Raw genomic sequence first — 114,064 nt, 5'->3', positions numbered from 1 at the left:
AGGATTTACGGGCTGCACATGAGAAAAAGCTTCAAAAGAGGAAACGATCTAGAGCACAGATTGCTTCTACAGAGGGTCTTTCAATTGAAGAAGGCCAGGCACTTGTACAAAACAGGAATCAGGTAAAAGAGGCTATACAAACTGGATCTATACTAAACGCACCAGACACATTGCAGCGCCGCGTACGGGCGCCCCCACGCTGCAGTGACTGTCATATTATTGGACATAGACGATTACAGTGTCCTAATCGTGGTATTATTTAGTTTTTATACAGAAATGCATGTTTTGGTTGTTTAAAAAACCTTGAATTTTCAACCATGGTAAGAGGTGGCCCGCTCGCTTACATGGCCCGCTCGCTTACCGAATACGTTACATTGCGCTGGCTCAGTCAGCAAACTGAATGCTGAATGCAGCAGTTTGGCGGTTGGAGTTTGATGTTTTCAGTATGCGCTGCACGCGCAGTGCAGTGCAGGGCCTTTCATGCGCGAATAACGCGATAATGCATGGTAGGTAGACTATGCAGGCCTGTAGGCCTGAAACAAAGCAGGGCTGTTTGGTTATAGCGATATCAGTGGTTGATTGATTGAGATGGAGGGGAGTGAGGGGAGTGAGGGGAGCGGTTATCCTCGCTGGTTGCGGGGTTTATCGTCTATCGCTTTCTTCACGGGGTGTCCCGAGGCTATGCCGGGAATAGATAGATGTCAGGAGGCCGAGAGTGATGCTATTGATGCCTGAGCGTTTGTGGAGTTTGGACAATGGAGAAGTGGGAAGTGGACAGTGGTAGTGTTTCGGCCGCACCATCCCATGCCTATCATGCTCCATGCCCCACCATCCAGGCTTCAGCGTCACTCGAATGACTGGATACTGAGCCTTTTGATTTTCAGGAGTCTTGTCGTACTCGATTATGTGTTGTTTGAAGGTCAGACCCACGGATGGTCGTGGGAACAGTCTCGACTCTCGACTCTCGACTCTGGACTGGACCTGGAAGCTGGCAATGATCTGCCGGAGTGCCCTGGTTACCTACTGAGGAACCCTGGAGCCAGAACAAAGCCAAGCAGGAACCTTGAAGGTTTCCATTCCTCATTCTTGCTCATATCTCCTAAGGTGCACGCGTTCTGGCGGCATCCTTGAGCGGTGTGATGTAAAGCGTTGTTGTTCAAACGAGACAAAGAAAGCATCGTGCTCGACCTCGTGCTGTGTGCATGTGGACTGTGCTCTTTCCCAGTAACTTGGCAGGAGCAACAGCGAACAACTACCGTGATGATCATCCTCTAGTCTCCTTAGTCTCATTCTCCCACGTTGTCACTTGTCCCCCTCTATCTGCAGGCAGGCCTGAGCTTCTGCAGAGCATTGACCCCGGTATTTCTTACTGGTGGATTTGTATCAGGTGTTCAGACTCAGGCTTGGGTTCAGGCTCAGCCTTAGAGTTGGAATAACTTGGTTGGGTGCAACGCCGGACAATTGTCTAGACGCAGCGAGTGGACCGGATGACATCGTGGTGCTGTGTTAGCAAGCTGCCAAGAGATTTGTTAGAGGTATGCATTTCCAGACCAGGAGGAGGATGGAGAGCCATGGTAGACATGAGAAGAATAATACGTAGAGGCAGGAATGACAGAAGATGATCTGGATCTCGATTGATTCTCGATCCTGTGTCTATTCTTAGAGTTGTCTTTTGTGAAGAGTATCTTACGTCAAAGAGCCCAGACTTCAGCCAGACTGTTTCAGCACGGGGCTGGTGCCTCAGGCATCAACGGTTGACGTGCTCGGGATCGTCATCCGCAGCACTTCGTCCACTCTTCTTCCACTCTTTATGTTCTAGAACTTCGCTCGCCATACGCGTTCCTTATCATCCAATGGCCCTCAAGGCCCTCCCCTCCCCTTCACTCGCTGCCTGTTATTCCTTATATATAATAGACTCTGAAGTCTGAACTCTTCAATCATCAGACTCCTTTCCTCCAAGAACATCCTCTCCTAGCCTTATCCCTGCCGATCGGTCATAATCCTCCGCAGCTGCTGTGGCATACCAGCTGTCGATTAATCGCGCATACAAGCAGAGTCAGACTTTGCAGACTTGACGTCAATTGCTCAGCCCTTGCACAAGAGAAAAGAAACAAAACAAGAACCAAGAGTGAGAGGCAAAACAAGGCCAGAAATAGCAGAGTGGTCATTGGTATGTCTCAAAACACCGCCTCTTTGCTATCTCCTTATCTCTGGCGTATCTCTGCCAATGACAAGTGCTGACTGTCGATGTGCCACAGGTCAAAGCTTATCAGTTATCACAGTCTCTTTGCAGTCTCGTCTCTATCGTAACTGGGAACAGCATATTTGCCTGTCACGGCCGCCTGAAAGTGCTCGCATTCGTCCTCTGCATTCCATCTAATCCATCCACAAAAGCACACAATCGTGTAATCGCCTTTCGTGATACTCTGCAATTGAGGCCTTTATTTTGCGCCATCCACCACAATTGGCATTCCCAGCCCTCTGGAAATCCCTCATACTCGGGCCCCTCAGGGGAACACCCGATGCTCCACTTGCGCATCACTATTCCACTTAGTTAAATCAACCGGTCAAGGATCTGACACTATACAAAGACCCTCACCGCCACCGTTGCCATGACTCACGGTACTTCTTCTCATCACCGTCGCTCTCCCTCCGGTCCAAAGTCTCCCAAGGCGAGGACTACTAGACCATCTTTCCACCGGAAGGGCACATCCTCTGGGAACCTCTCCATCTCAAAGCTGGGTTCTGGCCAACTTCGGTCCGTTGCTGTCGACGACGACGAACTCCTTCCCGAGATGGCTTCCAGCTTCCTCAACTTCTGGTAGGTTATACCACTGTTCTAGCCGTTTGACCCATTACACCGCCGCACTCGTGACCCTTCCGCTCCTATTCTTGGGGGCGGGCCCTATCTCTCAGATCCTCTGATCACCCTCGCCCCTTGCATACCAGATTCCCGCCCATTGCCCATCGCTTATCGGGACTGTTGATACTGACCTTTGCAGTGCCATGTGTGAGACGCAGATCACCGTGCCCGATAGCCGCCTCCTTTATTGCAGTGAAAGGTATGTTCTTATCTTGCTTATCTCTTCCTTCCTTTCAAGCTCTATATAAAGACAATACCTCCCGTCTTTCGGTCTTTATTCCAATCATCGATCTAACATATCTTCAGTTGCCGTCGCAAAGACTCCCTCAAACCTCTCTCCGCCTCCAAACAACATCCGACCACGATTGCTCCCTCCTACACCCCTCCTCAGTCTCCCCCCATGTCTCCTCCCTCATACATCGTGGCACCCATGACGCCCACGAAAGCTCCCTTCACAGGAGCCGGCTCCCGAATACCCGCAGACAGCCCTGAGGCCGGTACAGATATGGATCCCACCGAATGGAAGCCCGTTATAGCCAGCGAGACTCGCTCTGCCAGCATCATGAGCTCCGATGCGTGGCACTACCTCTCCAAGTTCCACAGCGACGAGTCTGTGCCCACCCTTCGTCGTATGAGGGGTCACGGCCACAGCCAAAGCTCGACTAGCATCTCGACTCTTCCCTCCTTGAGTCAGTCGAGCTCCTCGTCCACAGCTTCGTCTTCTGTGAGCAGCAGTCCCCCCGACTACGCTAGCCACATGTACGAGGCCAGCCATGGTCCTCTCCCTCCCCGCCACCGACACTGCTTCTCTGGCAGCAGCAGCGCCAAGGGCGTGGAGCTAGTCATCCCCCAGATCACCGTGATCTCGGACACCCCGGTCGACGAGCCCAACGGCGGCTCCATCTTCCCCGCCGACAGCGGGCTGTGGGACAAGAAGACCGAGACTACCCCGATCATCACCGTGACTGAGGGAACTGCCACCAACTAAGCGTGTTTCACTTGAGCTTCCTGCAGTGCAGAGCCTGGAAACACGTGATCATACTTCAGTTCTTTCACTCTATTTCAAGGGCACGGCAGCGACATCATCGGTTTTCTTCTTTACTATCATAGAATTCAGCGTGAAAAAAAAGACACGGTCTGATGAAGGATGGATTTGAAATGGCGTACTCTTTTTTTACGAAGTATTTCTTTAATGGCGGGACGTCCCGCTGGGGTTTGGTCCCCCTTGAGATAGATATGATCAGTCACTCAATCACAATATTTTATACCCACTTGACTATTTTTCCTTCACATTTTTCTAGCCATCATTCGAAAATTCTCCGAGCTGGATCTCTTAGCATCGTGGCGCTACGCTCTTTGGTCGAATTTTCCGATTGGTTGACATTGCATATATATATATGTAGATCAACCTCACCCTCGAGACACCAACCAAGATAAGTAAGTACATACTAAATCAGCAACCCCACGGGGTAAATCTCCGTTGAAACAGGGCTGGTGAGTGGTGAATGTGACTGGTCAACTGACTGCCCCTGCGGAAAGCTACCAAGCGGATGGGAATTAGCCTACGAAACTACGACAGGCTCCTTAGCTTATCCGTTTGCCTGTTGTTTATTTTCGTAGTGGAGAGGGTTGTTGGCGAGTGGGTTGTTTTTATCTCGTCCCCCTGCCTCCATAATCGAATACTTGAGTCGCGGTGGCATATGGCAATGAACGCTCTTGTATAGGTCGGTAGTGTATATATGAACCGAGTAGACTAACCATGAGAGACCGCGTCACATGAAAGTCAATCAAAGAGCAGGATCACTCAACTCAGGTGAACCAATGCTAGTTGTAGGTATATATGAAGCACCAAGGCCAAGGTCTGGCCCATCCACCCATCAGGCCCACCATTATAACCCCGTTCCTCCATATGTTCATCCGATTTAGAGTGATTGGCCCCTTGTCAAAGCAGATAAGCGATGACTAGGCCTTGCTCAACTCCTCGTCAACGTCCTCATCCTCATCCTCATCCGCAACATCCAACGGCTCAAAAGTCCGCTCAAGACCATCAAGATCATCATCCGAGAGACAGCAGATGTAGCAGCCGAATTGTGGGCGGAACTATATCATACAACCAGAAGCATTAGCGTCCGTGTCAAACACCTCTTTGGAAAGAAGGAAGAAGGGGAGAAAGAAATACCTCGACATGCGCACAGCCCAACAAGTCCGGGTCCGTCACACAAGCACCAGTGCACACTTTGTTGCCGATGTCGACGCCCTCAGGGCGGCCGAATGCTTTGGGGTTGTAGGCTTCTGGGTCTGGTTGTTGTGCGGTCACGGTGGAGGTCAGGAGGGTGAAGATTGCGATGGAGAGAGTTGAGATTTGGAAGTGCATTTTGGCTTTAGTTTTCTGGGGTTTGGGTATCGAGATGTGTCAAGGGTAGACGGACTGGCGTTGGCGTTGGCGTTGTTACTTGGTGGTAGTCGATGCAGGAACAGGAACAGGGTCTACATGCTGCAGGGTGCAGGTTGATATCCTTATCCTTTAAGCTAAGGGACGTGCATTGGGATTCAGCAAGGGGGTTGTCGACGCGTCTGGGGAGGGGACCTAGGGAACGAAGGGGTGTTTCCTTTTGTTTGTATATACGAAATGTCACGAGTTGTTTGGAAAGTTGGACTCTGGAATGCTGGACAGGTTCTTGGTGTTTCGCTTGGTCTTTGGGAATTTGAACATTACAGAGTATTGTATTGGTTTTGATTGGGAACGTGCTCCATCCAGTGTTTGGGAATCAAGAGTTGGTTTAGCTTATCAGGAAGGCAGCTTCGTCACAGGGGCCATTCACAGCTTGAGTTGCTCAGAGACTGCTATTGTTTGTATCTTTCGTGAAACTCATCAAGAATGCATTATCTATGCTCAGACAGATGGCCTTTCAAGACACAGGGTTGCTAGCATCTTCATTGTAAACTTAAATAGTATCCCATGTCGGAAAAGTTTACCGCATGATGATCCTAATTCACGTTCAACCTACCTCACCTATCTCGCCAAGTAAACCGATCCATATCTGTAGCGCCGGAACAAAAATAATTGGCGGATACAAGACCCAGTAAGCGCGGAGTCGGCCAACGAATGAATCGACGTCGGCTTAGAACAACCCCAAAACGATTCATCCAGCCTTCCAGACCACGAGGAGAACACGCGGTCAATATGCTGTTCCTCTTTCCGGTGCAACCCTGCTTCCAGAGTCACGTTAGGTCAAGTGGGTGACAACCCTGAGGCATTTTTGCGCTTTCCAGTTGACCACAAAGTAAAGGGGCATGAGATGGTGAGGCATATTGAGTTTGGGCTTCGGGGGAACCCACGTCAGGGTGGGGACGGAGCGTTTCTAAGCGCGCCGAGGCCACTAGAATCCCGGAACCATAGGTAAGACATATCATAACAGGGGATATCACGGGTTCAGAATCTCGGTTCAGGTGTAGACCGAGCTGGTGCAAGGTCCATAAAAACATGAGTCAGCTCAAACTCAAGTTGGCGTCCCAAAACTTGTATATGGTCAAAGAAGACCCTCATCGGCCAAGGATATTGCAGCCAGCATGACCATATTCTGGGCAATCTAGCTAGAAAAGATTTAATGGACGCCTGATATGAAGGGGTTATCGGTGAAGGCGTCTCGGCCGAGCCTGAACCACACCGTCATGATTCGAGCACACCCGTTCATCATTGCAAAAGCTGAGGTCGAGACACCGTGACGGACAGAACTCAGGGTTTTCCTTCGCTCTGAAGAATACCCATCAATGCTGCGCGGTGTCCAATGGGAAGACGGGGAACTTATTTCCCAGGTGTCAAACTCCGATTGGCGCCAGGCACGAGGCATTCTAAGGCCACAACCTCTCCGTGCCCTGACCTTTCTCGCGTTCGATTTCTGGTCTCAGAATCAGTATCTCAGGCTTTGGCTTTCCTCATCAAAGTCTGGTTGACGAAGTTTGTGTGGCCAACAATACTTCGAGCAGCAGCGGCTATTGACAGGCCGTCAACCAAAGAAGATACTGCGAACCAAACTATCTCCATCCCCTGTATCCTGCTTCCCCTCGGTTATCGATAGACCATCGCGTGCTCGAAATCAAGTTCAATGATGCAGTGTCTCAAAGATGTCCTCAGTACGAGGGATGGGGAAGAATCCAGATCACAACCGATCATACTGGCCGCTGCTGCATTGCAGTCCCCGCTGTCGATTCATTTTCTTCCCATCGCACTGTACGACAGGGAGTCATGAGTCCAAGCGCAAAAGTTGCTGTGGGTTGACCAACAACATGACATCTAACCACCCGGCAGCGACATACAGTATCCAGACCTGAAGATAAGATAAGCCACGAAAAAGTCATCGGATGCTGGTTCGATGACTGGCTTCTCTTCAGTGCCTCATGGACGGATGGATAAGGATAAGGTCAGTACAATCAAATCTCGCTCAATATTGTTGTTTGGATGATCGCTGATGACGTGTACGAAGTAAGTATAAACTTCGGGTATAAAGCAAATAGTGAACACCTTCGATCGTCCAAACCAAATAATTTCGAGCCACGAGGCTAAGGAAGCAGCGCGGGAAACTGCTTACGAGCCATCTGGTACAAGCCGTGGTACCTTCCGTCACTCTCTTGACGGCTCGCTGGTGCTTGTCAAACTTCCATCGCCACCTGGGAAACTTCAGATGTTATCATACCCGCTCATCATGCCGTCAGAGCATCGGCAGCATGTTGGGTGTTTTTTGCGTTTATTGTGATCGTCGATGGCCCAGGAAGCAAACAATATGAATTTCCCTGCCAATCTTCGAGCAAAGTTGTGATAGCGCAGTCGCCGTATCGTGGTCAAGTCCACTACATGACCAGCATTTTCAGTTGTCACTAATCCACGTGACGGCTCCTTTCAAGCGTTGATGCATGATTCATGCACACTTTGACCGCTGTCTCGCGAAAAGAAAATGATAGCAACTCAGCATACGTCAAGATGATCACGGCGTTGTAACCGCAAAGGTCGAATCTCAGTCACGCTGGGGTTCTCCAAAAATTGGTCGCACGATAGCGCTTGAATATCCATATGGAATCTCTCTTATGGCAGCCCAATGAAACGTCTGGCGGCGGGGAACGCGATGGTACAGCGAATGCGGCATCATTGACCTGCATACAAGGCATCTCGGTGTCAGCGGCAACGCCATTCATGGCTAGTGAAGAACGCTTATTGATGAATATTCCACTGGAGGTCACCTCTGACTCAGGCCGCACTGGCCACAACCTGATACTCCATGGACCTCAGCAGGAATGTGAGTCGTTTCCTGGTGAGCGTGACATTGTCATATTTCGTCGATACCTTGACAAGTACTCATGGAAAGACGCTTTGCAAGGACATATCCAGGGACATTCCCATGCATCGAGTGAGATGCTTCTCACCAGCAAATGGCCTTGGCATCAGCAGTGGAATGCACGAGGTAGAGAAAGGGGTATAAAGCGATGCAGGAAGCTTGAAACTGGCCGAAGAAGGCCCACCACCAGTGCAAGAAAGTCGGCTGCTCCATACAGTCTCGTTATCATAAGGTCATTTTGACAAAAGGGAGATGTCTTGATCTTCGACGTGGATTGCTTCAGGGGAGCAATGCAAGAGGCTTGTGGTTGGCTGGAGTTAATTTCCAGTTGCGGATATTCTGGGTTTGCCACAGACGGCTCGCGGGGCCAGCGACTGATATGGAGTCAAGAGAACGGCGCTGGCAGCCGAAGATGAGAGGGAATGCAGCCGATTCTGAGACACGACGACCAGCTTCCAAGGAACCTTCAGCGGGCAGCTGATTGCTGAACCCAGCACGCATGCCGGGTCCCGTGATTGGGCGGAATCGGCTGGATGATATTTCCGCTTTCCTCTAGCCAACCCCCCGATCGGATTTCGGAAGCACTAATCGTCTCTCTCTGCCTCTGGACGACGCACATCGACGAGGGTCCTGTCTCTTGCTCGATGTTTATTTGCTCCTTCCAAAAAATGACTAGGCTCATCTCACTTTACAGCCTGTTTATCCTCGATTAGTCTCATATCGAGCAGTTTCTCGAACACTCTGACTCAGGAAGGCTGCCGCTGACCATCGATACCAACTAACCTTCCCAGGGGAGTCAGCACAGCGTCAAACCTGTCTGTGACAAGTACTCGATGCCATTAACTATTCGGCTGTCCCGCATACGACGGCCTTCTCCCTACCAGTGGGGCACAGAGTAGCCCGTGGCAGTTCAAAGTCGCAACCTGCATTTGTACTTTAGCTGCTCCCCTTCCCAGGACCACGTACTCCTTCACCTTGCCGAACAGTCGAAGACCACCGTCGGTTATCGGGCACAAAGCTCTAACGTGATACGGCAATAATCACTATACGCATCTATCGACTTATCATCATCACACCGATCTACATATCCCTCAAAGACTCGTCACAGCATGGAAGGTCAGCGTTCGAACACGCAGCAAAATTCAGGGCAGAGGTAGGTGCATCCCTCATGGTCATTCTCCTCTCATTATCCGCTGTCTCTCAGCCTAGGATATGATGTCTTAGTTTTATTAAGATGTCAGGTCTCTCTGTCGCAGGGCGTTTGACTAATAGCATTGATCCTCCTAGCTCCCAGACCAACGGAACGTCCCAAAACCACAACCAAGCGGGATACCAGGAACAGCTCGAAGCAGACCTAGAATTAGCGGAGTACTATCAAACATTCCTATCTCGCTTTCTCACCGTTGTCTCGCTCGGGGAGCCCGATGCCGTGAACCGGTTGATCAGCATCATCCGTTCAGGCGTTTCAGAGACCGAAATATTTGCAGCGCTGGCGGAACTCAGGGCGGACATCGAACCTGCGGAGGTTGATGACAGCACGCAACAGTCATAATCGCTCTGCTGTTGTGCTACGAATCCGTGTGTTTGTCTTCTGGAAGGATCTACACTTGCTATCCGCGGAGTCGCGAGAGCGAAAAACAAAACTAAAGTTTGCACACGAATGGTGTGTGCTCTACTACGGTATGTCTTGGTCAGATTTCTGCCACTTTTTGGTTACAGAGAAGGCGCGCCGGGGGTCATAGATATTGGAATGAATACGAAAGTCTAGCAGGGCAAAATTAGGGTAAATGCTATGCGTTTATACCTCACCTCGACTTTTATCTGCGGCAGCTTTCTTCTGAGATGCGTATTTTTGTACGTATCTTTTTCACGCTATCCGTAAGCCACATAACAAGAAACTGCAGTCGCCCAACCCCCCTCCCCCTCCATGGGTTTTATCTCAACAACAAACAAACCACTCACAACCTCGCTAATACGCAAGATACTATGCGCAGTCCCACTACTCATTAAAAAGCATCGGAAATATCAACTTAGCCCAGCAGCCACAATCACAGACCTAAAACCGACCCCAAACCACGAACGCCCACGATTGGAAGTAATTCGGCATAAGTGGAGCGAAACACCTACGTAGAGGAAATACCTTACTTTGCCAATCAAGATTGCCCTACGGTCTACGCGCTACGCCCAGAAAGGTGCAAGACTTACAAAGTTACAAGACCTGGATACCTGCCTTAAGTATAGCGTAGCCGCCGACGGAGTATATTCGGCTCGGATAAATCTGCGTTTGCATTGCAGCCTTGCAGGACGCCAATTGGAATTGGGTTGCAGCTACTGAGGTCACTAGGTATCTATGGACTACATGGTTTAACTTTCCCTTTTTGCTCGCACTTGCAGTCGCGTCTTGAGTTTGACTCTGAAGTGGCCATCCAGTGGCAGCACTTGATTAGACTGGACCCTCGCATTCTCCTCACCGTACAGACTCCCACCTCAGTCTGTACCTCGTACATCCTACCTTGAATCCTCATACTCCATACCTGCCATACAGCGCCAGCCCCACTAAGTGGACATAGTGGGCCTGTCATGTCTCAAATCTCAAGTTCCAACAAGGCCACTGGGTTGGAGGCTTGGAGTTGGAGGGGTCTGATTCTGAGATTGTGGCTTGAGAGGGAATGGGATTTTTGCGGGCTTTTGTCTTGTTTGGGGATGGTGTTGATCTGGTGGATTGGGGTATGAAATTGTAGGTATGTACTGAGTGTGTATGCTATTGCTAGGTAGGCAGCTGGAGGTGTTCAGACTCAGAAACGAGGTATGTAGATGGGTGGTGATTGAGTTAGAATCGACGAAGTCAAGCGATGAGGCTATACGCAATACACACAGAATATGTAGGATATGAGTAAATATATTTGAAAGGATTTTGAAATAAGATTGAGATAAGGTGAATTGATCTCCCATCTGAAGAAGTGATTGATTTCTCTTTACTATAGACAAATCTAGATAGAGTTGACTTAAGGCGTGCAACGGCCTGTGAAGCGGGGGTACAGGGAGCAGTCGCGGACTGTGTACCGGGCACACAACCAAGCAAGGAAACGCTCCAGACCAAGACCGTAACCACCGTGGGGCGATGTTCCGTACCTGAGTAAGATCATTAGCATGCGTTATACAATAGTAAGCAACAGAAAGGAAAAACGTACTTGCGCTGGTCAGTGTACCAGTAGTAAGGCGAGGGGTCCATGCCCTCGTGCTTGTAGGCAGCCATCAGCTCGTCCCAGTCGTCCATTCTCATACTTCCACCAACGATCTCACCGACACCGGGCATAAGAACATCGACACTCTCGGTGACGCGGCGGTCTTCAGGGTCCTTCTTCATGTAGAAGGCCTTGATCTCAGCAGGGAAGTGGGTCAGGAAGATGGGCTTGTTAATGATGTCGGTCATCCTGCGCTCCGCAGCCTCAGCAATGTCGTCACCGAACTTATGGGGCTCGCCCTCTTCGTTGGGGATTTCGTGCTCGCGCAGCCATTCGATGGCGTCGGAGTACTTCATGCGCAGGAATGGGCGGCTGGGCATCTTAAACTCGGGGTTAAGAGTCTCGATGATGGGCTTCGCAACGGGGTCGGCAAGGACAATTTCAAGGACGCGGCAGAGGACGGCCTCGAGGTGGTCGAGGAGGTCGGTGAACTCGATGAAGTCCAGCTCGGATTCAATGTGGGTGTACTCGGAAAGGTGGCGACGAGTAAGAGACTTTTCGGCGCGGAAGGAAGGGCAAACACAGAAGACATCTCCCATCGAAGGAATGCAGGTCTCGAGGTAAAGTTGTGAAGACTGAGTCAGGTAGGCGTTCTCGCCGTAATAGTCGAACTTGAAGAGGGTGCTTCCTCCCTCAACCTGGGTCTGCACCATAGCCGGAGGAGTAACTTCGGTCATACGCAGCTCGTCGAACGCCTGACGGAAAGCCTTCAGGGTGGCAGACCGGACCTTCATCACGGACGAAGCAGTCTCACCTCGGAGAACAAGGTGGCGGTTGTTGAGGAGAGTTTGGTTGTCGGCGTCCTGGGACACGCGGGTAGTGATGGCTTCCTTGTCGCCGGCGGCACGTCCAATGACCGTGTAAAAGTCCACGTGAAGTTCGCGGTTGTTGGGAGCATGTTGCTTGGGAGGGACGGCCCGCATCTCTCCGTGGAGCGCTATGGACGTCTCAAGGGTAAGGGTCATAGCATCGTAGGTCTTGGTCAATCCGCCAGTCAGAACACATTGCATATAGCCGTATCCGTCGTAAAGAGTCAAGAAGATCATGTCCTTCTGAGAGCGGAGGCGATGAATGCGTCCCAAGACCCGCACGCGAGTCCCAGGAGTCTCTGACTCTGGAGAACCGAGCTTGACGATGGCAGGATCTGTCACGTCTAACCGAATCCTCACTGGCTTAGGTAGCGACTCGTCTTCCTTGAGCACAACCTTCTTCGCTTCCTCGAGGATCTGTCGGCGCTTATCAGCCTCTTCCTTCTCGCGGATAGCCAGCTGCTGGGCGCTGGCAGCCTTCTTCTTCCGTTGATCGAAAAGCTTGGTTGCCTTCTTAAGCCCTGACGCAGTTGCAGGCTTCCACTCCAGCTTCGCCGCGGGGTCGGCACCCTCGCCTGTGGGCTCGGTCTGGGACTTGCGAGTAAGGTATTGGTTACCGGAGGTAGGGTCATGCTGCTCAAAGGCGTAGATAAGGGTCTTGTAAGGAGCTTCCTGAGTACCGGTAGCGGTCGAGTCGTCTCTTCCGACGTCTTCGTCAATGTAGATGGACGCCATTGTAAGGAGTATATGTGGAGCAAGTAATTGCTCTCAATTGAGACCGTGGAGTGGGTTTTATATACTCGGGAAGGGGGGAGACTGGCGTGAGTCAACACTAGATTGAGTCACACAAATCAGCATTGAAGAATGTAGAGAAGATCAAGATAACGCTAGGTAAAGTCGCCAGCATGAATAAGGATGCATCTAGAAAACTCACCTTATCCCCTATCAGTCCAAGCGCAATGAATCTGGCGAATCCACAGGAAGAGGGGTGAAAAGAATCTTGGTGAGTTGCGGAGGGGTAATTTTCTGGTGATGCATGCCTCAGGCACAAAATCAAGATAAGGGCACCGCTATCGCGTCCGTCCGCAGAGCATGGCAGCGACTGGCCATAAGGAGGTCGCAATCTCAAGACATTTATGTATGTGTAGCCTGAGTGCTTGGCGTACAGTATCTCCACTACATTTACAAGTTCCATTGACTATTCGGAGAGCTCCACGAGGCTTCTGTATCTATGCTTGAGAGGTACTACCTACTTTTACGGTATAGTGGGAGATTTTCCGGGGTACTGGCGTAGTCGAGACTCCATCGGTCCATTCAGCGCCGCGAGGTCAGCAATCGTCAGCGACATTCAAACAACATCAGAAAGTAAAGCTCATTGAGGCTGTCGTGGTTTAGTTGTAGATCCAGTCTGCAGCCGGGAAGGAGTAAAGTTGTGCCGAAATTGAGCCTCTTCCGGCCCCATCCCTGTCACTCATGGTCGCATTCAACCCCACCATCGTTCTTCAGCTTTCGTTTATCGATTTCAGGCGCTCTTTGACTTAAACATCTTTCTCGATCAATCTTAGTTTTTCTTAATCAGCTTTCACCTCTATAATGCACAAATCTGAATATGCAAGGCTGGCGGAGTCAGCATCAGCCTCGACGGGATCATGACACCCATGATGCCAGCGCTCTCAGACTATCCATTTTGCGGCTTCCCCACTTCCCTGTTTAAGTTGACAATCACGACTCAAAGAGCATTCGGGGGCTCTGACCGAATAATAACTTTTCTCTCGAGCAGTTGGCGAGTTCAATCAGGACCCGAGCACTTAAAATACGTGGAATGTCACTGTGTCACTCCGCCAAAGTGGTTGCCACAGACTCCAAACCTTCAGGCCATCTTGCGGCAATGACGATCCGCCTCGGATGAGTTCTCCCCAGCTTTTCTAAAGAGCCATGTGAGTCCTAACTAGGGAACACCCCAAATTGGATTTGTCTTTCCACAATTTACTTTGATTTACTCTAGTCCTTATTGTTCTTGCTTTCTTTTTTGCTTTAGTGCTGTTGACTCCAATTTGGATGATATTTCCACTTGCGACCCCTTTTTCAAGGCCCTGGGTTCCCCTGTAAACAACAAACACCAAATGAGACCGTGCACTATACATTGTTTCGCATCTACCCACGCATGAGCTGGGTCTCAAGGCTCAGATCGATTTGCCTTCTTTCTTTAAATCTGTACTCTGAATTTCTAAATGCGAATACTTGGTTCTCCCTCAGTTTGATCCGTGATATCAGATTCGTTTGTATTGCGTTATCCAATTTCCCCTTTTCCCCTTTTGAGACTCCCAATACGACCCTTGGTCTCATTAGTGGACACACTGGGCTCTTTCCTTGACCTTTGATTCATTGCCTTTGCGTCAAGTGTCATTTGCGCTTTTCCCTTTCGAGCCAACCAGCTCTGGTCATTCTTTGTCTCTGGGGTCTTCTGCTGTCGGTGCATCTGCGAGTCTGCGACCCTTTGATCCTTTGAATGCCACCAAGTAGATAAATTTTTATTCTTCTTATTCTTCTATCACCGCTATTTCATTTCTTGCTGTTACCTCTTTCCAGAATCAAGTTTCTTCTTGGTTGCGGCTCTCGCAGGTGGACATTGGCGGTGTTGGCGTGGCAGTGGCAGCGAACCTTACCCCCAGGGGTAAAATTGACCAGCACGGGAACATCTCCAGAAGGTCAGCCCGTCTCCTTTCCACCAACCCTTTCCCTATGCACATTCCAATTGACCACTAGATTCCCTTTTAGACACGTCTTCATTGGGGTCTTTCGTTTCGCGCGGTGACATTATTTTTTAATCTTCCGCTTCTTGTCACTCTCTTCTCCTTCTCTGCTCTGTTCGGAGCTCCCTATTTCTCGATTTTCCTCTTCACTTCCCGGGGCAATCTTTTTTGACCCCCGTCTTTCTTCATTTCTTATTATTCTTTTCTACTTCATTTCTTAATATCCATATTCTTATTCTCCTCGTCCTTCCCGTTGCTCTTGGTTTCTCCGTCAACGTCAACTCATTTGCTCCCTAATCCAAGAGACCACCGTATCCCTTGCTCTCGCTCCCTCTCGCCATGCAAGCCTCCGATGCATCGAGCCGTCTGAAGTTTTCTCATCTGAATGCGGATAGTACAGGATTCTCTCACGGAGCGTACAACTCAAACAATCTCCCTTTGCAAGGGTTGTCGGACCGGAACCATCGCCGAATAAACATACCCGCCATCAACACGACTGCTACCCCGAGCACGACTGATAACATGGCGAACTCGGGTACCGCTTTCGATATGAACTTCACACCCCTCCTTCCCTCCCAGCTGCTTCTCGGTAGCCCTTTCCAGCCTGGCACTCCATCCGCGTTCACTTCGCCCCAGTTCAACTACGGTGGCTTCTCGCAGAACGCCTCGGCGCAAGCGGCACAGAACCAACTCGGGAGCCCGACGCAAGCTTCGCATAATGCCGGTTTATACTCGAATATGTTGGCGGAAGGTATGGGCAACCAGCAGATGCTGGGTGGTCCTCAGTCCCCTGTCGGTGGACTGGGAGGTCTAGGCAATGCTGCGTACGGAAGCCCTGCCGCGTCTGTAACTCCTGGTCTTCTTTCGGGCACGAGTCGGACCGTATATCTGGGCAACATTCCCCCGGAGACTCCTGCTGAGGAGATTCTGAACCACGTCCGAAGTGGCCAAATCGAGTCTGTTCGCTTGCTCCCCGACAAGAACTGTGCCTTCATCTCCTTCCTCGACAGCAACTCGGCCACACACTTTCACTCGGATGCTATCCTCAAGAAACTGGCTATCAAGGGGAACGACATAAAGGTCGGCTGGGGCAAACCTTCGCAGGTGCCAACATCGGTCGCTTTGGCCGTCCAACAGTCAGGAGCTTCGCGTAATGTGTATCTCGGCAACCTGGCGGATGAGACTACGGAGGATGAGTTGCGCGAGGAGCTCGGAAAGTTTGGCCCAATCGACACCGTGAAGATTGTCAAGGAGAAGGCCATTGGGTTCGTTCACTTCCTGTCCATCACCAACGCCATGAAGGCTGTTTCTCAGCTACCGCAGGAGGCCAAGTGGCAGGCCCCTCGCCGTGTGTTCTACGGTAAGGATCGATGTGCCTATGTTTCCAAGACACAGCAACAGAATGCCGCACAGTTCCTTGGAATTGCGCCGGGCTACGCACACATTCTTAACTCGGCTGATCGCGACCTGATCACGAATGCTTTGGCCCAGCAGTCTGTTGCTGCTGCGGCAGTGGCCACCTCTGCCGGCGGTGTCAACAACCTTGGTAACCGGACCATCTACCTTGGCAACATCCACCCTGAGACTACTATCGAGGAGATTTGCAACGTTGTGCGCGGAGGTCTTCTCCATCACATTCGATACATCCCAGACAAGCATATCTGCTTCGTTACTTTCATTGACCCAACATCGGCAGCCTCCTTCTATGCCTTGAGCAACCTCCAGGGACTCATGATTCACAACAGACGTCTGAAGATCGGCTGGGGTAAACATTCCGGACCCCTTCCTCCTGCTATTGCGCTCGCAGTTAGCGGCGGCGCTTCCCGCAATGTGTATGTCGGCAACCTGGACGAGTCGTGGGCTGAGGAGCGTCTGCGTCAGGACTTTGCGGAATACGGAGAGATTGAATTGGTCAACACGCTTCGCGAGAAGAGCTGCGCCTTTGTGAACTTCACCAACATTGCGAACGCGATCAAAGCGATTGAAGGCATGCGGAACCGTGAAGAGTACCGACGGTTCAAGATCAACTTCGGCAAAGACCGATGTGGAAACCCCCCTCGTCAGACCGGTAACGCTGGTCAACAGAACCGCAATGGTGCTGGCATTGAAGGCCCGCAGTCGCCCTCGCCGGCGTTAAATGGTTTCCATTCTCTTGCCCAACCTGGCTCCCAGTCCAGCCCGACCCGACCGGCACTTTCTCCTGCCCCAGGCTCTACGGGCTCTCAGAACGGTCAACAGCACCGACACCCCTTACAGACGGTGGCATCTCCGTCGGGTATTCTGAACAACGGCTCCAGCAACCCGTTGACCATGTACCTAAACCAGATGTCTACCCAGCAGGAACAGGAAGACCGACTGAATGACCCGCTCACCCTCGCGGCTCTGCAGTCTCAACCCCAGTCTAACCACCACCATCAGCAATCGCTTTACAACACCGCCACTACTAGCGATCTCGCCAACGGTGGCATCGACGCTCCTCTGCACCAGCACAAGCCATCTGCTAACGGATTCCTGAACGTCAGCAATGGTCCTACTGGACCTAGTCACCACGCCACCGCAAGCACTAGCAGTCTGAGTGTGCCTCGTGCGTCGCACTCGCGGGCTGTAAGCTTGCCATCGTTCTCCCAGGAGCCATTCGGCCCCATTTCGGGCCAACCAGGCCCTGGTCGCTCAGGAGCATCGCACCACCCCCAAGCCAGCTTTTCGGGCTTCAACTCTGCCCTTGGCGGACTGAACCATTCCGGCTTCGGGTTGGCCATCCACAACGAGAACTCACTGCCCGGCTGGGCAGAAGAAGAGATCGGAGCTAAATAAGCATCTCCGACACTTCTCAAGCATTTTTCCTTTCCTTTTATCTCCTTCTATATGTCATGGTTGATCCTCTTATGCATCTTATCATTTGAAAATTCTATCCTTCTGATTCTCTTCTCTTGTATTGGTTTTATGTTTTGCTTTATGTTATGTTATTGTCTGTATCTCATTCCAGACCAACACCTTTATAATGTTTTAATCCCCTTTCCTTATACCAATCACGTGTATTGCTAGCTGGATATGATACTTTCCCCTTCATTTTCTCTTCGTTTTTCTCTTTTGTTTTTGACTTTTACAATTTTGCTTATCCCCTTTTGCCGGCGAGGATAGGAACCTGACAATGCCATGGACTGGCTTGGCTCGTCTATCCTTATTCTTCGGTCTTATTATTTGCATATGTGATGTCATTTCGAGGGATATAATTCGGAGACCCCAGCGCTTTTGCTGCGTCTTGGAAGGGGGTGGAAGCTTTAATCGCTTCTGGGGGTAATCATCAGAATAATACCAATGGCCCTACACTACAGTCATTGAGACACAAGGGAGACTTGGTGGAAGAGACAGAAAACAAATATCAATGACCTGCATCTAGATTACAATGCGTACGCATGTCTTTATTACGAACGTGTAGTTTGACGTTAAGCGTCTTCTCCTATACTTTCTGTGCTTACACAGAGAAGGAATGGGCGGGCGGAGCGGAGAAACTAGTAGCCGCGCTCCATCCCAAATGTAAATAACAATCATCTTAACAACATCGCTCCTGCGCTGCCCTTTTGTCCCCCTCTTTAACGTGATCATCGAGAGAAACTGACATATTACGTTTCTCATCATGTCTCTGCCTCCCGAGCAAATCAACATTAAAAGGCGCCGCGAGGAAGAGCCAGTAGATACATTATGTAAGTCGAACGTTCTCACCTGGATCTTCCACATCGCCAGGAAAATTGCGCTTCAGCAAGACTGGCCCACTAGTGAGATTGTCTATGTACATTACACAAGGCTGACTCATTTTCCAGACATACAATCTGAGCTACACCAGACAAAGCGTCGGTTCACAGACTTTGTCTTCCAACGAGTCACAGTCAATGCCAGAGGTGCTCCTGAGAATGGCTCTCCTAGCCCCGGGCGTCTTGGCCCCGCTCATAGAGCTATTCAAAGTCCTCGCTCCGTAAGCAGTATTCATCTTCCCAAGAGTACGAACCGCGGTAACGAAAGCGTCGTTCCTTCGGTGAGAGCAACGTCACCTGGAGCTGAGCTTCGAGAGGCAAAGAGACTCGCTACCGCCCGAAAGGAGATGGATTCGAAGCTGAAAAATGCTCTACACTCCTCTCCTACTCGGCCGCAACCCGAGCGAGAAAAGCTCACCCCTGTATCCAAGAAGAGCGATGTAGCTTCCAGCAGCGGAGGCTTAGGATCTTCTGCGTCAAGTGGGCGGGGTAGTCCGGCTTCGTCCGGGCTCGCATCTTCAATACGTCGCTTCCAGATTTCGCGGACAAGTACACCCACAGGGCCTCTGCGTAATGCAGGCAGTGGTGTTCAGAAACGAAGAGCGGACGGTGCAGTCGCCATTCTGGTGGAGAAACTGCGACGCGAGCCTCATTCAAGGCGGGCATCAATGGTCGCGGATGCGGCTGCTCGAATTGAAGCCTCAGCCTCGGTTGCCGACGAACCGGTCTCTGCTCCGGCCCGGAAACGGCCAGTGGTAAACCAGGCGGAGAAGAAATGGCGAGCAGAACGTCAAGGCGCGATATCTGCTGCCAAAGACCGTATTGCTGAAGTGCTTGAAAAAGGAGCACAGGCTCGCCAGAGTAATTGGGATGACGAATCAGATCGATTAGCCCGTCAATTCGAGCAAATCGCACTGGAGCTCGACTCGGAAATGGATGTAGCACCAACCAGTGCAAAACAATATCCAACGCCCTCCGCATCTCGCCCGGTATTGCCGAAGCCTCGACTTAAATATCAACCGCGAACCCCTAATAAACATCGAGCAGCCGCACCCTCGATCTCTACGGAATCTGGCAAGCAGAAGTCTGTTGAATCGCCTGAGGATGGCGACAGTGACGAAGACTACGTTTACGATACCTATATACGCCATCCTCTCCCAGATAAAGGACACTTGACAGATCCGCTGGTTGATATAGTCGGGGACCAAGAAGCTTGGCTTCGTCACCACGGTATAGATAGCAGTCGCCAAGATGTTGGTGTTATTGTCATCACACCCGAAGATGAAGCGTATTGGGAGGACTTTGCGGAGGATACAGATGATGAGGACAGGTGGGACAGCGAAGACGGCGATTCTAATGGTGAGTATCTACACAACGCATCATCTCTAGGAACACAAGCTAATGAAGCTAATTTTACAGCTGAAAACAACCCTGCAAATGATTATCCTGACGAGGAGCTATCCTGGGACGACGAGGAAGACGATGAGGCAGCGGCTTACAGAAAGTACCGACATGGCCATTCCGATGACGAAGAATTCGACTGGGATGACTCCGGCAGCGAAGCCGCTAGTGCTGACAGATATGGCAAACGCTATGGCTGGTCGCATGTGGAGTCTGACGAAGAATGGTAGATATGGTATGCCTAAGCTTCTTACAAACTTTGTTGTCACCCCATGCGGCGAGGTGCAGGGGAACTCTGGCAGACAATGACATTATCTTCAAGCGCGACATGAGCTATGCCCGCGGAGACTCCGTAGGCTTGCGAACCGAGAGTCCAAGGCGCAGCCTTCACAAGCTGATTCAGCGACTATTTTCCGACAGGACCAACCCTACTCCAAATACAGATCTATGAAGCGACCGTAACGATCGAATCAGGCTGTCGGACGGCTTTACATTTCTTCAGTGCGGGGTTAACTTCAAGGAGGATCATCCGTTCGAGCGCTGAAGAAAGAAAAATGAAAGAAAAATCATACATGCGAGTCATTCTTACGCGAGCTGTAACCACTGAACCAACAGTGTCATCCAACATTGCCTTATCGCAGAGAACCGAGCCACATCAATCTCGCCATGACCTCGAAACACGAAGTGACTCCTGGGAAACCCACGCGAGCGCCCAAAAAAAAGCCATGCGTCATGCAGATACGGTCGGGTCATATTACTTTTTCCTGTCGAGCCGTGGTTATGGTGTCATATGTAGACGAGTGTGGGGTGTGGAACAAATGAAGGATCCAGGTTCAATTGAGGTTTTCCTTGTCTTTTTCCTTCCTTCACATATCCTTCGGGATCCCAATCCTTCGCTCGATCGGTGGACCGTGGATTGGGTTCTGCAGCGGGCAGCTGAATAAATCCATCACCATGGTGGCTGGGCGAACGGGACAGATTGTGCCTTGCCAGTTGTTAGTCTAGCCGATGACTTGCTACAATATACGAGCACAGGTCGTCCCATCCTGGTGGTTCAAGACCAAGGAATATCGATGGCGTAGGCGGATGCAAGCTGCATTGCCCCAGGCTTTGATTCTTTAGGCAATATACTGCGCCAAGGAGGGGAGGGCATAGCATAGCACAGAATCCATCACTGCAGTATCTTCAGGACATTGGCAGCCCAAAAAGGGCACCATTGAGATCTTACAGTAATCACTAGTCTCCAATGACACAGCCTGCAACACCTTTGACCCTACTCTAACCTACTTTGTTGATGTTCGTCAGAATCAGATTCAGTCAGACTCAGCGCAGGGGACTGCGCCACCGTATCGTACGATACCGTACCACAGCCTCCTCGCACAGCCCAAGCAGTACATACCACCGTAGTACTCCGTACTCCGTACCTCCTATCAGTATCTTACTAGCAGTAGTACCGAGTACAACCATCCGCAATGAACACGATACACAGCATCCAGCACAATATCAAAAGTCGAGAGATAAGAGTAAGACGCAGTCCCAAAATAAGACCCGCTGACCAACCGGTTGCCTGAATCAACATACCTTACCAAGGCATTCTGAGGGGAGGGGAAGGGAGTACTTAGTCCTTAGCACGGCAGGGTACAGGGTACAGGGTACAGGCCAAGGTAAGGTAGAGTCCAGACCGGCTCTAGCCCGGTCGCATTAGTTATTGGGTATGCACGATCCAAGTTACCTGCTACATAGATACTGTACTTGTAGGGGTATCTTTCCCCGTTCTTGTACTAAATATGGACAGTACTTAGTATTTTAGGAGTCTCGGAATTCCCGGTCCGTATCGAGTAAGACGATACGGTACGTAAGTAGGGAGTACTGATGGTGTTTCCGAATTCCGAGGGATTTTGCCCTTTGCTCTTTCGATACTTGAGAGCTGATAACGGAGCTGGTAATGGGAGAAAGGAAGTATTGCGTGAGTCAGGACTGAAGGGATGGGATCATGGGAAAGGGAGGCTGGAGGGTTGAGTTGGATCACGTGGTATTTGTTTTCCTTTTTTTTTCTTACGGGACGATGGTTGTTGGTGTCTGAGGAATAGGTGTTGAACTGTTGATGGAGTTCTATCTGGCGCTATCTCTGTATCTTACTCGCAGATGTTCATTGGTTATGGAGGTTGCAGTGTATGGACAGGAAGTGATTGCTTTACTGCGCTGTTGGTTGTATTGTATCCAAGTATATACTCCGTGAAATATAATATCCACAAATATAGTATAGTATAATATATAAAAGTATCCAGATCGATGATGTAGGAGTATGCATGCTAAATACAGAGAGCCTCCCAGGTATAGTCCACTGTCCAGTGGACAAGATATAGTAAAGTAGCATGTCATATGTCGTTGACAAAACAAGAAAAAAAAAAAAGATCGCCAGCAGAGCCGTTCCTAGGCCGACCCGGTCGGATTATGGAGGTAAGGTTGAGGATGAATATGAGGGAATAGTAAAGTAGAAGGTATCATCGGCCGTGAATAAAGGAGTAGGAGTTTGGAAGTCAAGGACCCGGGGAGTGAGGAGTCATCGAGTAGGAGAACAAGGAAAGTCGAGAAAAGTAGGTGAAGTCAGTCAGTCTACCTCGCCAACCTCTTCCTCATCACCTCTTCCCGATCCTCCTTCATCCAAGGATACCAAACGCCCATCCACTCGACAACGCCAAACTGTGGCGCACCACCATGGAACCCGCCCGCCGTCGAAGCAGGCGTCGGCACGCTCTCCTGCTTCAGGAACTCGCCGTCGCGCATGCGCCGCTGCTCCCTCAGCGTCGGACACTTCTTCTCCTTGATGAAGCGGTAGAACTTGCACTGGATCCCCTGGAACCCGCTGCGCTGGCGCGCGGGGAACTGCCGGTTGAAGCTCTCGCGCACTTCCTTCCACTCCTGGCAGAGATCGACGCGGTGGTACCAGATGAAGTACATCTCTTCTTCCTCGTACTTGGGTCGTGGTGGGCGGCGCCGGTCGCCTGTTGAGCTGTGGTGGCCGTGCGGTGAGGGGCCTCCGCCGCCGTTCGTCGATGAGCTGCTAGAGACGGAGTCGTAGCGGTCTCGACCGTGGTAGGGCTCTGGGGAAGAGGCTGTTGAGCGGGAGGGGTGGTGGTAGGGGTTGAAGGAGTGGTGGTGGTGATGGCTGTGGCTGTCCTGGGATGATGGGGTGCGGCCATGGTCGTTGCTGTAGGGGCTGTGGTGGTGGTGATGGTGATGATGGTGATGGTGTTGTCCATGGTTGTCAAAGCTGTAGTAATACTGGTTTGGACTCGGTGGGTAGAGAGGCGAGTACTGTGGTGTCAAGGGGCCTGGGCTATAGTGTAGTTTCGAGGTCGACTTGTAGTTGTCGGGTTCGGCAGCTCCTTGCGGGTTGAGCAGCGAGTCGATAGCCATACTGCGGCCTGAGTGAGATGAGATGGCCATGTTGTCGGTATTTAGTATGCTTGTGACTCAGGTTGATGGTGTCAAGGTGTGTGTGGGAGTGGTCAACTCGATCCAGCAAGGGAGGGTTTATAGCTGGTCTACAAGTCGAATAAAACAAGATTCCCCCTGGTAGGAAGTAGATATAGAAAAAGAGAAAGAGGAGAAGGAGTCGGGGATCGCGCGCTTAAGAGAAGAGGGACGAAAGCAGGACTGCAGCATCCCCAACAGCAGACGCAGAGCGAGATTCCGGTTGGATTGCGAGGGAGCACTGGGTTGTCGCTGGCCCCATGCAGCGTACCGACTCCCTGGGACGCTTCGGCCTGTCACGGCGAGGGCAGCACGACGCCCCTGGTCCCGGCTGGCGAATGTCGTGAAGCGGGATGGGCAGCGTCTGCGGAGAGACTGCGGCAACAGACCGAGTAGGAAAGAAGGCGCTTCTTAGTGTGCAGCGCTGCAGTTGCTATTTGCAGACTGGCTAGTGCTAGAGGTGTTGGAAGTGCAGGAGCTGTGAGTCGATGAGCAGAGTTGCAGATGTGCAGAAGAATGAGAAGCGTGAGGTGTGAGTGTTATGTATGATCCTGTCCAGACTGTCGATGGGCTTGCCACTGTGCATAGAGTGTCGAATAATAAAAACACCAGAAATAATAATTTAAAAAATAATATCGTCGATAATAAATAATCCAAATCATTAATTTATTTTAAATTTGCCTCAGCACCCCCGTTAGATCGGGTAATTTATTCTTTTTCTGCACTGCAATTTTATGTATTTTTCCCCAGTCGCAATTCTCTAAGTGGGCCAGCAGTAAGCCAGATCGCATGGAGGAGCCGCAGTAACTCTGCCTCAGACTCAAACAGACAAAGAAACTCTGAAGAAATTATAGCCAGGACTTTAGGGTCTATGGGTCTGACAAATACCTAGCCTTCTGGCATGCAAGTCCTACGTATTCAAGCCGGGTTTACATACCGACCTGCCCCTGCTCAAGGGTGAACATCGGAATTGCATTCTTGCCTATCTATCTTCTGGCCCAGACCTGCTAGGACCTAGGGAGTATGGAGTAGGTACAGTAGTCAGTAGGTTCGCGGCGCAGCTGCTAAATTAAACAGCTCGAGGGTGATCCCACATTATTATCGTACTGGTATGTAAGGCATCGCGGGTAGTGCTACTAGGGTGCTAGTTAGTGTCCAAAGTTGAGACAGACAGGATCTGACAGGCAGCCCAAGCCCACTCTTCAGAGTTTTATCTTCAGGGACTGGTCTAAAAGCCAGAGGGAAATAAAAGGAATAATAATCAAAAAGAAATAAAATGGTAGGATACCAGTGACGGAGAAACAAACGCAGAGGGGGCACTGAAGGAGACTGAAGAGGGGTTGGAAAACCAACAGCACGCAGCACTGTGATTGGCCGGGGGCGGCAGAGTGGCTTCGACTAGCGTACCGTTCCCTCGGGTCGGCCCAGCGAATAAGCGGCACCCGGCGTCTGACAGAGACACGATGTGGGTGGGCCCAGCAGAGCAGCAATAACAAATCTTTTCCCTCTCTTCACTGCTGCAGTTCTCCCTCACCAGTCCAGATGCCAATCTGCAAGCCTGCCAACTCATCCTCGTCCTGCCCGCTTCAGTACTTCTTCTGCCTATTATCATCCTGGGCTCAGGGCCCCGCTTGGCGCTGTAAATCATTTCGTCACAGCCGAGTCGCCCAATCGCGCCTCGCAATTAAAGCGATTAATTAACGTATGACGGGGCAGGGTGCTAACCTGATCCAAGATGAAGCCGCGATCTGACGATTTTCCTCCTAGGGAAATAGCACTCGGCCCAGGAAAGCACGGAGCACGGAGCAGGCGCGCCAGTGCCCAGTAGTCAAGCCTAATGATCGTCCTGGACGGATCAACCGCCAGTCTGACACTGACATCGCTACTTGAGACACACTTGTGCTGGCACCTGCATATCAGTCAACTCCCCTTGTGCCTGTGATTCTCAATTCGGTAAAAGCACAGCTTTTCAGCCCCCTCCGCGCTGTCGAAGATCTCAGATGTGTCGTTTGTCCGCTGCTTCCCGGCCTGCACTTGCCCTGCAAGGACTCTGCCAACTTGCTAGTACTACTTCTTCAACCATGTAATTTGTAGACAACCTAGAAGCCAGAAGAAAGAAAAGTACATGTTTCAATACATCATGCGTCCCCACAAGGCATTTGTCACCTTGACCAGATTTCAAGGTGGGCCGAACCAGTCTTTCGCGCATCATGGCCTGAAGATCTGTTCCTCTTTCGAACCAGACAAAGAACTCCTCATTTTGAGATATGCGATAGTCGATGCTTCAAGTTTGTCAGGAATCCAGCCAAGGGCTGGTCCGTACGACCTGGCGGAGAAAATGTGGAGCTGCGAATTGCGGCACAGTCAAGGTGCGCTGCTAGATCACAACATAACCTGCAAACCACGCGCCAGGAATGGCCTCTCGTCAGTTCTGGTCGGCTATGTCTTGCCTTTGATTGGGGGTTCCGCCATCAGAGCTGGAACGTACGGGGAACTCCGAGGGGGATCCATCACAATAATAAAATAATCACCCTCGAGAGTCTGGATGGCCGATGCAATTTTGAGAGGCCAGGAGAACACGGATTTGCGCTCCTTACCCTGACTCTTGCACTCTTCGGTCTGACCGGCCGGAAAGCGAGTCAGGGTACATCTGCCATTTCAAATGCTGAGTCGCTGGTTCTGCGCGTTGACTCGTTGAATCCCTTCAGTCTTGACCGTTGATCCGTTACACCGTCCACGCTGACAGCCTGATGGGGGGCAAGGGTTCGCGCTTTGCGGTCAATAATATGTCATATGCGCTCCCCCCCCCCCCCCCCCAAGGAATCATCACCCTGGCCTCTCGGAAACGAGGTTCAACGAGCCAGGTCGCTGATAATCTGCTACGGCGTCAATTCTGCGCTCGTGAACCGCGTAGTCCCGGATTCCCGTAGGACAAGGATTTTCTTCACACTCGTTCCTTCCGACTCGAGCGTAGTGCGTGCAACCTAGCGGCAAAAGATCAAACAGAACTCCTGAACCAAGAGCTCTGTACGCCTGAAATATCTCTCTGCCTGGCCTGGACCGGACCCTCCAGAGCCACTTTCGTCGCCTACCCGCAGTCAAGGTCGGTCACGTGAAATAGACGACCACAGTGAAGTCCGTCGCTGGCGCCGTCGAGGCAGACAAAGGGTCGGAGATTTGATGAAGGCCGGTGATTGTTCCAGACTCTGGTCCAGGGCAGATCCTGATTTGCAATAATATACTAGAAGCAGGGGCAGGAATTGTCAATAGTTGCTGACATCTCGACAACGGCGCACCGCCTGAGGCTCAAGTCTTATCCGACCGGCGCTGAAGGATCAAGTTCGCCATCTGCAAGTACTCTGTATGGGCTTTGCAGATTGCAGTTCGCACATGAAGCTTGGGACTTGCACACTTGGAGATAGAACTCCGACTTTGAACAGAGAACAGTGGAAATGAAGTGGAGAACCGGCGTTGGTAGTCCGTCTCTCCGACTTCTCCGTTGGGATTCTGGGCTGTCTCCCTCGTACTTTTGTTCGTGATCTTCTGCGCTCCTGACTCTGGTCTTTTGCTAATTCTCCTCGCAGTCATCTTGTACGAAGAGAGTCCCGACATTGTTTTCGTTCTGAAATGCAGTCAGCATGTCTTCAGGAATCCTTCAGCACGCTCCAATCATCCTCGCCCAGGAGATGGTCATAGCTCTCTTCCAGAACTCGATTGAATTGTCGCGTGGAGAGCTCCAGCCACTCTCGATGGATCCCTTTTGAGCCTAAAATATACGAGTTCACCAATGGTTGGATGGCATTGGCGAAACAGTGGTTGGTGCACCCGGGGAGATCCCGCCTCTACAGCAACATACTCCTATCAGTACCTCTTTGTTCAACGGTCCTGCAGCTGAACATTGCTCCTGTGGCGTTTCCTACTCGAGTTATGCCCCCGGGATGTCTCAATCGTGATGAGCCGAACAGGATCCAATGACCCCATCGGCCATCGCCCAAGGGCCAAATGGCACATATCAGTATCCACAAATAGCGCCGGCAAGGGAGCCTGAGTAAGCGGAGTTCCAAGTGCCAGCTGATAACTAAGGAATCTGTAAGCAGCTCGGTATCGCAGAGATAATCATCCGTTCAATATCGTGACACTGCAGAACGAAACTGATCAGTTGATGCTGATAGCAGGTGATACTGCACAAAGCCACAGATGAGTCGGTGAACCAAGGCGTTCTCGTCAGATAAACAGTATTTTTTGCTTTTTCCTCTGCCTTCCCTGTGAAGAATCCCTTGCGTCTGCTGTTCTTGGCGTTCTGGCTTGCCTAGTCCTTTCTTCAATCTTCAGTCACGGTGATGCAGACTTGCAGTGGACTTGGCTGCTTCTGCTTGCACATTGTGCATTGCGCATGATCCAAGGCCCGACTCCTCGCTTATGCTGCATAATTAGGCATACGTGTTTATGCATACAGAAAAGGGTACTCGGTGGCTGTGCACAGGGTCTATGCTCCGCGATCCAGGTCGTATCGAGAATTCGAGACGAGCACAGCCTTTGACGAAAGAAAAACGTGGGAAATAACAGGTCGAATATGTAAAGAGCTTGCGAGTTGCGAGGTCGATGAGCCTCAATCAACTCTTGGTACTGCTGTAGTAGTAGTACCTCGGTACTATAGCACCAGCCCCACGCAGTCGCACTGACCGGGCACGGCACTCGGCAGCCAGACTGCGCATTGCAAAACTCGAGCGATATATTACCCGACATATTGTAAGCTCATACTATAGCATCGACAAGTTAATGATTTCGTACGACTGCTGCATACATATCAAACTTTGAAACCAATCCGCGGGTCTCGCTAGCTTACTATCCGGCTTGTTTCCCAAGCTCAGTGCAGTGCAATCCATTTTTCGGACCCCACGAGCCAGGAGATTGGGATGTGGACTGTATGTGGAACAAGCCCAGGCCAAGCTGTTCTCAGTCTCACTTGCAGTCCCCAGCATAACTGTACCACAAAGTACAGTCCACAGAGTTCCGAGTCGACAACCGAGAAATTAGTTTCAAATACTGTCCTCCGTTCTCTGGTATATTATCGCGAAGCCCCATACGAGAACTCCGTCAAATCCGTAGAATCCGTACACTCCGGCTCCGGTCCAATGTCGCATTCCTGCTAGTTCATACGAGGTTTTCGTCAATCCAACTTGATATATAATTAAGTTTTCCATGGTGGGGAGCTTGAATTCTTCAGGGATCACGGATGTGGGTTTTCGTCGTACAAAGTGCGGCAGATAGACCACTGACCGATGACTGACCAGACCCGTCGTATGGGGTTTTGGTCTTTGGATTTGGGGGCCAGTTCATTTGTCGCGCAAATCCTGCGCCAGCCAGACATGACGGTGACAGCCGAGCAAGCCACAGCTCTCACAGGCTCACAGCCCACAACTGGTCAGTCGCCAGCGCACGAAACTACCGCTTTAGTGACGGAGGATTAGAGTAGGCTTGCATCCTGGCTCACTCGTAGGGCTTCTAGAAAAGTATGTTGCAAATAGAGACCGATCTTGATTTGCTGGCTGCAGGACATGGTGGTTACACTTGCTCCCTCGTGGCGGATTTGCACCAGGCAAGATCGAATGTTCATGCTGAAGGATTCATGCCGAAGTCAATTACATTGGGTAGCACCATTTGTCGTCTTCCGACTCAGTAAGAATAAAGGCTTTTGCATTTCAAATCCACAATATTGTGCCATTTTCGTGTGGGACTGATCTAACCGAATCTCGAAAGGAAAAGCTGTAGTTGTAGGGATATATCCATAAGTTTCGGCCGGGCGTAGTAGGAAACCGTATGTCTGTAGTCAGTAACTCGAATTCTCAACTCTTTACTTGGTGCAGGAGAATTCAGAGTGACGATGTCGGCCGATCAGCCGGTCTGAAGAAAGAAAGTAGAAACGTCTCCGACTTTAGTCTGAACTTTATCCTCTCGAGCATGAGGGCAGTTTTGCCGGAGAACTGCCGCTTTGCCACGAATATTGCTCAGATGGGCTTTCGGTTGACATTAATTGGCGTAGTGTCAGGATGGTCGTCCTCGCGCAGAAGCTCTATTATGTTATGGAAGTTGCGCAGAGTAGATAGCATAGATAGCAGAGTGGCATCCCAAACATCTAAAGCACGGAGACTTGGTGTGAGCCTGCTTCACGTCATGGGCTCATGGTCCCATGGACCATGATCTCTTGAGTTTCCCTGTTCCCAGGCTGATTGCTCGTTTGTTTGCTTCAACTCCGCTCGCTGAGCCTCCCGGTCGATCACTGTCATACCTGAATCTGCAACAAAACGGGCGTGGTCAGCAGTCGATGCGGTCCTTGAAGCATGATTGCATCAGTCAGGCCCATCAGACGATCGGACGGGAGGGGGATGGGGTTTGCCCACCAACTAGACCATTCTGCCCAGGATAACCGTTGTCTGTTGGCCCAACCTGGGCGTATGAGCGTTTACCCATCTTGGTGCGGCACAGCCATCGTACATAGGGTAACCGTGTCAGGTGGGTACAGGCTTGATGTACCTGCCCTGAGTAGTCGTGACAAAGAAGCCTCAAGCGCCGTTGGTTCTTCTGCGTTTGTGATTGGAGATCAGGCTCCGCCTATTCCGTACTTTGGCCTGTAAGAGTCGTCCGCAAGGCTACACACGGCTACCGTTGACGGTTTGAACTGCATAGCACTATCATTGCCGACGATCATCAGAATGTAAGGCGCTGAAAGCAGGAAGTTGCACCCCGATATCCTACGTTATATCCGGGCTCGCGATAGATTAACCGCGCAACGAGGGTTGGGCGTCTGCTACTGTATAGGACGGATTCTCGGACTTTAATACCGACTCGGAAATAAAAGCTTCCTATAGCAGTGAAGCAATCGTCGATCAATATTGGCGATGCGGTTATTCTTCCGTAAAAGCCGCTCGACGAAGAGTCCGTGACATCAACAGAAGCGTCAATCTCATGCATGTAGTTTCGAATCAAACATCCATCCAGGCAAATATTGAGGCTCAGGGTCAAAATGGGTCTTGGAAATGGCGAAACAAGTTGAGCACTCTGAGTCAACCCCCACCTCAGTCGTTGAGTGAGCTCACGTTTCGATAGGGCATAGTCGCCGCAGGGGTAGATTATCCCCCCGTCAGCGTCGCCGACGCAGTCGAGTCAAAGTGAGGCACAGTGCCTCGGACTTGATAGCGGATGATCGAATCTGTCAAGATCTGTGGTTCTCATTGGCTCTTCTGTTGGAGAAAAGAGGGTAAGCACCGAGCAATGAAAGGAAGGCAGTAGATTAATTGCTCGACGCCGTACTTCCGTCGTCTCTTCAGTAGTGGAATAACAGGGATCGACCTTTCCAGGATTATTAGCCTTGGATCGTCGTCAAACGAAAAGTAAATACCATGATCATCACATCACCTCTTCTCATCAGTTTCATAATCAAAGAAGTGCGAGGTTGCAGCCCTAGCTTGGCAGGAGTGTGGACTGTAGGCTTGCATTCTGGGTGACAACTGCCAAGGCAGCAGTCAAAACCAAAGATTGACTAACTCGTTAGCCTGGGTAGCTCCTTCCCCGATGAAGCTAGTTACGCAACCTGCTGAAGAATGCTAGCATCGGCTCCAGTCACCAGTGGTGTCCTCTGTACTTTGTGTAAACTATATTCTCCATAGATGTGAGATGCGGAGTGTGAAGAATTGTGGACATCTTGGTCTGCAATGGCTTCTGGTGATGAGGGTAGCTTGAGCTGCTTCTCATGTTCTTGTTCCCGAAGTGAGACATTACCCGAGTCGGGACGAAAAAGGCAAGAGCCTCAGTGGCAGCAGCAATTGCCCAAGGTTCGACTTACGGTGTGCTAATGCCCAGCTATCACACCCTCACCCAGACTGTCGGGTCCTAAGTCCTAACAGAGTCACGCTTGCAGCAGGCAATTTCGGCGGCGCTGCACTCCTTCGCCACGGTTCGTATCCTTCAGCTCTGACTTTTTCGCCTCTCTGATAGGGGCGTGAACGTGTGGGCGGTGCGCAGCCTCGACGGTGGAGGCAAGATTCCAGATTCTCAAAGAACCTCCATATCCAAGATCCATCAAGGACCGAGGTAATCCGAGAACACTATATTTCGGCCGTAATCATGGGTCCCAATCGGCTCACTTCCTCTTCGCATCGTCAAAACAGTGCCAGTTACTTGAATGAAGAGCTCGGGGCCACAAATCGATCCGAAAGGCGGGCGTGCTTGGTACGAATGATGCGCTACAAAAACCACATCTTGCGACTGTACCGCTGCGAATCTGCGATCCTTTGTTCGTCAATCGGGGATCTCCGCTTGGTTCGAGCTTCTCCGCTCCCCACTTATAAGTGGCCACAATTGTCAAACTATTGCCAGCAGCTGCCCATGGTTGTCAAACGGCTTCCTCAGTATGCAGGTCCACATCTACCGGTTGGAAGCTCGCACCTCAGGTACATGGCCATCTATGGGTTGCCTCGCCGGCTCATCACAGTCAGTCACATTTTCACGGGTACATCAATTGAAAAACGCGAGTCAGAAGACGTATTCCGATACGTACTGAAGGTGCATGAGACCACATCTGGCAGGTTCCCACTTAGTTAGGTACCGTCCCTACCGGGGGACCTGGTCCGTCGACGGTGACTTGGCCGTTGTGAGCTTCGGGGCGACAATCCTCGAGGTTTGCTCCACCGGTACCAAAGGCTTCGTTTTCAGGGCGCAAAGAGGTTGGAGCAGCTTAGCTGAGTCCTGACTCGCTAGGCAGCTAAAGATGAACATCATTCTTGAGACTCCTTCCTGTTCCGCAAGATGTGGGAATCATGATGGGGATGGTGTTCGCCCCGTTACTATACAGAGTAAGATCCGGAGACTGTTGCAGAATGCCAATGCGGTAACGTATGGTATCATACCAGGCCGTACTGGTATTTTTCGGCCTTTTCGCTTTCCATTTTGAGATAGTATACAGTTGATGAGCCTCAACTCCAACAAGGCTGTGTCAGACTTTAGTACACTGGTCGACAGTCAACACCTTTCCCGTCGGCGATCGGGGAGTTGAACGCCCGGAGAGGCATTCATTTGCCTGCACAGGTCATAGCTCCAGCGAAAACACGATGGATATGTCAACAGACTCAATGAATATATATATTCCGAGCAAATATGCTAAGAACGATTCACCCAAATGCCCTTGAGGAGTCGGGGGTCGCTTTCTATATAATAATCTAATAAATACTAGCACTGCGACATCAGACGGAATCATCCTCTCAAAAGCAATAATACAACCCTGCAGCATCATGAACCCATCCCGAGGTAGCACTGCCTACCGAACCCTCGCCGTCAGCACGATAATCAGCACTGCGGGATAAGCAAGACCCTCGACAAGCAAATTACAGCCTCAGAAATAAGAACACGTGATCCAGTCAGCCAGCCCCGGCTCCAGCCCCAGCCGTAGACCCAGCCCAGACCCAGCCCAGACCCATCTCGCAAGCTCCCCAGCCCTCATACCCCCGGGATGACAACACCTGCAGAAACAAGAACCAGGCAAATCCTCCGCCGCTGACGAGCTGGAACCGACCAGTAGACACCTACAAGCAACAGTGTAAGACAAATTCGAACGCCAACACAGCAACTGCGCCATACATAACGGGCCAGCCCGGGGGGTGGCCTAAGTGGCTCACCTCGTGGCCCGTCCATAGACTAGGTTGACTAGTAGGTATAGAAGGATTCTGGTAAGGGTGTAAGCAGCCCTATTCCTTATTCTTCTGGTCTGGGCGCGTGGTTTTGGCCTTTAAGGAAGGAAGGGAAGGGTGTTCTGCTAGGGTAGGTAGGGTAGGTTATATCATACGATGCCCGGCTGGTGAAAAAAGGGCGTGGTAGGGCAGGGTAGAGTTGAAGAAGGGGTTCGTGCGGGTGTGGCTTTGCGGTGGATGATAACGGTCGTAGACTTCTGAATGGTTTGGTCTAGGTAGACTCGAGAAGGCCAATAGTAACTTCATTAAGTTACGGGCTGAATGGTATTGAAGAAACGAAGAAGAAATGGCTAACTAGCTAAGTAGCAGTTAGCAACGGCAGGTACTGAACTATTAAGTCCAAAGCGCGTATCTGTGACAACAGTAGAGGTAGACGAATTTCGACATATCATTAATCAGATCGATCATGCACATTCCCCCCGTTTCGATTTGTAGGACTCATGCTTCTCGTATGCATATCATACAACGCCATTGAAGCATCACAAGATATCATCATAATTGTCTGTCCACTCATCAACTCAATCAGCGTGATATCCCGTTGCGACTTCGCACCTGTGGGGGCAGGTTAGTTGAGACGGAAACTGCATATAAGAGATAGGGAATGACTCACGGATCAGTGGCGTACTGCACATTGCAGTGTTCCCATTCCTCGTTCCTGACCAGTGCGGCACGGAAACGGACAGCATCTTCAATGGAGCAGAAGCGAAAGCTCACGGAACGAGGCTATAGCAAGGTCAGTCACGGCTCCAAAAGGAATGTCCATCAGCTTGACTCACACAACCCGGAACATAATTGTCAATGATCTTCTCAACCTCGCGATTCGAAGCAGTGGCAATCTTGACAATTTCGCTCATCGTCACCTCCATATCAACACCGACAGCACGAACAACACGAGTAGACCCAACAGAGAGGTTGAATGATAGCTGTGAGCTGATGACATCAACTTCCTCGCCGAGGTCAATGAACGCAGTGAATTTACGTTCCCTGTCAAGGTCAAGGCCATTCGGGTACTTGTCGTAGAACGCCCTGCATGCGTCTGCGTCATAAAACAGGATATGAGCGTTGCCAGTTGGTGTTATGGAGACGCTTTCGATGAGGCCACCGTGTACCATTGACAGAACCTTGTCTGGGGTGGCCCAGGTTGGGGGCAGGCCCTTGATAATGCAACGGCGGATTTGGGCAGCTAGAGAAAAAAAAAAAGGGATAGTAATTAGCTTCAAAAGTAATATCTAAAAAAAGAGGAGTAAGTACCGGGTCTAGCACGAACAACGGGAGCACCCCAGGACTTGAACGTCTTGAGGTTCTCTCGGTCTTCATCAACCTCGACCTTAGTCTCCGTACTTGCAACGAACGCATGAAGGTTGGCGGAAGTAAGCTTGTCACCGGTAGACCCAAGGTCAGACGCGACATACTCAGTTCTAGGGGTAAAGACCGGGGCATCGACGGTTAATGACTGGAAAGAAGTAGCGATCTTGTCTGGAGAAGACGAGGCGGGTTCGTTGACTTCATAGCCCCCGAAACTCCCACTAGTGTCTGGTTCAGGCCCAGTAACTGCCGTACGAGAGAGAAGTGTTAGTTCTGATCCTTAGCAAGGAGAAACCAAGGAGGATGACTTACCTTCGAAACCCCCGAAGCCAGTATCAGCCGGGGCGGCGAACTCGTCGCCAGTGTCCAGAGTCTGGTTCGGTTCCTCGTCTGACACCGCGTCGTCCGAAGAAGCAGGTGGTTTGCCGTATTCCTTCTCGAGTTTGAAGGAACGAGCAGCCGCCATGAAGGCAGCAGTGTCATCCACATCAGCGAACTGGCCCATGTTTGCTGATTTGTTGGTGTTGCTTGGCTGATCGAAAGTGTTCTGTTTTGAAGTGTTGTGATGGGCAGAATGAGAGAGAGGAGATGCAGGAGAAGAGACAGCAGGGGGGAAAGAATGGTGATGAGTGATTTTTTCCTTGTCGCCGCCGAGAGTCTGGTGTGAGAAGTGCTATGTTGTCAACTGCATTTCTTGACTCATGCATGGGTACCGATGTAAAGACATGAAATAGGAAAGGAAGCACAACAAGAGAGATTGAGAGAACTAACCTGACCAAGGCTCTGGGAATTACGACTGTCCTTCTTCGGTGCGTGTTGACTCTCCTCAAGACCTGAGGCGGTCTTGTCTGCGAATGTCTCGACAACAGTAGAGATGAGATCTGTGATATCCAAACCAGTAAACTCAGCAAAGTGCCTCCCAAGAGTCATTTTGAGGAGCGATAAAAGAGCCGAAGGTGCGAAGGTGATGTAAAAAGGGGAAAAAGGAGAACTTTGAGGTGAAAGTGAGAGGACATGGAGGAAATAACAGGCTTCCCCGCTACACTTCGGTGCTAATTCCGTCCGAGGTTGAGATCAGAGGACAAACCATTGTTCGCAGTGATCTGAGCAGATAAAGTATTATAAATGGAACAACTCACTGGAAGCAGACACTTCAGCTGGCTGCAGCCTGTTCGAGTGAAGGACATAGAGAGAGGGGAGAAAAAGATTGGAAAAGTAAGATTGGGAAGGAGTAACACGATAAACAGTGGAAGGCAGTCTCTCCCGCGGGTCGAGCAATTGAGGGCATTGACCTTGAGACAGTGTGAAGTTGTGAGTGAGCAGTTTAGCTTGAAAGACTCTTGATTTGGAATATGCATTCGCTAAATGTTAACATAGACAAGGATTATGACTTGGTTTACATACAACTGTATGGGATATCACAGCAATTTCGTCTTCAATCGACTTCATTCAGGAATCGGCAGGGACTCCCAGCCAGCCTGGCCCTCCTTGCGATTTTCAATGATCACCTGGAGCCCTGGGCGTCCACAGAAGCCATCATTTGAGGCAATTCGTTTAACATCCTGATACGAACCTCCTTCTTCTGAAGACTCATCAGAAACCCAGACAGTCCCCGTAACGCGCTGCCCCGGGACTTCCGTTCGCCGGGCGTTGTAGTGAGGCAAGCCAACCAAGGCATTGAGAATGCGGTGGATGAGACTGTATAGTCTCTCAGGCCGACGGGTGAACCCTAGCCATGAAAGGGTGCCAGGGTCATATGCCACTCGCACGAACGGGTTCATATAGACCCCTGTGTCAGCTATGTCCTCAGGATTAATTGGGACATCTTGAATATCTGCATGGATGAGACAGCATTCGGAGGCTTCCCAATACGTATCGTGAGATGCACGGAATGAAAGAGTGTCATTTTGTTCAGGTCCTGCCCTTGGAAATTGGAAGTACTGAGCGTCAAATGCAACCATTCCTCCCCAGCAACTGCGGACCCGAACAGCATCGGTTCCCGATAAGACGTCCTTTCGGCTCGTAGCATCGCCCGCGTTTGAGAACCACGGGAAGAATGGTATCCCTACACCGTATCCTTGCAAGTCCCTCGTGGCGTAGGTGTCGTAGAATTTGAACGGATTGATGAAATCCACAGCACAGGCGGCCCGGTATTGGGCGATTCCATTGTCATCGACATGAGTAGAAAACAAAAGCTGAAGCGCATCAACGGGATCGAAAGAAATATCGTTCAGGTACAATAGTCGATCGAACTTCGTTTCGGAAAGGGAGGTAAGAGGTTCTAAGGCTCGGTTCCGGACCTTAGCCAAATATTCAATGCGTCGTATCCGTTTCATTCCGTCGGGCGTAGTCACCGCTTCCAAAGTGCTCAAATCTAGATGTTCCTCATATACAATGGTCTTGTTGCAGGCCACTTTGGCCTCAAAATCCTGCAATGCGCCTGCGCCTGCTGGACCGCTATCGTTCTCGTAGATGCTCAAATACACGTTTTCTTCACCGAGTAGATCGATCAGCTTAAGAACGCTTTGTCCCCATGACCCGCCTGCTATGTCTCCGCTCCTATCGTATAAGCTTGCCGCAATATAAACCTTCTCGTTTCGAGAATTGCCCCGACCAGGCTTTGCTGAATTCTGAACGGCATTGCCGAGAGCACCGTAGTGCGAAGGTGGACTCGTATAGGAAGGGAAAAAGGTCGTCGTAAGAAAGACAAGCGCTAATACGATTCCGAAGAAGCTCTGGAGGTAGAAGTACGATCGGCGATTCGAGAAAAGTCGCAAGCAAATCGGCCGTCTTGAACCGCGCGCAAAAGGTCTCGAGGGAATTAAACGGCGGTATCCGGAGGCATAGTTCGAGCCGAAGATGCGCGATAGTAGAGGCGTTCGGTGAAAAAGCTTCCTGCGGCTGGGTATTGATTGGGACTCGAAATCGGCTTCGTCGAGGTTAAACGTGCCTTGAGAGTCGATGGAGGACCGCACTTCCAGCTCGTATTCGTCTGGATGGAGAAGTCGGGAGGACATGATCAGGACAAGGTATTGTCACAGTCAAGGCGGGAAAGGTAGCTTGAACAGGGCATCCATTCCTCAAACAAAAGAACGTAACTCCATGCAAAATAACAAGAGAGTCAAGATTGACAGGATTCCGCAGCTTTACGGCCTTGAGTCGCGCGTGCTCCAGTCTCCTTTTTGGGGATCGCTGCTCCAGTTGTGTCAGCCACAGCCCCATTGCCAAGCCATCGTGAACTGTTGGTTTGAGATGTGGCGCAACACTTTTAGACAGACGAATCGTTAAATATTCCTATTCACAATAATACCAAGTACGAAGCAGTCTACTCCTTATAATACCGTCTTCAAAAGCCCATCCATCGGTATATTGGGGTTAGCCAAGATGACAGCTCCTCTACACGCAAAATGAACTCCGATTGAAGCATTTCTTAGTATGGCTAAGAAATACACAATAGCAAGCATAAACAGCATGTTAACTCAGACGGAATTGTGCTAGTTTGATCCTCGAAACCCATGCCTATTGACAGGGTGATCAGATTATCAGAAACACTCGCGATACTGCAAGTTGACTGAACTTCCAATCCGAGTCAAACCGAGCGCATCAAAGGCGCTGGCGTTCCCACGTCTACTTCCTACCTACACCGAGAGCCGAGTCAAGGTTCATACGAGCTGCTTGGAACGCAATTTATCGCTCGGTGAATGATTGGTGCTATATTCCTTGTCTCACCGAAATACTCAAGAAGTCGCAAGATTATGCCATGTTCTGCGGCGTAGTTTGGATCTTGAATGTGATGTTGGTCGGAGTACTTAAATGAGGGGATTGCATGATTTGAATCCCCCTCATCTCAGCTCAGCCCCTCACTGACAAAGTCCAGATCCCGCTTCAATCAATCTTTTGTTGAAAACAGCAACTTAGCTTGATACAACTGTAACCGCAACAATGGCAGGATTTACGTTCGCCAACTCGCAAGACAAAGTTCCTGGAGAGAACGGAGCTCTCCCCGCAGAGTTCACGATCACAGCTCCCTCGTCGACTGATGTATGGGCTAAGCCACCGTCCACCGAAAGGTTCAGTGCTCCTATCCTCTACAAGTCTATCTCGCTGGACACATTCAAGCGCGCGCGAGTTGCATTCTCCGCCCATTGGACCGAGACGTATGACCAAGGTGGACTTATTCTCGTTCTGAATGGCGCCAACGGAACCCGCAAGTGGGTGAAGACCGGCATCGAGTTTACCCATGGCAAACCACATCTGAGTACTGTGACAAGGGACCGCTGGGCAGACTGGAGTTTGCTTTCAGTCCCATCAGGCGGCGTAGGAGCAACATTGGAGATTGTTAGAGAAGCGGATGACAGTCTTTGGATTTACCTCGTCGAAGGGATCCAGAAGTCGCCCATTCGAGAAGTGACTTGGGTCTTTGCGGAGGAAGATGTCGTCGATACCTGGATTGGAGTCTATGCGGCGAGGCCGTCGAGCGAAGGAGGAGACCTGGCAGTGAGCTTTTCCTCGGTCGTGATTCATGCGACGGATTCTGCGAGTAAATAGTTGGCTCGTTCGGGGTTCAGTTGGCACATTTTTCTTTTGATCCGAGGTGGTGGAACATCTTGCTGCAAAGATAACTTCATGTGATGGCTTGCTTTCTCACAACGACGACGGTCAATACCCTAGCTCATTGAGATGCGTTTGCTGCTAGATTAATGCTGCTTGATGGGGTGTTCTTTCCATGAGGACGCGAATTGGGGAAAACTCCGCCTTCGTATTGCATTTCCAAATGAATATGTCCTCGCTTCACCTGGAGTTATGAAGAGAGTTGCCGCATGGAGCATTGATATTCCATACTCCATAGCAGTACGTAGCACAGGATGGCTACTCCAACCTACCAAATGGCTGGGGGTCTCTCGCTGGATGAGAGATAAAGACCTGGAATCTAGATTTTATACTCTTTTAGATTCTGCAGACGCCCAACCGTCCCGTTAACTCTGACCCGGGAAGTCGAAGATGGAAAATGGCTGGAGAAGTGGAGTCGCGATCCGGTGGGAACAGAAAGAGGGGAAGGCAAAGCTGGAGATTTGAAAGAGATCTTCATGGCGGCTTTCGCGGCAGTGGGCGGGCGGCACTTAGATTGCTCCTGCAGGACTCGATTATCTGATCCGCGATAGTACCATGCTGCTTTCTCTCTACCAATTAATGTCGGGGAAAGGATCTTATTACTTGCTTACTGTACCTGGCGCCAATGTCAAAAATGGCAACGCCCCCGGGCGCATTTTTTTTCGACGATTTTGTCACAGTCTTGTAGCTTGACGACTGCTGCGTAGTAACGTGACAAATCTGGACTTTTGGCGATGGAGGGCCGGAGGTTTAGCGGGACGATACGAGACCAGAGTGGATATTTGGTCACGAATAATGATCAAGGTTGATCATGGCCGTTGCCGGAGTTGGCGCTGAAAAAGCCATCCCATCGCGTAATACTTTTCTGGGTTCTATAACAGTCATGCGCTATGCATACGTCGGTAAGACATATGATGAGTTCTGAACTTCTGACTCTTCTGAGCTCTTCTGCAAGGGATCTTTGGGCAGACATGATCTTCGATCTGTGAGTCACCCGCTCCATACCCACTGCGGCCTGCCTCACTTTCTAGTTTCCAGGGAAGCGATCCAAGAAGACGGTGAAGACTGAAGAGTAGTAAGGTAGTAAAGGCGTGGGGGAGCATCTGCTCCTGCGACCCAACAGACAGGTGAAGAATTAGAGTTGTTTGGTCCGATGGCCTCCGACATCACGCCAGTTGATCTTAGGTTATTTGCAGTTATCTGATTCTTTCCGTCCACTTAACGCGGGTGACACTGTGCCACTAGCGATCTTAGTTCGCTGCCCATGCGCCCTCCAAGAACTGCGGTTGTCTTGCGGGCGTGCGTCGCACATGGATAGGTATTGTATCAAATCAAAAAAGTGTTCGAGCGCTCGGGAATAATTTCTGTGCGTCATAACCTCGAGTTGACAAGGGGAATGTCCGTAGTCGAGTCATAGTACTGAGGCCCTTGGCGGGTCTTGAATCACGTGCGTGGGCGGCAGTGGCCGTATGTATCTCGATTTCGCCAGGGCCGTAACTTGGCCCCTTCAGGCTCACTTGGCCTTGCCGGTCTCCCGTTTCCCCACTGTATTGGGGTTCGCTCTGTTTTGCCACACACTCTCCGCCTCATCACCACGTCCCTCTCTGAAGTCAGACTCACACCTCACAACCGCGTCTTCCGAGCTGCGCCCTGCATTCCCCCTTGACTCACAAGGCCACAAGAAAGGGCATTTGGCTGGTTTCGCATTTGACGTGCTAGCGAGATGCTAAACTTTCAATGTGTCCGCGATTAACGCTCGAGTTCGTCGAACATTCAAACGCCAAACACCCGCTGCGGAGGCCCCGCTGCCAACTTCTTCAATCCCAGCCGTGGGTTGATTTGATATATCCAAGTCCAACTCAGCCTCGGGCGTCAATCTTATAGGCTGGTCCCGTGGCCTAAACATCGACTTGCATAAGTCTTGCCTGACGATCGTGGGTCCGCCGTGGTGGTCGCTGCGAGCTCAAGCCCACTGGAGCCTGGCTTTTGTAGGACAGGGATGCCTTTTGGGCCCTCGCATGTCTGTGTACAGTTGCCTGGTTCTTCCACTACCTGTCGCGCCGCATCTTACCACTTGCCCAGTTAGTGCACTCATGCGTTCTCGGCACTCAAGTCCTCACCGTCAGCTTGGGTGCCTTGTTTCGTGCGTTGCGTCTGGCGCGGCCGTTGCTTTTTCTCCTCCACTAAAATACCCCTTTCCGTTGGCTGGTATATTTCTTTTTTTCCTCTTCAGGTGGATCTGGCCGGCTCAGATCTCAGATTAATAGCCTTGCACTGCCGTTGAGGATCTTATTGCACGTTTCTTCCTCTGATTCGGATTCCGTTTGCTCGACCTCCTCGACCTCCGCATCCCGCGATCATACTTCCTCCTCCAGCTGACAATCAGTATCGACTATTTATCCCGTGCATACTTCGATAAATGGACCTTTCTCGAATCAAGCCTACTTCCTATCGATCCCCTCTCACACTTTCAACCGCCTCGAAATGCCCTTACTTGAACCCGGTACAAGCGCAACATATGGAACGTTTCACGACGACGATATGAGACGAGATACCGAAGCTGAGGGAGAGCGTCTGCTGACGGCGGACGGATATGTGAGCGACGATGCGAGCAGCACAGTTGATTCTGTTCAAGAGGGTGTGAGGAAAATAGAAGCGATCAACCTCACATGGACAACCAAATCCTTGATTATAGCTTATATTAGGTGAGTCTATATATTGTCACCAGAGGGTTGGTTACATCGAACTAGTCTGACTTGGCTTCAAGCATCTTTCTTATGGCCTTCTGTACCTCTTTGGAGGGCCAGACTGTCATGTCACTCTCGGCTTATGCGACCAGCGCATTCAGCAAACACTCTCTGATTTCCACGGTTTTGGTGGTACAGAATGTTGTCAATGGTCAGTCTCGCGAAATTCTCTACGATAATTCATGCGCTGACCCGATCTCTCCAGCTGTGGTGAAACCGCCAATGGCTAAGATAGCCGACGTCTTTGGTCGCTTCGAAGCATTCTGCATTAGCATTCTGATATACGTCCTGGGTTACATTCAGATGGCTGCGTCAACGAACGTTCAAACCTATGCCTCGGCCCAGATATTCTATTCTGCTGGCTCCACGGGGTTGCAAATCCTTCAGCAAGTTTTCATCGCCGACAGCAGCAGTCTTCTCAACAGGGCCCTACTTGCCCTTCTTCCAGAGCTGCCGTTCCTAGTGACGGTCTGGATTGGACCCACGATTGCCGATGCAGTGCTCCAACATAGCTCCTGGCGTTGGGGCTACGGAATGTGGTCGATTATCTTGCCGGCCTCATTCCTTCCTCTCGCTCTTTCCTTGCTGCTGAACCAGCGCAAGGCCAAGCGCTTGAACCTGATTAAAGAGCGACCCCACCACCGACGCGGTTTCCTCTCGACAGTCCGCCGCACTTGGTATGACCTTGACATTGGCGGCTTGACACTGCTTTCGACAGCTGTGACGTTGATTCTTGTCCCGCTTACACTTGCCGCAAACTCAAAGAACGGCTGGAAGAACAACGGCATTATTGGGATGATTGCGTTCGGGGTCGTTTGCCTCGTCTTTTTGCCTTTTTGGGAAACCTCAAAGAAGCTTGCGCCCAAGCCTCTCCTATCCCTTCACCTTCTCAAGCAGCGTACGGCTCTTGCCGGTTGCTGCTTGGCATTCTTCTACTTCAGTATGTTTCGCTTCGTCCTGAAAGTCATGTGGTTTGATTTGCTAACAAAAATAGTGGCCTTCTACTTCTCGGTTCAGCCATATCTCTATTCGTACCTGCAGGTCGTCCAGGGATACGATGTCGGCACGGCTGGCCGTGTCACCCAGACCTTTGCATTCACATCGACCATCGCTGCGTTTACAGTTTCGCTGCTGATCAAGTATACCCGTCGCTACCGTGTCTACGTGACCTGCGGTTGCGTTATTTATATGACTGGTTTGCTGATGATGCTGCTTTACCGCAAGGAAGGCAGCTCATGGGTACAAGTCCTGGGCACGCAAGTCATAGTGGGCGCGGGCGGCGGTCTCCTTAATGTTCCTGTACAGCTGGGCGTTCAAGCGTCCGCAAGCCACCAAGAAGTCGCTGCCGCCACTGCCATGTTCCTGACATCCATGGAGATGGGCGGTGCTGTCGGTGCTGCTATCTCAGGGGCAGTCTGGACCCACAACATTCCGCGCAAGCTTAGCCTCTACCTCCCTGAGGAGTACAAGTCTGAAGCCGGCGCAATTTTTGGAAAGCTGACCAAGGCCCTGTCTTACGAGATGGGAAGCCCTGCAAGGACCGCCATTAACCGGTCGTATCAGGAGACAATGGATAAGCTCCTGGTTCTGGCTCTTTTGGCCACCCTGCCATTGATTCCGTTGAGTCTGCTTATGTCCAACTACAAGCTAGACAAGGTAACAGTCTCGCGCTCTAAAAGACGCAGCACCAGGCTAACTGAAATAGATGAACGAATCGAACGAGCACCAGCAGCATGAGCCAGATGAGTCTGAATCGGGAGAACGCGCGAAACGAACATAGTTGTTGCGGGCGCTTGTAGTTTGCAGGATCGGTTACGCTTCATTGCCTCCGGCTCAGAGCTGCAACGCTGTCTCGTGACTAATGGCCATCCGAAGCTAGCAATAGCCATACCAAACTGCCTATCCGCGAACTTGAGCTCCACTTGAAGCTTGAAAATAACGCCCTGATGCACATACATTTCCACTTTCAGCGTTTCACTACATGTCGTCACGAAAAGCATTATACCGGCGCATTGATCATTTTATCCTATTTTTCACGACCCCATTTTAACGACAGATTCCTCTCGCAAGTATCAATTATTTTTACACTGTACTGTACATAGATTGCGGCAAACAAATAGAGCAGATATCGTGTGAGAGTGCCCTTACCTTTCTTCCATGGCGATGGAATTTCGTAGGCTGTGACGGCTTTGCAGCCTAGATCCGCGAGAAGCCAAGCAAGTCATGCAGCCCTGTCATATCAGACGAAACTCATGCAAGCCCCGACGAATGGGAAGTGTGAGACATGGCGAATACAGCTTCCTGACTCCGTGAGGCGGAAGGCCGCAGGACTACGACTCAGCTGGCCGGGAAGACGAAGAAAGAATTGGATAATTGCAGTCGAAAGGACGTGACGCTGTTTATAGAATGTATGATGGCTGCCTTCTCGGCGCGTAGAGGAGCGACTCGCAGGGCATTTCAGACACCTCAAATATGACAACCGCTCGGGCCGAATACCATTGGACAAACGAGAGTGCAGAGACCGGGATTGGAGAGTGAAGAAATGTTGCTTGGTCTTATTATCTCATTCGTACTGAGTGGTATTGACTTTTTAAGTTGCTGCAGCATTGTTCGCCTCCGTCTCTTCAACTTCCTTCCTCTTCCTCTCGTGCTTTCACATCGTCTGTCAGCATACTCTTCTTTTATCACATTTCGGTTGATTCAGCAGTCAAGGGTTCTAGACCCAACCTTTGATATCGATCTACTGGGTTGGCTCCTTGAAACAACACTGGAGATCGACCCTTTGTTGCCGGTGCCGCGGCTCTCTCCCACTCTCCCACCTCGCCCACCTTCTGCCAGCTGCTAGTCTACCCCTCCTTGTGAGAACCTCTTCGATCTTCTTCCGTTCGTCCAACTGTCAGAAGTTATCGACCCTTGCCAGCAAAGAGGAACAGATATAATTGTTCAAGTCGCAAACTCCGAACAGGTCACGCCAGTTCGGACGTGGTCTGGTTTAGTTAGGTGAGTTGTCGCAGTCGTGGCCGTGGCCGCAGGGTCGCCCCCATTGCTTTTTCCTTTGCAAATAATATCCTCCTGCCGTTTAATTCCAGTCGAGCCGTTTGCAGAACGTGTGACAACTGACGGGCTGTCATAATTTTGCTTCATGGCTTTGTCTACTCTGCTTGCCCCCCTGATCATCGCCAATTTTCGGGGTGTTCTGGAAAGCGCAGGATTTTGAGCTAAACTGCACCCCATGAAAGAAAACTGAGCTACTGGGATTGTTTGATTGTGATAACAAACGGTCGAGCAGAAAAGGCCCGGCCAGAGAGAGAGGGAGAACTACTCAACTCAGACTAGGCTAACCAACCGTGCGTTCCAGCAGCTTTCAACAGGCAATAACCGTCTTCTCCGCCTCGACCCTCCCACATTGGCTGGCCCTCCGTTCTTTCACCACCGACAGCATCATTCACCGCACCCCAACCTCTGTCAATTCTAGCGGCTCCTCATTGATATCCCCTTTTTCGCCTATCTGAATTTCTCAAGTCACCTCCTTCCTCTTCATTTCCGGCCTGTGTCGCTCCCCATCGCTACGACCCGAATCCTCCTCCCCTCCCATTCACCGCTCCTGTCTCCTATCCGACCTGTCTCGGGTCTAGACAACCTCGAACCATCCGCTTTGCAAGAGCATCAGATTCTTTCGGTCTTTCAAGATGGTTGTAGCCACTATCAAGTACGTACTCGCTCCTTATGCCCCAAGCTCTGGCTATACCTGGCTCTTTTTTCCGGATCGCGATTCTTTCTCCACCCCTTTCTGAGCGGTATCAACCACCATCGGGTTCTTATCAGCAGTTTTGCTAACGCTCCGGGTTTCACCTCCATAGGTGTGTCGTGGTCGGTGATGGTGCTGTCGGCAAGACCTGTCTCCTGATCTCGTACACAACGAACAAGTTCCCTTCAGAATACGTCCCTACTGTCTTTGATAACTATGCCGTGACCGTCATGTAAGTCACCATTACCGTCTCGCCGAGCTCCCAACATTTGCATTTCCCCTGTCGCCTGTCGCTGCTTCTACGGTCCGGGAAGCGCGGAATATCACCACATATCGTTCTCGCGCCCCGATAAACGCCTCATCGATTACTTTGTGAGCTTTACTGATCGCGGGGTATTGAATAGGATCGGCGATGAGCCATACACCTTGGGATTGTTCGATACCGCCGGTCAAGAGGATTACGACCGACTTCGTCCTCTTTCATACCCCCAGACAGATGTTTTCCTTGTCTGCTTCTCCGTGACTTCTCCCGCGTCTTTTGAGAACGTTCGCGAAAAGTGGTTCCCCGAGGTCCACCACCACTGCCCCGGTGTCCCATGCCTGATTGTCGGAACACAAGTCGATCTCCGCGATGACGGCGCGGTCCGTGAGAAACTGGCCCGGCAGAAGATGCAGCCGATCCGCAAGGAAGACGGTGACCGCATGGCGAAGGATCTGGGCGCCGTGAAATACGTTGAATGTTCGGCTTTGACTCAATACAAGCTTAAAGATGTCTTCGACGAGGTACGTCTTCGCACAAGGTTGGCATGTAGACCGCATGATGGGGCTAATTATGATCTAGGCTATCGTCGCCGCGCTCGAACCCGCCCCCAAGAAGCGGTCGAGGTGCGTTTTGCTCTAAATTAGCACAACGAATAGTGGAACGGAGCAATGCCTATCCTAGTAGATAGTCGGGCTCATCCTATCTACAACTTTGGTGATCTTCAATGTGTCGCATGATATTAGGGTGGCTGAGAATTTGCTTGATCCGGAACACACGCAATGACTTGCGCATTATACGAACACTCAACCATTGAGAGTTGACCGATCCTTGACTGGAATTCTTGTTATCATGCCCGGGATTGGGGTTGCATAATGATTGTTATGTTGGGTTCTAACCCATGGACCCATTTGCCACCTGCCTGTTACGGCTCAACCTTATCCATACACTTTTGAGCGCTGCTATGAAAACATTATACGAAAACGAGCAGCCTCGTCTCGCACCAGCTGATATCACATTTGGCCCGCCTATTCCGTTCCATTCCACATCCACCTACACTCTATACACTACTACGCCTATTGTTACTAGCACTACCTACTTATCACTCGATTCCCCCCTTGCGCTCCTTCATTCCGTCGTCGCTCGCCATCATATTCATCCCTTCCACTTCCTGTCTATTCCCACTTCACTCCTTTGCTCTCATCACCTGAAGTTGGCGTTGGAAGTCGAGGCGTCCTGTCTGTTTTGGTTGGCTCTGGTTCGATATTATATGTTTATTATCTTATGCTGCTCTTCTCTCAGTTTGCTGCTACGCTTACTACTGCAACTGCAATTGCATTTACTGTGCCGTTTCTTCTTCCTCTCTTCCTTTTCTTATTCGTATCGTGAGACGTGGGTTAGATAGCGTTAGCTGTTAGCTGATAGCTCAGATTATCCAATGGAGAGTGATGTCTCTTGATTCATTGGTGGCAGTGTCGTTTTTAGGGTTATCCTTATGGTAGGGCTTTAAGAAGCTTGTTGATAGCCCTACCTGAATACCAACTTTCCTTTGTCTCTACAAGCCCGTCTACTGAAAAAGAGAACACTCATATATCTTCAATGCAGTTCATTCATTATCATCTACAAATCTTAAGTCTCATATCTCATCACTCAAGGGCGTAAAGCTGAAAGCTCAAAGCTCAAAGCTCATCCTTAAGCACAGCCTCCGCCTTTTTAACAGCCTCAACCTCAGCCTCAAGCTCTCTCTTCAACTCCTCCGCCAACTCCCCCTCCTTCCGTCCATACCACCCGCCAATATCAGCGTTGACACCCTTCTTAACCATGCTCGTGAGAATCTCATACGCGACCTGCGCCGCCGCCAGCGCCGTCGTCTCGCCCTTGTTATCGTAGGCAGGGGAAACCTCAACGATATCAGCCCCGACAATGTTCAGGTCTTCGATGCCGCGCAGGATGCGGATGAATTCGCGCGTTGTCCAGCCGCCTGGCTCGGGAGTTCCGGTGCCGGGGGCGGTGGAGGGGTCGAGAACGTCGATGTCGACGGAGAGGTACACGGGTTGGTCGGTGTCTAGACCGATGCGCTGCATGATTTTGCGCACGATGCCCATGGGGCCACCTAATTCGTCGATGTCGTCGGCGTGGATGCGCATGAAGCCCTGCTCGGGTGTTCCGGGAGCGGTGTAATCGCTATCGTCGACGCCCGTGAGACGAGTTCTCAGACCAGCGTGCGCGGAAGTCGAGTTACAGATAAGTCCCTCGCGAGAAGCCTTATGGAAGAAAGAACCATGGTTGAAAGCCGATTGCTCAGACTGCCAATAAGCCGAGTACCGCACGGGATTCCACGTATCGAGATGTGCATCAAAGTGCAGCACCGTAATAGGCTTCTGGTAGATCTGGTACAACGCACGCAGGGCAGGGAGCGCAACGCTGTGGTCGCCGCCCAGGGTAACGAGCTTGGCCTTTCCGGCACCGATGCCCTTCGTTCCGACCTCCGCGTTGGCGGGGGTGATGGGCTTGCGGGATCCGAGCTCTAGGAATGCCTCGTACATTTGGCGCTCGGCGAGCCCGTTGTCGAAGGGCGTGATGGGGATGTCGCCGCAGTCTTTGATGGTGGCCCAGGAACTGTAGGGGTTTATGCCGGCGCGGGTGTTGAATGATGTACCGGCCATTTGGCGGGCGCTGGCCGCGCGAATTGCGCGGGGGCCGAAGCGGGCACCTGCTTTTTGTTAGATGCTTGCAATTAAAGTGAGTTATTGGGTAATTGGTGGAGGCGTACCTGGCCTGTAGCTGACCGCTGTGTCGAAGGGTGCACCAATGACGGCTATGTCATACCTCTCGTCCGGCTCGACGAGACACTTGACGGGCTTCAGGTGCGCGAAGCTAGCATGTCCGGAGAAAGACCACTAGACATCAGTTAGTAAATGCACGCATATAATTTCAAGAATTGAAATACTAACCTCCTGATTCCACTTCGCAAGCAACTCCTCTCGTACTTCCTGCGGGATATCCTCATGTTCATGGTGTCCAGCACAGGACAGAGCCGTCCCAGCCAGCGCCAACAATCCAGCGCAAATGAACTTCATTATAACGCTCACCAATGCTAAACAGTATAACAGCGAAGAAGCAACAGCAACAAGTAAAAGAAAGAAAGAAATCGCCCAGCTCCAGAGGCGAATATATGGAAAGCAGTGGAGCGTAAAATAAAAAGCAGCGTATCGTAATCGGCTGTAATGCAATCTCTTATCGATAGCGACGTTACCGCCGATTGGCTGACACTGCGTCATTTTGGTGCCTTGGTGCCTGGTCGACTGATGTCGATTGGACTTTCCTCTTCGGGCTGCTGAGAAGTTCTGGTAGAATCAATTATCTACGCGCGCTGCTTGCTGTTGCTGCGCTGCATAGTCTACGCTTGTTTAAAAGTTTGGTGTTAAGCTTGCTGACTCCAATCTTCTGACCTACATTCTACAACTGCGCGACAGACAGAACAAAATGCCATGCGGCGTGTTGTCGTAACAGGTCTTGGTGCGGTGACGCCCCTAGGCGTAGGTGAGTGATACTCTCTATATTGTTCTGATATCAATCCCAAATGCACTCTACACCGTTATCGCTCTATCAAGAAATACCCAATGCCATTGTCAACCCGGTGACGCGATTCCTCAACCTTCTCCCAGCATCTTCTCCAACGTCTCCACTTCTCGAAGGGGAAGGTCAGTTCGGATCCGACGTGGACGGTGCAGTTCCAAGAGAGGTAGCTATACACGATAAGACGGTGTATACTCCTCCCTTACAAGTCATTTGGCCTGCCTCGGCTGAATTGGAGCTGGACCTGGTGATGGAGCTACAGCTTGTTTAGCACCTATGCGGCATGCATTCCGCTCTTGCTTTGCCATGCCTGATTAGTCCTGTCGCTTCAATTGACTACTATGGTATACTAAGTTGTTTGTCATATTGTAGGGGTTCGTCGCACTTGGAAGCGCCTTCTGGATGGGCATTGCGGGATTGTCAATGTCAAGGATCGCGATGCTAGATTCGCGGATTTGCCTTGTCAGATCGCCGCGGTGGTTCCGTCTGGCCCTCGTGCGGAGGGGAGATGGACGGCGTTGGAATGGATGAGTCGAGATGTAAGTAGGTACTTCAGCTAACTTCTGTTTCATTGTGTTTTGTATCAAGTGCAAAAGCTAACGGTAGCAGGATGAGCGCAAGATGGCGAAATTCGCCCAGTATGCTCTGGCCGCTTCAGAAGAGGCGCTAGAGGATGCAGGGTGGAAGCCAACAGCTGAAGACCAGCGAGAGTCGACTGGTGTCTGTTTAGGATCAGGCATTGGCAACTTTGACGAGATTTATGACACTGTTGTGGCGTACGAGAAAGGCGGCTATCGAAAGGTGTCTCCACTGTTTGTGCCAAAGCTGTTGATCAACCTCGGAGCTGGCCATATCTCTATGAAGTACGGTTTCATGGGCCCTAATCATGCGGCGACTACCGCATGCACGACAGGAGCTCATTCAATTGGTGATGCTGCTCGGTTCGTCGCCTGCGGAGATGCAGACGTGATGCTTGCTGGCGGAGCGGAATCCTGTGTTCACCCGCTTGCAGTCGGAGGATTCGCAAGGGCGCGAAGTCTAGCGACGAGCTTCAATGAGAACCCCGAGAAGGCATCGCGGCCCTTCGATGCTGATCGTGAAGGATTCGTTGTGGGTGAGGGTGCTGCTATGGTAGTTCTAGAGGTATGGAACCTGAATCACGCAGCGGACCGTGGGGCTAATCCTGTATTCTAGGAGCTAGAACACGCGAAAGCGAGAGGTGCTCGCATATACGCTGAGCTCAAAGGATATGGATGCTCAGGCGATGCCTACCATATGACGGCTCCCAAGGAGAATGGAGGAGGAGCTTTACTAGCGATGAAGAAGGCGTTAAAGAACGCTAAGTTCGAACCATCGGTAATTGACTATGTCAACGCTCATGCGACCTCAACAATCGTCGGTGACGCAGCTGAAAATGCCGCCATAAAAGCCTTCCTTCTAGGTCCCGGTGGTAAACAAACAGCAGCCGATGTGAACATCAGCAGTACGAAGGGAGCGGTAGGGCATCTTCTCGGAGGAGCAGGGTCCATCGAGGCGCTATTCACCGTCCTTGCTATTCACGAGGTTAGTATATTTTTCTCCCACTAAGTCGTACGTCGGCTAACTTTTGCCTACTAGAATGTGATGCCACCGACCATCAACCTGAGCCGCTTAGCGGACGGGTTCGACTGTAACTACGCGGCAAACCAGGCTCAGGAACGTCACATTGATGTCGCATTGGCGAATAGCTTCGGGTTTGGAGGGACGAATAGTAGTCTTTGCTTTTCGAAGCATGGACTGAGTGTATAGTAGGAGTATAACGTGGGACCTTGTACGATAGTATTGTATGAAGCGACTTTCCATAAGAATAATTGAATAGAAACAAATTCTTGAACCAGATCATCTATATCATAGTCTAGATCTTGCCGCTAAAGTAAAATACCTGCCTGAACTGATTGTGGTGCTAATATACTCGTCCGTTGACTTCTCTGCGCATGGTCAAATATGCGACCCGACCAATCTCAAACCAAACTTCTACATCCACCTCAAAAACATTGTCCACGGCTCCACAACCACCACTGTTGAGGCGTACTTCAGTGGTAATGACACCAAACTCTTCAATTTTATACCAAAACGCATCCGATACAGTCTTTTTGATCGACATTCCTACATCGATCGCACTAGCACAGGAACTGGCCCAGGAGCCGCAGCCGCAGTCAACCCCCAACAGCAACGGCAACACCAAGACAAGCACAACAACATGCCCAACTAAACATACACATAAAAGAAGACGATCTTACTCTACTGAACCAAGAAAAGAGCCTTACCCAACACCACCAGAACCCAAAACACCTGCGAAGCGCGGGAAACTTCTTGCAAGGATCCCGCTTTCTGAGAGGGAGCTTTATGATGAGCTTGCGCCAATTTTGTTTGATGCTTTAGCGGATATTAAAGCGAGATTTCGCTCGGATTCAGGGTCTAGCAATGAGTGGTGTTTTCCTAGGTTAACTCTCCCGGACCCTGAAGCTGGAGAGAATGGGAATGGGCCTGATTCTACGGCTTCTGGACGGGATGCGACTGGTACTACGCAGAAAAGTCAAAATACCCAGCCAAAATGGGTCCTAAGTAATCTACGTCCTGAAAGACGAAAGAGACTCACGAAAACGCCAGAGGATAGGAACAGGAAGAAAAAGAAAAATCCAGCTTCCGTGAACCAACCAAGCTACAACAATGATAACGATGATCAAGAAGAAAAAGGTGCTAAACACCAATTCCACACCGCATACTTCGGCCTCCAAAACTCTCAACGCGGGCTAGGCCTGGCGTTCGACGAGTACGACAAGACGCAGAACCTGGTTCAGCCGCCTTTGATCCTCGCACCGGGGAGAAATATCTTCGTCGACGAGGGCGAGATCATCAATACCGTTGTTAAAAACACGTCGCGGGAAACTGCTACTGTTGATGCGCGGAGGTTCTTCTCGGTTAAGGCGTTTAGAGAGAGGGGGCTTAGTTTAGACCCTGACCTTGACCTTGATGTTGATGCTGATGCTGGTGCTGGTGCTGATGTTGATGCTCTCGGGGTAGCTTACGCTCAAGCTCAGGATCAAGTTTTCTATATCCCGCCTCTCGCAACATTCATCCTAACTACCCTTCCTCTATGCCCCTCAGCACTATTGCAAGAGTATGGCAATACAACACCCATACCGCACCTCTCACCAGACCAGAAATTCAACCTCATCCTCCTCGACCCGCCCTGGTCAAATAAATCTGTGACTCGAAGCGGACACTACAAGACGCAGGCTTATTCTGATACGGAGTTGTTGACGGAGTATATGTTCTCTGTTCTTGCTGTGCATGCGTATCAGCCTGGCTCCTGCACCCCAGGCAATGACAGCGGGAATGGAGATCAGGTTGGGAATCAATCTGATATCTCAATCGCAGCTATATGGACGACCAACTCGGTTAAATCGCGAGAAGCAGCGTATACCGCTCTTGCAACGGCTGGGTTCGTCGTCATTGAGCAGTGGATTTGGGTCAAGACTACGTTGGACGGACGACCCTTGACGCCCATTGACGGGCTTTGGCGGAAGCCATATGAGGTTCTTATTATCGGCCAGAGGAAACGAGAGGGTGAGCTCGGGACCGACCGTACCGTCAAGCGAAAGATTATCGCCGCTGTTCCTGACGTGCACTCCCGAAAGCCGAATCTAAAGGAGGTATTTGAGAGGGTTTTCTTTACACGGCAGACTCAGATTGTGGATGGTGCTACTGCTGCGGCTACAGGGACTGCTGATGGGTCGTTGCAGATACAGTACTCGGCACTGGAGGTGTTTGCGAGGAATTTGACGGTGGGTTGGTGCGCTGTCGGTGATGAGGCTCTTAAATTCAATGCTGAAGGGTGGTGGGCTGATGATGAAGAGGGTTGATATGTACTATATTTCGGTCTGCACTTGGTTTAGCTGGTGAGGTATTCTCTGATCTGTTGTCAACATGACATGGATAGATACAGCAGATGATCTAAACATTATGGGGAAGCCAGATCTAATAACTACACCACAAGTATGCCCTGCATATACATTGATGGATTCCTTTACGCAGTCCCCGTAGGCAACCCCTCAATGCCTAATCAAAAACACCCCCCAAACTAACCAAACTAAACCTCAAATCCCCCTCCCCACCCTGCTTCTCAACATCCAAGAACCGTCTAACCCCCAACTCCAACGCCCGCTCACTCAACGCATCCTCATCCTCCCCCAACACCCCCCGCTCAAACGGCCCCTTCCTCCTCCCATCCAACTCCCACAACTTCCCATCACCCCCCTTAACAAACGCCACAAAGTGCAAATCCACATCATCCTCGGCCCCAGGAGCCTTCGTATCGCCCAACTTGGCCGCATCCGCATGCGCGCTTTCCAGCGCCTTACTCTCATACAACAAGTCCGCTCTCGGGATAGGCGCAAGTCCTTCCGCATCCTTCAGTAACTGTTCCAAATCAGACCCCGGCAGAATATGCCTCTTCGCTTCACCGTTTGCAACAGCGTGTAAGAGTCCAATAAGCCCACATGCATTGCGGATCGTCTGCTTAAACCACATTACTGGTTCAGACGGTCCGGAGCCTGTATATTCGGGGATATCCTTGTCCTCTGCTACGCGCGAGGCCTCGTATGTTTTTGAGACGGGGAAGACGAGGAGAAGGGCGTGCGAGGGGCGGGGGACGAGCGCGAGGAGATCGGGTTCGTCGAGGGAGAAGACGTCTGTGAAGCCTAGCGAGGGGGAGAGGCCGAGTTGGTGGACTAGGTGGGACATTACTTCGGGGTTGTTTTCTAGATCAGGGATTTGGTTAGTTTGGGATCCTTTTTGAAGGTGGTTGCGGCTGGTTGGGGATCGATGGTGAGGCGTACCGAGGGGCACGAAGGCCTTGTTGTCTTTTGCGACGTCGGGGTTTCCGGCCATTGCGAAGGTTCTTTTCGATCGACGCGAGGTGATGGAGTGTCCGATGGGGGTGAGATGAGTATTATATGTAGATGCGAAAGTGGTGTTGATGTTGGAGAGTTGGTGAGGGGAGAAAGAGGTGTTGCGGGGTTGAAATCGGACCGCAAGGCGGAGACAATTTAATGGCGCCTATGAGCTTATTGATCAAGAAACACAACTTTTATGAAAGAGATTCATCGCTAGATATGATCATAGATCCGTTATTTGTGATTGTTTGTCTATTTAGTCTTTACCGGTTTGGAACCCTGCTTCAGGGGGGCATAGATATCCGTCCATAGCTCGCTGGCTTTCCCAAGGTGGTAAGTCAAGCTGACATCTGCCATACTCGCCTCGTCGTCTCCACAAAGAGTCTCCAACTGCGAAATGAGATTCTCCAATCCGAACGCCTTTCCAGTAGCTTGTGTCGCACCTGCTTCAAGCATGACATTGACAATGTGAATATGGAAGTGGTAGTAGGTTGGTTGGTCTGGAGGACATTAGCAGAGTGAACAACAAATGAGGGCAGAAACTTACAATGAACATAGAGCTTCAACTGATCTTCCTCAAGATCCGGATACATCTTGGTCGTCCCCTCAAGCACGCGCTTCCTCAAATACTTCAACCAAGGTACATGCTTCTTTTTCAAATCCCTCAAGCTCCAAATGTCACGTCTCTGCACAAGAGCCAACAAATGCAATGATCCCATGGTCTTGCGATCCCAGTTCAAATCAGGCAACATAAGGAACGCATCCTCCGCGCCATGCTCATCGTCCCTCAGTATAACATCTTCCTGCTCTGTCCGACCCTCCAGGATATTGAACACCCAGTTGAGTCTGCCCTCTTCTCGCTTAGCTTGCATATAAGGACGGATATAGTCGCGGTAGATCTCCGGCGTCTCGGTCACCATGCGCAGCACTTGGTCTGAGTACTTTTTGATGTGCTGCTCCGTGCACGGCCAGATGACGTTAAGCTTGAGATCATGCGAAGGGTGTCCGTCAGCGTCTATTCCTGAGGAGGCAAGGTACCAACGGTAAATGTCGTTGTCGCCGAGGTTGTTGATGCGTGTTATCGAGGAGTGGAAGGCTTTAAGGACAGCGAGAGACTCGGTTGCGAATGCGGTTCGTTCGGCGATGAGAAGGCCTTGCTGGTTATCTATTGTACCGAGGAGGACGATTCGGCGGCCATTCTGGTCTGGTAGTGTTTTGTTAGTTGTTGTTTCGGTGTTGCTTGCGGGGGCTGCAGGGTGTATGTTTCTTGCTCTAGGTTGGGCGTACCTTGCTTCAGAAGCTTACTAACCTCGAACTTCAAGATCAACGCTTCAGCGTCAGCTTTCGAGTTGTCGATGGACGCCATTTCGAGGAATTGAGGTATAGAACTGTATATGTGTTGAGGTTGGGATTCGAAAATGTTATCGGTCTTCGGCAGAACAAGTGGGGCGGTCAAGCTTATCTACGTCCTTATCGAGATTATAAAAACAATCAACGGCATGCATTCTGGCTGCGCTTGTTTCTGGTATCTGAGAGGCTATAGCTAAAGCTTATGGTTGGGTATCAAGTAGGCGCGGCGGTTCTTAGCCATAGACATTATAGAAGATCAGGATGTGGAGTATAGCCAGAAGAGCCCTTCTCTTGGCATCCACAAGCGTGCGTAGTAGTCGCCTGGAAGTGGCACTCGTAGTATCTCATTGTGACAGAGATTTACCGCTCTGAGATTGGACTCCTCGGTATCCGAAACCCGGGAAATGTATTTCCTCGGTATCTTGAGGCCGATATTTGCTTCGTATGCCTTGACTGCGCGATGCGCAGGTCCGCAAGGACGTCGAACCCCAATCGGTTCAAGTCGAATTCTTCTGACCGTTCTCGGTGTGCATCTATATGTCGGATCAGCCTCAAGGCCGTTATAAGACAGGAAGACAAATAATATACCGCTTCAGCAAACTTCACCCACTCCTCCACGCCCTTGACGAATGAATCATCAGCAGCTGGAATCGTTTCATGCCCCCATACAATGTATTCTCCAAATGTAGCTCGCTTCTCCAATATTTTCACCGGCTCGGCCTGTTCGCCTTCCTCGTTCAATATCTCATTGTTCGTGGTAGATGGTATTTCGCGATCTGAATGCGTTGCCACAACCCCTGGTTTTATAATTATCAGAATGTCCTGGCATACTTGTACGGACGGCCACCTACCCTCATATCCCTCCGGTATCTGCACGCGTCGACCCCGTAGCTTCCGTCCTCGAAAGTATGCCGTCGGAAGATCCTTATCTTGGAGGCCATTAGAACGAACGCGGCGATTTGGGTTTAGCGCTTGCTCACCTTTCTCGTCCGCGACAGGCTTCCAATATCGGTCTATTGAGTTCACCGGGCCATCATGGTGTATACGACAGGGGAGAATGTTGGGCGTGCAATTGCCGTTGGACTGGTCCTCAGATTCCGACGTCTGTTGTTTAGGTTTGATCGCGAACATCATGGGTTCCTCAAGTAAAGATCTATTTGCTTTGTCCCAATGGTGTGTTTCGTCACTTTTCAACTCGCAATACGCCAAGAAGAGTTCTGAATTAGAAGGTTGGATGTTCTGGACCTCTGGTACAAAGGTTTGGTCGATGCGGAGAGAAGACGCGACGCGCAGACCGCGTAAAGTGGGAGCCAAGCCAAGCCTAGCTTACCTATCATAGCCCAGTCAGTGCTATCGGGGACCACTTACCCTGTACTTCTACCTCTTCTACCTACTCTTCTGCAACTGTTAGCTGCTTTGGCTTCTCGGTTTCCCTCATGTTCCCGTATCTCAGTGGAATGAGTAAAATAGAGAAAGTTTTTCTCTTATCATACTATCGTCAACAGAGGAAATGCTTTGTTCATCTTCACTGCCTCCAAACACGAAACATAGAAACACATCAGACAAACATTGTTCTTATACATAAGTATCCCCTCTGGCCTCTTCATATTCTTCTGCTTAGACTAACCCGTGAGGCAAATCTCCATCAGTCGACACAGTACTATATTCTTTTTTCCGATGGGACTGCTTCGAGGATCTGCGCTCCGCGCTACGTACCATTATGTTGTGTATCCAGTCACACACAGGTAAATTGGTCGTTTCGATAGCCTGCCTCCTGAATTAGTGCAGCAAATATCTGCTTACCTGGACCTTTGCAGCATTTGTTCACTGCGTCTTACGTGCAACTACATATCAAAATGTGCGTTTCGGCATTTCGTATCCCAATGTGGGATTGGTGAAATCAAAACGGATCTCTCAACAAGATCCTTGATGAACTTTCAAGCGTTGGCCAGGAACCCAGAGTTGGCAGCACTGGTTCATACAATCATGTTCGTGCCACGAGAAGGATCATTCTCCTATGGAAGTGGCATTAACTGGACACGAGAAATCATCAATAATCCTAATTTGCCCCTGCGCTTCTCTGAACCTCAGCTAATGACCTTTGGCTTGTTCTGGACACAAGTCATATCAATCAATGGCGAGATATGCCTCGGCATTTCATCAACTGCAGTCATATTGGATTACACAACAGCTTCCCCGTGTCTACTTAGATCCCTATAGGCAGAGGCCTGTTCAAGTATGATTGTGAGAGATTGTCATCCCTTGACGCAATAGTAATCGTTTTCGCAATGATTATGGAAACAGACTTGGACATGAAATCAATCCGCATCGATAACACTGCAAAAAGTTATACTAACGGTAGGGACATGGTCATAAAGGATTCACTCTTGGATCAGCACATTCTCAATCAGTCTTTCTTTTGGCATGGAAGATTCTCAGGAATATGGTCTAAAGTCGAGTCACTCACTATACGCCACGGTACACTGTTCTTGCAAAATTGGATTTATTTCCGAGAGCTGATCCAGAAAGCCGCGAGTCTTCGAGAGTTAAACCTCGATTTTGATTACCACCAAGTGCCGTCTTCTTTCCTGGAAAAATTGTGCAATCGGCCCTTCCGTTCCCAACTGCAAAGCCTGTCACTTAGCAACTGTCTGGCGGTTTGGGAAGGCTCTGATTTCCATCGTTTTCTGCGCTCCCATCGTGAGACCCTCCAGAAGCTACGCTTCGAAAGTGTGACAACCATTGGTTCCGAATGGTATCTTGTTACCAATAGTTTACCACGGGGGCTCTCTGCTCTAAAAGAACTTTCGTTCACGAATATAGGACTCAAGTCCCTCGATGCAGACACGTTTCACTTGATCATGTTTGGCTTCATTTTTTATCCGGGGAATGGGATTGTAGACCCATCGAATGGGTTCCTTTATTCATGTCCAATGTTCGGAGCTCGAACTACACACGCTGAGTACTCGGGCCCTGACATGAATGCTGCAGTTGTCATACTTCAAAACGCGCTAAGTCACTAATATAATAGTCTGTGGAGGTAAAAACAAAAGCGCTAGCTTCGATGACACAGGCTCTTTGGCAGTCATGCCGAAGTATATTGGCCGTGCCCGAGTTTGCTCTGGCCATTTTCTTACTGCAGCTCACTAGCTTTATATCTCAAATGATCATCGGGCTAGGAACGTCAGATCAAAAGAAGGGGCGGTGGGTTTTGGTACATATAGTGACTAGTTTACTTTATAGATGCTTCTAGCCGAAATGTCGATCAATTGGTCACAACCGGAAGGTATATGATAAGCTTTTGAATTCTGGGGTATATTGCATCTGAGAAAGCTTCCAAAAAAGGATTTCACCTCTTACGCGTCTTCTTCTTCTTCTTTTTCTTCTTCTTCTCCTCGCCTCCATTCTCTTTATTCTCTGGCGCAACTCTGACGGGCCATTTCTTCGAATGCTCCCTCTCAAACTCATCCTTATCCCGTCGATAAAGCAACATCGTGGCCTTGGCATCTTCCACACTAGAATGCGCTCCATCCTGAATCTTTAGTCCCAGAAACTCGGACGCCAAGATCTTTAGTCGCGGCGATCCTCCGCCTGCAATCTTCCGATACGGAGGGTGCTTGCTCGTATCTCTGATATCCCGTTTCGGGTGGCTAAGCAATAGAGCGTCCAGGTCATTCCGCAGCGCATGCCCGACTAGGATTCGACCGTCTAGAATCTCGCCGACTTCTTTCTGCACGTGCTCCAGTGTCCTCGCTTCGATCATGTGTTTCGGTAGGATTCCGCTAACGTATGTTCGCCAGTCTGTAACCATTTCTTTGGGGCGCACGTAGGAGTCGTAGACTTGGTCGCCGTTATAGTTGACCAAACTGATTCGGGCAAGCACCGAGTCGTTGTCGGGATTTGGACCCACGCCAACCATTTCGCAGTCGATTGCTATGTATTTGCCTAGTTCGACACTAGAAAATTGTCAGTAGTGGTTTCATGAGAATAACTGGTTGGTATGTGTATCGAAATGCTGCACTCACTCTTTCGACCACCCAATATTATCCTTCGATCCTCCGCTTGTAACATACTGCGAGGTAGTTTCTTTCCCCTCCGCCTGGGTCTCGGACATGTTCTTCCGTTTCTTGGGGACGTATTTCGACTGTGTTTGCGTGGATGCTTGTGTCTTCGAAATTCGATCTCCCTTGCTCTTCTCCTTTGAACCCTTTGCGACAGTAGAAATACCAGTCTTCCTCTTCTTCAAAGAATCATCCTTCGTGTTCTCTTGATCAGACCGCTTGCGCTTTGGCGCGGACGAAGCCGCGGAGTCCTTCTTGAGTGTCTCCTGCAGCTTTTTCCAGTTGCTGGATAGCGACTTGGGTTCCATTCCAATGCAATAATCTGAGTCCAAGTTGGGCGTTATTGCATGGTGGACTTGGGAATCGGATTGGAAGTTAGGATTGATCGGCGGCGGAGGGAGAATGGAAGAAATTCATGTTTGCGGGTCTAGGTTGGCTTATCTCCGCTCCGCGCTAAGACTAAAATTTCCTGTGGTAAGGTTGCGCTGAGGCTTTGGCCTGCTTTGACCCACTTGGGTGGTATACATTTGGGATTCGAGCACGAGGGAGGACATTGAAAACTCACTGAGACAATGATTGTCATTGTTTAGAGTAGCATTACATCGAGATACGAAAGAGAAGACAGAGCTTATGCGAAGCCTAATGAAGAATGACTTTTACCCAGTGCGCCTAAACGTGATATCTAGAAGAAATTATGTACGAGTGCAATTATAGACCAGGGACCTTGAAGTCCTTGTAGGCCCATTTCTCCGTCACCTCCCGCTTGGCCTTTCTGGGCTGTGTAATGGGTCTGCGAGCCTCCAACTTGCCCTGAACAATCAACGTCCGGAATCGGTCGTCGAGGAGGTTACCCTCTGGCTTCAGCAGACGTAGCGAGTCTTGCAGCTCATCTGGTAAGACTACCTCTGTGTTCTTCTCAGGGGCACTGGTGAAGTTAGTACCGAAGCAGATAGACAGCGATCATAAAGAACGTACCTTAGTCTTCCTCCCAGAGGTCTCCGGCGTAGCTGAGTATCATCACCCTCATTAGAGTCGTCAGAATCGCTGTCCACGCGTTCAAGCTCTTGGTTCTTGAGACGCTCTGCGATAGCCTTGGCTTGAGCGACTTGATCCTCCTTCTTCTTCTGCTGTTCCTCCCACTTGGCTTGCCTCTCAACCTCCTTTCTTCGCTTGATCTTGTTCCTCTGTGTTTTCGTCTTTCGCTCGGGGCGCTTCTTGTTCAGCCATTCTGGCTTCTCGTACTCGCTCTCGAAGCCTTCCCAGGCACTCTCATCGTCCGACCTAGCCTCGCCATCGTCTTCCTGGCCCTCGGCAATCAGACGCTGACGCTCCTGCTCCTTGCGCTCCTCCTCCAAACGCTTCTTCTCTTCCTCAACGGCCTTTTCTCCTTGCTCTTGCAACAGCGCATCCCAGTCTTCGAAAGTTGGGTTGTAACTCGTACCAGCAGTCGGCGCACGCACAGCTGGAACCGCCTTTCCATTCGCAGCAAGCGAGATAGGAGCCCGCTTCAGGGTATCCGGCAGGACCTTGGCCTTGGGCTTCTCAAGGTAATCAAACTGAGGGTCGTCATACGGCGTAGGATCCGCCTCATCGGCCCAAGGATCGAAGATTCCAGCAGCACCAGTCTTCTCTAACGGCTTGCCCTCCTTAGCCACCTGCTTCAAGCGGTTCCATTCCTTGCGACTAACCCAGTCGCTTTTGTGCTTCTTGGTCTTTGGTTCAATGACACCGTCTGTCACTTTTGAGTTTGTACGCTTGCGTGTGTCGACTGCGGTAATTGCTGAGCGCTGTGCGAGGATTTCGTCTGCCTTGAGAAGCTTCTTGTTTTGTTTCCGGTGGGTGTCGCGGAGTTCGGACGAGCCTTTTTTGTCGATAACGAAGAGTTCTTCGGAGGGTTGTTCTGCTAGAACACCACTGTAAAAGTCTGTTAATATCATGCGGTGTCGCTGGATAGTAAACATATGGGTTCGTACCCTTTGATTTCTTCATCCTTCAACAGTCGGAGACCCTCCTGCACCTCCGTAACATCCACATTTTTTCTCCAAGCCTTCTTGCCCTTCCTCGAGGGCTGGCTAAACTGCCGGGGCGCTTCAATCGTACTAGACATTCTGACAAATCTGCCTACCAGAGAATCAAACACAAACAAAAAATCCGACCCAGTTCCTGTGTTGATAAGAGTCGTAGATCGCCCGAAACTTTTTTATCGCTCGATCAAAAATCTGGGTATTGCTTATGTAACAGGGCGGGGAGGCTAGATGCGCCTATCGCGCTAAACCTGTTGCGCGCCTACCGCGGACCGTAGGCTCTTGATGAGCCTTCTTCATCACTGCTCGCCGCCCCGTCTCCGCGTGCGTTGTTCTCGACACCGGCCAGCTTGCCTATACTCGCTGCAGCTGAGCGTGCTTGATTCTATCAGACGCTGATTCCAACTTTTGAACTGTAATAACGACGGTCTTGTCGACCCTCAGCAGCCATGCCGGTCGTCAAAGGAGGTGTTTGGTAAGTTTCAATGTCAATTCATTAACTTTTCGAGCTCGAAGCTAACAGTTCCACTCCTAGGACGAACATTGAGGATGAGGTTCTTCGGGCAGCGGTAAGCCTATATACACGAATCTCGATGATGCTTTCGATTTTCACACAATCGCGCGACGTACTGACATTTCCTGCCCTCCTCTAGGTCTCGAAGTACGGTCTAAACCAATGGGCGCGTGTCTCCTCACTCCTCGCACGAAAGACCCCGAAACAGTGCAAAGCGCGATGGGTGGAATGGTTGGACCCGGGCATCAGGAAGGTGGAATGGTCTCGGGAGGAGGATGAGAAGCTATTGCACCTGGCCAAGTTGATGCCGACGCAATGGCGCACAATTGCACCTATTGTTGGGCGCACGGCAACACAGTGTTTGGAACGATACCAGAAGCTTCTGGATGAAGCTGAAGCACGAGAGAACGATGAGCTTGGTCTTGGTGGTCCCGGGACCGAGGCTTCTGCGCCCAGTGCGGATGATGTTAGGCGTTTACGGTATGTACACAAGTTCGTGTGAAAAAGGTCCATCATTTTTGCTGATGATTACTAGGCCCGGTGAACTTGACCCCGATCCTGAATCAAAACCCGCACGTCCGGATACCATTGATCTTGATGAGGATGAGAAGGAAATGTTGAGCGAGGCGCGAGCGCGTCTTGCTAACACACAGGGTAAAAAGGCCAAGCGCAAGGCCAGAGAGCGACAGCTAGAAGAATCGCGGCGACTTGCAGTACTTCAGAAGCGCCGTGAGCTCAAGAATGCCGGTATCAATATCAAGGTGGTTACCCGGAAGGCGGGCGAGATGGACTACAACGCAGATATCCCCTTTGAAAAGCCAGCGGCACCTGGATTCTACGACACCGCCGAGGAAGAATCCCGCAATGAGCGGCAACGCGAGGCGTTCGACCCTCGAAAACAGCAACTCGCAAACAAGCGCAAAGGAGACCAGGACGACGAAGCCGACCGGAAGAAGAGGAAGAATGACAAGGGTGGCAACTCCGCTGCCTTCGCCGCTGCTGCTCGGGCAGGGCAGATGCAGAAGATCCGTGAAGCCGAGCAAAGCAGCAAACGGCGATCACTTGTCCTCCCTGCACCCCAGGTCAGCGAAAGTGAAATGGAAGACATTATTAAGATGGGAATGGCGGGTGACAAAACCAGCAGGATGGTTGACGATGGAGAAGGTCCTCGAGGTCTCATTGGAAACTACTCTGCAATGGTTGGGGGTACACCAATTCGAACACCCAGAGCGCCGCCAGAGGAAGATCACATTGCGAACGAGATCAAGAATATTAGAGCCCTAACGGAGACTCAGTCTTCGCTTTTGGGTGGTGAGAATACACCATTACATGAAGGAGGATCATCTACAGGTTTTGAGGGTATTGCTCCTCGCCGTCAACAAATCGTCACACCAAACCCTATGGCTACGCCTTTTCGACAAGGCGGCGCAGTGGGCGCGACACCTCTTCCTGGCGGCGCTGGCCCCGGAGCCACACCCTTGCGGACACCTCGTGACCATTTCTCACTGAACCAAGAAGTTGGCGGCGGACAGCTTATTGGAAGCACGCCTCGAGAAGTCCGGATGCAGGAAAACCTTGCGCGCCAAGGCATTCGTGGGAAGCTTGCAACACTTCCCAAGCCTAAGGAGACCGAGTGGGAGTTAGAGGAAATGCCATCCGAAACGGCCGAGCCATCTGTTGCAGCAGAATACAGTGAAGAAGACTCAGCAGAGCGAGATAGAAGGGAGCAGGAAGCTCGCGCGCACGCAGCCGAAGCCGAACATAAGCGCCAGTCGCAGGTCTACCAACGCGGCTTGCCCCGGCCTGCTGTGCTTGATATTGATGCGTTAATGGAGCGGGCGTCTCATGTAACAGATGGAGTCACCGGTCTTATTGCTAGAGAAGCCGCTATCCTTATCGCCAACGATGCGCGCAAGTTCCCAGTTCCCGGTGCCAAAATTGAAGGCAAGCCTCGAAAACTCGAGAGACTCGACGATCGATGGCTGGAAGAAGCTCGTGCGGCCATTGCAGCAGAGGTCTCTTCCTCTGGATTGCAAGAGTGGTCACAAGAATTTGACACGCAGTTGTCGTCGAGTCGCGACAATGTTCTTCCTGGCCTATCTAGCTATGCTGGCGATGAGGAAGAGGATGAGTACCAGCAAGAGCAGCGCATGATTGGCGTCTTTGATAACGTACAAGCGTCTCTTCTCGCGACGGCCGAACAAGGCAACAAGCTCGAGAAAAAGCTTGCTCTTCACTACGGTGGATATCAAAACCGGGCAAAGATGCTCCGGAACAAGGTCACCGAAGCCCACACAGCCCTAGAGAAGTCAAAGGACGAGCTTGATGCTTTCCGCACACTCCAAATTTCAGAAGAGGCAGCTATTTCAAGAAGGCTTGAGAAGCTGCGTGAGGATGTGGCCTTTGTGATGCGTAGGGAACGAGAAGCCCAGGAGCAATACCGGTCGAGAAAGGAGGAATTGGACGAGCTGGTTGGGGGCATGGCGAACGGTTGGTAGAGAAAGTGAGGCGTGGATATATGGAAGCCAGTTCAGTACTGTACAGATTTACAATGTATTCTATCCTCATCGCTTCTACCTCATCTCAGCATAATCAATAGATCGTAGATACCACCACCATCATCTCTACCGTAACCCTTACGACGTCAGGTCACGACTACTAAAAGCGGACGGGTAACCACAAACTGGACTGACTGCTCAGGCAAAACCGCGAAGGCGGTCTCTCTCCCGCCCCTTCCAACACTCGATCCTGCAATCATCGCCCCAAGAGTCTGGCGAGGTTTCCATCGCAAAAGTTGCCCATAAAGGCGGTTCCATCTCTCTTTTCAACTTTGATAGACCGTTCACCAGCTTTAGATTATCATGGGCGCCCACGGCGAGGCCACGGGAACCCCGGACCCCGTTGACAAGGGGTTTGCCACGCTCAACACGCTGAAGTGAGTTATTCTGGACCATGAACATTATTTTAACTGCGATATTTGAACTTTTCGCCATCGGTTTCTTCGGTCGCGTATGCTAATCTGGGCGGTAGGATCGGTACGAAGGCTATGGTCCACAAGGTGCGTTGTGCAGACCTCTTTCGCTGCAGCTTTTGCGTGGATCACGTGATTATCTCTGTATAGACTATGGACGCTAATATTTTTATAGGATGGGGAGTTGCGAAAGGCGGAAATCCTGTCTGTTAAAATTAAGCAAAGTGGTCGCATATTCTAGTAAGTCGTTATCTACTGGTTCCTTGGAATACTGTTATTAACCATGAGTCTAGCGTTCATTATGTCGACTTCAACAAGCGTCTGGATGGTATGTCTTACGGTGAAAGTGCCAACGGACTATTGTACTGACAACATCTAGAATGGGTGCCCTCTGAAAGACTCGACTTGTCTAAGGAAGTGGAATGGCCGCAGCCCGAGAAGCCCGAGAAGAAAAAGACTGGTCCTGCCAACAAAGCTCCTAGCAAGAACAAGCGTGTCAGAGCTGGCAGTCGTGATGTCTCCGCCACTCCAGACCTCCTCACAGGCAAGAATGCCAATATCGGCAAGGTGCCTCGCCCATCAAAAGCGGGTGGGAAGGAGAACCGGGGCGACGAGACTCCCCTAAACTTGTCTATCGTTGGCTCTGAAGCCATATCTGCCGACGGCACTCCCAGAGCTGACTCTGAGGATGTTGAGATGGCGGACGCCAGTTTTTCTGATGCCAAGGAGATTAAAGAGGAGAAGAAGGCCTTGGGCAAGGTTTCACGCGAAGAAGAAATCGAGAGACTTCGTACCAGCGGTAGTATGACACAGAACCCGACAGAGATCCACAGAGTCCGCAATCTGGATCGACTTCAGATGGGCAAGTTTGACGTCGAGCCCTGGTACTTCTCACCGTACCCTGAATCCTTTTCCGACGCAGACGTCGTCTACATCGACGAGTTCTGTCTCAGTTATTTCGACAATAAGCGCGCCTTCGAACGCCACCGCTCAAAGTGTACACTTACGCACCCACCCGGAAACGAGATCTACCGCGACGACAATATCTCATTCTTCGAAGTCGACGGCCGCCGTCAGCGAACATGGTGCCGCAATCTCTGTCTCCTCTCAAAGCTATTCCTCGACCATAAAACCCTCTACTATGATGTCGACCCATTCCTCTTCTACTGCATGTGCACTAGAGATGAGACAGGATGTCACCTTGTCGGCTACTTCTCTAAGGAAAAAGACTCCGCCGAAGGCTACAACTTGGCTTGTATATTGACACTACCCCAATACCAGCGGCGCGGATTCGGAAGACTACTCATCTCGTTCAGCTACGAGCTCAGCAAGCGCGAAGGCAAACTCGGTTCTCCTGAGAAGCCTCTCAGTGATCTTGGATTGCTCGGGTATCGTCAGTACTGGCGCGAAACCCTCGTCGAAATCCTCACCGATACGGGACGTGAAGCGGTCAGCGAAAACGAACTCGCCGTGCTGACTTCCATGACGGAGAAGGATGTCCATGAGACACTGGTTACTTACAGGATGCTGAGATATCACGTACGTTTCTTTCTTTCCATACCGCCCCATTTATCAACTATGCAAGAAACTAACAACCAAACAGAAAGGAAACTGGGTCATAGTACTAACAGACCAAGTCGTCGAAGAGCGCAACAAACGCCTAGAAAAAGAAAAGATCAAGGGAACCCGCAAGATCGACCCTGCCAGACTCCAATGGAAGCCCCCCGTGTTCACTGCATCGAGCCGAACATGGAACTGGTGATGGTGCAGCGTGCAATGTTCAGCGGTAGTTCTCGTTTTTTCTTATTCTCTATTCAAGCAGTCGATCTTGTACATAGTATAGTTATTTGGCATTGTTAGGAGGAATCAGGGGGCTGGCGGCGCGGCGTTCGGGAAGGCGATATACCTGGAACTGGAGTATTGGGTTTATATCAGAAATACATTCTACATTAATCAGACATCGATCCTTATGGTGGGGTTACGTAATTCGCTGGCGGAGAAGCCTTTGTGTGCCCAGAGCTCATGCGGTTGAGTCGCCATAAATATGCATTTACTATCTACACATCTAGGTTTAGGTTCCATATACCTAGAAGAGGTAGATACCCTATACAAGTATTCCCCAGTATGAATGAATGAAACTCTGTACATTTTCGAGCCATACACTGGGGTCGTACTCCGAGCACCCCTAGGACGACTCATTAGAAAGGGAAGGGAATATGAAGATGCATCCATTCTAAGCATAAATACACTTAATCTGTTCCTCACACATACATCGGGGGGATAACTCATGTACACAGTCAAATGAGAATAACGCAGCATGCAAGCATGCATGTAGCAATATCGGCGTATTCGTACGGAGGATCAAGCCCGACAAAATAACTTATCTATCGGACATCTTGGCTGCAATACTACAAAGTACAAAGAGAGAAGAGAAAACGAGGAAAAGTCTGAATCAAGCAAGCCATGTATATCAACACCGGCATGAAAAGTTCGGTTCCATAGGGAATATTGTACGGTAAGAAGGGAGAAACGGCTAGTAGTAAAGTGAAGTAAAGTAGACGAACAATGGATGGATATGCTAGTAGTAGAAGAAGAACCCCGATTCCGATTCCGGATTCTGAATTCGAATCTCATCTGGTTGGTTGTAGGAAGTTTCCACTGCAGGCGTAGCGTAGCTCATTTCATTCAAACACGCAATGTCAATGTCAATGTAAATGTACGTTAAGACCCGAAACCTGAAGAGAATACTGATTGATGATGAAGATGATGCTCGAATTAAGAAGGAGTAAGGTGAGGTATGGTGGAGGAAAGAGGAGCTCAATGTGTCTTTCAATCTATCTATTTCTTTTGATAGAGGAGACAATTGACGGGTGGTTGTTGTAGTCTGTTCAACTAGCTAGTTTACTGAGATGAACTGGCGGGAGTGGCTTCCCATGATGTTTTTCGTGTTTGGCGCTGCGTCTGACTGCTGCCGTTCGTTTGTTGGGAGCCAGTCTTTTTGCTGTAGCTTGAGCTACTGGTCCCGTCGCGTGGCTTGGTGTTCTTGCGAGGTTTGAAGGGAGCCGGTCCGCGTGATCGAGGGTTGGAATGGGCCCCTGTCTTCCGCGGAGCGGCTACTGCCTTTGCGTCATTTGCGCCCGGGAGTCGGATAAAGAGCTGGTAGGATCCAGAGATATCCTTCTCGCCGTAACCAAACCAGAAAGGCTCGACGCTATGCACTTGCATGGCCTTCAAGATCTTAGCACGTAGGCGGGCTTGAGATGGTGCTGGTGCTGCGTGCCAAGCGGCCGGAGGAGCCATTGTAGGCACACGTACAACAGGCAGAGAACCAACTTCACGGTCCTCAAACATCGCCTCTGCTTCCTCGACTTGCTTCGCGGTCAACTCGCCGTCCCCTGACTGGGCTTCCCCATTGTAAGGGAGAGAAACCGAGGGGGATGCGATGTGCAGTTGCACATCGAGGGGCTCTTTCGACGCCGACGAGACAGCCAAGGCATTCCGTTTCTCTGGCACGGTCTTCTTACCAAAGAGGGTGTTGATCCTCTCTTGCCAGTTTGTGGGGCCAGGACGTGTATTCGCAGCAGCCATAGCAGCGAATGTCGGTGGCGGAGGCGGTGGAGCGACCACCTTCGGAGGAAGCTTCACGATTGGTTTCGGCGTGGGAAGATGTACCAGAGGCCTGCTGGAATCTCCATAGTACACTGGGTGAGTCGATACCTCCTCGGGAGGTGGCGGCGAAGGACTCCTGTAATAATCCACTTCTTCATACACCGGCTTCCTGTTCTCCGTGACCTGGGGGAAGAATCGTGAACTGCGAATAGGAGGAACACTAACAATAGGACGTGCATGAGGTTCCGCAAAGGGAAGGGGTCCAACAGGATGCTCGAGACCGGTGAGGGGGTTGGGAAGTGGGGGGTTTCCATCTGTGGACCTGGAAACACCGACGACTTGCCTCTGTCCAGCCTGGTCTGTTGAGCGAACCTGTCGCCAAGTCTCATTGAATGTGATTGGAAGAGATGGCTGACTTTCACGCATGGCGGCCTCATGGCGCAACTTCTCGTTCTCCTCAACCTCGCGCTTCGAAGCAACAGAGTGGAAGTCATGCCAAGCAGCCGTGCGGGCTTGATTCAGATGCTGTGCCCTTGGGGGTCCGATGGGCCCGGGGCGAGCAATTGGACTCAAGGAATCATAGGACGCATGTCTAGCTTCAGGGGACGGCAGCGGTGACATTGCTGCACTTTCCTGGGCGGACCGTGTGGTCGTGGGGAACGATTGAGAGCTAGGTGGAAGTGATGTCTGATCTAGGCCGAGATGGTTCCGCAGTCCTAGGTCTCTGAAGCCCCCTAGGCTTGGGTCAAAGATACCGTTGCCTAACGTCTTGTCGTTGCTCAAAGGCTTCCATGGATTAGACAGAGCTGCGGGGCCAACGAGTTTGGAATTGGCTACCCAGGGGGTAGGGTAGGTTGCGGCTGCACCGATACTGCCCCTCCATTGTGGGTTCTCTTCATCGACCTTCTGCTCAGCGGATGTATCTCCGATCGGCGCTGGGGGTTCCTGGGGTGGCTGAAGCCCGTTCACTGGGACCGTATCTGCTTCTACCTTTGCCTCGGAGACGCGTCTGGCATTAGGCGCCGGTGCAGGCTTGTCCTGGCCTCTTTCCCTTTCTATGAGCTTCTTCACAGTGTCTGGATGATGGACTTTCATCATGCCATACTGTTTCGGAGCCCCAGAAGGTTCCGGCACGGGAGGCTTTGGAGGCGACTGAGCATGGCCAGCAGTTGCCGTCTCAGCCTTGCTGACCTCTGGAGATTCCTTGCTCTTAGGCTTGGGCTTTTCAGGAGGAGGGCCGAGAGCTTCAAGCTTCTGCCGAATCCTCTCGCGTTTTGCAGCTTCCTCTTTCTCCTCCTGTTCTATTCTTCGCTGTCGAGCTTCCATGCGCTTCTCCTTCATAATTCGCTCTTGCATGGCAACGGCGTCTTCCTGAGGTGGTTGGGGCACTCCAGGTTGCCCATCCGCAGGAGGGACAGCCGGCGGCTGAGTGACTCCAGGGCCCATATGAGGAGCTCTTTCTGGCACATGCGCATCTCTGGCAGGCCAAGAAGGTCCATGTCCATGCCGCACTGGGGAGACATCGCGCATCGGCGGCTCGCCGGGGAAATGCTCTCGTGCTTGGAAAGGTGGCTCAATCATCCCATTCACCTGCGAACCGCGCCTAGCCTCGAGTGGTCTTTGAGCTGCGTCCGGTCGACCGATCGACATCCGCCGACCAAAGCTTCCACTTCCACCGCTGACATTGGACGACGTTCGTCGTCGAGGCCAGTGTCCACCATCTTGCGCACTCGTTCTGTGAGTCTGGAATGCAGCAGAAGGCTCCGCGGGGCCTGCGTGCTCGCCTGGAGCTGCGGGCCGCTGTAACACGGAGGGAGTGCGGAAGTTCTGCTCATTGCGATACATGCCACCTTTTCTCGTTTCCGGAACCGGCTCATAACGTCCGGATCTAGAATTGTATAGCTCTCGCGTTCCCGGGTGCCCTTCCTTCCACGAACGGTTGAAGTCGTCTGCTGCGATTTCCTTGGGCGCAACAGGTGCACTTGGGCCCTCGTGGGCTTTTGATTCCCTGAAAGGAGGCCGTACTTGGGGTGGAATTTGAACAGGTGGGTTGACCGGAGAGGCTCTGTCGATAGGCGGAATCGGAGCCCAAGGTGACTTGGTTGGAGGAGCTGGGCTTGTAGATGACGGGACAGATCTCTCATTGCTAGAACCCTTGGCGGAGAGAGTTGCAGTCCTCGATTGCCGTTCTGCGTTAGCACCCAACCTAAGAACTGTGGGATTTGGGCCAATAGATGTGACGGGTTTTGCAATGTACTTCGGAGGTTCCTTGGCCGCGGGTATTTGTTCGACCGGTGGGAATGGTTCTTGTGTTTCCGCCGTTCTGATCGCCATCGGTTGCGAAGCTGTTAGACCAGGCTCTGGGTGAGGTTGCTCGTTCTTCAGATCGGTCTTGGTCCCATCATTCCACTCAATAGTATCCGGGGCCCAGTCATCCTCGTCATCATCGATATCAGCCCATTTTGACTCGGTGCCGCCCCCATCTTCTTGTATCCTTGAAGTCATGTGAATCCCATATTGCTGTTTGAGCTCCTCATCGGTAAGGTGTTTCGGTGGCGTTTGTTGGGGCGCTTGAACATGGAAATAATAGTTAGATGTAACTTCTTGTAGCCACGTCGATCAGGATGTCTTACGTCGATTCCTATTCCAAACCTGGTTGGGGTCGGGTCCGCCACCTCCAAGCCTGGCGCCGCTTGCACCTGCCTTTGATAATGATGTCAAGCTGCTCGTCGTCTTCGCGACTAGACGAGGTCTCGGATTCTGCAAAGGTGTTCCCAACGGAGTCCCGGTGGACAGAGGAGCTGCCTAATGTTATGATCTGCGTTCGGTCTGAGTCCAGGCGACAAGTACATACTCTTTTCAGGAACTTTAGCCACCGGAGGTGTACCCGGCGCTTTGGGAACGGAGAACTTTGCGAACGAAACGGGCTTGAATGTTGCCGGTCGTTTGGTTGATCCAGCACGACTGTGGACTCTGCTTTCCGTTCGACTCGCATCTGATTCCGAACCACCCTGAGACGCCGTATCCTCCCCTCCATCTGATGTTGATGTTATCCCGTTCATTTCCAGTACCTTCGTTGCCACAGACCCTGGTCCCTGTTTCGAAGCATCCTGTATCGGAGTCAGCCGAGGCTCCGGATGCGTATCCAGAACACTCACTGTAAACGTTTGTTCTCCGTCCTTCTCCCTGTCGCTAATACCCGTCGCTTGCGCCATAGGCAGTTTCTGGTCTTCTGGGTCAACCTTTGTCTTCGTTTCGGATGATGTTGTAGTAGTGTTTATCTCCCCCTCGTCCCCTCCAGCAGATTTCTTGTCGGTAGTGCTCGCAGGAACGTCGGAAGGCGATGGATCGCCGCCCGACAGGGTCAGATTTACCACATCGTGGCCGTTCCGCTCTGCCATAACAATTCTCGAGTCTGCGCGGACAACGAGATGCGACATCCGTTAGACATGTGTTCTGAAACAGTAAATACGCAAACGCGGGGGCGACGGGGCTTCACACGACACGGGCAGGCAACGAAAAGGGTTCGGAGGGTACCTATTGTTAAGGATCAAGAGTCGCCACGGTTGAACTGTGAGCTCAGCTGTCTGAGCAGAGAAGAGCTCCGAGCGATCAAGAGGGCGGCGGATGGTGAATGAGGCTTGTGGAGCACAAGGACTGAGACTCGAGGGAATGACGGGTGACGGAGCGAGCTCTTAAGGACAAAGGCGACAGCCCACAGTATCCCTAAAGGGAGATCACGATAGAGTGGCTCTGCTCTGGGTTGATGATGATCGGGTGATGGCTGCACTGCCGTGACTGATGATGAGTGATGGTTCAGGTTCCAGAGGCTAGGGTGGCTGTTTTCGGTTAGCGTGGTTACGCCGCAAAGTGAAGCAGCAAACCCTGTGGCTGGAGCCAGCCGCGGAGTTGACAGCGGAGGAACAGGTGTCACGGGGGGGTTGGCAGAGAGACTATTGAGTCAGAAGCTTTCTCAGGAGCTTACTTGGTATCTACGACTTGAGGTCTGGTTATGAAATGAGCTGATGTTGAGAGGCGCTGCTTCTTTACAAACGCACGGCGGGAGAGTTCTCTGCCTTCCGCAACCGCGCCCGGCATTCCGAAATCGTCCATACTACGGACGTACACATTACATACTACACGTGAACAGCTTGAGGCAATGATCTGATATCACTCTCTTGCAGTGATAGTTAAACATATGAAATAGTGTCACAGATTGGAATTGCCAATATCACAGGAATTCTCGTCTACGTTGGCTCCATGCTAGGCCCACGGTATATACACAAATTCCCCACGTCCAGCATCAGTTGGGAATAATTTAGTGGGGGTGGTTCTTGTGGTGACCTGTTGCGATGTTAGATGCACATTCCATAATTATTACAGAAATCGGGTATCATACGGAGGTGGAAGTAGTACTCCATGCTGTAGCCGAGGATGAGGATACCACCGATGGCGTGGGCAAGGGCTGTACGAAGCGACTGCGTTAGCAATTTACTATAACGAACGACATATTAGTGCTACTTACGAGCAGCAGAGGGCTTGTCTCCGGTGAAGTAGCGGGCTTGGTAGCGTCCGATGAGGCCGGTGGGCTTAACCTGGGGAGCAGCACCACGGGGGAGCTTGGCGTAGAAGTTCACGACACGGTCCATGCGAGCAGCATCCTTAGCAGCGCCAATGGCCTTTTCCAGTGTTAGCTATCGATACGTAAAAGGCATGTCAAAGGATTCCTTGAGTCGTCGAGACAAGGAAAACGTCACGGATCGAATTCGGCATTTCGGGGGTCAAGAGGGGGGGTCTCACGTTGGGGGAAGCAATCTAGATTGCATTTTGCGTCAGTCATTGCATCTTCACCAAGGTTGATATCGATATTTATTGGGATTGCTCACCTTGGGAGGGATCAAGGTCGAAAGACCGCGGCGGGCGATGTAGCTCATTGTTGCGGGGTCTGACAGCGAACAGTTAGCGATCCGAATATGCGCTAAATGCGACACGTTGAGTCCGTAAGGAATCAACCGATTGATCACCGTACCTTGACGTGAGCGAATGGATCAAGAGGGTGGTGAGCAACAGAGGTTGTTAGGAAGTGCCTGAGAAAGCGGGTTGTCGGAAGAGAACGTAGGGAGCCGCACATCACGCTAAACCGCATTGGGCTTTGCCTTCAGACCGGCAAGGTCGCAATACCTCACCTCGTCAATTCACCCTCGACTCCGTTGTTTGTTTCCCACCACAACAGGCACAATTGATATCATGTCGCTCATGAGAGCTGGAAACATGGCCTGCGCCCGCGCGGGCAGGTTCATGACATACCGCAACACCCGTATGCTCTCAGCAACTGCCTTCCGAGCTGACAAGCCTGTCAAGCCTGTCAAGTCCGACCCTTCTGACGCGCCGACCACCCCTCTTTCGGAGAGCACATTGATTCGCAAGGAGACTCCTGCTGAGGCCTTGACCCGTCATCAGCCTGATTACGACGCTACTATCGACCACGGCACCTCGTACGAATGCCCTTGCCCTCCATGCGGATAATGACTGACAGAACTAAAGCAAATTCTCCCCTGTTCCTAAGCGTGTCATGGACGGAAGCGAGCCCGGTGAGACCGTTCCTGCTGCTGTTCTCTCTGGTGCTCCCACGGATCTCCAGGCTCGTACCGTGAGGTATGAACGACCAATCAGGCGCTTCCGATATCAAAGACTAACAGCATCTCCAGGATCTTCCGCCCCTCGAAGCCCGCTACACAGTCCGGCGACTGGCACACCCACCACTGGAGAATGGACTGGGATATTTTGCAGAAAGGTCACCGTTGGGAGAACCCTCTGATGGGCTGGCAATCTTCCGCAGACTGCATGCAGGGCACACACCTCAACTTCAAGTCGAAGGAAGATGCCATTCTCTTTGCGCAAAAGCAGGGCTACGAGTACTTCGTCCAGGAGCCCAATGAGCGCAAGTTCGTTCCCAAGGCTTATGCCAACAACTTCGTTTACGAGAACAGGAAGCTCAAGCACATCAGAACCAAGTAGATGGTTTCTGTAGGGTGATTGTTTATGTGTGTATATAAGTGTTTGTCTGTCTGTTCTTTCCAGAATTCCAGTGGGTTTTTCATTGTTTTAAAAACAGGATAAATTGCAGGCTTCAGTGGCATGAGCCTGTAGATTGTACCGATGTTTATGTACTGCCCGCCAACGTGAGGCTGCGAGTCCAATTACAGATACAAAGGCCTCCATCAACCCCTAATTTCCTATGCTCATTGGTCTCGGGGGTACTCTCTCTTGCTCAACCGTACATTTTGTATTTATCAACGATTCATGCATTCTGCTTGAACAAATTTGGGCGTATCAACGGTAAAGTGCATGTCTCCTGGCGGTATGTGAAACGTTCATCTTGACACTTTTTTAACAAGTACAAATAAGATCATTGGCTGAGAATGCCAGATCGGGGAGCCTCTCGAGCCATGGAGCCATTGGGACGCTTCATGATTACGACTCCTAACAGATGACAATCGCCCTGAATTTCTTGCTCACCACTGCAGAACCTAGGATGAGATGCTACGCCTAGGAACTCTTTTCCCTAGATGACTCATATACTTATCAACTCCTTCCTGAGTTTTCGATGTTTGACAGCAGATTGGGACGGGATACGCATCCACTTTGATACCTAACGCCGTGGTGAAGGTAGAATCACTAGACACCATGAGCACATCTATATAAGCAAGCCCATGAACAATAATAGATCTGACAGGCATAAACAAAGAAGCTAGTCCCAATCAATTCACCCCAGATCAAGAAAAACGATCAGATAATCGTCCGACCCGGAACATATGGTCGCAAAGCAAAGCCTAGCCGCAGATTTAGACCCCGCCACCCCGCCAAAAAATTATTATCAAGGCAGATAAGATCGCGCGCAAAAAAATACATCTTCCCCCTCTACTTATGATTTAACACTTTCCCACATTTTCGATTCTCCTCTCACATACCTTCAAAATGGCCACAGAAAACATAGACAGCCCGGACACAACCGTCCAAACCCTCCGCACAGTCCTGACCTCCGAGAACGAGCCTCTCGCGCGCCGATTCCGCGCCCTCTTTTCGCTCAAGTACCTTGCGTGCCTGCAGCCGCCTACCGTGAAAACATTACCTGCGATTCAGGCCATCGCGGCAGGATTCTCGTCCCCGTCTGCACTGCTTAAGCATGAGCTTGCTTACTGTCTTGGTCAGACGCGCAACACCGACTCTCTGCCTTTCTTGCTCGATGTCGTGAAGGATACACAGGAGGATACGATGTGTCGCCATGAGGCCGCTGAGGCGCTAGGTGCGCTGGGCTACGAGAGCAGTCTGGAGGTGTTGAAGCAGCTTCGCGATGACAAGAATGAGTCGGATGTTATTCGGGAGACGTGCGACATTGCGGTTGACAGAATCCTGTGGGAGCAGTCGGAAGCTAGGAAAGCTGAGAAGTTGAAGCCTAGGTATGCCGTTCCCTTTACTCTCTTTGGGTCTATTTAATTGCGATTATACATCGGTATATTGAGTCTAACATGATCTAGTGATTTCACATCCATTGACCCCGCTCCGCCTATGCCCTTGTCTGCGAAAGAACCCTCGATCCTTGAATTAGAGAGGGCATTGCTCGACACGAGCCTGCCTTTGTTCGAGCGATACCGTGCCATGTTCGGCCTCCGCGATCTTGCCTCACCTCCCGACCTCCCTACTGCCAAGGATGCCGTCGAGTCATTGGCAAAAGGTATGAAGGACCCCTCCGCCTTGTTCCGCCACGAGATCGCATTCGTCTTCGGCCAGCTCTGCCACCCCGCGTCTGTCCCTAGCCTTACGGAAACTCTCAGCGACTTGAACGAGGCCGGTATGGTGCGACACGAGGCCGCGGAAGCTCTTGGCAGTCTCGGTGATGTCGAGGGAGTTGAGGACACACTAAAGAAGTTCTTGAATGACTCGGAGAAGGTTGTGAGGGACAGTATCATTGTGGCTCTTGACATGGCGGAGTATGAGAAGTCTGGAGAGATCGAGTATGCGATTGTACCAGACTCTGCGGTGCCTGGCGCTTAGTGGACTCCGTGGTGGACGAACTTGATGAATTGATCGCTTTCTAAATGCATTGATAGGATATCTGGAACACAAAAATAGAATATTTGGGTATTAATTGTTCGTGGTTTCCCTGCGCATAATGTTAGCCTTTGTTGAGCGAAGAACGAGATGATAATGGGCCCATACTTGTAACCGCAAACACAAGTGTAGAAGACAGTACTTCCTTCGTCTGCACTGCGCAGCTGGACGGTCGTATAGTACATTTCCTTCCGTCCACACTGCGGGCAGTCCTTCTCAGTCAAGGCTTCTGTTCTCTTGTCGGCAGCTGTCAAGGTCTGAATGGCGGACCGCTTTGCGCGCAGTGTTGAGGGGAACGAGCTTGGTTTCGATTCGGAGACAATTGTTTTTGGTACAGTGTCTAAGGGACAGAAGGTTAGCAAATTGCTCTCGGATCTCAATTCAATAACAATGAGTGCAGTCCTACCTTTGTTCCGCGCTCCGCAGACATCGCAGGTTAGAATTCTCGTCGGATCTCCTACAGAGCCTTCAAGCAGAGAACCGCAGTCTGTGCAAAAAACAAGAGAGCCAATCGTCGACATTTTGCTTGTGATTTAGGAGAGATTTAATGTATAGAAAACCAAAGTGAACTTGGGGACTCTCACTTGTTCCTCACTTTTTTTTCCGCGCGGGAAGATTTGCGGACGCACGGACCACGATCGGTGGACAAGAACTGTAGTACATTAGCCTTAGGTTCATTAGCGCTAGCGCTGGGCGGTCAGGGCGAGGCGGCAGCCGCAAGATAATAGTGACGGTGCCTGGCATTATTAACTGCGAACTCGAACATGAACATTCGGTGAAACGGTCTCTGATTTGCCTGTACCCTTCGGTAATGAACGTCTGACAGGGAGTGGATTTCGGTCTTTTGACTGATAGCCATGTCACTGAGCAAAGCATGTCTTTCCCGCTCTCGAAATCATCCTTTTCTCCATTCGATCTGCAGTAGTGCTCTTTAAGGAACTACTGCAACCACCATGGATCAGAACTGGCGACCGGCCGTTCAGGTCGTCATCAACAGCCAGGCGCACGCCCAAAATGGGAACGCCAGGCCGCAGTCGCAGTTTCAGCGCCGGGAGAGGCCATTAGCTGTGGAGGAGGCTCTGCAGTACTCTCCCATGTACAGTACCCCGGTATTCGGATTGGGTGAGTTCCATGAACGTCGGAGAGATATGCTACCTCGAGACTGATGATTCGCTTTTCAGATTGCATATTACGTCCCGACGTTGGCCGACCCCCTACCACGACTTCCATCAACCATATCCTTCAGTCAGGCCGCTCTGCGCTGAATGACCTCAGCGACGATATCCGATCCGGTCGTCACGAGTCGAGTCGTCTTGAGACATCCCGCGAATATCTACAACATTTGCTACACCCGGACCAGCTCAGTGAATTGTACGTGGTGTTCTCTAGTGCTACATACCGAACTACCAATCTGAGAGTACTAACCGCATACTCTATAGCAAATTTAAACTTCCAACGAGAAACCGAAACCCCCCACCATCGCTGAGCACTGCCCATGATTCGGTCCCAAGTAGTGATACTCTGAGTCCCTTCGCCAAAATGCTCTTGAACTCTACGGATATCGCGTTTCGATGTGAGACTACCTTTGTTGTACCCAGATGTGTAGCCCGAACTCATGAGTTATAGATCCTACACCAGGAGATACCGATGACGGGACGCCGTTGAAGAAACCCAAAGCTTCCAACAAAAAGCCGTGCTCGAACCACAAACACGCTCCAACTACTCCCCACCAACGTACTCAACCCGCAAGCCAGCTTTCAGTCGTCATACCAGTGAAGCCCGTGCCGAGTACCGATCATACATACACCCCTTTGAAGAAAAGGACATTGAGTTCTGGCGGGGATGATAATCTGAAGTCAATTCGGTTAAGAGCTCAGAAGGAGGAAGCTGATGCTGCTCTGGTTAAGCTGCAGGACATTCTTCATCAGATATTCGAAGCAGAGGATCAGTTCGATACAAGCTTGTCTGATGCAGCTCCAGATAGAGCAAACATGGTCTTCACTTCGCTCCAATCATTGGAAACCAGCCGCCCAGTCCTCTCCTCGGACACTCATTCTCATCTCCAGAAAGCCTTCAAGAAGGTGGTGAGCTTCAATAGGCTCCAAGACATCCCATCGGAGTACCTCAGTCGGATACAGAAGCTTTGTGAAAGACCCATGGTTGCCGCGCAGGCTCCCGACCTGAAACTAGAAGATGCCTCGGATGAATCAGCGAGTCACGAATGGTTAAAGAAAGTAGATGACATGCATAACGCACTTCTCGCCGTCAACTCTCTTCTCCAGACGATGTCTGGTTCTCAATCTGAAAGGGATCTTTGCCAGGAGGACCTGATTGAAGCCATCCCGAATCTCCTCAACCAGATCTTCGATCACTGTGTCATACCAGCCGTCGAAGCTAGACCGGGAGGCAAAGATGGGAAGTTTTTCGAGTTGTGTTCCCTTCAGAGACGCGCTATTACGGGCGTGATCCAACAAAGTAAACGAGTGATGAGTCTCTTCGCCGACTTCCTTGCTCGGGTTGATGTGTCAGAAGGCGCCATCACTGCAACCGAATTCTTCGCTGCGAAGCTCATTTTCGTTGAGAACTCACATACGGAAAAGGATTCCGCTGTGGGTAGTCAGAAATATGAATCCGTTCGACGCGGGGCTATGGACTTACTCGCGAAGATTTTCTCGAAATACCCAGATCAGCGCCCATTCATTCTTGACGAGATCTTAGTTTCTCTAGAAAAGCTTCCGTCTACCCGCCAGAGTGCTAGGCAATTCAAGCTTGCAGATGGCAAGAACATCCAGCTCCTGACCGCCCTGGTCATGCAACTCGTCCAGACCACTGCATTAGATACTCCATCACCCAGGTCACGCAAGACCAAGCGTAAAATAGTGAAGTCGGAAGACAATGACGAGGAATCCGATGGCGCTGATGAGACATACAATAACGACGATGATGAGGCGGATGTATCACTGGAACGCCTGGCAGCAAAAGTCAATCGATTGTACGATAATGCTCTGCGAAGCGCTCAGTATATTATCAAGTTCATTGTCCAACGTGCAATGACGTCCACGAAAAGTGGCGACCAGCCATACAGAAACATTCTTGACCTCTTCACCGAAGACCTCATTGGAGTCTTGGGTTCTACGGACTGGCCTGCTGCAGAGCTACTCCTTCGTATCATGGCATCTCATATGGTCAGCATAGCTGATCTTGACAAGAGCCCTGCTACAGCGAAGAGCATGGCTCTAGAACTTTTGGGCTGGATGGGCTCCGCGATCTCTGACCTTATCTCTGCAGCACAACACTTGCTACCGGCAATGGAGGAGTCTGACACCCAGCTCACAGACTCGCTGAAGCAGTTGTTTGATGACTACTCGAGCCGTGCTTTGCACCCTCAGGACCTTGTGGTCGCAGATGGTCCATATCGCATGACGCTTGAGTACTTTCTCAACGACCAGACGACGAACAACTGGCAACTCACCAGCGCTAGAGGTTTCCTCCTAGCTCAGTGGGCAAAGACCTTTTGCTCCATATACTACAACGCGGAGGACAAGGAAGAAGTCACGTACGATGATGCCACAGAGGATCTTGTGGATCTTATTGCAAAGTTATTTTCCGATCCTCTGTGGCTGGAGACGCATAGGTACCTGCCAAACCTTTTACCCGGGTTGAGATTAGCACTGACAATTTTGCAGGAAATTCGACAAGATCCCGAACGCTCATGGTAAATTTGCATACATATTGACGGTTCTGAATTCAAGCTTCTGTAAAGCTTTCGATACAATCTTGAAAGTACTCCTCAATTCAATCACGAGCGATCAGGCCAAAGTTCGAAGTCGCAGTCTCAAGAGTGTTATTTACATGCTTGAGAAGGACCCTAATCTCCTTGATAGAGATGCCTCTGTCATGCGCGTAATTCTTCGGTGTGCAACAGATGCTTCGCCTATGGTTCGCGATTCTGCTCTGTCGTTGATCGCCAAATGCATTGTTTTGAAACCAAATCTGGAAGAGGAGGGTTGTCGAAGCATCTTGGCTTGCGCTGGCGACACGGCGGCCGGAGTCAGGAAACGCTGCATCGGGCTGCTGAAGGATATTTACCTCAAGACTTCTCGCGTTGAGCTGAAGATGGCCATTTTGGATAGCTTTCTCCAGCGGACAGTTGACCTTGAAGAAGGTGTGGCAGTTTTGGTGCGCCAGACATTCGAAGAGATCTGGTTCACTCCATTCCATGACTTGATTGACTCTCCTCAAGATGCGCCGAAGCTGAAAGTTGGGCTTGCAGAAAGGGTCACACTGCTCGTCCACCTGGTAAACCGGAATGATGCGGTGCTTGAACCACTCGGTGCTTGTCTAGGCAAACTGCTTTCTGGTTCCTCCAAGTCCTCCTTGAATTTTAAAGTGTCCAAAGCAATGGTTGCCACAATGTTCGAGAAATTGATCGAGGGCAATGAGTCTTCGAGCAAGGAGTTCCAGCAGGCTCTTCTGCAGACCATGACGATATTTGCCAAAACGGAAGCGAAGTTACTGCGCCCAGATCAACTAGAGGCTCTTCATCCTTATATTGGACATCTTGCCACAGCGGAGGACCTGTTCTTGTTCCGCTCCGTGGTGGTCATTTACCGATGTGTTTTGCCCCATTTATCAAATTCTCACACTACGCTTCTAAAGGAAGTTCAGAACGACCTATTCAAGAGCGTCGCAAAACTCGCGCGTTCGGAACTCAATGAAGTCATGGCCTGTTTGTGGACTATCAACGGGGTCCTTCATAATACGGACCGGCTCGTCAAGCTCACGATATCGGTCCTGAAGCCGATCCAACAATACATTCAGGTCGACCTCTCAAATGAATCCAACTCCGCCGTGCTAGCAAGAGCCAAGAGCTACATCCGAATCGCAGGTTGTGTTGGCCGACATTGCGATCTTGAGAAGTACGAGCCACACTTCAAGCACGCATTTCCCTCATGGAAAGGCGGTTCCGTAGCTGGCCTCATGGTCGACTCAATCATACCCTTTACCCTCGCAAAGCAGCCGGTTGAGTTGCGTGTCATGGCTCTTGAAAGTTTGGGGTCCATCTGCCAGTCTTGGCCTGCACATTTCGGTCGTGAGGAATCAAGGCGCGTTCTTTCTGCGGTATTCAAGGAGGACAACCCCAATCTGCAGAACATCGTATTGAAGTCATTCTCTGATTTCTTCGCAATGCATGAAGGCAAGGCAGAGAAGTCCATAGTCCCTGTGGCCGAAGTTGCAGCTCAGGAAAACACGACCAGACTGGGCGGATCGCTGAAAGCGAGCGACAACGACGGGGCAGCGGCGTTGATCGCCCAGCACTTTTTGAAGAACATGCTGCGAGTTGCACAATCTCGGCAAGACTCGTATGCCTTGACGGCTATCGAGTTGATTGCCAGTATCAATCGACAAGGCCTGGTTCATCCTAAAGAGTGCGCTGGCGTTTTGGTCTCTCTCGAGACATCTACCATCCCGGCCATCGCGAAAGTGGCATACGACACACACAAGATGCTCCATCAGCAGTATGAATCCATGTTCGAAAGAGAATATATGCGTGCTGTTCAGGAGGCCTTCTACTACCAGCGCGACGTTGTCGGTGATTCAGCTGGAGCCTTGGCCCGTCCATATGTCGCGAAGCTCGCACCGTTGTTCGACATCGTCAAGATCAGCAATAGCCGGTACCAGAAGAAGTTCCTTTCCAATCTATGCTCCAAAGTGAATTTCGAATTGAAGAAGCTCGATTCCAGCGGCAATTCTCCTGAGCATCTTCTCCTTGCGCGTTTCATGTCTCAGAACCTGGCGTTCTTTGATTACAATCAGCTGGCTGAACTTGTGCCGACTATCGGGTGCATGGAGCGCATTGTTTCCGCGACAGGGACTATAGTTGCTCACACCATTGAGACTGAGATATTCCCACCCAAGGAGGAAGTGCCTCCGCCCGTAGACGGGATGCCGATGCCCATGGCACCCGAGCCTACCAATATTCAACCACTGCAAAATATCAACCCGGCGACTCTTCGGCACCTCACTGTTGCAGCTGCATCTCTGTCCATGCTCTGGGAAGCAAGAACCTACCTCCGTCGCCTCTACGGAGTCGCGACCCATGTCCGTAACAAAGATGGCAAAACGGCGGCCAAGGAGCTTAACAAATCTGCTACAAAGGTGCAAGGAGTCAATGGTGACAGATTCTGGGAGGCCATCACCAAGAACATGGCTTCACTGGTCAGCGAGCAGAACATGATAGAGAAATGTCGCGAATTCGCCACGTTACTTTCTATTGACGAGGAGTTCAAGATCGGCGACGATGAAGATGCCGAAGGAGACAGCCTCGACGCGATCGGCGAAGCCGAAGACCCTGCGGCGCACTGGGTTGCCGGTCAACGGCCGACGAAGCGCAAGGGCTCCGTTTCGGGACAGAACCCGGCCAAGCGCCCCCGAGGCCGAAAGCCTGGCTCTGGAAAGAAGAGAAGCAGTGCAAGCGCGACACCAGATGCGGATGGCGACTGGGAGTAGAATTCGGGCGCATACAACAGCACTACTACACCAAATGTATTTTGGCTGTTTTCTACAACGCTAATAGACGGTGCATATCAGGGAAACGGAAAACGGCGTTATTTAAGGAGGCAGACAGGCAGGGCTTGTATTCGACATTTACATTGACATCGACATCGACATATGATTCTTATGATAAACATGTTGCCTTTTATCTTCATTTCCTGACCTGTATTTCATGGCCCAGAGCCCTTTCTCTTCTAGGTAGTTACCTTTGATGGGTCCTTGACTCCTTTATCTCTAGTTCATCTAATCAATCAGTCCATCAGCAACTAGTTCTCCGAGACAGGCATTGACATTCTTCCGTTAATCGGATCTCGGCTCAAAAGCATGAGCGAGGGTGGGTCCTGTTACTCTACGGAAAGCGAGCTGGACCTGCCGCCGTGGTCCCTGGGACAGTCTAGGAGCTAGCCCAGATGTTCGTCGGAGAGAGGACTAGGTATAGGGCGAACAGGTAGACTGTGAAACGGAGCCATCAGTCCATGCCGGATCGCACGGGCATGTCAAGAGGGTGGACAAGGCTGGGTTTGAGAAAGATCGAAAGAATTTCCACGTAATTAAACTAGCCCAGTCTGGTTAGCTCCTTTTCATGTGGAGCGCAGCGAATGCTTGGTCGGCGGCAGAATGACGTTACAGTCTCTCAAGGAACTTGAACCGTTCTAGCCGGAAGGGACACACGACTGCGGTGACCTCAATTCTTCTCCTCTTGTTTGCTTTGCTCTCTTCATTCATCCTTCTCTACGATCTCTACTGTATTATTATCCTCGTGGCGTTGACCGTCACCACCTCCCAGCCACGTCCCCTCTCCTCTCGTCCTCTCCTCTCTATCCTGCGTTGAGCAGCTATGAGCGCCGCGCTGCTGGCGGCTCGCCCGGACGCCCTGGCGCTGAGAAGGCTCGGGCTTGTCTCACGACGACTATACGCCTCAAATACTTCAGCATCATCTAGAACACAAGCTCCTCGGCCAGCATTACACACGAATCGCAAGCCTGTACCACAATGCCTCTCATCGCGTGCCTTCTTCAACCCCCGAAACTCCATCCGACACCAATCCACTGGCGCCGAGCCACCAAAAAACAATAATGAACCTATCCAGAAATCACGCATCCGAAACGTACTCGTCAAATCTTTTGCCGCCTGCGGCTTCTTCATTGTCATGAGCGGTGCCGCCGTGGTAGCCTTCTTCATCTACGATGCGACTACATACCGCGAACACTCAACGGCGGAGGCTATCCCCGTCTCGGAATTGGCCCTCAACCCGCGCCGTGGAGGGCCTAAAAATCTACCTATTGCGGAGGTTCTGGTCGGCGATTACGATTCGGAGGCTATGCAGGGACAGACGGATAAGCCGCGGCTGGTGATTCTGGGTACAGGCTGGGGCAGTATTGCGCTGCTGAAACAGCTTAACCCCGGTGATTATCATGTTACTGTTGTTTCTCCGACGAATTACTTCCTTTTCACGCCTATGCTTCCTTCTGCGACTGTTGGGACTCTTGGATTGAGATCGCTTGTTGAGCCGGTGCGGCGGATTGTCCAGCGGGTGCATGGGCACTTCCTAAAGGGCGAGGCTGTGGATGTTGAGTTCTCAGAGAAGCTGGTTGAGATTACGCAGACGAATAACAAGGGAGAGAAGGAGCAGTTCTATCTTCCTTATGACAAGCTTGTTGTTGGTGTTGGTTGCATTACGAACCCCCATGGAGTCAAGGGTCTTGAAAATTGTCACTTCTTAAAGTCCATTGACGATGCTCGCCAAATCAAGAACCAGGTGCTGGACAACATGGAACTCGCATGCCTGCCAACGACTTCTGATGAGGAGCGCAGGCGCCTGTTGTCGTTCGTTGTCTGCGGTGGAGGCCCAACTGGTGTTGAATTTGCTTCAGAACTCTTCGACCTTCTCAACGAGGATCTGCTCTACTCTTTCCCTAAGATCTTGAGAAACGAAATCTCAGTCCACATTATCCAAAGTCGCAGTCACATCTTGAACACATACGATGAGGCTCTCTCCAAATTCGCAGAGGTAGGTCTAGTCTTGCTTGACCAATCGCTATGGACTAACATGGATAGGCTCGGTTTGCGAGAGATGATGTCGATGTCTTGACAAACGCACGAGTAAAGGAAGTCACCGAGGACAAGGTTGTCTTCAGCCAGGTGGAGGACGGCAAGCAAGTTGTCAAGGAGATTCCCATGGGCTTCTGTCTATGGTCCACTGGTGTCGGTAAGTAGAGTCTGACTTCTACCCTACGTACATCCGCTAACTGACACAACAGCCCGCGCTGAATTCTGCGAAACCATCTCCAAGAAACTCGAAGCTCAAAACAACAAGCACGCTCTGGAGACAGACTCTCACCTTCGCTTGATTGGCGCGCCCCTGGGTGACGTCTACGCAATGGGCGACTGCTCGACTGTCCAGAACAAGATCGCCGACCACATCCTCTCCTTCCTCCGCACAATCGCCTGGGAAAAGGGCAAGGATCCTCAAAAAGTCCACCTCAGCTTCCGTGAATGGCGCGACGTTGCCGCCCGCGTGAAGAAGCGCTTCCCACAGGCCGCTAACCACCTCCGTCGCGTCGACCGCCTGTTCGAACAATACGACAAGGACCACTCAGGAACCCTCGACTTCGAAGAACTCTCTGAACTGCTCCACCAGATCGACACGAAACTCACCTCCCTCCCCGCTACTGCTCAGCGCGCAAACCAGCAGGGCGCTTACTTAGGTCGGAAACTGACCAAGATGGCCGCTGCCATGCCTGGTATGCGCGCTAACGAGATCGACTTCGGTGACCTTGATGAGGCCGTCTACAAGGCTTTCAACTACCGCCACCTCGGCAGTTTGGCATACATTTCCAACGCAGCCATCTTTGACTTTGGTGGTCTGAACTTCGGCGGTGGTGTCTTGGCTATGTACCTCTGGCGCAGCATTTACTTTGCCGAGAGCGTTTCTCTCCGAACACGGGTTATGCTCGCTATGGATTGGGCAAAGAGGTCGCTTTTTGGGAGAGGTATGCTTTTTCTCCATTTCCCCCATCATATCCATTGAGCTTTGATCGGAATATGATTGACTAACACTTCCAATAGATCTCATGAGCTTCTAATTGCCCAACTGCCACACAAACACTTACCGAATGTAACCGGATATGACCATGATCTAGATCTCATCTTCTCACGTATATAAATAGCTGTCTTCCATATTCTTCAATATAGGAGTACTCATGAATGGAGGTTTTCTTTTGTTCTTCTAATATTGTCATCTCATATCTCATTTGTTTGGCTACCTAGTTCAGCTGTCTAGATAAGTAGAAGGTAGAACTCGAGATGTTTGAATGGAGCGGTATTTTCGACTTATTCTTTATTATTCAGGTATGATTTGTCTGTAAGGATGTAGTTCCGGATCTTTAGTGTGCCGGCGTACGAAATTATATTTCCGTCGTATGTTGAGATTGACTTTCTATCAGAGTTGGTTCTCGGAGCTCGTGTGCATGATATATATTCTGCATGATATATATTCCAACGAGAGATCGGATTCGCCCGGGCGACTGTGAGCACGATGGGTTATGGGTTCCGACTTCGAAGCCCAGACTCCTAAATAGAAACGCGAGTACCTAAAAGCTTCTTCGTTTTTTTTTACAAGTGCAAATATACACGGCTGATGAAGAGCAAGTTATCGTGTCGACGACTAAGCCAGCGCTTGTGCATACATACGGGAGAGGTAAAATCGGGATAGAGTCTAATCTCTAGGAAGCAATGTTTGAGAGGAAATGCTAATTCCTTGATATTGTAGCTAGCTAATCGAAAGGCTAAAAAGAAGCTCAATCCATCCAAACGCCGGGCTGAACAAAACGATACAGTAGTAGTTGAGAGTCTCGCTCATTAATGAGACAGGTAAGGGAGGTAAAATGACAGGCCAGCCGTCATGAGATCATCGGGTCGATATCTCCGTTGTTGGTCATTACAGTGTCGTTAGAGGCGCCGTTGTGGCTGGTTCCCGTGGTGCCCTGGGCGAAATTACTATTGCTGGATTCCCCAAGTCCAAGATCCAGCTTGTCGGGGATATCCTTCTTGGCTTCTCTGGCTTTCTGCTCTGCCCAGGCGTAGAGCCTGGCGAAATCGCACAGAAGGGCTTCTGTACGAGCGCCTTGGTCTTGCAGGATGGCTGCGTTGACCTTGGCATATATATCCCTACGCAAGTCGGAGTGAAGAAGAGGTGCTAGTGAGGGTGTTAGGTTTTCCTTGGGGAAAATGAGCAGCGCAAGCGTCTTCTCAAGATCCTCAAGGAACTGGGGGTTTGTTGGAGCCCGGGGAGCAAGCTGAGAAGTAGCGAACTCGAGTGCGGGTGAGATGTCTCCATCCGGATTCGACGTGCACGAGCGAATCAACTCCACAAGCTGCAAGCGCAGTAGTGCAAAGTGCAGAGATGGGTTTTCATCTAGGATCTTTATTGACAGTTAGCATAAGCACAGTGAAGGCAATGGTAACAAGTGATGTAAATATGATGTGCTTGTTGATCATACTGAGGACTGAAGATGTTTGTTTTTCATCAATTAAACCCAGAAGGGTAGTTCTGAGTGGTGCATGAAACTCGATCTAATCATAACAAGAGGGAAAAGGCGACGGTGCATGAGGGGTATGGTTCTTACCTGAGGATTGAGCTCATTGATCTTCTCAATGGCGTCCTTGATGTTCCCAGAATAGATGGCAGTTCGAATCTCAACCCGTTCCTGGATCGACTCAACATCCAACTGTTGGATGTTGGCTTCGAGCGCAAACTTCTGAGCAGCAGCTGGGTAGCCATTGGTCACGAGATAGTCCATCACAAGTCTGTTCATATCACTTCAAGCTGTTAGCGACTGGGCAACAATCAAAAGATGCTTCAGCGAAAGCAGGTAATAGGCAGTGTATCAGAAACACAAGTTAATATGTTCTCCTCAAGTATTTTTTTAGGAGAGATTCCCAACTTGATTTTGAAAGCATCATTATGAGGCAGGAGGGGTGCGCAGGGGAGAAGAACGTACGTCTTGGACGGCTTGACCTCGTCGACCTTGCGCTCGAAGTGGTGCCATGTTGGCGTTGAAGCCGTGGAAGTGGAAGACACCTGCGACCCGCGTTAAAAACCGGCCAGCACGGTGGCATCAGACGCCGAGAGGCATACGTAATTAGCTGATGACATGATGGCAAGCTTGAGTTGGGACTGTTGGGACAATCAGGTGTCCTTGTGCTGAATCATAGGCCGCCTGTGAAGATGGAAAGCTTCGCAGCCAGGAGCCATGAGGGTGCTGCAGTGGGAGGAAAGGAAGAGAAAGAAAGCAGAGAAAAGCTGAAGAGGTGAAAAGGAAGTGCTGAGGAGCCTGTCACGTGGCCATGGTAGCAAGCGAAGCTAACGCCCCCACCGCTAGTCCGCCTTGGGCCAAGCGCGGTTTGCAGCGTCTATGCATTCGTGACGTTGTACCTTTGACAGCAGTGGGCTCCGAGCTCTGCATGGAAAATTGAATAGTGTATATATTGGCATCCTCTCTGTGAGTAGGACCCCGAGCAAGATATTCTTAGAGTGTGAAGGACTAAGCCCTGGAGCTGCTCACGAAGCTGAAGAACACAGCCGCGCTAACCCAGATTAGGACAATATACCGCTTAAAATGTTTTAGCTTCATCGCACTCGCGAGACTTCGAGGAACCGCCGTTCTGCGCCTGCAACTGTTTATCAGCTTATTTCTCGCTCGGTCGGCCCCTGTTGCCTATTGATCCTGATTATCTAATTTTTGTGTGATCTTCAGATTACCGAGTCACCTTTCGCCGTCAGGAGCAGTAGGCAACATGGAGTCGATCTCGCCAGTGTACTCGGCCGCCACCAAGCCCGAGAAGCGCTACTCGCCGCCATGGGCTGATTTGAGCATTATCGGGATTGCTGGCAGTTCCGGCTCGGGCAAGACTTCAGTGGCCATGGAGATTGTGAAATCTCTGAATATTCCCTGGGTCGTCATCCTTGTAATGGTACCAAGCGTCAAACCTCCGTCTAGAAATGCACCCCAGTATTATTATCTTGCTATATAGTCACGTTATCTAATGATCTTATGCAGGACTCGTTCTACAAGAGCTTGACCCCGGAGCAGCATATTAAGGCGCATGAGAACCAATTTGATTTTGACAGCCCAGACTCGATTGATTTCGATGCTTTGGTCCAGTGCTTAAGGGACCTCAAGAAAGGGTACGATCTCTGTTACCCCGATTAGTACGCCGAAGGCTTTTCGGAGTCGATATCGGTATCTGGTACTGACATCTGTACGCTCTGCAGGAAGAAGGTAGACATTCCTGTCTACTCGTTCGTTGAACATCAACGACAAGCCCATACTACCCCGCTCTATTCTCCGCACGTCCTCATCCTCGAGGGCATCCTTGCCCTTCATGACCAAAGGATCATGGATCTCTTGGATGTCAAGGTATGAACCATGCATGTACTTCACTTGAAAGCTGGTACAATACTAAATGGCAACGTTAGATCTTCGTAGAAGCGGATATGGACGTCTGTTTAGGGCGTAGAGTCCTACGTGACGTCAAAGAGAGAGGCCGAGACATTGATGGAATCATCAAACAATGGTTTAACTATGTCAAGCCCTCATTTAAGCAATATGTTGAACCTCAACGATCAGTCTCAGGTATGAATTCTACCTTTCCCCCCCCGACACCAGGAATGATAGCTAATGACATTGCTGCTAGACATCATCATCCCCAGGGGCATTGAAAACAAAACGGCCATCGGTAAGAGTCACATTATCTTGGAGTTTACCGCAAAACTGACAAGTTAGGCATGGTGGTACAACACATTCGACGCACGCTCGAAGAGAAGTCCGAGAAGCACAGCGCAACTCTCCAAGAGTTACGAGACCTTGCATCTGACGAACAGCTTTCGCCTAATGTCGTAATGATGCCACAGACGACGCAGTTCATCGGCATGAACACCATCCTTCAAGACCCAGAAACGGAACAAGTCGATTTCGTCTTCTACTTTGATAGACTGGCCGCTCTGCTGATTGAGAAGTATGCCTCCTAAACTAGCCAAGCCAGCCCGCATATTTTGATTTGTGACTAACGACGGGAACAGGGCGCTTGACATCACTCAGTATACCCCCAAGGAAGTTTCAACACCACAAAAAACAACCTACAGCGGTCTGAACCAAGAAGGCACCGTCTCAGCTGTCGCTATTCTTCGAGGCGGCTCGTGCCTCGAGACCGCCCTGAAGCGCACAATCCCCGACTGCATCACAGGCCGAATGCTCATCCGGACAAACGAGCGCAACGAAGAGCCCCAGCTGCACTATCTCAAGCTGCAGCAGGGTATTGAGGAACACTCGACCGTCATGCTCCTCGACCCGCAGATGGCAACTGGAGGTGCCGCTCTCATGGCTATCCGCGTATTGATTGACCATGGTGTGGCGGAGGAAAAGATAGTCTTCGTCACTTGTGCTGCTGGAAAGGCAGGTCTTCAGCGGTTGAGCAAGGTGTATCCCCACGTGAAGGTTATCGTTGGGCGCATTGAGGAGGAGAGGGAGCCGAGATGGATGGAGAACAGGTATTTTGGATGCTAAGGAAGGCGCAGTGATATATAGATTGGCACTGCATATACATTACATACACGGGTTGTAAATAGGGATCTATTTCGGGAAAGAGCAGAGCCTTGTTTTCAGCGATTACTGACGATCTTACGCGCATCGAGCCAAAGCGAACCATTCGGTGTGGGGAGAATAGGACTTTGAACATACCAATCCTTTAGACACTTGCGCTTATCTTCAACCAGCTGTGTCTTATCATTCACAAGCTGGTCCTATAGACAAAAATTAAGTAAAGAAATTCCTGGGTAGCGCCTGTTTGTAGTAGAAGAGAGCACCACTCAACCGCCTTCTATACCAAGCCTCCGCCAGCGGAAATTCTGCGGTTCCGCCCGGCAGAAAAAAATATCGAGCCCCAAACTCTTCTCGAAGACCAATGTTTCCAACCCATTAACAACCCATTACGGATTCTCTCCCTTTGGCATATGGCATTGTGCCAAATAATCCTTCCCCATACATAATTCGTCTGTGAGCGCACATCTCGCAATCATGTCAGACCGCAAGAAAAGCAAGAAAGGCAGCGGCGGTAAACGCGATGCCGGCCCTGTTATCAGTACGTATCTCGACTCACCTTCCCATTATAGTCGGTGCTCGAGCAGATCGGCCTCTTTTCCACTTATATTTGCAAGATAGCTAACGTACCATTCCTTGTAGCCGACCCTCGTTTTGCAAACATCCAATCAGACCCCCGCTACCGCCTCCCCAGCAAGCGCCACACGCACACAAAGCTCGACAAGCGATTCGCGCACGTCCTAACAGACCAGGACTTCTCACGGAACGCCGCTGTCGATAGGTACGGAAGGAAGCTCGCGCGCGATGACACGAAGAAGCACCTTGAGCGGTTCTACAGACTTGAGGATGAGGAGGGCGAGGGGGAAGACGATGAAGAAGAGGAGGAAGAGGAAGACGACATGAGCGTTGAAGATGATGAGGTCGTTCTCAAGGAATTGAAGAAGGCTGATAGCCGCGCTGCGAAGAAGGTGGGGTATGACCCTGCGCGAGACGGTGGATTCTCGGATTCGTCATCGTCGGAGGAGGATAGTAGTGATGATGAGGAAGAAGATGAGGACGAGGAGGCGTTTGGAGGCGAAGAGCTGGACTTCCCGGATAAGCAGCGCGAAGACGTCCCCATCGGCGAAATCACGAATCGGATTGCGGTTGTGAATTTGGACTGGGATAATATCCGGGCAGAGGATCTTATGGCTGTGTTTTCGAGCTTTGTACCTGCTGGCGGGAAGGTCGAAAAGGTTGTGGTTTATCCGAGTGAGTTTGGAAAGGAGAGGATGGAGAAGGAGGAGACGGAAGGGCCGCCGCGGGAGATTTTCGCCACGCAGGATGAGGATGAGGAAGATGAGGATGAGATTGAGGATGAGCTCGATTCTGAAGAGGAGGATGAGAAGATCAAGAAGTCGATGTTGAAGGAAGACAAGGGCGAGGAGTTCAACACTACGCAGCTCCGGAAGTACCAACTGGAGCGTCTACGTTACTTCTATGCTATCTTGACCTTCTCATCTGAAGAGGCTGCGAAGCATGTCTACGACAACGTTGATGGAGCGGAGTACTTGACCAGCGCAAACTTCTTCGATCTCCGGTTCGTGCCCGACGAAACCGACTTCTCTGACGACCAGCCGCGAGACGAATGCGAGCGCATTCCCGATGGGTACCAGCCAAACGACTTCGTGACGGATGCCCTTCAGCACAGTAAAGTGAAACTCACATGGGATGCGGATGACAAGTCGCGCAAGGAAGCACAGGCTCGTGCATTCCGCGGCAGCCGCAAGGATATCGACGAGAATGACCTCAAGGCCTACCTCGCTAGCGACAGCTCCGATGACGAAGAAGAGGGCGGTGTGGACATCGTGGATAGCACCAAGGGAGAAGGAAACAAAATCTCATCGAAAGAGGCGGAGCGCCAGCGCATGCGAGCGCTTCTCGGATTAAGCGCGGAGCCCGTCAAGTCCTCCAAGTCAGATGGTCCTGTTGGAGAGATGGAGGTTACGTTTACATCTGGTCTGGCCGGTGAACCCAACCGCGACACGATATTTGAGAACGAGCCCGAGGAGACTAGTATCGAGAAGTATCTGCGCAAAGAGCGCGAGAGGAAGAAGCGGCGAAAGGAGAAGCTGAAGGGCAAGACGGATGAAGATGACGAGGAGAAGAAGGAAGAGGAGGTTGAAGAGAAGGCACGAGAAGAGGAAGATCTAGGCTTCAACGACCCCTTCTTCGACGACCCCTCTGGCAAGGCCGGCGCCGCCGCTCGCCGCAAGGAGGAGAAGCGCAGAAAGCGGGTGGAACGCGAAGCCGAGGAAGCAGCCGCCGCAGCCAAACGGGCAGAATTGGAATTACTGATGATGGACGACGACGACGCCAAAACTGGAATGCGGCACTTTGACATGAACGAGATCGCCAAGGCGGAGAAGCAGGCTCGCAAGAAGAAGGGTAAGCGCAAGGGCAAGGATGCTGCGCCGGCACAGCCCGACAACTTTGAGATGGATGTCAGCGATCCCCGATTTTCTCGACTTTTCCAGAACCACGAGTTCGCTATTGATCCTACCAACCCACGCTTTAAGGCTACGTCGGGTATGAAGGCGCTGTTGGAGGAAGGCCGTAAGCGGCGCCGTGATCGCGACGAGCGCGGAGACGACGAGGATGTGAGCCGTGACTCGAAGAAGCAAAAGCAGCGGTCCAAGAAGGGTGCGTCTGCAGAGGGCGGGGATGATCTGAAGAGGTTAGTAGAAAAGGTGAAGCGGAAGACGAAGGCTTGATTGATTCTGCTTGTATTATTTGTATAGATCTACCACTACTGCATTTTATGCCCCAAAATAGCGAAATCAGGATTCTACATAGCATATACCATATGAATGACTTTGTTTCACAAACTACAGAGTATATTTGCTGTTTTATAGACTATTCTTCGCTGAATGTTGCAGGCAGGGTCCGAGCTTCATAATTGCTTCTTCGATCCTTCGCTTCTGCACGCCCGGCGTCTGTTCATCAGCCCCCCGGTCTCCAGCCCAATATCTGATGTAATAAGTCAGTATAGCTTTGACAATGATTTCCATCCCGACAGCTGTCGAGCTGCGGCATCCATGCTCGTACACGCAGAGCAAGGATGGTTGTGCAACGCATCTTGTCATTTGCATCTGATCTGGCAGAGATAAAGGTTTTTGGCTCACCAATCGGCGACTGAGTGCAGAGCGAGAGGAAGTGATCAGTGGTTGAAGAAGGAGGTTGCCGCCTCCATGAGGCTGCACATCTGCAGGGCTGACCTTAGATAGACAAGTTGGAGGTGGGCTGTCCTTCACCGCCCTTTCGGCATCTTCAGTCTTCAGCAACTCGGAGGACCCAACCACCTTCCTCTTGTTACCCATCCACCCTCCACTCCGTCCCTCCGCCACGTCTCCTCCCCTCTTCTTCTCTTCTGACCTGCTTTGCAACTGTCCCTGGTGGAGTGGTCCCCAATTGCTATATACAGCCTTTTTACCTGCTTTACTTCGTTGCCGTCGCCCGGAGGCAACGTTTAACTAGATCCGGCATCTACCCCTCGGGTCGACGGATTCCTCGAGGATGGTCCTCTTTCGGTAGATTGAGTGATGGGGAACTACAGTTCAGTTGACTCTGGCTGTTGGTGATTTGGCTTCAATTCTATTGAGCGTGCGCCCGGGCATTTATCTGGGGACGCTGTTCGTTCGATCTACTTTGCATTGGGTGGAATTTACGTTCTCCGCTGTGTTAACTTGATCTGTCCGTTTATTCTCGCATATTTGCGACCTGTCATTCGTTTAACCACCATTACCCATCTGACCAGTCTTACCTTACCGGCGCCGTCACAATGCTTGGCCGACTCTTGAATACTGCGGCTTCGACGTTGAATCCGTCGGCATATTCTTCCAAACCTCCTCCTCAGCTCGAATCAGTCACCGAAGAGGAACATACCTCCGGCCTGTTATTTCCAGATGCGAGTGTGCTGCGACGCTCGAATACGCAATCTTTCCCCCTACAAACCGGGTTTAATTCCCCCAATGCCTCCGGAGCTGGCAACTATGATGACCGCGGGGATCTGGAGTCTGATATTCAAAAGGACTTCCGGGTGGTAATTGCTCAGAATTCCTTGGGTGATAGAGAGCCATGCATACTTCTCGATACATCGGAGAATGCATCGGAACCGCGCTCGGCCGGGCTTGGTATGGGACCTCAGGTGTCAGAGAATTCTGGGCATAGACATGCTCGGACAATGTCTTCTTTCACCCGCCAACGGCGTGGTCATCTGTCCCAGTCGTCAATGACCGATCAAGGTTCCTTCGCAGCTCGGACTGACACCCGCCGGTCGTCTATATCTTCTACTTCCAGCGCGCTTGTGCGTGCTCGCAACCGTAGTTCGACGATGTCTCCAGCCGGGGGACCCCACGAGCCGATGCATTCGCGACAGCCGACGGATATGAATGATGCTGGACTGCTGAATTGCATCTTTGGAAGCAGCGCATTCAGCTACCGAGGCTCTTCCACAAAGATGCATATAATTTCAGCGGACGACGCACCGGGAGAAGTTGGAAATACGTCTCCTGGTATGCGCCATCCTTCTTTCACGAAATCATATACCACCGGAAGCACGCCCGGTTTCGCTGGGCCAAGTCAAAAGTCTCGCTCCAAAGTGACTATTCTCCTGACTAGGATGTTCAGCGTCAATTTGCCGGAAGCAGGCGATGCAGGCGATGGGCAAGACCTTGCTAGTTCCTTGCTTCAAGAGTCTCTCCCCGAGACTGGGTTTCCCTTCCCCAACGTCATGCACGCTACACCGAAGCGTAAAAAGATCAAGGAAAAGAAAACCCCAATGTATGCAGTTGCAATGACTATACAGATTCCGGTGTTATCTCGCAGTGCTGCACGGCCAGCGTCGCGTTTCAGTAGCCAGGCCCCTGATTCACCGAAGCCGGCAATCTCATGCTCGCTGGACTCTGATAATCGCTGGCGTGGAGGGTTCTTTGATGAAAACCTTGCATCCGCTCCTGCTAGCTTAGACGAGCGGATTGACATGCTTGTTGATCATTGGGATGTGATCAACCGCACATTGTCACATCTTGAACGATTGTCGCGAACGGAAATACTGTTGGAGCTGAAAAAAGTCGACTTTTCGGGATTGCAACCGAAGCCTGCAAAGCCTCCAAACATGCAGCGTACTAACCAGACTTTCCTTCACTTACCCGCGAACGCATTGCAAAATTCGAGGCTCAAACCCGAGGCGCTTCGAAGTGCTGGCCGCATTAGTAGTGCTTTGCACATTCCAAGAGTGATAACAGGGCAAAGCCGCTGGGGTGTATGGCGCGAAGAGGGTCGATCGATCATACGCACCATGGGAGACAAGGACCATAGTTTCTTCTTCCTCGTTTTGATCACTGCTTTTCTGGGAAACCATACAGAATGGCTGAATGCCCTGGGTCCCGAGTGGTATCGATCGCAGCATAATTCCCAGCAGAAGCTCTTTGCACAGTTGGACGCGGTGCCGGCCGTCCCATACAGAACGGTGATCATTTCAGATAATAAGATGACTGCTCGGCGACTCATCTTCCTTCTATCGGCGTTTTTACCACCAAAGCAACGCTTTGAACCGCTACCATCTCCACTCCGACCGGGCACATCTGCCTCTACTCGTGCTGTCTCTCAAAGCCCACCTAGTGTGCCTGTCTTGCGGCCGGAACCGCTTCGCAGGGCCATTGAGCGCCGGGCCCGGTTACAGCTGAAGAACCTGTCTGATAAAGAGCATCATCACAGGTCTGTTAGTGCTTCGTCAAATGAGACGGCCCATAGGTCAACAGACGAAGCCGACAACGACTTCAGCGTATATCGCAGAGGATCCGATGCTCGTTCAATTCGAACGATAGGGATCCCTATGCATGCGAAAGATGCTCGCAGCAAAAACGTTAGTACGCCAACGACCTCGACAGCGAACCCTGGCAATGCAGTCCCTGTACCACACTTTGCATCGCAGGGAAGGGTTGAAAGGGAAGAATCGGCTGTCGGAGAAGGCGCAGACAGTCTAGCGTCGGAAACTTTGCTGAAGAACCTACAAAGAAGCGAAAGCTCTAATGTGAGTTCGAGCGGTAGTCTTCCTTCGGCTGGAGGTCGGTGGGGTAGTCTTTTCAGTGGACTATGGACCTCTCGCCAGGGATCGGCGACGGACTATGGCAGTGGTGGACCGCCGATTGATCGCCGGCGCTCGGCTTCGATTTATAACATTCCACCCAAGCAGCATTCGCCGTCGCTCCAGCGCATGGTCGAAGAAGCACCTGCTGAAGAACCCCCTCAAATCGCTACTAGCGCAAACATTTCCATTCCACAACCTTCCAGTTCTCAACGAAAGTTTGACGAGGATACTCCAGACCTGTCTTCAACAACAGATTTCAACAAAGACACACCGTTGAGGTTATCTGTCCGCGAAGAAGATGGAATTGTGGATGTTGAACTTCCATTACCTGGGTTCATGTCTTTATCCTCATCGGGTGACTCCACAATGGCATCGCCTAAGAAGACTCGCACATCAGTCACGAGCGTTGATGCGTTTGGTTCCACTCATAGCAGTGGCTCAGGCTTTCATCATCTGCCGAAAGACAGTGATGGGCCGAATATTAACGTCGCTGGATGGCTGAGAACCTTCCATGATGACTTTTTGCTTCAAGGTGTGAAGCCTTATGCAAACCTAGAATCAGACATTAAACGTGCAATGCAATCCGAGCCAACGCCAAGCAATACTGTGGCCTTGGATACTGATGGTTCAGAGAAGTGGGTGGATGTTGCCACGACTCTGATCACTGACGTGCGGACCTTTACCGTCAAGCGGCTGCGTCTCAGGCGTCGAGCTCTTGGGAATGGGTCTGTGAGATCGCCAATGTCGCCGAGAGCACTATCAACTCCTGGAACACCCCGTCATGTTCCAGGTGGTTCCATGTCAAACTCTCAGGTCAGCGCTTTCTTCCCTTCTGTCATGGGGTCCGGGATGCCTTCTCCTAATCCTCTATATGATGGATATGGTATGCGCGAGGTAGAGGAGCGGTTTGTGGAAGAGCCTGTAATGGATTTGGATGGAACGCTTGTCGATGCGCTTGAACGCGTTCTAGCGCAGAGCGGATCATCCTCATTGGCACCTACCCGGGCACCGTCCCCATCACGAGCACGAAAGGAAAATGACAGAGCAACCGAGTCTGTCCCCGCGCGTGATGACATTCCTTCCCTTGAAGCGCCTCGTGCCGAATGCCGCCGGCTGGTCCTGGGGGCGTTAGAAGACGTAGTCCGCAGTGTTTCCGCTGAGCTCAGCGGTGAACAGCAGGGAGGGCTCGACGTGGCAGATACACAGCGCAAGCGCCTCATTACTGGCGTTGATAACACGCTGCGAGAAGGAGTTCGCAAATGGCTCCTCGACATTGAAGAGTCCTTGGCCTAGGGACCTCTACAATTTGCTTTTACTACCTCATCCACTTGGAACTTTCGACCTTACTCCTAAGTCTTTAATTTTCGAACTCGCTTTGGCAACAACTGAGATACTTCAGATGTTATAATCGAAGTCATGACAGTTTGTTAATCTTCAAGTAGTTCTTGTCTCTTGTTCTTGTTCTGTTTGATTATGATACCCATGTATTCAGTTCTTCGGCTTCCTTTCACAGTGCTTTTGCATGATCGTGATGAGTTAACGGCCTTGACTATAGCATACATAAACCGAATTGATATTAAAACATCTTACCTTAGTTTGTAGATCTTCCACTGTACCTTTTCATGTTTAGTACTCTCAGTAGATTATTTTCGTGAATCGGCAGAGAACAGAGACTGTCATCAATTTCCTCTAGGCTCCCTGCCAGACCAAAAGCACTACTTTCCGACCGAAGTCACCTTAACACTCCTTTCACCCTCAACGCCCTCAACACTAACACCAACTTCCTCCTCACCCCTCAAACCAACACTCACAACCCCCAAAACCTCTGCCGTCTTTGCCGGATCCACAATTTCAACTCTCGCCTCCCCATCACCCCCCAAATACCCATTCACAATAACCTCCAGCCCATCCCACGGGTCATCCTCCGGCTTCTCGAGCTTGTAGTTGACGGGCGTCATAGAGCTCGGTCTAATCAAGATCGGCAGTGTCTCGAACCCATGTGTCTCAGTGTACCACCTTCCAGCCTTGTACGCCTTGGAATGATCGAACCAGGAGATCCAACTCCCCAGCTGCTCTTCCTTCTCATCATCCTCAAAGGTCCGCGGAACATAGAATGTCACAACCCCCTCATCGCAGAATACCGGCGCAATGAGCAAATTAGACCCAAACATATACTGCGTATCCAGAGCCCACGTATTCAAATCACCGGGAAATTCAACAAACATAGGTCTCATCAGTGGTGTCCCCGTACGATGTCCAATAAGCGCCTCAGAAAGAAGATAAGGCGTGAGACTAATCTTCCTCTTCACACAGACCCGGAGGACATCAGAGCAATCTTCTCCATAAATCCAAGGGACGCGGAACGACGAACTACCGTGGAGCCGGGAGTGCGAGGATAATAGCCCGAATTGGACCCAGCGCTTGTAGAGTGCTGGTGGGGGTGTCCCTTCAAAGCCGCCTATGTCGCTGGCCCAGAAGATGTACCCGCTTAGTCCTAGGGAGAGGCCACCGCGCAACGACTCGGCCATGGCTTCGTAAGTGGATTCGCAGTCGCCGCCCCAGTGGACGGGGTACTTTTGACCTCCTACTGATGTGGAGCGCGCGAAGAGGAGGCTGTTGTTTGCGCCGGAGGTGGCGATCATGGAGTCGTAGACGATGCGATTGTAGAGCAATGCGTAGTAATTGTGCATCCGTACGGGATCCGAGTTATCGAAATACTTGACACCGCGGTAGGGAATCCGTTCAGCGAAATCAGTCTTGAATGTGTCGATGCCCATGTCCATAAGTCTCTTCAGATGCCCCGTATACCACTCTGCAGCCCTGGGGTTCGTAAAGTCGATGACTGCCATCCCGGCTTGCCACAGATCCCACTGCCAGACTGACCCGTCGGTCCGGGTAATGAAGTAACCCTCTTTTTTACCAATTTCAAAGAGCGGGCTGGCTTGTCCGATGTAGGGGTTTATCCAGATGCTTAGTTTCAGGCCGCGGTCTTTGAGGCGTGCTAGGTAGCCCGCGGCATCGGGGAACATGTCGCTGTCGAAGTCGAAGTCGCACCATTGGTATGATTTCATCCAGAAACAGTCGAAGTGGAAGACGCCCAGGGGGAGGTCTCGCTCTTTGAAGCCGTTGAGAAAGGATGTTACCGTTTGTTCGGAGTAGTTTGTTGTGAAGCCTGACCACAAAATACATTAGCATATACTCCATAGTAGACAGAAAAGGGAAGGACAGACTAGTAGTCAACCAAAGATTATAGCTCCAAGCCGGAACAAGACTCGGTTTCCCCGTTAGAGCCGTATACCGTCTCAGAATCTCCTTCGGCGTCTCGCCCATAATAACAAAGTACTCCAGTTCCTCTCCCTCAACAGAAACATTCACTCTCGTTGTTCGCTCACTCTGCAACTCAAGACTAACTTTCCCGGGGTGATTAACAAAAACACCGTACCCCTTCGAACTAATGTAAAACGGGATATTCTTGTACGCGAGCTCAGACGATGTCCCGCCGTCCTCATTCCATATGTCGACGCTCTGACCGTTCTTGACGAATGGTCCGAATCGTTCGCCTAGTCCGTAGAGTTTCTCGCCGACGCCTAGGTCCAGCTCGGAGAGCATATAATTCTGGCGTTCGAAGAAGATGCCGTCCGAGAAGCGCGATTTGGGCGTTGTGCTGTCGGCGACGTACCCGACTGAACGCCAGGAGTTGCCCGTGAGCTTTTTGCCATCGGGACTGGTGAATTTAAAGCCTAGTTCGTTGGGGGCTGTGTTTGCTGTTAGGGTTAGCGGGCCGCTGGTATATTTGACACTTTGGCCCTGGTCGTGTGTGATGGAGGTGTGGCCGGTCGATGAGGCGAGTTCGTAATGGGGGCCGTTGTCGACGCCGCCGGCCCTGTGATTCCATTTAGTAGATGCGGAGAGTAGAATGGTGCGAAACCTACCAATGAATAAATTTGACGCCAATTATACCCTCCAAGGGCGAAGTAACCCGTGCGGAGACGGTAGCTGTCAAGCAATTGTCAATCAGCCAGGCTCCCGTGCCTTTGATCTAAAATAAGACTCACGAGAGTTCAACGTATCGCCACGATGCCGCTGGAATTTGTTAAGAAGCAAATTGACAGTCTCTGTATCCTGCTGAACATCCACTCGCTCAACGTTGCTCATCCAGTCGATTCGAATGCCCTCCTAGAGAAGAGTTAGCCAGATGCGTAGAAAGAAATTCGATCGAATCGAGCGTACCCGTAGGAGCCACATGCCCTCCGTGAACTTCATCTTGTCTCGAAATGGTCGAGTTTTAACCGCTGGTCGAATGCGATTGGCAACCAAGGGGAACAGTCTCAGACGTACGTTAAGATAGCTTCCAGCTAGCGTCGAGGCTGGAGAAACCCAATTATAAGTAAGGCTAGGAGTTCCGCATCCGCAAAGGGCGAAACTCCGTCCTGTTCCACATTATCTTGGCCGTGTCTTCCTCTGCTTCCGGTTCGTTATGATCTGGCTTAATTGTTGACGGTGCATAAGGCGGGGCGAGCTGTGTCATTCCATTGATGAGGGGTAGGGGTAGCCGGAGGCCGAATGTAGATTGAGGGCAGGAAAGTAGGGGGAGGATCGTGATTGAAGCATATGATCATGTTGAATATATCCACGAATCATGGGGCGAAGGAGTAGATGCAAGTTGGAGGTGGAGGTTAGTTAGTGGGGTGATGGTGTCAAGAGAAGAGGAGCTAGGGGCCCTTACTCAGTAGTACCGTAGAAGCTAGGGATTTTGCCTAATACCGGAACCCGGCTAAATCGTCACTTTCATGTTCATATTCATTAAGTATACTATAGTGCTACTATCCTATACTACAGTATAACTGCAAGTACACATCAAGCCCCACTCAAATTCAACGGCCTCAACCCACCACTCCTCGGACTCCCCCTACTAACCACACTCTCCGAGCGCTGTCTAGCTCGAGGATTAATAAACGACAGATTCCCCGAACCTACAACAGAAGACAAAGCTAAACCACCACTAGCACCAGTGGTATTTCCCCCAGCCCCAGTCGTAGGCCGACTCGGCGTCCCCGGCGGCGGCGAAATATGGTGCCCGATAACAGGACCCGGCAACTCCAGCGACGGGATCGAGCTATCAATAAAGCTTGCTGTTGCAGTCGTGGGCGTTGCCGCAGCAGGCGCAGCTTTCGCAGAAGGCGGGTAGATGAAGGATTCCGAATAAAGCTGACCCAGTCGCACGGGGTCGTTGCAGAATTCTTCGAGTCCTTGCAGGTAGTACTCCGGGGCGCGGTAGAGGTTTGCGCTGTCAAAGATGGACTGGCTTAGTGGGCTCGTGGTGCCGGATATATCGTGGATGGGCCGGACTGCGGGAGATAGTCGTGGGGAGACGGCTAGGCGGTCGATAGGTTCGCGCGTGCGGTGGTGGGTGTGGTGTTCTGCGCGGTTGTGGTAGTCGCGGCTGGTGGGCGTTGTGCGGGTACTGACGAGGCGGTTGGCCAGGACGAGAAACTCGCCTTCTGGTGTCAGTTGCACGAGTAGACAGCCGGATTGATGGATGTATTGCGGGTATTTGTAGTCTGGTCTTCCCCAGGAGTAGCCGACGTCGACGTCTGAGGGGAAGGCAGAGCGGGCTTCGAAGTCGAGGACGAAGTCGAATTTCTTGAGAATGAGTTTTTGGAAGTAGTGAGGGTCTGGCGCGTCTTGCTGGCTGAATGAGGCTGTATTGAATAGGTTGGAGTTCGGACCTTTGGGAGGCGGGATGCGGAGCGTCACCTTGTATGGCCGGCGGAACGGCTGCGTTTGGTCGATGACGCAGCCTTCAGCAATGGGCACTTGCACGAGCTTGAGCCCGAACTTCTCAGCTGTTGCAGCCCACGATTGCACTGTATCCTCGATAAGCTTTGGCGTGGTATTCATCCAGCTGAGCTCGATATGGAAGCAGTTGTCAGGGTTATGCACCCGGTCATAATGAAGGTCAATGACCTCAGGCCGATTCGAGCGCTTACGAGGATCAACATCAAGCTTCAGTGTCTTCGACAGCAAAACAGTAGTCTTGTTCTTCGACTTCGTCGGTGTTACCGGTGTTTGAGGCGGCGCTTGCTCAAGGCTCGCATTCCGAGAATGCGCACTCCTAGGCGAGCTATTCCAATTATCCGCCACAGGCGTCGAGGGAACAGACTTGTCCGACTTGATCTGGAACCAGCTATTCCTAGACCCCGGCCTCTTCACAGCCTGTTTCACAGAGTGCTCTTCCGCGAATCGGTAGAAGTAAGTACCATCTTTCAGTTCATGCTGTCCCTTGACGTGATGGAACAGTTCGAGCTCTCGTAGCTTGTTCCCGAATTTGACAGCTTCTTCGCGGCCATCGATGTCTTTGAAGTTCTGGCATAGCCATGTCACGAACTCATTACCGACGAAACAGTGAGGGTGGAAACTCTTGTGCCATCTGCGGTCCATTATCTTTACGCCCTGGTCGCTCTGCAGGATTCCGGCCAGAGTGGTCAGATCGATTTTCGACCGTTCCAACAATTTTGACTCGGGCAATGATGGCGCAGGAAGACTGTCCAGGCCGGGATCCGTAAGCAGGCTCGGCTCCGCAGCAACAACCTCCGACGGATTCCTTGTTTGATAAATGATATTCAGCGGGTTCGGCCCCCTGTTCTTGATCTCGATCCGCTTCTCCTCGAGAGGGACATATTTATGTCTTTGCCAGGTAAGCGTAAGCTGGTTGATACCAAGCAGGTGAATTTCCTCCTCATTATCTTCATTGATGGGGGTCTGGTGCCTTGAGTTGACATGCAAAGGCACCGGAATGAGTACATACCGCACGCGCCAGAAATGGAGCTGCTGCGCGGGGTTGAAGAGATGATCACGGTGGCCGGCGACATAGTTGTCTGCGTAGTTCCAGTTATACTCCTCTGTCGAAGAGCGCAGGTTGATCTGCTTCACGTCGTACTCTTTGCTCATGATTGTGCGCATTGCGGCGGAGTACATCGTCATACTGTCTAGCCCGCTCTTCATTTCAGGGGCGAGATCTGAAAGGCTTCTGTGCAAGTATCGCGTGACTTCGACTTCGGTACCACCGTTGCAGGTGAGGCGGTGGATAGAGTGGCCTTTGGATAGGTAGACGGTCGTGCCGTCTTGTCCTAGGGTCTGTGTATCGAAGACGTTAGGTGATACAAGGGCGTGTCGCGGGGAAGCCTCGACAACATTTTTGCCAACAACTATCTGGAAGCCGTGGGATAGACGTAGCGAGATCATTTCTCGCATTAGCAGGCCCGTTGTCTTTGGTGCTTCGATTCCTTCCTCGTCATTGGGAGATACCCTGTACGGCGTCTGCAGGTAGTCTGTCTCAAGCTCATTCTTCATCGGGAACTCCTCTGTCGTCAGGGGCAATATAGCAGGCGACTTGAGACTCTTCCATTTGACGACCGCAACATGAGGAGGTCTCGGATACGCATGCTGCCAGCGTCCAAACCAGCTGGTATCCCTCGAGACCTCACGAGGCAAGTTACAAGGATTAACAGACCGCACCCAAGGAGCAAGAAGCCTATTCTGAGAATTCTTGCCCGCCTGTTCGCGCCCAGTACTCGGAGTCAATTCGAATCTAGGAACTGCGGTCTTAGTCTTAATTCCCAGCCCGCTCTTTTCATTGAGCGGATGTTGGGCGCTTGAGTACGACCCTGTCACTGAGCGCGCGGGCTGCCCCGAGTCTTCAGAAGGTGCCTTCAATGGGACATTGATATCAATCGGTCTGGAGGGCGTAAGACTAGGGCTGCTACTCTGCGTCGAGCGCGGCTTCGAGGATGCACTTGCTTTGGGTGTATTTGGATTGGGCGATGCTTCAACGACCGTATGGGTCGAAGCCGCATCAGATGCACTGTTGAAAGATTCATGGCTCTTTGCTTCGCGCAGTGACCCAGCACCATTTTTCGTCGCTGCAGTCGCTTCACCTGTGGCATGTGCTATGTTAACCTCTGCCATCGCCTGCGCTCTTGGCGGCCCAGCAAAGCCCAGCCCCCGTAGCGCAAAGCTGATCGTGCGGGAAATCCTCGGCGCACTCGGTCTGGAAGCTGCCTTAAGCGCAGGCTTCCGCGGTGAAACGGCCTTGCTGGCTGCTGTAACGGTGGTTTCTTTAGCAGCAGCAGAGGAAGAAGCTGAGCTCTTTGGCAACGCCTCCTTCCGAGGCCACTCGTTCGGATTGACTTCCTGCTCTCTGAGGTGCGTTACCGACCGCGCTGAAAGGCGCTCGTGTGTATTTGGCTGCACCTCAGGCTCACTAGGCCGTTTTGGCCTATTGTGTTTGCGGCGCTGATGCCGCCTGGAAAATGGTCTGAAGACATTGTCGTCGTAGTCATCCATCCAGTTTGCGGTCATGGACACTTTTTGCGATTTGGTGAGCATTTCTTTAGGTGTTCCCATGTGCCCTTCCAGGAAAGATCCTGGTCGTAAACTGTCGCTGAATGGAGGTTTGTAACCATAGTTTCGTCGTAAAGAAGACCTGGATGGTGCCAGGCTTGCTGAGCTTAAGCTCCTGGTTATGCCTTGTCCTTCCGAGAGGTATGGTATAGAGATATTCGACTGCTCACTCTCCATAACACCGCCCATTTGGATCTCGTACATTCGCACTCTTGGCATAAACACCTTCGACTTCTTAGTCACTGTGAACGGAATAGGCGCGTTTGGGTCCTTTTTCAGAATGCGCCGAGACTCTCTATACGTCTCTGGATTCCAGTAGGAAATGTCAAGCCAATGTGGAATGCCGTAACTCCAGTCATGTGCCGGAGTCCATACCCCGCGTGGTCCGCTGGCAGGAGGCGTACTCGAGACAGTCGACTTCGGAGAGAAGTGTGTGCGATTTGTTAGGCTTGCGAAAGATTGCCGCATCTCCGGCGAATACCCGCCACCTTGAATATCAGCTATTCCAGATGCTGGTCTTGGCCGGTTCGGCTCTCGGTATTTGAATAATGGTACCGAGTGCAGTGGCATGGGACTTAGACAGACCAAGTCAATAGCGATACCGCGGTTAGTGAGCGCTTCTGTCGTTGAGGTCAACGACTCGTACGATACTTCAAAGACACCACTTCCAGGCGTGATTACAATGATAGACGTCCCCGTGTGCACCATATCACGATCAATATGATCGAAGGACAAATGCGACGAAGCCAGGTGCACCGCCTCAAGAATATTTCCGCGAAGAGCGGTACTAGGTCGACCGCCGATAGTCGCATTCGTAGAACTGGTTCCCGTAACTGGATCCTCAGGTGTCTTGAGAATCGAAACATCCCGCAAGAACGTTCTGAAATCCTTCTTCAACTCATCGAGGATAGTCGTCCAGTGCCCGCTAGCCATATCATTAACCACAACGCGGTAGAAGTCCCGCGTAGGCACATGGTTTGGGCCAGCCGCATTTCGTAGATTCTCCGAGTTGAGAGATGATGAAAGGCCCGTTATCGAAGCATCGTACTCAACTCGCGTAAAGAGAACGATGGTCACCAGATGTCTGGCGTCTGCATTCGCCCACCGCTTGAACAATTCTGGTAGAAAGCCATTGATAACCCTGCTAAAGAGGATGTCGCCCGTCCCCTCAGAGTCAAAGTCCCACATCTCCCTACTCATCTGAATAAAGAGGACATACTTCGCCGCTTCACTTCTGAAAACAGGAATCGTCTGCGGCGAGAAGAATCCCGAAAGCACTTTCTTCCCGCGTATAAAAATATTCTTCACAGTCGCTTTGATATGCCCCATAAAGACAATCTTCTGCCCCTTGTAGATGATCCTCCCAGCCAACTCAGACATGACAAGCCGCCACATATCAGAGCGCACAAGGAACTGGTCGCGAAAGGCAACATCCACATGCGAAGCCGCACACTGCGCCCTTTCAACGATGGAGATATAAACCGTCGACCGGTTCTTGAAACCGAAGATATTCGCCACGCTGCTCGTAACAGAGATTTCCAGTTTAGGTTGCCGACCACTAATCTCCTGCGGCAGCGGCTTCGCAACAAACAAGCACCGCGTCTGAAGCGGTGTCCTGAATTTCGCCATTGCATGCGAGCGAGGTGAGGATCCAGTTTCCGTTTCGCCATGTCCATGCCTATCGCGCATCGACCTCGACCTCATAGACTCGCCCTTCACACTCCCGCCCCCAGAACCATACCCATACCCATACCCCTCCCCCATCGCCCTAGCAGGCAAAATCTCAATAACATCCCCATCCCTAACCCCCGTATCTGAAAACGCAGCCTGATTAAACAGGATCTCATCCTTCGAGAACATCTCATCGTGAACCCAAAGCGAACACTGTCGTCGGTCTAATCCTGTCACCAGGAAACCCAGGGACCGCCCGTCCGAGGATGAAGGGTGGTCGGGGTCTTCGCTGAGCGGCTCATGGCCTTGTCCTTGGCTGCCATGCTCTTGACCTTGACCATGACCTTGATCTTGATAGTGACGTTGGGAGGAGTTTGTAGAATGATGGCTAGAGTCATTGTGGGAGCGCGATGTCTCGACCGAGCGGGCCGTGGAGACAGTCCCTACACTTACAGCGCTGACCTGTCTCAGGTGCGAGGGTGGGCGTGTCGGGGCCCGCATGGACATCCTGTCGCGTCTCTAGGGTCCCTGTCCGGTCCCGGCGCAGGGGTTCATTGCTAATAGTATCCTGCTATTTGTTGATTCGGCATTGAGCCGGTGAATAGTCCTGAGATGGATTCTTGGAGTTGGAGGACGTTGAATGAACGCTTGAAGTTTATCGATGCGGCGATGTAATTGGCGTATTGGACCGCGCTCCACGTGATGGGCTTTGGCTCTTATCTGCACGTGATCTTTAGCTGGGGCGGTGGGCTTAAGAGATAGGGGTGGAGGTACGGATATCTGCTGTGGAAGTCAAATCCGCTTGAGTTTTGATTGGCCAAGCACTAACGCGACGCTTCTATCTCTGGGCTGTGTCTGCCGAGTCCACAGCACTATTGGTAAGTGATAAGGCCATAGTTTTCTGGAATGCAAGGAGGTTTGGGCGGATAGTGGAGTACACTGGCTCTTAAGAGCAGAGTCGTAGTCTCTAAAAGATGTGTTAGGGAATATTGTTCTGACAGACGTTTGGTAGGCAGGTTCATTGTGTGTATAGAAGGCAGCTAAGTCTATATGGTAGATGTCTTCAGATCTAGGGCATACCCCATAGGTCTATATATTGGTTGATCACGTGAAAATACAAACTGCAAAAGGCTTTACCCTTACTTACCCTTGGAATGATAACTAGTAGTAGTGTATTTAGCACCGAATGTACGGTCTCAGTCAAACGGCCAAGCTTCTTTGCGGTGAGGGTCTCCGTGGGACCCCATTTTGGAGGGTTCATGTCACGTTAACGTACTCCCTAGCTTGAAGCTGTCGGACCCGGTGTGATATCAATGTGGAGGAGCGGTCTCCATGTAACAAATGGCAGGGCACCTGAAACGATGCCACCCGATTGGCGGCTCGTGATCGCGATGCTGCTGCCCAGGAATGTAAAAATGCCAGAATTTTCAAATACCGGCCGAGTCGGCCTGGTCGAGGAGCGTTCGGATCATTTCTCCAGCGAATTGTGTTGGGTGTCCCAAAAAAGGTGACTCGTCTTGGTCCCATTGTGGCATAGCTCTTTCACTAGCAGATGCTCTACGTCAAGGACTAAGCACAAGCGGTCTGCGAGACGTTGGTTGTACTGGAACTATTTGTTTTGTTCGTTTCGGAACTGGTATGCAATCTCTCCATAAACTCGTTTGCTCAGCATATTCCTCCATCAATCCGCGGGCCAAGGACCCACTTTCCGAGGCCTGTGAAAATAGCTTCAGTTATCCCTGTCCAATAATTCCAGTATATCAACCAAATACTCATGCCCCCGGCCCATTGTTCGGCCATTAGCTGCTAATTTCTTCTACTGTAGCACAGCTAGAGTCAATCGGAGCTGGCAACCACGGGTGCGGTCGAAGTGGCCTGTACTAAAGTTAAGAAAACTGCGTACCAAGCCAAGGGAGGTTTGATAGTGAGACAGGCAAACAAAACTGACAAAATTTTGGATAGTATTGCGCCGCACTATTCCACCAGAACAAATTCGTGTGCGCAGTACTGGCAGAAGGGCGAGGCGGTCATACTATTATATCATTCTAAAGTGTCCGCAGTCAGGTGGCTGAGATTCCGCGCTTGGTGAAATGTCAGTTCTCCCTTTGAGCTTCCAGAGCAGCTTCAATTCCACGGAAAGACGTCAGGTCCTGAACCGCGACCAAAGCGCGGTGCGCCGAGGGGTCCTTTTCGGCCAAGCTCGAAAGCCAGTTGGATGCCTTGGAAATACTTTCAAATGTCCTGTAGTGATGAACCGTGTTCACTCTTTCTTTAATGACCAGGCTCGTGAAGAGAACGGTGGTTGCTTGCATGATATAATGCACAGAGCACCACCATGGCGATAACCGATAAGCCCACGTCAGGTCCGGTACGTCGGGTAGAAGCTGCAGCATATAGCTAGCCATATCAATGCACATTGCAGCCGTGGTGGTAGTAAATTCCTCGGTCTTATCGTCCCAAGTAGCCTGCAGGAGAGTGCGGCTAAGGCAGGGCTGAGTTATAAGTATCTTGGTACTATAAAAAGCAAACGCAAGACTGAGCCTCTCTCGTTCGCAAGCAAGTGCACCCCGCGTGAAATGAAGCTCGGCTGGAAGCTTGTCGAGCCAACTGTCCGTTCTACTGTTCAAAGCAGAAATGATCATTTCCATTGAATGCCATGATTTTCGCCCCGCTCCTGGAGCATATAGGGCGTCGATTGTTCTTCGCATGATTAGGCCCAGCTCCACAAAGTAAAGGAAATGCAATGAAGCGTTAGGTGTCAGAAACTGAAGTGCAGCGGACGCGACCTGATCACTCTGTTGACCATGACTCGGGTTTTGATGCCGGGCAGAGTCGGGTACCAGCGCGCTTTCTGCCGATTGTGCCGAGAATTGGGACACTAGATTTCGCATGAATGAAGTACGCGCATCATGATCCTCAATCAACTGCTCAATTTCGCCCCTAGAGAATTCGTCTTCCGAAAAAGGTACCGGAAGAGGAGTGGTACAGGAATCATCAGTACTGCTGGGAAGACGTCCAGTCATGACACACAGCAAGACGTGCAGCACGTATATAGACCACCAGATTCTATAACGGTTCTCCCTCCAGCTGAATAGAATGGCGCTGCTTTCGTTTCGAAGATTAAGCCCCATGGTAATGGCTGATTGGATCGAAATCCCAGAAAGCCTCCAAGCCCTGAATGAAATATTAGCTATGATTGTAACAGAAATAGCATAACAGCCAGGAGCACATAAACGCACCTATTGGCCTGGCCCACCGTCATGAGATAGAAAGTAATCAACCCTTCAACTTGGACTTGCTGAAGGTTTGGATGACCCAATAGAGAAGTGTCGCCCATGCTGAGTCTCCAGGCTCGTGAAAAGTATACATTATGGTCGTCGGTGGTAGTCTCATCGTCTTTTGAGCTATTATGGACAAGTTTCATCGCGATAGCAAATATCAAATTGAGGACCGCCAGCCACCGCGTTCCGGGTCGAACAGAAGGTGAGGAGTAAAACGACTTGTACTGATCCATAAAAATAGCTTTGTTGACGATCGGGAAACAAGGGTGTACAACTTGGAAAAAGCTCTCGACTAGACGATCTGCAACTGTGGGAAGCGGGCGCCGCGACAAATCGACGTTGCTCAAGATGATTACGTCGGAGTCATCCACAAAGTAATTTGCTGCAGTAACGTAATCGCGAGCTAGATCTCTGTCTAGTCGGCCTTGGTGAAGATGATGGAGTAGCTTTTTTAGTCTATAAATCCACGCAATTTCTGAGTGCTCGCCAACGAAGCCCATGGCTTGTATTTTTTCGTCATGGTTGAAATCTTCTTTGGTAAGATCGATAGCGCCTATCGAAGACCCTGCATCAGTGGTGAGAAGAGGCGATGGGATTTCTGACGGTAGATGGCTCGGCGGCTGATCTTTGTCGTACTGCTGTTATAAAATTAAATCTGAGCAAACTCCGAGGTCAAAGTGTGTGGATGTGGAATCGAATATGCCCATGGAACCGACTGCGTGGAGCGGCGCTTACATCGCTGAAGATCCGTTCGACGTATTGAGCGGACAAAGAATCAAGATTTGGATAGATATTTTGCAGCAAAGTCTCGAGAGTATCAACCCGGGCTGTAAGGTCACTCAGCCGCCTATTCTACGCCGTCAGTCTTCGAACTCTCGTGACCCTTGAGGGATTTCAGCTAGGTTGCGCACCTCGCCAGCTTCTCGCGCTTGCGGTCGCCGTATGAACATTGGATTTCCGCATCCTGACATCGTTGACATGTCGGACGCTGCCCACTGCATTTCACTTTTTGCTCTCGGCAATTTTCGCATGCTCGACTAACACGACCTCGATTCGACACTGCGGCCGAATTTGCAGATCGCGGTATCGCGACTTTGTTGTTCAGTAATTGCTCTGGTTGTGCGGCAGCGATAGCGGCAGCTTGAGCGAAGCCTTCAGGCTGGCCAGAGGCCACCTCAGGTAGTACTTGAGGCGGAAACGTAGGCTGAGGGAAAGGAGGTGCTATCCAGCCATAAGTCGGATCATTTTCTGGAAATTCAGACGATGGCGGGTATGGTGGATAAGGATAACCACTCATTATTAGAGGGGAGAGGAAGGGACTAAGACGAGGTTTATGTCCTGTCGTCCGTCCAACTCCAACCAAGCGAAATGGAGAGGCGATCTCGAGGGTTGTGTCTTATATAATAGTCGTCGGGCTGAAACAAGGAGTCAAAAGATACGGCCCCTCAGCAGCTACGGAGTTGAAGCCATTTCGCTGGTGAGCAAGCAAATGCTGCGCTCTGGTAGGTCGGATTGTTTTTCCGGTTGCGTGGGCACCGCCCACTGGGCGGAAAGTGGACGCTTCGCCAATCATACTAAGCTCCGTCTTGATAGCAAGGACGGGAGGCTCCTATGGACCAGGAAAAACAGGCTGTATTTTCCTCGAGCAATTCCGGGGCTTGTTTATGCCGCTCGTTCAAGACGTCGACACCCCTCATTAAGGTTGGGCGGATCTTCCTGACGCCAACCCGCGTCTAGATTGACATATACCCCGGATATCGAGTGACTGAGTGCCAGCTGTCTCCGGATCGCAGTCCCGGGCCTCTCATAGTAATGAGGGTCCACTCTGTGAGTAGCTGGTGGCGTCGGCAACCAATGCCAGCCACAAGGTTCCGCTCGGAAGATCGGAGGGCGAACCATGCTTTCGCCTGAGTTTTAACATTACCATCCAAGACTTCGAAACCGTCACCCAAGGTCAACTCTTCGTTGATATAGCGAAGGCAACCCCATGTCCATCCCTTGAACATTGTCTCGGACGCGATACAGCTGCTGAAACGCAGAGGCTTCAGCTGCCGGTACGGAGATGTCATGCAGACCCGGTGAGCACGAATCAGAGTTTGCACACATTCGAACACACCTCGCCCTCTCTACCGTGTTTTGTCAAGTGGTCAAGTGCTTCAGTCGATCTCGAATCATTCCTTCAACCAGTTTTTATACCACCTTCCTCGCTCAGACGCCGTCGCTTTCCTTGTCTTGAAGAATAGCAATGCGGAATGCATTCGTACTCGACCCCTGTTCCAGTATGTCCACACTTCGCCCCCTGCTCTTCTGCTGGACTCGGCTAGGCGATTTAGCATTCTCAATACTCGGCCCGGAAAGATAAAACCCCCTTGGACACATCATTTCGCATATGAAGACTATTATATACGGCCCTCCTCTCATTATCCAGCAGCGTTGTCTGGTGGGTGTCCAGGAAGAGGGCAAGAACGGCTCCGGCTACCGAGGGACGGAAGGAAGGCATTACTGCCGATCAGGAAAGGAGACAAATACAAAGCGTTCATCAGGCCTAGAGCATATTAGTTGGGTTGCTTCCAAAACTGGCTTTGAGCACTTGCCTTGCGATGATCTCGGTACCCAAATCTGCACAGCGAGATGTGGCATCTGGATCTTGATTTGTGCTTTCAGGAATCATTTTTCGATGGGCGAAATAAATATCTTTGTTGCGGGAAACTATACCAAGGGCGTCAGGGTCAATATCACAAAACTGGGCGATCGGCATGCGGGCTATTGTTGCTAGAGCGCTTGTCAGGAGTATGCGGTTACAACAGCCAATAATGTGACACTGCGACTGATTACTAGCCGCGGGCTCTACTAAAAGTCTCCAGTCTAGGTGCCTTGCAACTGGCCAGGCCTACTCAAGTTGCCACTACTCTTCGCTGCCACAGAAGTCGATTCTATTTCATTACTGATCCCTCAACATCATGATGTTTCACAATTACACTAGCGCCATTTTCCATCGTTTTTCGCTCAAAATTCAGCTTCAAATCGCATTAGGTAAGCGTTTAACGCCTGCGATACGGCACGCCACGATTCTATACGACTATCATCTATCGATGTTCGATTGCGGCGTATACTACGATTTTACAAGAGCTAAAACAGGTGAGTGGCTGGAGCTGATATCCGAGCCAATGAGGACCGCAAACTTTGTTGGAAGCGAGAGTATGTCTTTCCTATTGGGTGGCCC

General features: G+C 51.0%; 38 protein-coding genes across 38 annotated transcripts; 19 read left to right on the top strand and 19 right to left on the bottom strand.

The window, feature by feature from the left end:
• Nucleotides 1-2,434: 2,434 nt before the first annotated feature.
• BDV14DRAFT_74905 (uncharacterized protein) lies at nucleotides 2,435-4,245 on the top strand. Its single transcript, XM_073777428.1, has 3 exons — nucleotides 2,435-2,821; nucleotides 3,003-3,062; nucleotides 3,170-4,245. Exons 1-3 carry the CDS (start codon nucleotides 2,613-2,615, stop codon nucleotides 3,849-3,851), a joined length of 951 nt encoding a protein of 316 aa, XP_073627659.1. The 5' UTR covers nucleotides 2,435-2,612; the 3' UTR covers nucleotides 3,852-4,245.
• A 580-nt stretch (nucleotides 4,246-4,825) lies between these two features.
• Nucleotides 4,826-5,237, bottom strand: BDV14DRAFT_200742 (uncharacterized protein; the record flags this gene model as incomplete). Its single annotated transcript, XM_073773575.1, has 2 exons — nucleotides 4,826-4,963; nucleotides 5,043-5,237. 2 exons carry the CDS (start codon nucleotides 5,235-5,237, stop codon nucleotides 4,826-4,828), a joined length of 333 nt encoding a protein of 110 aa, XP_073627658.1.
• A 3,369-nt stretch (nucleotides 5,238-8,606) lies between these two features.
• On the top strand, nucleotides 8,607-10,209 carry BDV14DRAFT_174619 (uncharacterized protein). Its single transcript, XM_073768924.1, has 2 exons — nucleotides 8,607-9,346; nucleotides 9,481-10,209. The coding sequence occupies exons 1-2, from the start codon at nucleotides 9,303-9,305 to the stop codon at nucleotides 9,743-9,745; spliced, it is 309 nt and encodes a 102-aa protein (XP_073627657.1). The 5' UTR covers nucleotides 8,607-9,302; the 3' UTR covers nucleotides 9,746-10,209.
• A 327-nt stretch (nucleotides 10,210-10,536) lies between these two features.
• BDV14DRAFT_174618 (uncharacterized protein) lies at nucleotides 10,537-10,815 on the bottom strand. Its single transcript, XM_073768923.1, has one exon. The coding sequence runs from the start codon at nucleotides 10,773-10,775 to the stop codon at nucleotides 10,542-10,544; it is 234 nt and encodes a 77-aa protein (XP_073627656.1). The 5' UTR covers nucleotides 10,776-10,815; the 3' UTR covers nucleotides 10,537-10,541.
• A 287-nt stretch (nucleotides 10,816-11,102) lies between these two features.
• On the bottom strand, nucleotides 11,103-13,200 carry BDV14DRAFT_74800 (asparagine--tRNA ligase DED81). Its single transcript, XM_073777427.1, has 3 exons — nucleotides 13,182-13,200; nucleotides 11,385-13,079; nucleotides 11,103-11,325 (listed from the first exon to the last, which is right to left on the bottom strand). Exons 2-3 carry the CDS (start codon nucleotides 12,980-12,982, stop codon nucleotides 11,199-11,201), a joined length of 1,725 nt encoding a protein of 574 aa, XP_073627655.1. The 5' UTR covers nucleotides 12,983-13,079; nucleotides 13,182-13,200; the 3' UTR covers nucleotides 11,103-11,198.
• Nucleotides 13,201-15,168: 1,968 nt separating this feature from the next.
• On the top strand, nucleotides 15,169-18,432 carry BDV14DRAFT_74780 (putative differentiation regulator (Nrd1)). The gene has a single exon (XM_073777426.1). The coding sequence runs from the start codon at nucleotides 15,340-15,342 to the stop codon at nucleotides 17,812-17,814; it is 2,475 nt and encodes an 824-aa protein (XP_073627654.1). The 5' UTR covers nucleotides 15,169-15,339; the 3' UTR covers nucleotides 17,815-18,432.
• A 144-nt stretch (nucleotides 18,433-18,576) lies between these two features.
• Nucleotides 18,577-20,545, top strand: BDV14DRAFT_74769 (Iwr1 domain-containing protein). Its single transcript, XM_073777425.1, has 3 exons — nucleotides 18,577-18,704; nucleotides 18,822-20,111; nucleotides 20,172-20,545. Exons 1-3 carry the CDS (start codon nucleotides 18,638-18,640, stop codon nucleotides 20,381-20,383), a joined length of 1,569 nt encoding a protein of 522 aa, XP_073627653.1. The 5' UTR covers nucleotides 18,577-18,637; the 3' UTR covers nucleotides 20,384-20,545.
• A 1,795-nt stretch (nucleotides 20,546-22,340) lies between these two features.
• BDV14DRAFT_174611 (uncharacterized protein) lies at nucleotides 22,341-24,155 on the bottom strand. Its single transcript, XM_073768922.1, has one exon. It carries the CDS (start codon nucleotides 23,601-23,603, stop codon nucleotides 22,770-22,772), a length of 834 nt encoding a protein of 277 aa, XP_073627652.1. The 5' UTR covers nucleotides 23,604-24,155; the 3' UTR covers nucleotides 22,341-22,769.
• A 1,352-nt stretch (nucleotides 24,156-25,507) lies between these two features.
• On the top strand, nucleotides 25,508-26,425 carry BDV14DRAFT_174609 (uncharacterized protein; the record flags this gene model as incomplete). Its single annotated transcript, XM_073768921.1, has 1 exon — nucleotides 25,508-26,425. A coding segment is annotated over exon 1 (397 nt), but the record flags the coding sequence as incomplete, so codon positions are not given.
• Nucleotides 26,426-29,962: 3,537 nt separating this feature from the next.
• Nucleotides 29,963-30,873, top strand: BDV14DRAFT_174605 (uncharacterized protein). Its single transcript, XM_073768920.1, has one exon. The coding sequence runs from the start codon at nucleotides 29,972-29,974 to the stop codon at nucleotides 30,263-30,265; it is 294 nt and encodes a 97-aa protein (XP_073627650.1). The 5' UTR covers nucleotides 29,963-29,971; the 3' UTR covers nucleotides 30,266-30,873.
• A 693-nt stretch (nucleotides 30,874-31,566) lies between these two features.
• BDV14DRAFT_174604 (uncharacterized protein) lies at nucleotides 31,567-32,727 on the top strand (the record flags this gene model as incomplete). The annotated part of the gene is made up of 1 exon (XM_073768919.1): nucleotides 31,567-32,727. A coding segment is annotated over exon 1 (473 nt), but the record flags the coding sequence as incomplete, so codon positions are not given.
• A 1,164-nt stretch (nucleotides 32,728-33,891) lies between these two features.
• Nucleotides 33,892-35,608, bottom strand: BDV14DRAFT_200735 (uncharacterized protein; the record flags this gene model as incomplete). The annotated part of the gene is made up of 6 exons (XM_073773574.1): nucleotides 33,892-33,925; nucleotides 33,984-34,096; nucleotides 34,150-34,556; nucleotides 34,625-34,924; nucleotides 34,991-35,351; nucleotides 35,450-35,608. The coding sequence occupies 6 exons, from the start codon at nucleotides 35,606-35,608 to the stop codon at nucleotides 33,892-33,894; spliced, it is 1,374 nt and encodes a 457-aa protein (XP_073627648.1).
• Nucleotides 35,609-35,614: 6 nt separating this feature from the next.
• On the bottom strand, nucleotides 35,615-37,835 carry BDV14DRAFT_174601 (glycosyltransferase family 69 protein). Its single transcript, XM_073768918.1, has one exon. It carries the CDS (start codon nucleotides 37,693-37,695, stop codon nucleotides 36,124-36,126), a length of 1,572 nt encoding a protein of 523 aa, XP_073627647.1. The 5' UTR covers nucleotides 37,696-37,835; the 3' UTR covers nucleotides 35,615-36,123.
• A 550-nt stretch (nucleotides 37,836-38,385) lies between these two features.
• BDV14DRAFT_74598 (uncharacterized protein) lies at nucleotides 38,386-39,307 on the top strand. The gene has a single exon (XM_073777424.1). It carries the CDS (start codon nucleotides 38,621-38,623, stop codon nucleotides 39,224-39,226), a length of 606 nt encoding a protein of 201 aa, XP_073627646.1. The 5' UTR covers nucleotides 38,386-38,620; the 3' UTR covers nucleotides 39,227-39,307.
• A 2,466-nt stretch (nucleotides 39,308-41,773) lies between these two features.
• On the top strand, nucleotides 41,774-43,816 carry mirC (siderochrome-iron transporter MirC; the record flags this gene model as incomplete). Its single annotated transcript, XM_073771298.1, has 5 exons — nucleotides 41,774-41,994; nucleotides 42,057-42,187; nucleotides 42,242-42,976; nucleotides 43,031-43,692; nucleotides 43,742-43,816. 5 exons carry the CDS (start codon nucleotides 41,774-41,776, stop codon nucleotides 43,814-43,816), a joined length of 1,824 nt encoding a protein of 607 aa, XP_073627645.1.
• Nucleotides 43,817-45,498: 1,682 nt separating this feature from the next.
• cdc42 (Rho family GTPase CDC42) lies at nucleotides 45,499-46,815 on the top strand. The gene is made up of 4 exons (XM_073777423.1): nucleotides 45,499-45,745; nucleotides 45,897-46,016; nucleotides 46,189-46,567; nucleotides 46,626-46,815. The coding sequence occupies exons 1-4, from the start codon at nucleotides 45,726-45,728 to the stop codon at nucleotides 46,683-46,685; spliced, it is 579 nt and encodes a 192-aa protein (XP_073627644.1). The 5' UTR covers nucleotides 45,499-45,725; the 3' UTR covers nucleotides 46,686-46,815.
• Nucleotides 46,816-47,650: 835 nt separating this feature from the next.
• Nucleotides 47,651-49,216, bottom strand: BDV14DRAFT_174588 (agmatinase). The gene is made up of 3 exons (XM_073768917.1): nucleotides 48,998-49,216; nucleotides 48,817-48,943; nucleotides 47,651-48,756 (listed from the first exon to the last, which is right to left on the bottom strand). Exons 1-3 carry the CDS (start codon nucleotides 49,121-49,123, stop codon nucleotides 47,723-47,725), a joined length of 1,287 nt encoding a protein of 428 aa, XP_073627643.1. The 5' UTR covers nucleotides 49,124-49,216; the 3' UTR covers nucleotides 47,651-47,722.
• Nucleotides 49,217-49,415: 199 nt separating this feature from the next.
• On the top strand, nucleotides 49,416-51,484 carry BDV14DRAFT_174586 (putative beta-ketoacyl synthase (Cem1)). The gene is made up of 5 exons (XM_073768916.1): nucleotides 49,416-49,586; nucleotides 49,995-50,161; nucleotides 50,232-50,765; nucleotides 50,817-51,185; nucleotides 51,240-51,484. Exons 1-5 carry the CDS (start codon nucleotides 49,535-49,537, stop codon nucleotides 51,408-51,410), a joined length of 1,293 nt encoding a protein of 430 aa, XP_073627642.1. The 5' UTR covers nucleotides 49,416-49,534; the 3' UTR covers nucleotides 51,411-51,484.
• A 161-nt stretch (nucleotides 51,485-51,645) lies between these two features.
• Nucleotides 51,646-53,802, top strand: BDV14DRAFT_174583 (MT-A70 family). Its single transcript, XM_073768915.1, has one exon. The coding sequence runs from the start codon at nucleotides 51,704-51,706 to the stop codon at nucleotides 53,525-53,527; it is 1,824 nt and encodes a 607-aa protein (XP_073627641.1). The 5' UTR covers nucleotides 51,646-51,703; the 3' UTR covers nucleotides 53,528-53,802.
• On the bottom strand, nucleotides 53,724-54,554 carry BDV14DRAFT_190138 (ubiquitin carboxyl-terminal hydrolase; the record flags this gene model as incomplete). Its single annotated transcript, XM_073771297.1, has 2 exons — nucleotides 53,724-54,424; nucleotides 54,503-54,554. The coding sequence occupies 2 exons, from the start codon at nucleotides 54,552-54,554 to the stop codon at nucleotides 53,724-53,726; spliced, it is 753 nt and encodes a 250-aa protein (XP_073627640.1).
• A 111-nt stretch (nucleotides 54,555-54,665) lies between these two features.
• On the bottom strand, nucleotides 54,666-56,059 carry BDV14DRAFT_174581 (putative mRNA decapping hydrolase). The gene is made up of 3 exons (XM_073768914.1): nucleotides 55,847-56,059; nucleotides 55,107-55,763; nucleotides 54,666-55,059 (listed from the first exon to the last, which is right to left on the bottom strand). Exons 1-3 carry the CDS (start codon nucleotides 55,923-55,925, stop codon nucleotides 54,812-54,814), a joined length of 984 nt encoding a protein of 327 aa, XP_073627639.1. The 5' UTR covers nucleotides 55,926-56,059; the 3' UTR covers nucleotides 54,666-54,811.
• BDV14DRAFT_174578 (ribonuclease H2 subunit C) lies at nucleotides 56,060-57,189 on the bottom strand. Its single transcript, XM_073768913.1, has 4 exons — nucleotides 56,890-57,189; nucleotides 56,761-56,838; nucleotides 56,498-56,706; nucleotides 56,060-56,442 (listed from the first exon to the last, which is right to left on the bottom strand). The coding sequence occupies exons 1-4, from the start codon at nucleotides 57,041-57,043 to the stop codon at nucleotides 56,407-56,409; spliced, it is 477 nt and encodes a 158-aa protein (XP_073627638.1). The 5' UTR covers nucleotides 57,044-57,189; the 3' UTR covers nucleotides 56,060-56,406.
• Nucleotides 57,190-59,258: 2,069 nt separating this feature from the next.
• BDV14DRAFT_190135 (uncharacterized protein) lies at nucleotides 59,259-62,077 on the bottom strand (the record flags this gene model as incomplete). Its single annotated transcript, XM_073771296.1, has 5 exons — nucleotides 59,259-59,865; nucleotides 59,935-60,292; nucleotides 60,687-60,895; nucleotides 60,946-61,884; nucleotides 61,944-62,077. 5 exons carry the CDS (start codon nucleotides 62,075-62,077, stop codon nucleotides 59,259-59,261), a joined length of 2,247 nt encoding a protein of 748 aa, XP_073627637.1.
• Nucleotides 62,078-62,443: 366 nt separating this feature from the next.
• cef1 (putative cell division control protein (Cdc5)) lies at nucleotides 62,444-67,241 on the top strand (the record flags this gene model as incomplete). Its single annotated transcript, XM_073771295.1, has 11 exons — nucleotides 62,444-62,469; nucleotides 62,530-62,563; nucleotides 62,648-62,988; nucleotides 63,044-65,002; nucleotides 65,043-65,046; nucleotides 65,364-65,443; nucleotides 65,539-65,566; nucleotides 65,655-65,719; nucleotides 65,773-65,807; nucleotides 65,859-67,018; nucleotides 67,065-67,241. 11 exons carry the CDS (start codon nucleotides 62,444-62,446, stop codon nucleotides 67,239-67,241), a joined length of 3,909 nt encoding a protein of 1,302 aa, XP_073627636.1.
• Nucleotides 67,242-67,704: 463 nt separating this feature from the next.
• Nucleotides 67,705-68,246, bottom strand: BDV14DRAFT_74464 (uncharacterized protein). Its single transcript, XM_073777422.1, has one exon. The coding sequence runs from the start codon at nucleotides 68,111-68,113 to the stop codon at nucleotides 67,841-67,843; it is 273 nt and encodes a 90-aa protein (XP_073627635.1). The 5' UTR covers nucleotides 68,114-68,246; the 3' UTR covers nucleotides 67,705-67,840.
• On the bottom strand, nucleotides 67,705-72,887 carry BDV14DRAFT_174569 (uncharacterized protein). The gene is made up of 3 exons (XM_073768912.1): nucleotides 71,943-72,887; nucleotides 71,722-71,889; nucleotides 67,705-71,658 (listed from the first exon to the last, which is right to left on the bottom strand). Exons 1-3 carry the CDS (start codon nucleotides 72,526-72,528, stop codon nucleotides 68,381-68,383), a joined length of 4,032 nt encoding a protein of 1,343 aa, XP_073627634.1. The 5' UTR covers nucleotides 72,529-72,887; the 3' UTR covers nucleotides 67,705-68,380.
• Nucleotides 72,888-73,216: 329 nt separating this feature from the next.
• Nucleotides 73,217-74,207, bottom strand: BDV14DRAFT_174563 (F1F0 ATP synthase subunit f). The gene is made up of 6 exons (XM_073768911.1): nucleotides 74,118-74,207; nucleotides 73,975-74,033; nucleotides 73,889-73,903; nucleotides 73,614-73,767; nucleotides 73,488-73,553; nucleotides 73,217-73,432 (listed from the first exon to the last, which is right to left on the bottom strand). Exons 2-6 carry the CDS (start codon nucleotides 74,020-74,022, stop codon nucleotides 73,407-73,409), a joined length of 309 nt encoding a protein of 102 aa, XP_073627633.1. The 5' UTR covers nucleotides 74,023-74,033; nucleotides 74,118-74,207; the 3' UTR covers nucleotides 73,217-73,406.
• A 128-nt stretch (nucleotides 74,208-74,335) lies between these two features.
• BDV14DRAFT_190132 (ETC complex I subunit) lies at nucleotides 74,336-75,106 on the top strand (the record flags this gene model as incomplete). Its single annotated transcript, XM_073771294.1, has 3 exons — nucleotides 74,336-74,583; nucleotides 74,633-74,743; nucleotides 74,797-75,106. The coding sequence occupies 3 exons, from the start codon at nucleotides 74,336-74,338 to the stop codon at nucleotides 75,104-75,106; spliced, it is 669 nt and encodes a 222-aa protein (XP_073627632.1).
• An 843-nt stretch (nucleotides 75,107-75,949) lies between these two features.
• On the top strand, nucleotides 75,950-77,834 carry BDV14DRAFT_174559 (deoxyhypusine monooxygenase). The gene is made up of 4 exons (XM_073768910.1): nucleotides 75,950-76,544; nucleotides 76,623-77,252; nucleotides 77,309-77,540; nucleotides 77,607-77,834. Exons 1-2 carry the CDS (start codon nucleotides 76,067-76,069, stop codon nucleotides 77,141-77,143), a joined length of 999 nt encoding a protein of 332 aa, XP_073627630.1. The 5' UTR covers nucleotides 75,950-76,066; the 3' UTR covers nucleotides 77,144-77,252; nucleotides 77,309-77,540; nucleotides 77,607-77,834.
• BDV14DRAFT_190130 (DNA-directed RNA polymerase I core subunit RPA12) lies at nucleotides 77,234-77,721 on the bottom strand (the record flags this gene model as incomplete). The annotated part of the gene is made up of 3 exons (XM_073771293.1): nucleotides 77,234-77,252; nucleotides 77,309-77,540; nucleotides 77,607-77,721. 3 exons carry the CDS (start codon nucleotides 77,719-77,721, stop codon nucleotides 77,234-77,236), a joined length of 366 nt encoding a protein of 121 aa, XP_073627631.1.
• Nucleotides 77,835-77,964: 130 nt separating the features above from the next.
• Nucleotides 77,965-84,259, top strand: BDV14DRAFT_74406 (putative sister chromatid cohesion protein Mis4). Its single transcript, XM_073777421.1, has 5 exons — nucleotides 77,965-78,322; nucleotides 78,382-78,571; nucleotides 78,640-78,773; nucleotides 78,827-80,834; nucleotides 80,887-84,259. The coding sequence occupies exons 1-5, from the start codon at nucleotides 78,154-78,156 to the stop codon at nucleotides 83,708-83,710; spliced, it is 5,325 nt and encodes a 1,774-aa protein (XP_073627629.1). The 5' UTR covers nucleotides 77,965-78,153; the 3' UTR covers nucleotides 83,711-84,259.
• A 152-nt stretch (nucleotides 84,260-84,411) lies between these two features.
• Nucleotides 84,412-87,107, top strand: BDV14DRAFT_74385 (putative NADH-ubiquinone oxidoreductase 64 kDa subunit). The gene is made up of 4 exons (XM_073777420.1): nucleotides 84,412-85,766; nucleotides 85,814-85,964; nucleotides 86,017-86,748; nucleotides 86,825-87,107. The coding sequence occupies exons 1-4, from the start codon at nucleotides 84,594-84,596 to the stop codon at nucleotides 86,839-86,841; spliced, it is 2,073 nt and encodes a 690-aa protein (XP_073627628.1). The 5' UTR covers nucleotides 84,412-84,593; the 3' UTR covers nucleotides 86,842-87,107.
• A 371-nt stretch (nucleotides 87,108-87,478) lies between these two features.
• On the bottom strand, nucleotides 87,479-89,020 carry BDV14DRAFT_174545 (uncharacterized protein). Its single transcript, XM_073768909.1, has 4 exons — nucleotides 88,896-89,020; nucleotides 88,759-88,838; nucleotides 88,384-88,576; nucleotides 87,479-88,179 (listed from the first exon to the last, which is right to left on the bottom strand). The coding sequence occupies exons 1-4, from the start codon at nucleotides 88,911-88,913 to the stop codon at nucleotides 87,658-87,660; spliced, it is 813 nt and encodes a 270-aa protein (XP_073627627.1). The 5' UTR covers nucleotides 88,914-89,020; the 3' UTR covers nucleotides 87,479-87,657.
• A 534-nt stretch (nucleotides 89,021-89,554) lies between these two features.
• BDV14DRAFT_190126 (pre-rRNA-processing protein ESF1) lies at nucleotides 89,555-94,109 on the top strand (the record flags this gene model as incomplete). Its single annotated transcript, XM_073771292.1, has 8 exons — nucleotides 89,555-89,731; nucleotides 89,818-89,945; nucleotides 90,033-90,177; nucleotides 90,237-90,393; nucleotides 90,455-90,496; nucleotides 90,544-90,775; nucleotides 90,840-91,216; nucleotides 91,999-94,109. 8 exons carry the CDS (start codon nucleotides 89,555-89,557, stop codon nucleotides 94,107-94,109), a joined length of 3,369 nt encoding a protein of 1,122 aa, XP_073627626.1.
• A 915-nt stretch (nucleotides 94,110-95,024) lies between these two features.
• BDV14DRAFT_74314 (uncharacterized protein) lies at nucleotides 95,025-98,990 on the top strand. The gene has a single exon (XM_073777418.1). The coding sequence runs from the start codon at nucleotides 95,177-95,179 to the stop codon at nucleotides 98,777-98,779; it is 3,603 nt and encodes a 1,200-aa protein (XP_073627625.1). The 5' UTR covers nucleotides 95,025-95,176; the 3' UTR covers nucleotides 98,780-98,990.
• BDV14DRAFT_74317 (putative sugar hydrolase) lies at nucleotides 98,991-102,219 on the bottom strand. Its single transcript, XM_073777419.1, has 5 exons — nucleotides 101,717-102,219; nucleotides 101,542-101,662; nucleotides 101,419-101,482; nucleotides 100,717-101,369; nucleotides 98,991-100,658 (listed from the first exon to the last, which is right to left on the bottom strand). The coding sequence occupies exons 1-5, from the start codon at nucleotides 101,747-101,749 to the stop codon at nucleotides 99,202-99,204; spliced, it is 2,328 nt and encodes a 775-aa protein (XP_073627624.1). The 5' UTR covers nucleotides 101,750-102,219; the 3' UTR covers nucleotides 98,991-99,201.
• Nucleotides 102,220-102,275: 56 nt separating this feature from the next.
• iml1 (GTPase-activating protein IML1) lies at nucleotides 102,276-108,260 on the bottom strand. Its single transcript, XM_073775600.1, has one exon. The coding sequence runs from the start codon at nucleotides 108,065-108,067 to the stop codon at nucleotides 102,344-102,346; it is 5,724 nt and encodes a 1,907-aa protein (XP_073627623.1). The 5' UTR covers nucleotides 108,068-108,260; the 3' UTR covers nucleotides 102,276-102,343.
• A 1,108-nt stretch (nucleotides 108,261-109,368) lies between these two features.
• Nucleotides 109,369-112,138, bottom strand: BDV14DRAFT_209257 (putative C6 transcription factor; the record flags this gene model as incomplete). The annotated part of the gene is made up of 4 exons (XM_073775599.1): nucleotides 109,369-110,734; nucleotides 110,800-111,479; nucleotides 111,577-111,688; nucleotides 111,753-112,138. The coding sequence occupies 4 exons, from the start codon at nucleotides 112,136-112,138 to the stop codon at nucleotides 109,654-109,656; spliced, it is 2,259 nt and encodes a 752-aa protein (XP_073627622.1). The 3' UTR covers nucleotides 109,369-109,653.
• Nucleotides 112,139-114,064: the final 1,926 nt, after the last annotated feature.

This window comes from Aspergillus stella-maris (genome assembly GCF_047715825.1).
Source record: "Aspergillus stella-maris strain CBS 113639 unplaced genomic scaffold BDV14scaffold_31, whole genome shotgun sequence".
NCBI classification, from domain to species: Eukaryota; Fungi; Ascomycota; class Eurotiomycetes; order Eurotiales; family Aspergillaceae; genus Aspergillus; species Aspergillus stella-maris.
Note: the sequence above shows the minus strand (reverse complement) of the source record. Positions and strands in the feature narration are given on the sequence as shown.

Excerpts from the sequence above, each read along its gene's own strand:
- BDV14DRAFT_74406 (XM_073777421.1), top strand. The coding sequence starts at position 78,154 with ATGGATCAGAACTGGCGACCGGCCGTTCAGGTCGTCATCAACAGCCAG. Across the intron at positions 78,323-78,381 it reads TACCCCGGTATTCGGATTGG|ATTGCATATTACGTCCCGAC; the intron begins GTGAGTTCCATG and ends TTCGCTTTTCAG. Across the intron at positions 78,572-78,639 it reads CCGGACCAGCTCAGTGAATT|CAAATTTAAACTTCCAACGA; the intron begins GTACGTGGTGTT and ends CATACTCTATAG.
- cdc42 (XM_073777423.1), top strand. The coding sequence starts at position 45,726 with ATGGTTGTAGCCACTATCAA. Across the intron at positions 46,017-46,188 it reads AACTATGCCGTGACCGTCAT|GATCGGCGATGAGCCATACA; the intron begins GTAAGTCACCAT and ends GGTATTGAATAG. Across the intron at positions 46,568-46,625 it reads TTAAAGATGTCTTCGACGAG|GCTATCGTCGCCGCGCTCGA; the intron begins GTACGTCTTCGC and ends ATTATGATCTAG.
- iml1 (XM_073775600.1), bottom strand. The coding sequence starts at position 108,067 with ATGTCCATGCGGGCCCCGACACGCCCACCCTCGCACCTGAGACAGGTC.
- BDV14DRAFT_174545 (XM_073768909.1), bottom strand. Across the intron at positions 88,577-88,758 it reads GAGGTCAAGCCGTCCAAGAC|TGATATGAACAGACTTGTGA; the intron begins GTACGTTCTTCT and ends AACAGCTTGAAG. Across the intron at positions 88,180-88,383 it reads TCAATGAGCTCAATCCTCAG|ATCCTAGATGAAAACCCATC; the intron begins GTAAGAACCATA and ends CTGTCAATAAAG.
- BDV14DRAFT_74769 (XM_073777425.1), top strand. The coding sequence starts at position 18,638 with ATGTCTCTGCCTCCCGAGCAAATCAACATTAAAAGGCGCCGCGAGGAA. Across the intron at positions 18,705-18,821 it reads AGAGCCAGTAGATACATTAT|ACATACAATCTGAGCTACAC; the intron begins GTAAGTCGAACG and ends CTCATTTTCCAG. Across the intron at positions 20,112-20,171 it reads CGAAGACGGCGATTCTAATG|CTGAAAACAACCCTGCAAAT; the intron begins GTGAGTATCTAC and ends CTAATTTTACAG.
- BDV14DRAFT_174619 (XM_073768924.1), top strand. The coding sequence starts at position 9,303 with ATGGAAGGTCAGCGTTCGAACACGCAGCAAAATTCAGGGCAGAG. Across the intron at positions 9,347-9,480 it reads CAGCAAAATTCAGGGCAGAG|CTCCCAGACCAACGGAACGT; the intron begins GTAGGTGCATCC and ends TGATCCTCCTAG.
- BDV14DRAFT_74385 (XM_073777420.1), top strand. The coding sequence starts at position 84,594 with ATGAGCGCCGCGCTGCTGGCGGCTCGCCCGGACGCCCTGGCGCTGAGA. Across the intron at positions 85,767-85,813 it reads CTCTCTCCAAATTCGCAGAG|GCTCGGTTTGCGAGAGATGA; the intron begins GTAGGTCTAGTC and ends TAACATGGATAG. Across the intron at positions 85,965-86,016 it reads TCTATGGTCCACTGGTGTCG|CCCGCGCTGAATTCTGCGAA; the intron begins GTAAGTAGAGTC and ends CTGACACAACAG.
- BDV14DRAFT_174586 (XM_073768916.1), top strand. The coding sequence starts at position 49,535 with ATGCGGCGTGTTGTCGTAACAGGTCTTGGTGCGGTGACGCCCCTAGGC. Across the intron at positions 50,162-50,231 it reads TGGAATGGATGAGTCGAGAT|GATGAGCGCAAGATGGCGAA; the intron begins GTAAGTAGGTAC and ends TAACGGTAGCAG. Across the intron at positions 50,766-50,816 it reads CTGCTATGGTAGTTCTAGAG|GAGCTAGAACACGCGAAAGC; the intron begins GTATGGAACCTG and ends CCTGTATTCTAG.
- BDV14DRAFT_174569 (XM_073768912.1), bottom strand. The coding sequence starts at position 72,528 with ATGTCGCATCTCGTTGTCCGCGCAGACTCGAGAATTGTTATGGCAGAG. Across the intron at positions 71,890-71,942 it reads GGCTAAAGTTCCTGAAAAGA|CTCCTCTGTCCACCGGGACT; the intron begins GTATGTACTTGT and ends AACATTAGGCAG. Across the intron at positions 71,659-71,721 it reads GGTTTGGAATAGGAATCGAC|CGCCCCAACAAACGCCACCG; the intron begins GTAAGACATCCT and ends TCCATGTTCAAG.
- BDV14DRAFT_74317 (XM_073777419.1), bottom strand. The coding sequence starts at position 101,749 with ATGAAGTTCACGGAGGGCATGTGGCTCCTACGG. Across the intron at positions 101,663-101,716 it reads AGGGCATGTGGCTCCTACGG|GAGGGCATTCGAATCGACTG; the intron begins GTACGCTCGATT and ends ACTCTTCTCTAG. Across the intron at positions 101,370-101,418 it reads GGCGTCAAATTTATTCATTG|GGCCGGCGGCGTCGACAACG; the intron begins GTAGGTTTCGCA and ends ATGGAATCACAG.
- BDV14DRAFT_74464 (XM_073777422.1), bottom strand. The coding sequence starts at position 68,113 with ATGAGATTCGAATTCAGAATCCGGAATCGGAATCGGGGTTCTTCTTCT.
- BDV14DRAFT_174563 (XM_073768911.1), bottom strand. The coding sequence starts at position 74,022 with ATGAGCTACATCGCCCGCCGCGGTCTTTCGACCTTGATCCCTCCCAAG. Across the intron at positions 73,554-73,613 it reads AGACAAGCCCTCTGCTGCTC|CCCTTGCCCACGCCATCGGT; the intron begins GTAAGTAGCACT and ends CGCTTCGTACAG. Across the intron at positions 73,433-73,487 it reads GGAGTACTACTTCCACCTCC|GTCACCACAAGAACCACCCC; the intron begins GTATGATACCCG and ends ACATCGCAACAG.
- BDV14DRAFT_174559 (XM_073768910.1), top strand. The coding sequence starts at position 76,067 with ATGGCCACAGAAAACATAGACAGCCCGGACACAACCGTCCAAACCCTC. Across the intron at positions 76,545-76,622 it reads GAAAGCTGAGAAGTTGAAGC|CTAGTGATTTCACATCCATT; the intron begins CTAGGTATGCCG and ends GTCTAACATGAT.
- BDV14DRAFT_174618 (XM_073768923.1), bottom strand. The coding sequence starts at position 10,775 with ATGACAGGCCCACTATGTCCACTTAGTGGGGCTGGCGCTGTATGGCAG.
- BDV14DRAFT_74905 (XM_073777428.1), top strand. The coding sequence starts at position 2,613 with ATGACTCACGGTACTTCTTCTCATCACCGTCGCTCTCCCTCCGGTCCA. Across the intron at positions 2,822-3,002 it reads TCCAGCTTCCTCAACTTCTG|TGCCATGTGTGAGACGCAGA; the intron begins GTAGGTTATACC and ends TGACCTTTGCAG. Across the intron at positions 3,063-3,169 it reads CTCCTTTATTGCAGTGAAAG|TTGCCGTCGCAAAGACTCCC; the intron begins GTATGTTCTTAT and ends ACATATCTTCAG.
- BDV14DRAFT_74800 (XM_073777427.1), bottom strand. The coding sequence starts at position 12,982 with ATGGCGTCCATCTACATTGACGAAGACGTCGGAAGAGACGACTCGACC. Across the intron at positions 11,326-11,384 it reads TGGTACACTGACCAGCGCAA|GTACGGAACATCGCCCCACG; the intron begins GTACGTTTTTCC and ends GATCTTACTCAG.
- BDV14DRAFT_74780 (XM_073777426.1), top strand. The coding sequence starts at position 15,340 with ATGCAAGCCTCCGATGCATCGAGCCGTCTGAAGTTTTCTCATCTGAAT.
- BDV14DRAFT_174581 (XM_073768914.1), bottom strand. The coding sequence starts at position 55,925 with ATGGCGTCCATCGACAACTCGAAAGCTGACGCTGAAGCGTTGATCTTG. Across the intron at positions 55,764-55,846 it reads TAGTAAGCTTCTGAAGCAAG|ACCAGAATGGCCGCCGAATC; the intron begins GTACGCCCAACC and ends AAACACTACCAG. Across the intron at positions 55,060-55,106 it reads GTTGAAGCTCTATGTTCATT|ACCAACCAACCTACTACCAC; the intron begins GTAAGTTTCTGC and ends AATGTCCTCCAG.
- BDV14DRAFT_74314 (XM_073777418.1), top strand. The coding sequence starts at position 95,177 with ATGCTTGGCCGACTCTTGAATACTGCGGCTTCGACGTTGAATCCGTCG.
- BDV14DRAFT_174578 (XM_073768913.1), bottom strand. The coding sequence starts at position 57,043 with ATGATGTTCGCGATCAAACCTAAACAACAGACGTCGGAATCTGAGGAC. Across the intron at positions 56,839-56,889 it reads GCCTGTCGCGGACGAGAAAG|ATAAGGATCTTCCGACGGCA; the intron begins GTGAGCAAGCGC and ends ATGGCCTCCAAG. Across the intron at positions 56,443-56,497 it reads GGGTGAAGTTTGCTGAAGCG|ATGCACACCGAGAACGGTCA; the intron begins GTATATTATTTG and ends TCCGACATATAG.
- BDV14DRAFT_74598 (XM_073777424.1), top strand. The coding sequence starts at position 38,621 with ATGGCAGGATTTACGTTCGCCAACTCGCAAGACAAAGTTCCTGGAGAG.
- BDV14DRAFT_174601 (XM_073768918.1), bottom strand. The coding sequence starts at position 37,695 with ATGTCCTCCCGACTTCTCCATCCAGACGAATACGAGCTGGAAGTGCGG.
- BDV14DRAFT_174605 (XM_073768920.1), top strand. The coding sequence starts at position 29,972 with ATGATTGCATCAGTCAGGCCCATCAGACGATCGGACGGGAGGGGGATG.
- BDV14DRAFT_174611 (XM_073768922.1), bottom strand. The coding sequence starts at position 23,603 with ATGGCCATCTCATCTCACTCAGGCCGCAGTATGGCTATCGACTCGCTG.
- BDV14DRAFT_174588 (XM_073768917.1), bottom strand. The coding sequence starts at position 49,123 with ATGAAGTTCATTTGCGCTGGATTGTTGGCGCTGGCTGGGACGGCTCTG. Across the intron at positions 48,944-48,997 it reads TTGCGAAGTGGAATCAGGAG|TGGTCTTTCTCCGGACATGC; the intron begins GTTAGTATTTCA and ends ACTGATGTCTAG. Across the intron at positions 48,757-48,816 it reads AGCGGTCAGCTACAGGCCAG|GTGCCCGCTTCGGCCCCCGC; the intron begins GTACGCCTCCAC and ends AACAAAAAGCAG.
- BDV14DRAFT_174583 (XM_073768915.1), top strand. The coding sequence starts at position 51,704 with ATGACACCAAACTCTTCAATTTTATACCAAAACGCATCCGATACAGTC.